The sequence below is a fragment of the Plectropomus leopardus genome, chromosome 9 (assembly GCF_026936395.1).
Source record: "Plectropomus leopardus strain MGB_pleo_1.0 chromosome 9, ASM2693639v1, whole genome shotgun sequence".
Lineage (NCBI taxonomy): Eukaryota > Metazoa > Chordata > Actinopteri > Perciformes > Serranidae > Plectropomus > Plectropomus leopardus.
The window spans coordinates 14644050-14779223 of NC_142184.1; the positions used below are offsets into that span (position 1 = coordinate 14644050).

At 37.2% G+C, this 135174-nt stretch overlaps 12 protein-coding genes and 1 long non-coding RNA gene across 22 annotated transcripts; 4 read left to right on the forward strand and 9 right to left on the reverse strand.

Annotated features, from left to right (window-relative positions):
* Positions 1–13249: 13249 nt before the first annotated feature.
* On the reverse strand, positions 13250–24346 carry pabpc1l (poly(A) binding protein, cytoplasmic 1-like). The gene is made up of 17 exons (XM_088082043.1): positions 24179–24346; positions 22632–22836; positions 21571–21764; positions 21087–21202; positions 20843–20929; positions 20377–20516; positions 20165–20259; positions 19604–19741; positions 18880–18975; positions 18001–18261; positions 17106–17193; positions 16905–17024; positions 16673–16809; positions 15860–15968; positions 15626–15756; positions 13900–13975; positions 13250–13434 (listed from the first exon to the last, which is right to left on the reverse strand). Exons 2-16 carry the CDS (start codon positions 22822–22824, stop codon positions 13913–13915), a joined length of 1968 nt encoding a protein of 655 aa, XP_087938169.1. The 5' UTR covers positions 22825–22836; positions 24179–24346; the 3' UTR covers positions 13250–13434; positions 13900–13912.
* A 210-nt stretch (positions 24347–24556) lies between these two features.
* Positions 24557–29310, reverse strand: LOC121946546 (14-3-3 protein beta/alpha-1-like). Its single transcript, XM_042491156.2, has 6 exons — positions 29162–29310; positions 27715–28016; positions 27446–27569; positions 26818–26981; positions 26515–26610; positions 24557–26426 (listed from the first exon to the last, which is right to left on the reverse strand). The coding sequence occupies exons 2-6, from the start codon at positions 28006–28008 to the stop codon at positions 26370–26372; spliced, it is 735 nt and encodes a 244-aa protein (XP_042347090.1). The 5' UTR covers positions 28009–28016; positions 29162–29310; the 3' UTR covers positions 24557–26369.
* Positions 29311–31685: 2375 nt separating this feature from the next.
* Positions 31686–35042, forward strand: ognb (osteoglycin, paralog b). Its single transcript, XM_042491155.2, has 6 exons — positions 31686–31861; positions 31965–32037; positions 32299–32463; positions 32550–32752; positions 33022–33114; positions 34474–35042. The coding sequence occupies exons 1-6, from the start codon at positions 31763–31765 to the stop codon at positions 34642–34644; spliced, it is 804 nt and encodes a 267-aa protein (XP_042347089.1). The 5' UTR covers positions 31686–31762; the 3' UTR covers positions 34645–35042.
* On the reverse strand, positions 34705–38654 carry uqcc5 (ubiquinol-cytochrome c reductase complex assembly factor 5). The gene is made up of 2 exons (XM_042491157.2): positions 38363–38654; positions 34705–35296 (listed from the first exon to the last, which is right to left on the reverse strand). Exons 1-2 carry the CDS (start codon positions 38517–38519, stop codon positions 35205–35207), a joined length of 249 nt encoding a protein of 82 aa, XP_042347091.1. The 5' UTR covers positions 38520–38654; the 3' UTR covers positions 34705–35204.
* Positions 38655–40599: 1945 nt separating this feature from the next.
* On the reverse strand, positions 40600–46417 carry kctd6b (potassium channel tetramerization domain containing 6b). Of its 2 annotated transcripts, XM_042492205.2 has the most exons (3): positions 46282–46319; positions 44851–44952; positions 40600–43370 (listed from the first exon to the last, which is right to left on the reverse strand). In XM_042492205.2, exons 2-3 carry the CDS (start codon positions 44875–44877, stop codon positions 42684–42686), a joined length of 714 nt encoding a protein of 237 aa, XP_042348139.1. In that variant the 5' UTR covers positions 44878–44952; positions 46282–46319; the 3' UTR covers positions 40600–42683. The 2 variants fall into 2 exon arrangements, with proteins under 2 accessions (XP_042348139.1, XP_042348143.1); XM_042492209.2 differs by lacking the exon at positions 44851–44952 and having other exon boundaries at positions 46282–46417.
* Positions 46418–47417: 1000 nt separating this feature from the next.
* abhd6b (abhydrolase domain containing 6, acylglycerol lipase b) lies at positions 47418–62149 on the reverse strand. 5 transcript variants are annotated; one of them, XM_042492022.2, is made up of 12 exons: positions 61822–62148; positions 61633–61705; positions 61403–61491; positions 55256–55458; positions 53468–53599; positions 51829–51985; positions 50923–51036; positions 50695–50827; positions 48982–49139; positions 48798–48852; positions 48607–48707; positions 47418–47600 (listed from the first exon to the last, which is right to left on the reverse strand). In XM_042492022.2, exons 5-12 carry the CDS (start codon positions 53590–53592, stop codon positions 47421–47423), a joined length of 1023 nt encoding a protein of 340 aa, XP_042347956.2. In that variant the 5' UTR covers positions 53593–53599; positions 55256–55458; positions 61403–61491; positions 61633–61705; positions 61822–62148; the 3' UTR covers positions 47418–47420. The 5 variants fall into 5 exon arrangements, with proteins under 5 accessions (XP_042347956.2, XP_087938172.1, XP_042347957.2 ...); XM_088082046.1 differs by lacking the exon at positions 55256–55458 and having other exon boundaries at positions 61822–62149; XM_042492023.2 differs by lacking the exons at positions 61403–61491; positions 61633–61705; positions 61822–62148 and adding an exon at positions 56415–57565.
* Positions 62150–62908: 759 nt separating this feature from the next.
* On the reverse strand, positions 62909–78446 carry slmapb (sarcolemma associated protein b). Of its 2 annotated transcripts, XM_088082044.1 has the most exons (11): positions 78306–78446; positions 72162–72345; positions 71826–71885; positions 69714–69842; positions 69316–69390; positions 68933–69235; positions 67894–68164; positions 67565–67736; positions 64442–64576; positions 63866–63953; positions 62909–63434 (listed from the first exon to the last, which is right to left on the reverse strand). In XM_088082044.1, exons 3-10 carry the CDS (start codon positions 71875–71877, stop codon positions 63870–63872), a joined length of 1221 nt encoding a protein of 406 aa, XP_087938170.1. In that variant the 5' UTR covers positions 71878–71885; positions 72162–72345; positions 78306–78446; the 3' UTR covers positions 62909–63434; positions 63866–63869. The 2 variants fall into 2 exon arrangements, with proteins under 2 accessions (XP_087938170.1, XP_087938171.1); XM_088082045.1 differs by lacking the exon at positions 63866–63953.
* Positions 78447–78494: 48 nt separating this feature from the next.
* On the forward strand, positions 78495–86901 carry LOC121946445 (ceramide synthase 5-like). The gene is made up of 10 exons (XM_042491007.2): positions 78495–78674; positions 81063–81165; positions 81949–82079; positions 83171–83228; positions 83343–83393; positions 83535–83627; positions 84568–84696; positions 85044–85150; positions 85927–86083; positions 86274–86901. Exons 1-10 carry the CDS (start codon positions 78499–78501, stop codon positions 86409–86411), a joined length of 1143 nt encoding a protein of 380 aa, XP_042346941.1. The 5' UTR covers positions 78495–78498; the 3' UTR covers positions 86412–86901.
* On the reverse strand, positions 86743–93602 carry LOC121946443 (NACHT, LRR and PYD domains-containing protein 12). Its single transcript, XM_042491004.2, has 9 exons — positions 93449–93602; positions 91638–93242; positions 91149–91310; positions 90896–91069; positions 90139–90312; positions 89776–89949; positions 89078–89251; positions 88791–88958; positions 86743–88672 (listed from the first exon to the last, which is right to left on the reverse strand). The coding sequence occupies exons 2-9, from the start codon at positions 93182–93184 to the stop codon at positions 88603–88605; spliced, it is 2643 nt and encodes an 880-aa protein (XP_042346938.2). The 5' UTR covers positions 93185–93242; positions 93449–93602; the 3' UTR covers positions 86743–88602.
* Positions 93603–94930: 1328 nt separating this feature from the next.
* LOC121947159 (keratin, type II cytoskeletal 8-like) lies at positions 94931–101182 on the reverse strand. 2 transcript variants are annotated; one of them, XM_042492089.2, is made up of 9 exons: positions 100365–101179; positions 99977–100185; positions 99811–99871; positions 99466–99561; positions 98692–98856; positions 97300–97425; positions 96505–96725; positions 95339–95385; positions 94931–95211 (listed from the first exon to the last, which is right to left on the reverse strand). In XM_042492089.2, exons 1-9 carry the CDS (start codon positions 100833–100835, stop codon positions 95126–95128), a joined length of 1482 nt encoding a protein of 493 aa, XP_042348023.2. In that variant the 5' UTR covers positions 100836–101179; the 3' UTR covers positions 94931–95125. The 2 variants fall into 2 exon arrangements, with proteins under 2 accessions (XP_042348023.2, XP_087938174.1); XM_088082048.1 differs by lacking the exons at positions 94931–95211; positions 95339–95385 and having other exon boundaries at positions 96501–96725; positions 100365–101182.
* Positions 101183–101472: 290 nt separating this feature from the next.
* On the forward strand, positions 101473–107132 carry LOC121947160 (deoxyribonuclease-1-like). Of its 3 annotated transcripts, none has more exons than XM_088082049.1 (10): positions 101473–101669; positions 101747–101844; positions 102133–102221; positions 102309–102395; positions 102487–102599; positions 103380–103492; positions 104483–104640; positions 104764–104860; positions 105082–105208; positions 106046–107132. In XM_088082049.1, the coding sequence occupies exons 2-10, from the start codon at positions 101764–101766 to the stop codon at positions 106165–106167; spliced, it is 987 nt and encodes a 328-aa protein (XP_087938175.1). In that variant the 5' UTR covers positions 101473–101669; positions 101747–101763; the 3' UTR covers positions 106168–107132. The 3 variants fall into 3 exon arrangements, with proteins under 3 accessions (XP_087938175.1, XP_042348025.2, XP_087938176.1); XM_042492091.2 differs by having other exon boundaries at positions 101473–101630; XM_088082050.1 differs by lacking the exon at positions 101473–101669 and having other exon boundaries at positions 101693–101844.
* LOC148188706 (uncharacterized) lies at positions 102587–121678 on the reverse strand. The gene is made up of 4 exons (XR_015777472.1): positions 120349–121678; positions 117727–118029; positions 109403–109480; positions 102587–103462 (listed from the first exon to the last, which is right to left on the reverse strand). It is a non-coding gene; the product is annotated as an uncharacterized LOC148188706 (long non-coding RNA).
* abtb1 (ankyrin repeat and BTB domain containing 1) lies at positions 108857–118902 on the forward strand. Its single transcript, XM_042492605.2, has 12 exons — positions 108857–109108; positions 110290–110352; positions 110442–110497; positions 110777–110921; positions 111516–111675; positions 112341–112386; positions 113529–113645; positions 113844–113956; positions 115174–115272; positions 115379–115546; positions 116874–117074; positions 117740–118902. The coding sequence occupies exons 1-12, from the start codon at positions 109053–109055 to the stop codon at positions 117944–117946; spliced, it is 1431 nt and encodes a 476-aa protein (XP_042348539.2). The 5' UTR covers positions 108857–109052; the 3' UTR covers positions 117947–118902.
* Positions 121679–135174: the final 13496 nt, after the last annotated feature.

Here is a 135174-nt window from a genome sequence, read left to right on the forward strand (position 1 = left end):
CATAATATGGCATATCAAAAAATGACCCAAAAAGCAAGGCTATAGTAAAGGCAAAAATGTCAAAAAATGACATGTCTCAAAAATGGCTAAAAACAACTGAAAACTGCATAAAATAGCGTGCAGAGACATGCCATAGCATAAAATGTTACAGAAATGGACAAAAACACCATAATATGGCATATCAAAAAAATGACCCAAAAAGCAAGGCTATAGTAAGGCGAAAATGTGAAAAAGTGACATGTCCCAAAAACGTCTTTAAACAACTGAATTATAAATAAAATAGCATGCAGAGATATGCCATAGCATAAAATGTTACAGAAATGGACAAAAACACCATAATATGGCATATCAAAAAAATGACCCAAAAGCAAGCCTATAGTAAGGCTATAGTAAGGCAAAAATGTCAAAAATGACATGTCTCAAAAATGGCTAAAAACAACTGAAAACTGCATAAAATAAGCGTGCAGAGACATGCCATAGCATAAAATGTTACAGAAATGGACAAAAACACCATAATATGGCATATCAAAAAAATGACCCAAAAAGCAAGGCTATAGTAAGGCGAAAATGTGAAAAAATGACATGTCCCAAAAACGTCTTAAAACAACTGAATTATAAATAAAATAGCATGCAGAGATATGCCATAGCATAAAATGTTAAAGAAATGGACAAAAACACCATAATATGGCATATCAAAAAATGACCAAAAAGCAAGGCTATAGTAAAGGCTATAGTAAGGCAAAATGTCAAAAATGACATGTCTCAAAAATGGCTAAAAACAACTGAAAACTGCATAAAATAAGCGTGCAGAGACATGCCATAGCATAAAATGTTGCAGAAATGAACAAAACACCATAATATGGCATATCAAAAAATGACCCAAAAAGCAAGGCTATAGTAAAGGCAAAAATGTCAAAAATGACATGTCTCAAAAATGGCTAAAACAACTGAAAACTGCATAAAATAGCGTGCAGAGACATGCCATAGCATAAAATGTTGCAGAAATGAACAAAAACACCATAATATGGCATATCAAAAAATGACCCAAAAGCAAGGCTATAGTAAGGCGAAAATGTGAAAAAATGACATGTCCCAAACACGTCTTAAAACAACTGAATTATAAATAAAATAGCATGCAGAGATATGCCATCCCATAAATGTTACAGAAATGGACAAAAACACCATAATATGGCATCTAAAAAAACCCAAATGACCCAAAAAGCAAGGCTATAGTAAGGCGAAAATGTGAAAAAATGACATCTGCCAAAAACGTCTTAAAACAACTGAATTATAAATAAAATAACATGCAGAGATATGCCATAGCATAAAATGTTGCAGAAATGAACAAAAACACCATAATATGGCATATCAAAAAAATGACCCAAAAAGCAAGGCTATAGTAAGGCGAAAATGTGAAAAAGTGACATGTCCCAAAAACGTCTTTAAACAACTGAATTATAAATAAAATAGCATGCAGAGACATGCCATAGCATAAAATGTTGCAGAAATGGACAAAAACACCATAATATGGCATATCAAAAAAATGACCCAAAAAGCAAGGCTATAGTAAGGCGAAAATGTGAAAAAGTGACATGTCCCAAAAACGTCTTTAAACAACTGAATTATAAATAAAATAGCATGCAGAGACATGCCATAGCATAAAATGTTACAGAAATGGACAAAAACACCATAATATGGCATATCAAAAAAAATGACCCAAAAAGCAAGGCTATAGTAAGGCGAAAATGTCAAAAAATGACACGTCTCAAAAATGGCTAAGAACAACTGAATTATACATAAAATAACATGCAGAGATATGCCATAGCATAAAATGTTACAGAAATGGACAAAAACACCATAATATGGCATATCAAAAAAATGACCCAAAAAGCAAGGCTATAGTAAGGCTATAGTAAGGCAAAAATGTCAAAAAATGACATGTCTCAAAAATGGCTAAAAACAACTGAAAACTGCATAAAATAGCGTGCAGAGACATGCCATAGCATAAAATGTTGCAGAAATGAACAAAAACACCATAATATGGCATATCAAAAAAATGACCCAAAAAGCAAGGCTATAGTAAGGCGAAAATGTGAAAAAATGACATGTCCCAAAAACGTCTTAAAACAACTGAATTATAAATAAAATAGCATGCAGAGATATGCCATAGCATAAAATGTTACAGAAATGGACAAAAACACCATAATATGACATATCAAAAAAATGACCCAAAAAGCAAGGCTATAGTAAGGCAAAAATGTCAAAAAATGACATGTCTCAAAAATGGCTAAAAACAACTGAAAACTGCATAAAATAGCGTGCAGAGACATGCCATAGCATAAAATGTTACAGAAATGGACAAAAACACCATAATATGGCATATCAAAAAAATGACCCAAAAAGCAAGGCTATAGTAAGGCGAAAATGTGAAAAAGTGACATGTCCCAAAAACGTCTTTAAACAACTGAATTATAAATAAAATAGCATGCAGAGATATGCCATAGCATAAAATGTTACAGAAATGGACAAAAACACCATAATATGGCATATCAAAAAAATGACCCAAAAAGCAAGGCTATAGTAAGGCTATAGTAAGGCAAAAATGTCAAAAAATGACATGTCTCAAAAATGGCCAAAAACAACTGAAAACTACATGAAATAGCGTGCAGAGACATGCCATAGCATAAAATGTTACAGAAATGGACAAAAACACCATAATATGACATATCAAAAAAATGACCCAAAAAGCAAGGCTATAGTAAGGCAAAAATGTCAAAAAATGACATGTCTCAAAAATGGCTAAAAACAACTGAAAACTGCATAAAATAGCGTGCAGAGACATGCCATAGCATAAAATGTTACAGAAATGGACAAAAACACCATAATATGGCATATCAAAAAAATGACCCAAAAAGCAAGGCTATAGTAAGGCGAAAATGTGAAAAAGTGACATGTCCCAAAAACGTCTTTAAACAACTGAATTATAAATAAAATAGCATGCAGAGATATGCCATAGCATAAAATGTTACAGAAATGGACAAAAACACCATAATATGGCATATCAAAAAAATGACCCAAAAAGCAAGGCTATAGTAAGGCTATAGTAAGGCAAAAATGTCAAAAAATGACATGTCTCAAAAATGGCTAAAAACAACTGAAAACTGCATAAAATAGCGTGCAGAGACATGCCATAGCATAAAATGTTGCAGAAATGAACAAAAACACCATAATATGGCATATCAAAAAAAATGACCCAAAAAGCAAGGCTATAGTAAGGCGAAAATGTGAAAAAATGACATGTCCCAAAAACGTCTTAAAACAACTGAATTATAAATAAAATAGCATGCAGAGATATGCCATAGCATAAAATGTTACAGAAATGGACAAAAACACCATAATATGGCATATCAAAAAAATGACCCAAAAAGCAAGGCTATAGTAAGGCAAAAATGTCAAAAAATGACATGTCCCAAAAATGGCTAAAAACAACTGAAAACTGCATAAAATAGCGTGCAGAGACATGCCATAGCATAAAATGTTGCAGAAATGAACAAAAACACCATAATATGGCATATCAAAAAAATGACCCAAAAAGCAAGGCTATAGTAAGGCGAAAATGTGAAAAAATGACATGTCCCAAAAACGTCTTAAAACAACTGAATTATAAATAAAATAGCATGCAGAGATATGCCATAGCATAAAATGTTACAGAAATGGACAAAACACCATAATATGACATATCAAAAAATGACCCAAAAAGCAAGGCTATAGTAAGGGCAAAAATGTCAAAAAATGACATGTCTCAAAAATGGCTAAAAACAACTGAAAACTGCATAAAATAGCGTGCAGAGACATGCCATAGCATAAAATGTTACAGAAATGGACAAAAACACCATAATATGGCATATCAAAAAAATGACCCAAAAAGCAAGGCTATAGTAAGGCGAAAATGTGAAAAAGTGACATGTCCCAAAAACGTCTTTAAACAACTGAATTATAAATAAAATAGCATGCAGAGATATGCCATAGCATAAAATGTTACAGAAATGGACAAAAACACCATAATATGGCATATCAAAAAAATGACCCAAAAAGCAAGGCTATAGTAAGGCTATAGTAAGGCAAAAATGTCAAAAAATGACATGTCTCAAAAATGGCTAAAAACAACTGAAAACTGCATAAAATAGCGTGCAGAGACATGCCATAGCATAAAATGTTGCAGAAATGAACAAAACACCATAATATGGCATATCAAAAAATGACCCAAAAAGCAAGGCTATAGTAAGGCGAAAATGTGAAAAAATGACATGTCCCAAAAACGTCTTAAAACAACTGAATTATAAATAAAATAGCATGCAGAGATATGCCATAGCATAAAATGTTACAGAAATGGACAAAAACACCATAATATGGCATATCAAAAAAATGACCCAAAAAGCAAGGCTATAGTAAGGCAAAAATGTCAAAAAATGACATGTCCCAAAAATGGCTAAAAACAACTGAAAACTGCATAAAATAGCGTGCAGAGACATGCCATAGCATAAAATGTTACAGAAATGGACAAAAACACCATAATATGGCATATCAAAAAAATGACCCAAAAAGCAAGGCTATAGTAAGGCGAAAATGTGAAAAAGTGACATGTCCCAAAAACGTCTTTAAACAACTGAATTATAAATAAAATAGCATGCAGAGATATGCCATAGCATAAAATGTTACAGAAATGGACAAAAACACCATAATATGGCATATCAAAAAAATGACCCAAAAAGCAAGGCTATAGTAAGGCTATAGTAAAGGCAAAATGTCAAAAAATGACATGTCTCAAAAATGGCTAAAACAACTGAAAACTGCATAAAATAGCGTGCAGAGACATGCCATAGCATAAAATGTTGCAGAAATGAACAAAAACACCATAATATGGCATATCAAAAAAATGACCCAAAAAGCAAGGCTATAGTAAGGCGAAAATGTGAAAAAATGACATGTCCCAAAAACGTCTTAAAACAACTGAATTATAAATAAAATAGCATGCAGAGATATGCCATAGCATAAAATGTTACAGAAATGGACAAAAACACCATAATATGGCATATCAAAAAAATGACCCAAAAAGCAAGGCTATAGTAAGGCAAAAATGTCAAAAAATGACATGTCCCAAAAATGGCTAAAAACAACTGAAAACTGCATAAAATAGCGTGCAGAGACATGCCATAGCATAAAATGTTGCAGAAATGAACAAAAACACCATAATATGGCATATCAAAAAAATGACCCAAAAAGCAAGGCTATAGTAAGGCGAAAATGTGAAAAATGACATGTCCCAAAAACGTCTTAAAACAACTGAATTATAAATAAAATAGCATGCAGAGATATGCCATAGCATAAAATGTTACAGAAATGGACAAAAACACCATAATATGACATATCAAAAAAATGACCCAAAAGCAAGGCTATAGTAAAGGCAAAAATGTCAAAAATGACATGTCTCAAAAATGGCTAAAACAACTGAAAACTGCATAAAATAGCGTGCAGAGATATGCCATAGCATAAAATGTTGCAGAAATGGACAAAAACACCATAATATGGCATATCAAAAAAATGACCCAAAAAGCAAGGCTATAGTAAGGCGAAAATGTGAAAAAGTGACATGTCCCAAAAACGTCTTTAAACAACTGAATTATAAATAAAATAGCATGCAGAGATATGCCATAGCATAAAATGTTACAGAAATGGACAAAAACACCATAATATGGCATATCAAAAAAATGACCCAAAAAGCAAGGCTATAGTAAGGCTATAGTAAGGCAAAAATGTCAAAAAATGACATGTCTCAAAAATGGCTAAAAACAACTGAAAACTGCATAAAATAGCGTGCAGAGACATGCCATAGCATAAAATGTTGCAGAAATGAACAAAAACACCATAATATGGCATATCAAAAAAATGACCCAAAAAGCAAGGCTATAGTAAAGGCGAAAATGTGAAAAATGACATGTCCCAAAAACGTCTTAAAACAACTGAATTATAAATAAAATAGCATGCAGAGATATGCCATAGCATAAAATGTTACAGAAATGGACAAAAACACCATAATATGGCATATCAAAAAAATGACCCAAAAACCAAGGCTATAGTAAAGGCAAAATGTCAAAAATGACATGTCCCAAAAATGGCTAAAACAACTGAAAACTGCATAAAATAGCGTGCAGAGACATGCCATAGCATAAAATGTTGCAGAAATGAACAAAAACACCATAATATGGCATATCAAAAAAATGACCCAAAAAGCAAGGCTATAGTGAGGCGAAAATGTGAAAAAGTGACATGTCCCAAAAACGTCTTTAAACAACTGAATTATAAATAAAATAGCATGCAGAGACATGCCATAGCATAAAATGTTACAGAAATGGACAAAAACACCATAATATGGCATATCAAAAAAATGACCCAAAAAGCAAGGCTATAGTAAGGCGAAAATGTGAAAAAATGACATGTCCCAAAAACGTCTTAAAACAACTGAATTATAAATAAAATAGCATGCAGAGATATGCCATAGCATAAAATGTTACAGAAATGGACAAAAACACCATAATATGACATATCAAAAAAATGACCCAAAAAGCAAGGCTATAGTAAGGCAAAAATGTCAAAAAATGACATGTCTCAAAAATGGCTAAAAACAACTGAAAACTGCATAAAATAGCGTGCAGAGACATGCCATAGCATAAAATGTTACAGAAATGGACAAAAACACCATAATATGGCATATCAAAAAAATGACCCAAAAAGCAAGGCTATAGTAAGGCGAAAATGTGAAAAAGTGACATGTCCCAAAAAAGCGTCTTTAAACAACTGAATTATAAATAAAATAGCATGCAGAGATATGCCATAGCATAAAATGTTACAGAAATGGACAAAAACACCATAATATGGCATATCAAAAAAATGACCCAAAAAGCAAGGCTATAGTAAGGCGAAAATGTGAAAAAATGACATGTCCCAAAAACGTCTTAAAACAACTGAATTATAAATAAAATAGCATGCAGAGATATGCCATCCCATAAATGTTACAGAAATGGACAAAAACACCATAATATGGCATCTAAAAAAACCCAAATGACCCAAAAAGCAAGGCTATAGTAAGGCGAAAATGTGAAAAAATGACATCTGCCAAAAACGTCTTAAAACAACTGAATTATAAATAAAATAACATGCAGAGATATGCCATAGCATAAAATGTTGCAGAAATGAACAAAAACACCATAATATGGCATATCAAAAAAATGACCCAAAAAGCAAGGCTATAGTAAGGCGAAAATGTGAAAAAGTGACATGTCTCAAAAAGGTCTTTAAACAACTGAATTATAAATAAAATAGCATGCAGAGACATGCCATAGCATAAAATGTTGCAGAAATGGACAAAAACACCATAATATGGCATATCAAAAAAATGACCCAAAAAGCAAGGCTATAGTAAGGCGAAAATGTGAAAAAGTGACATGTCCCAAAAACGTCTTTAAACAACTGAATTATAAATAAAATAGCATGCAGAGACATGCCATAGCATAAAATGTTACAGAAATGGACAAAAACACCATAATATGGCATATCAAAAAAAATGACCCAAAAAGCAAGGCTATAGTAAGGCGAAAATGTCAAAAAATGACACGTCTCAAAAATGGCTAAGAACAACTGAATTATACATAAAATAGCATGCAGAGATATGCCATAGCATAAAATGTTACAGAAATGGACAAAAACACCATAATATGGCATATCAAAAAAATGACCCAAAAAGCAAGGCTATAGTAAGGCGAAAATGTGAAAAAATGACATGTCCCAAAAATGGCTAAAAACAACTGAATTATACATAAAATAGCATGCAGAGACATGCCATAGCATAAAATGTTGCAGAGATGAACAAAAACACCATAATATGGCATATCAAAAAAATGACCCAAAAAGCAAGGCTATAGTAAGGCAAAAATGTGAAAAAATGACATGTCCCAAAAACAACTTAAAACAACTGAAAACTGCATAAAATAGCGTGCAAAGAAATGCCATTGCATACATTTTTGTAAAAATGGACAAAAAACACCACAGTATGGCATGTTAAAAAAATTACCCAAAAAGCAAGGCTATAGTAAGGCGAAAATGTGAAAAAATGACACGTCCCAAAAATGGCTAAAAACAACTGAAAACTACATGAAATAGCGTGCAGAGACATGCCATAGCATAAAATGTTACAGAAATGGACAAAAACACTATAATATGGCAAATCAAAAGAAAAATGACCCAAAAAGCAAGGCTATAGTAAGGCAAAAATGTGAAAAAATGACATGTCCTAAAAATGGTTTAAAATAACTGAAAACTGCATAAAATAGTGTGCAAAGAAATGCCATAGCATAAAATGTTGCAGAAATGGAAAAAAAAAAAACACCATAGTATGGCATATCAAAAAAATGAACCAAAAAGCAAGGCTATAGTAAGGCGAAAATGTGAAAAAATGACATGTCCCAAAAACGGCTAAAAACAACTGAAAACTGCATGAAATAGCGTGCAGAGACATGCCATAGCACAAAATGTTGCAAAAATGAACAAAGACACCATAATATGGCATATAAAAAAAAAGACCCAAAAAGCAAGGCTATAGTAAGGCGAAAATGTGAAAAAATGACATGTCCCAAAAATGGCTAGAAAAAATTGAATTATAAATAAAATATCATGCAGAGATATGCCATAGCATAAAATGTTACAGAAATGGACAAAAACACCATAATATGGCATATCAAAAAAATGACCCAAAAAGCAAGGCTATAGTAAGGCAAAAATGTGAAAAAATGACATGTCCCAAAAACATCTTAAAACAACTGAATTATGAATAAAATAGCATGCAGAGATATGCCATCCCATAAATGTTACAGAAATGGACAAAAACACCATAATATGGCATCTAAAAAAAACCAAATGACCCAAAAAGCAAGGCTATAGTAAGGCGAAAATGTGAAAAAATGACATGTCCCAAAAACGGCTAAAAACAACTGAAAACTGCATGAAATAGCATGTAGAGACATACCATAGATTAAATTCTGCAAAAATGGAAAAAAAACCCCATAATATGGCATATAAAAAAAAATGACCCAAAAAGCAAGGCTATAGTAAGGCGAAAATGTCAAAAAATGACATGTCCCAAAAATGGCTAAAAACAACTAAAAACTGCATGAAATAGCATGTAGAGACATACCATAGATTAAATTCTGCAAAAATGGAAAAAAACACCATAATATGGCATATCAAAAAAATGACCCAAAAAGCAAGTAAGGCGAAAATGTCAAAAAATGTTCAGAAAACGGCTAAAAACAACTGAAAACTGCGTGAAATAGCGTGCAGACATGCCATAGCAAAAAATGTGGCAAAAATGGACAAAAACACCATAATATAGCATGTGGAAAAAATAACCTAAAAAGCAAGGCTATAGTAAGGCGAAAATGTGAAAAAAAATGACATGTCCTAAAAATGGCTTAAAATAACTGAAAACTGCATAAAATAGCGTGCAGAGATATGCCATAGCATAAAATGTTACAGAAATGAACAAAAACACCATAATATGGCATATCAAAAAAAAAGTGACCCAAAAAGCAAGGCTATAGTAAGGCAAAAACGTCAAAAAATGACATGTCCCAAAAACGGCTAAAAACAACTGAAAACTGCGTGAAATAGCGTGCAGAGACATGCCATAGCATAAAATGTTGCAGAAATGAACAAAAACATCATAATATGGCATATCAAAAAAACAACTCAAAAAGCAACGCTATAGTAAGGCAAAACTTGTCGAGAATGAAATGTCCCATAATAGCTGCTAATAAAACAGCTTAAAATCATAAAACAGCATGCAAAGAATATGGCATGTCAAAAAATGCATTTATTTGCACTGTAAAAAACAAATCAGAAAAACATCAACATAATAGGAGATTTTGCAGGTGAGATACAGAAACCCCCTAGAGCAGCATTTCAATATTTGAAAGCCTAGTAGGCTGTTATTATTAGCAGCTATGCAAGCCTGCATGCTTGGTCAGGTCGACGAGGCTGTTGAGTTTATAAAGCAATGATTATGAATGATCGAAATGAGAGAGAGATCGCACAAGTGATCGTCTCAGTGAGGGTGAGGACTTAAATGCAGTGATTCATTTCAGCGCGACTGTGAAAAAACATTTATATTTACATTTCGCTCTTTAAGCTTTGCGCATGCGTAATTCATTTTGAGTCAGGACGCGGAGTGGCGAGGGTCTCCTCTGCTCTGACTGCAGCTAGGATTGTGGCACGAGCCTACTGTGGGACTGACCGCCCGTGAGTGCTTTGGGACGGGAGGGGCTCGCGGCAGCATCCGGCAATCGCTGCTCGTTGAGGACAGTAACTGCAGAACGATATGTGCCTTCATGTCAGAGTCGTAGGTGCAACTCCCGTTTAAATGATAACGCTCAGTTTTAATTGATGGATCAGTAAAAGAACCCGTGTAAGCTTGTTTAGTTTGTTTGTGTCAGTCCAGCCCCTTGCATTTTCGCCACGGATGGAGCTTTCACTAACCAGCGACAGGTCCACGACCCTTTTTCTCTCTCCGTCTGTGACATGGGGTGCGCCCCCAACTTTGAGAACCGATTATAAGAGAATCTAACCTTAAAATAAATTACAAAAGCAAATAAAGTATCCTTCAATAAAATAATTATAATAATAAATTAAAAAATCGATCAAGATCAAGCAGGCATAGGATCAATAAAGTACAATAACAATGCTTACATGATATAGCAGAAAACATAAAATAAATGGGACATAATGAATACATTTTTTTTTCTAAAAAAAGTAAAAATACATCAATAATAAAATAAATGTACTGAGGGTGTATGAACCTTAGTGTGTTTATGTACATGTGTCGGTGTATATGTTTATGAATGAGCGTGAGTAAGAGTGTGTGCAGGCAAAATACAAAAGCACATTTATGACAAGTCTACATTTCACAAAAGAGAGAGGGACAGGAGGCCAGAAGTAGTCAGATTGAACAGTTAAGAATGTTTAGTTAACGTATGTTTCATTGGACAGGTCCTAAGCCTGTATTTGTGGTTTTTAAGAGAATTGGACTGAAGTGCAATTTGGATATAACTATACCATAATTTAGCCCACTTATATCCAATAGAGAATTGACAGAGACCAGTGCAAACATTGGAATGTGTAAACATTTAGCATGTCTTGTATTGTAATTGTGTACTAGGGCTGGGGCGTTTGGGATGTCATAGAGAGATGTTGATTCACTGGTCAACCAGGTTTCTGTAAATGCTACAACTGAGAATTCATGATTTAATGAATTGTCCCCAAAACAGCTGAAAATTGCATAAAATAGTGTGCCGGGACACGCCATAGAATAGAAAGTTGCAAAAACAGCCCAAATTACCAATATATGGGATCTTGAAAAAACGACCGAAATTGCCATGCTACAGTATGGCGAAAAATGTCAAAATATGATATGTCCTGAAAACAACTGAAAACCACATAAAATAGTGCGCTGAGACACGCTATAGCATAGAGTGCTGCAAAAAATGGCCCAAAAGACCATAATACAGCATGTCAAAAAAATGGCTGAAAATGCAATTTTATAGGTTGTAGAGAGACATCATAGTATACAATGTTGAAAAAAAATGCCAAAAACGTCATAAATTATTCATTCATTGTCCGTAACCGCTAGTCCTCGTGAGGGTCGCGGGAGGCTGGAGCCAATCCCAGCTGTCATCGGGCGGAAGGCGGGGTACACCCTGGACAGTTGGCCAGACTATCGCAGGGCTGACACATATAGACAGACAACCTTTCACGCTGGCACAGGGAGAACATGCAAACTCCGCACAGAAGGGCCACTGCCCGTCATAAATTAGCATGTCAAAAAATGTCCAAAAAAGCTATGGTATAGTATGTCAAAAAACTTCAAATTTTGACATGTCAAAAAAAAAAGGGCTAAAACAACATTTTATAAATTGCAGAGACACGTCAAAGTATACAATGTCGAAAAAACTTCATAATTTAGCACGTCGAACAAAAGTCAAATTATGACGTCAAAAAAATGGCTGAAAACAAAATTTTAAAGCTCATGGAGACACGTCATAGTAAACAATGTTGAAAAAAAGGCCAAAAACATAATAATTTAGCATGTCCGAAAACACCATAGTGTAATATGTTGCAAAATGTCAAATTTTGACATGCCAAAAAAATGGCTAAAAACATAATCAAGCTTGTAGACACGTCAGTGTACAATTTTAAATAGAAAGGCCAAAGACGTCATAATTTAGCGTGATGAAAAAATGGCAGAAAACACCTTAGTATTGTTTGTCAAAAAAACATCAAAAATTGAAGTGTCAATAAAATGGCTTAAAACAACATCTTATATCTTGTAGAAACCCAAAAACGTCATAGTATAGTACGTTGTCAGAAATGACCAAAAATTGCACAAAAACGTCATAATATAGTATGTCGTCAAAAATTGACCAAAATGGTACAAAATCATAGTGTAGTTAAAAATGACCCAAAAATGTCATACTATAGTATTTTGTAAAAAATGACATAAAAATGTCATAGTATGGTATGTAGTCAAAAATACCCCAAGTAAGAAATTACGCCAATGCTGATGTGTCAAAAACTGCAGTTCCTCTAATGCACACTTGAGGCTGGCTCCAAATCAGAGTAAATACCCCCATGTTAAAATGCCAAACTTTACAGAAGAAATATCTTAACAGCCTGGCACACAAAAAAAGGTTTTGGTCTCTATGGCTACATTCAAAATCTACAATAGCTATAAGGGGGTAATCTGTAACTCACCGGTTTACATTTTATTTAGACCCAAATTCACAAATATCTAATGGATTCGCCAAATGAGTATTAGGCTGTCTGCCAATAGTGTCCTCTGCTTTTCGGTCAGATCCACCCTAATAATTACTTGGATAGGTGACAGAAAGGCAAAACTTTTGCTTCATCAGAAGTGTTTTCGAATAGTATGCATCAGCTTTACAAGAGAAAAGACCTCCATTAAATAGCAGCACACATCGGCTTCCCTGAACTTTTCTATGAACTATTTACTTTTCTATGTTGAGACAGTCCATCTACGACTGTCTCATCCAGTGCATGGGAACAGGGACAAAAACAATTTTAAACCTTAAGTCGATGTGCTGCTGCGTCTCCCTTTTGCACTAAACAAATCACACAAGACAGGTTTAATGCATATACTGTGAACTTTATCTTCTAACAAAAGGTACTGCAACAACAAAATAGCTTTAACTTTACTTACATATCTATTATTTGTCAATTTACATATCTCTCTTCTTTTTTCCCCCAAATTTTACTTTTTTTTTTTTTTTTTTTTTTAAACTTTTCCCTCCTCCAGAAAGTCGTTGACATCTGGAAAAAATGACATGGTTTAAGTCTTTATGTCTGAAACTCAGCACACTTCGAATGAAATACAGCTGTGCAGGATTCTTTCTAAGCTATCAAATCATTGTCACAAATGCAGCCCAAGTCCTAACTTCCTAATGTTCTTATCAAATATCAATTTATCAAATAAGAAAATAACCATCACTACATGCAGATACATGCAAAAGCATGTCGGATCAGAGAGGGCTTAGCACAGGTGATTTTTCCACAACTGGACGTAAATGCACCAAATTTCCACTGCAGTTTTGTTTTGAGCAACTGAACAGTACACGGTCAGATCTAAACCAACATCCTTCTTAATTAAGTCAAACGAGCATACTGCTGACAGATACTGCAAACTTGTAGTAAGTGTATACCCTGAGTATTGAAGGGGTCTAAGAATCCGTTCATTGCTGAAGTCGCACAACACAGGAACAGGAAGTTGTTGCTGACCTGAAAGGGCTCTTCACTTCTTGGGAGAGCACTCCTTCGCCTGGTGAGCCTGCAGGACCGCAATCGCCTCATCAACCTGATCAAAGGAAAGGGATGAGATGATGGGATTATTAATTAACAACCCTTGGATGTCTGTATGATAAATACAGTGTGTAGTTACAGTCAGGATCTGGTAAGGTTAGCTTGGAATAAAGACTGGGAAGTGCTGACTGTACATGAAAGGTGGACACCATGACAGCTCCCCATAGATGAGGCCAAATATCTTCATCGCCCCCTGATGGCTTGCTGCAGTACACGTCATGAACCCTTCCCATTCAGGTTAGTGAGTTGGACACGGGACAAACTAAAAGCTCAAAGTACCCGCCAAAGACATTTTTCTCCAAAAGTGGTTTCTGACATTACGGGTAGTTTTCACTGTGATCTTTGTTTACTTTTCTGATAAGTTTGGTTTTAAATTAGGTTACTGTCTTTAAAATACTGATCCTGATCGCTACATTAAACTAATCTCAAATATCCATACATCTCATTTAGCACTGTGTGAAACAAAATCAACAACAAGAAAGCAACTTGCACTGAAACATCTTTTAATATTTTAAGCTGGGTTTTCTTTTGGAAGGACTTAGATATTTTAATAGGGCACTCACCTTCCCACGAGCAAATGTTCCACCAAAACAAGTTCCCGGCAGACACTATTTTGCAAGAGCATTGTCGCTGCATCCTGGGCTTAGCACCACCCAAAATGAATAAGATTTGATCAAAGAAACCCAGAGCATTTTTCCCCACACTGCAGGTTTATGATAAGTTCAGCCACAGCTTTCTCCAGCGCTGCCAAAGTACTCACATTAAGTGTTAAAAAAAGTGTAGGTCCGGCTACCCGAGACTATTCCAAACATAAGACAATTCACCTACCAACGCCTCTAAAGCTCACTACTTAAAACTTTATATCTCACCTCCATAGAAAAAAACAACACGTTGTGGTTGTGTGGTTTTAGGAGGGGTCGTGTGCTAGACTGTTTTTTCAGCCAGGCTGGTGAGATCGGTATTGTTTTCTCCGATTATGCGGAGAAGATTAAGAAGCAGAATCATTACATTGATAAACTATTGTTTTAAAAAGTACTAATAAACTAAAAGGGGTTTTTTTTGCAACATTTGCTTAACTTTTTATTGATAAACAATTCTCACTGCCCTGGCAGATTCCTGCTTTCCCCTCATCAGCAATTACAAAGAATTAGAATCAGAAATCTCTGGAAAACACTGCAGTGTCATCTCCATTGTTTAAGCTTCAGAGAAATCACTTTCTCCACGCAAAGTTACCAAATACCCAAATACCATCCACTGTAGACTTGTAGTTAAAAAAACAGTCTAGTGTGTGTTTGTGCGCATTTACATTGTAAAACAAACACTTTTACTATCAACACTGCAATGACAGTGATACTGCCTTTTTTTGTCTATGCCTTGTTGCCTCAGTGTCCCAAATACAAGCACAACCCAATTTTTGGCTACAAGAAAATCATGAAACCTTGCATTTGGGACAGCTAGAGGAAAAGAAACATCTCTGACCTGCTTCTACTAGAGGATTCCTTCTAATGAGCATGGAGTGATTTGAGGGTTTTAGTCTAAAAGCTTTGTGTGAGACAGGCAATTCATAACTAAAGTCTCAGAATATTCACCAGTCCATAAAGGTAACTTTGTAACAGTGAGAAGAAAACATGAACATAATTATAACCTTGGAGTGCAGGGACTCGGGCGTCTCCAGCATGTGCAGCAGCTCCGAGTTATCGATCTCCAGCAGCATCCCAGTGATTTTTCCAGCCAGGTGTGGATGAAGGGAATGAATCACTGGGTACAATCGCTCCCCTGTGGATCGCAGCAGAGAGAGAGGATTAACAACCAAACACTGAAGTTACTTCAATCTACAAATAAAGGAGAAAAAGAAAGGCAGAACTGAATGACGCCTCACCAAGAAGCTGTTTCTGATCCATTAGTGGAGCTGCAGCCAACATCGAGGCAGTGAGCGGCTCATGGGCCTGAATCTTTGCCGGAGGATCCATCACAGGTGCAGGAACAGCCTAAAGATCAAAACATTTTTAATACGCATATACCATTAGATTTCAAAGTCATATATTCAGGCTAAATCCCCTGGAAGTAAAATGGGTATATTGCTGTCGGCAAGGAAAAGGAGCTGACCAGAAGATATATGGTGCATGTTGTTCCTACAATAAATAACTGGATAGATGTGACAATGAAGATTTACATGATGGAAAAGGTTACTTTCTCTTTGCTCCTAAAGATGGACATTTTCAACAACTGTGGGAAGAAGTGTGTGCAATATATAAGACCTCCAAGACTGGACTTTAACATAATTACTCAAAGGAACATCCTTAATTTCTTATTTATTCATTTTTCCTTTATGTCTGTTGTATTATCTTCTGTTTCGAGATATTGCAGTAAACGTGTTTTGTGATGCCAAACTGCTAAAAGCATTTTTATTAATTTTTTTCTACCATATTTTAGCCTTCACTGCCACCTCTCTGGATGTGTACAGTTTCGTTATGGCTCTTTTTCCATAGCCATTCCCTGAAAATGGACAGAAAAAGACTAGGAGTCCATCTAAATGGAAATACATCTAAGAGGTTTTATCTGTGATACAAGATTCTCTCCAACATCCAACACATTTAAATCACTCTTGGCTTTTTATTGATGTTTGTATATTAATCTGTATTGACTATGGAAGTGATGAAAATGCATTTTAAAAAAATTAAAATAAAAGTACCTGTAGCCTTTGCATGGGTGCAGGGACAGTAACAACCTGTTGGACATTTCTCACTGCAGATGAATACTTGTACTGACCACCTCTGGTCATACTGGGCACGTCAGTGCGCCCTCCTACAGTCTGGGTGCCAATGTTATCTAAATGAAGACGTTACATGTGTCAGATTTTACCATCCACGTAAATGGCACATTGTAAAAGAATGGCGTTTATCATGTTGTCAGACTTCTTGTACTTGTTTTTTGTGTGGAGCTCATGACACGTGGAGCCTGGGTGGAGGCCTGTCTGACTGTAGCAATGGGGGCTGATCCACGTCGGGGAACAGGGGTACCCACAAACTGGTTAGAGTAGGGGCCTAAAAAGAGGGGAGATGACATTTATGAACAGCTCAAATATACATTTATAAAGTATAATATAAAACTAATGTCTCCTTCACCCTGTAGTCTTGGAGGTTGTCCTGTCCATCGAGGCACTGGTCTCATGTTGCTCACAGCATTGTGGTTGTAGAAGGAGCGAGTGGGAGGCTGCATGATAAAATTGGTTAATGGAAGCCTATTGCAGGTCTGAATCATATTCATTTTGAGGTTTTGTAATTATCGGCCTGTGGCAACGATTGGAAAGTTATCAAACTTGTTATACTGTACAATATACATCATTCATGAAAAAAAACTTGTATGTGTGCACATACTTGGCCTATTAAGGTAATTCTGATACAAGACTTGTCCAACTGCATGACACACGGCATTCAAGCAGGATCCCAAACTACTACTAACTACTAACTAACGGTTAGAATCAGTGAAACACATCTGCAGACCCATCTGGACATTTCGCATTAACCATGGAGCATATATCTTCACATCTTGATGTCAGTGAAATTTCCTTTTCTCTGATCCTCCATAATGATTGCAAATTAAGACAGCGGAAGATTGTGAATGTATCCTACCAACACATTCACTGCCAGGCAAAAATCACAGTCAGGTGAGTGTTCACATAAGTGCACACTGCTAAGACCAGGTGCAGTCAAGACGAGGCTTACGTATAGTTGATTCAATCAACATTAAGTCCATTTTAAAGACTGATGCATAATAATAAATATTTAGAAGCAACTGAATAAATATCAATTATTATTAACAACATTAAAAATACATTTATTGAATAAATAAAAGGAGTATAGTGAAAACCAAGGCATTATCTTGCTGTACAAATGAAACAGTTGGGATAAATCATGTTCTCTTTGTACAGCATAAGACAATTACTGAAAAGCAATCAAAGACTTTTTTAAAACATGATGAATATCTACCTCTATGTTCTCACTGTTCAAACATTCATACCTGTGGTACAGTCATGTAGTATCCAGCCTGCTGGTACGAGTCAATGATTGGACTTGTCATGGTCCTCAAGGTAGCGAGTCTCTGCATGTATTTATTGGTCAGGATCGCTTTCCGCTCCTCCCTCCGCTGAGCCAGAGCCACATACAGCGGCTTGGTCGCAACAATTCTCCCGTTCATTTCAGTCACTGCTTTTGTTGCTTCTTCTGGTGACGAGAAACAGACAAAGCCGAAGCCCTTGCTTTGGGAGCCATCTGTCATGACCTGCGGGAAAGAAAGAAATGTTTAAGATACTTGTTGTCAGAATTAGAGACTTAAGACACAAAAACTGTCACGTATAATTAATAACAGAACCAGGATGGTGCAACAATTCACTTTTGTGCCAGTTCCTGCTTTTAGAGCTCCTGTTCAGTTTTTGTCAAATACAAGATTATTGTTAGCATGTTTTTATTTGTGCAGAGTAATAATTTATAACAATAACATTTTTTGTGCCGCTCGTGCTGTTTAAACAAGACACCATTCATACTAAGCATACAAATGGATGTGGACTATGTTGAGTTGATTTTTATTTATTTATTCGAATTTTGAATTTTATCCTCCACTGTGAAAATGTTTAGTGCTCAAATACATTGTAACCTAAATGAATTCACTCTCAAGTTGAACAGAGCTGCTGTTTCCTTCTGTGGAGGACATAATCAGCAGAGTGTGTGTCCCTCTTACATCTACAGAGCGCTGAGTCCTCGACCCTGAGACGATACATACTGTAATGAGTACCCCTTTAAATTTTATTGCAGGTTTTTACGGTGTTGTGGTATAATAAATCAACAAAAAAACAACAATGATTACTACATGTGTGTACTCGCAAAAGTCTTTTGTCATTACCTTGGCACTGGTGATGGTGCCATAAGGGGCAAATTCCTTCCGGAGTCTCTCGTCATCTATGCTGTCGTCCAGATTCTTCACATACAGATTCACCCCCTGAAATCAGAAAAATACAAAATGTTGTATTTTATATAATGTATTTTTTAGCACGTCTTTTTTACAAGTGTATACAGATGTACATTTAACCTTTCCATTACAATCTGCATATTCCTCATAAGTTTGTAAAGTGGCTTGTTTCATCGTTCAGCATAAACGTCGACTGTACAGCGATGTTAGTAACTACCAACCTATGTTTAAGATGTCCTGCATGTTGAAAGTCCTGAAATCACTAGTCAGTCAGCTAATACTAATCTATGTGATTTGGAAAACATACAGTACAAACCTTCGTTTTAAATGATTTCTTTCTTTTTTTTTTACTCTTTCCAGCATACGCATCGCAAGCATGCTTCAGAAAATGTTAAAGATACACCCTGAAAAATTTGAAGAAAAAAAGTGATTTTGATTATTATAGTCATGTGACTCGTGTATTTATCACACCTGTGGATACTCATGTAATTCCCCTGAGTTCTTTGGTGTGTGGTGGTTGACTTTGTTTTAAACTTTAAATGAACCTACTTATTATTTCTTTACAAATATTCTAACAACATGTATCAATTCTAAAAACATAAAAGAAAGACTATAAACAATGTCTTTGAATGTCAATGTGCACACACTGCAACAGCACCTGATAGCGCTGGATGCGGTCCTGTTTGATCTGGTCGAACTTGCGTTTGAGCTCTCCCTGGCGCTCCAGCCTCTTCTGAGCCCGACCAGCGTAGATGATTTTCCCATTTAGCTCCTTCCCGTTCATTTCATTCACTGCCTGGAACAAAAAGAGGAAAGCATCAACATATCTAACAGATTTTAAGTGTGTCTAAACTGTGTCTATACAATGGTTCTTTATTTCCTTTTGAGATTATTTTTTTTATTTTAATGACTGAAATCAGGGCTTTTTTTACTTCTTTCTTTTGTTGGGCTGTTTGTCCCAAGCATTGTCAGTTTTTATGCGCAAGCACCGACATTAATACTTCTGGTTGTCCTATCACCAGATATCTGTCACGTATTTGTATCCACTTTTCATCTCAAAAGGCCAATAAAAAGGTTAATCAGAAAAAATATCAAATTTCTCCGTGGTGTGACTGACTAAGAACATATCTGTTTGTGCGGATTTGAATGTCAGTGTAATGAGCTGCTAATGTTGACAGACATCTAGTCTGCATGGACGTAAAAACTTGTCACACATTACCTTCTGAGCATCCTCGTGGTTAGCGTAGTTTACAAAGCCAAATCCTCGTGAGCGGCCCCTCTCATCCTTCATCACCCGCACACTGAGAGTCCTCCCTGAGAGTTTGAGCACAAGCCAGTCTGTGACTATCTCAGATGCAAAATGACAGTTATACAAATTACCAACTGTGGCAATAAAGTAACCTTCGGAAGGCCCGAAAATGAATTTATTACCAAATGCAGAGAAGAGTTCCTTGAGTTTTTCATCGGTGTAGTCTTCACCAAAGTTTTTGACATAAACGTTGGTGAACTTCATAGCTTTGGTGCCAAACTCCACCTCTCTTTCCTTGCGGGACTTGAAGTGGCCAACAAAACTTCAGACAGAACAGAACCCATCACCAAAGGAGACAAAAAGAAGGGACATAAACAAAAGAAAGTAAAACAGCTGAAAATGTAATTGTTCACAGAGTAGAAATATGTCTTTGGCTTCGGCACAAAGCATCAAAAACACCACAAGACAGTTTATGAAGACAAACCGCAAGAACACAACATCAACAAACAGCGTACATCTGTTTTAATACAACTAATCATTTGACTAAGTACAGCTTTCTGATAATATCTGCTTTTCCTGTTTATGCCTAAAAATCACAATACAGACAAAGACAACAAACCTAGACACAGATCCTACCTATTCACTGACCTAAGCAGGGACAACTGACATTTTCGCCCCAGCAAATGGGCCTTTGGGTTGACAATGCCAGAGTCCAACTGTTTACCTGTCTTTTGACTGAGCAAAAACACACATGAAAAAGTCAACCAGCGTTAATTTACAATCTATAAAGTGAACATGCATATATGTATATTCTGTACTGTTCTTTGCCTCAACTTACTATTTTCAATATGCCATTTTTGCCACATTTTTGGACTGTAATAAGTTAACTCACACTTTCCTATCATTTAGCAGCATCCCATTCATGGTACTGATGGCCCGGTTTGCAGCCTCTTGAGTCTCAAAGTGAACAAATCCATAGCCTTTGGATCCTTTCTCATCACAAACAACCTACAAAGACAAAATGAAAATTACAAAGCTTTTGCTGCAGAAAAAGCACTTTGTTTTGTAACAAAGTGCTTTTGAAATATGTTTTGAAATATCTTGTAATGGACGATAATTTAGATATATCAATTATCCACTGATCCATCAGGTGAGTAATAAGATCAAAACATTGTTTTTGTAAAGGATGCATTGCACAGATCACTCCAAAACACAGATCAATTCAAAAACAGCCAACAAAATCATGAAGGGATCGGTTTTAAAACATCTGCTTAATAATTAGTGCAACATTAGCTTAATACACACTGCAAGACCAAGACCCGAGCGCTACGTCAGCCCTGCAGGCAGTCTTAAAAAGGATGACCCAGGCTGCTTACCTTGCAGGACAAAATATTTCCAAAGGCAGAGAAGGTGTCATACAGAGCCTTGTTGTCAATAGACTCATCCATGTTCTTAATGAAGATGTTCCCCACACCAGACTTCCTGAGTCCAGGGTCACGCTGAGACCACATTATGCGGATAGGCCGGCCCTTGATGACATCGTAGTTCATTGTATCTAGGGCGCACTCCGCTAAGAAATAAAAAAATAAATAAAAATACCTGACTATGATTAATTTGTTTTACTATATCTCTCATAGAGCAACACCACACACTATGCAAGACAATATCAAGGCTTTGTGAGGGAATCCAGCCTACTTTTACCAGGCCAGAATAATCAGATTAGTTGAGTGACAGAATCATTTCACTGTATTTCATGTATCTCCATGATTTAAAAAAGGGCAATTTAATGCTTTTCTCTAAGCCAAAAAAGTGTTGGACTTCTCTAAGGAAAATTTCTAAAATACTTGAAGATATTAGGGGAATTACAGCTGTATCCACATCACTGTGCTGTCCAATGAACGTAAACATCAGCAGCACAATAAAACATTAGGCTTTCTATCGAGCAACACTTATTCTGATCATCCCAATTTTTACCATTACGCTGTCAGTTAGTCCATTTGCTACCTCATTCTTGCAAAATTATGACATCAAACCTCTTTAACATTCCCCCTCTTATTTATTATTTATATAATTGTTGCTGCACTTACAACAATCAATTCCATGTAGAAAACTGGCAACTGATTACAATAGTGGAGATATGTTAAATCGAAAAACTTGATTGATGTTGTCATTTTCAGCCAGAACTGTTAACATTTAAAGATATACAGTTTAACACTCTGATCCAACCCCAACTGACAGTTCTGCTGTGCTTATTTTATGTACTAGTCCCCACTTACTTACTATCATCTGATACATTAACAAACAGGAAATAAAAAGGGATCCTAACACACCACAAACAGACAATGCCTGCTTTAGCTGCCTGTGGCAGAACTTTGTAAAAGAAAAAAAAACTTTAAAGCTTTATTTTGTGTAGATTTGGCCAAAATGGGTACTTTACCATCAGCAGGCTGCTGGAAGTTTATGTAGGCATATCCCAGAGATCTGCGGGTGATGATGTCACGGCACACACGGATCGACATGATGGGTCCAGCAGGAGAGAATTTCTGGTAGAGCATGGCCTCTGTGACGTCAGGATGCAGATCCCCCACATACAGAGAGGCGAGGGGATACGCTGGTCCACTACTGTTCATCTTGGGCGACCGCTAGTTCAAAAAAGGAGAATACTTTATTGTACTGAGTTTTTGAGTTCCTGGTCAAGCTTTTTAAACAGTAAAAAAATATATAATTTGGACATGCATGAAGACTATACCCTCTGTGCTGCCAGTTTACTGCACCAAGTTACATGCCATGAAAAACTATTTAACAGCTTTGCAACAATTTTTACCTTTATGAAGGTTATCATATTCTTTCATATTTATGTTGACCAAATTCAGCTCTATGTTCGCTTGTAAGGTTGTGGTAATATAATGAACACCCTTTTTTAAATACATCCTTTATTTTTAAATATGTTAAACCTGTGCAAACTCTCAGGGGACTGGAGCCTCTCTGAGCATGCAGAGGTTGGGAGGTGGTGTATACCCCGAACAGGTCAGTTTATATACAAAGGTTCAGGTCTTATGTTGTGTCTGCCAACAAAGTTGAAATTTATATTTTCAGCATACTTTATCTCTTTTAAAAGAGAGGCCTGGACAAAATGGCTTTGTAGGATAGTTACATAACAGCATACACATTTTTAAATAACAACATACTCCTCTGAATACAGTGCAACACAATTTAACAGCACAAGCTTTCGAAGTGACCACAAAATTGAATCAACACATTTTTGATACAGTTTCAACAAAAATACTACTACTGGGGACTTTGATTCTTTAATTTAACGATACATACTCTCAACTTCCAGGTCCATCCTGTTTGTATCAACGAGGGTAAACTAAGTGAATACACGTAAGAAGAAAGTAAGTAGAAGTAAGTAGAAACACATCTTTGTATAAATCAGTAGTTCAACAGCACTACCAAAGTAATACCAACTTCCAAACTAAATATTACGTTTTAAGCAATACCTCTAAAACAAACCAAAACATTATAAATTTAATTTCAGTAGGATTTAACTGTTAAGACTATATTGATTTTAACTTGCTCGGTGTACCAAACAAACTGGCAGCTAACGTTAACTGCATTTATGTTTGAGAAAAAAATAATTTAAATTTTCTATTACTCATTGCGTCAAAAGAAAGTGCTTAGCTCGAACCGCCTCTTACACATTAAGCGTTGCCAAAATTTCGTTTCGAAACGTTATTTGTGGTAGAGCTTTAATGACATGGCAAGCTAGGACTACAAGTAAGTGAGTTTAAAGTAAAAGTTAATATAATATTAATTGAACTGTCACTAAGAAAAGTCTTGCGGAAGAGCTAGCTAAAGTTAGCCTCTCTTGGAGCACACCACTTCAAAATTAAGCTAACGTTAGCTGCCAGCTAACGCAGGTGAGTCAACCAACTCTAAATCCAACAATTCTACACAAACCGCGTTAAAAATAACCTTACTTACAGCTTTTTAATATCCAAAGCGTTGAAATAATGATGTATTTTCAGTGGTTGTGAGCGCCGTTCGGCTTTTTCCACATGGGCGGGAGGTTGTTTTTGTTTAATTGTGACCGTGGAACACCTGCAGCTCTCCTCCGCCTGCCGTCTTTCCAATTAAGCTGTGAGAGGGCAGAGGTTAGCTGACGTGACACTCCGCGATGAAAACTAGTTCTCGCGTATCAAGAGCTACAATCTTATCATTTCGCCCTCTGGTGGATGACTTCAAGGTCTTGTCTGGAGCCCCAGCCCACACACAATTTGTCACCAAATCTAAGTGGATTAAATCTATATTTATGAATCTCTAAATAATTTTGTGAACAAAAATGAAGACGTAATTTGCCTGTTATCTTAAACGAAACTTTATTTCACTGAATGGTCTTTGACACTTTCCTATTTCTTACATGTATAGTGAAACTAGAATGGTTTTAAGATACATAAACACAAAGCTAGAATTACACCAACCATTGTTTATCTCCATTTCGTCATTGCTTTTTAGAGCTATTCTAAATTTTCACAACCACGTGTGTGCACTGGGTAATAGACTGTTACAGAAGCATTTTTTTTTTTTTTTAGCCATAAGACTTGTCAGTAAAAACAAAGCAAGTAGATACCTGATATACAGACAGGCTTCGTTCCACATTCACTAACTGCATTTTCATCAAGCATAATAATAAACTGACATGAGTTTTTTTTTTTTCAACAAAAAATTATTTCAATTCATCGGAGCATTTTCAGAGTAAACAGACTGTCAGCTATAATGTGGAATGGTGTCTTCAACTACAATATGTGGAATGTAGTGGTGATAAATGGTATTGTGACACTGAGCTTCTTTCCAAAGTGATGGATTGGGCTTCTCCAAATTGCACCTTTCAAAATAGACCTGATTTTTATTTTAGGTTATCATTCAAACCATCTAACAGCAGAGAGATGCACCTGGGTATAATCTGAGGTCAATATTTAACAATTTAGTCTGGTCTAACTCGTTCCCTTTGAGATTTCTAAAAACAACAAGCAGATGCCGCCACACAGGCTGCAAGAGAAAGCCAGGCACAGATTTTTTGGGGGAGAAAACAACCGCTTTAAGAGGAATATTTTGCAAGCAGGGTTGATACAGTGTGGTAAGACATTTTCAATTAACATCAATAAAAGGTTACTTTAGGGTTTTACATACAGATGATAGTCAATCTTGCAAAATACATGGAACCACATTTACGCACATACAATTTTTCATTGTACTGAGATCAAGCAGCACCTTAACAGTGAGTAAAACTACAATGATAATCCATACTTAGTTTAAAAAAAAAAAAAAAGATGCACTGCCTTTCCAAAGCCTAATAATGTGGAATGTCTGAACAAATCTAACATGACAATTTAAGGGGTCCCTTAAAACTTTAAAACTGTGAATTTGTGAACATGATCAAGGAGCATTACACCAAGATGTCAGTGTCACAATACAGCCTGCCTCCTTTCTGTATGAGCCCACAGCAGAATTGCAGTTAGTTGTTAATACAGGATTGTATGCGTGTCTGGAAAAAATTTAAAAACACAAAAACTGTTTTGGGGGTTATGAAGCAAATGGAACGCCTACCATCACAGTGTTTGGTGGAAATCAACTGCCAGTTTAATTACCATACAATAAAACCTGTAAATATCATGAGGAATCACAAATAAGAAAGTAACAAAAAAAAAAATAGGGATGAAAAATGCACAACAAACTAGCTGGGACAAAGGGATTTGGAAGGACGATTAAAATTCACAACACCCCCCTCCCCCCCAGACCACATTCTCTCTCTCTCTCTCTCTCTCTCTCTCTCTCTCACACTCACACACACACACACACACACACATGCACGCACTCACGCACACACTCTTTCACACTTGCTCTCTCACTACATACAGACGTACACACAAAGCCGACAAAAACAACAGCAACATGGACTCACTAATCAATACATGTTTCCACAAAGTGACTGAATCTGCTAACTGAAAATTACCCTGTCACCTCACAGTGAACTGAGAGGGGTAAACTAGTTGGTCAGGAGCAATTCAGGCTGCTTGTCATACAGAAGTGGGAGGAGCTGATGGAGTGGAGGGGGATGTATATAAGCTGTCTGTGTTTAAGATAAGAGTGTAGGTGGATTAACAGTGCAATTCCATTAGTTTTCCCCGTCTCCGGTCTCTCCCTCATCTGCCTGGTTTTCTGATGTCCACAGCTGGGAAAAGAGAAAGAAAAATGTTTCAATTTTGCTGTGAGTAGCACAGTGCGATCAGAGGAAAAACAGCATGGGCCTTTAAACTCACAGTCAGGTTGTCCCTTAGTAGTTGCATGATCAGGGTGCTGTCTTTGTAAGAATCCTCGTTCAAAGTGTCAAGTTCAGCGATGGCTTCATCAAATGCCTGAAATACAAAGATTACACTTGTTATTTAAACTTCAATAATCCCTCAGCATCTTTGGCTGCAACTGTAAATATCTCAAAACTCCTTTATCATGAATGCAAGTAATTATATTCTGGCTATTTGTGAAGTTTGACGACTTAAATCTTAAAAATGTACAGTTGACATGTAAAAGGTTTCAAAACTATAATAACAGGCTTCAGTTCGTACCGCCTTAGCCAGGCTGCAGGCCTTGTCCGGGTTGTTGAGGATTTCATAGTAAAAGACTGAGAAGTTGAGGGCCAGGCCAAGCCGGATAGGGTGTGTTGGCTGCATATCCCCCTTGCTAATATCAAAAGCTTGCTGGTACGCCTGCTGGGAGTTGTCCACTGTGTCTTTAGGCAGAAGAAGATGAACAAGAAATTAACTTTCATTATTTCACACATTTTAAAGCAGCATTAGTTGATTTGTCAGCCACTCGGGGGCGGCAAATGCGAAAAACGACAACCTGCATTGTAAGCTTAAAATTCAAATGGCAAAAGAGTTTGTTTGGACGTATTGAGCACATGTGGAGCAATTTCTTTCTGCTAACAAAAGACAATCCAATGATCACTTTCCTTTTTGCTCTGTTTTAATCTCCAAAAAGTCCCAAAAGATATACAATGAATTTGCTGCCGCAAAATTTTTAAAAATTAGCTGGAAGAGGCTACGCAGAGCTGAGTGAAAATGCTTTATGGGCTTCTCACTATGGGTGGCTCCTTTCACATATTTTTATATTTTTTTAACCCATTGTAATCATAAAATATTAATTAATGCAGCTTTAAGCATAATTTATAATGTTGATCATGTCCTCACTTACCCTTCTTAGAATCCCCAGATGCAACCTCAGACAGGTATCTATAATAGTCGCCTTTCATTTTCAGATAGAACACCTTGCTCTCAGGAGCAGATGCATTGCTAATGAGAAAGTTGTCCAGTAGCCCCTGAAAACAACAATCAAAATTGATTAGTTTTGTCATAATAAGGCTAAATTACACATAAGCAATGTTGTCATGAGTGTTTGAAACAGGACTGTTTTTTGTGTGTTTTGGGGGTTTTTAAAACACCAACAATGTATGAAACCCTTACGAGCACATCATTGCAGATTTCCTGCAGCTCAGCTTCAATCTTCTCCCGGTATTCACGTGCCATCTGCTGTTTTTTGTCATTGCCCTCAGTCTTCTGCTCGATGCTGGAGATGACACGCCAGGATGAGCGGCGTGCTCCTACCACATTCTTGTAGGCAACAGAGAGAAGATTGCGCTCCTCATTTGACAGCTCAGTACCTTGCTCTGTCACCGACTTCATGGCAGCAGCCATGTCATCATAGCGCTCAGCCTGCTCAGCAAGCTTGGCCTTCTGTACCAGGTCGTTCTTATCCATTTTCTAGACTGGGGAGAAGAAGAAGAAGAAGAATTACGAGTTATTACATGTAATTGATATAAAATACAATGAAAAATGTTTCACAATAGCCCTCAGGTTGTCCATTCATAACATGTTTCTGGTGGTTTGAACTTTGTGTTGTTAACTAATTTTAATTTAATTTGGCAGGCCAAGTCTTTAAAGCAAGGAAACCACTGTCTTCAATGGAAAGTGAGGATAAGCACTGCGAGCTGGGCCCCTTGGCAAGTGGGTCAACCATACACATCCCTTGCTAAGGTTAACCGTTAGCTGCTAGCTAGTGGGTAGCGCTGAGCGATCCTTTCTCTTCCCCATTAACGTAATATAACTAAATACGACCGAATCCACCTCATTTACAGTCTTACAAACTACCATAATTTAAAATTTAATATGCACATCGGTTAAACTGGCGTTTAATGGCGTTTCAATCGACAGTTGCTACACTGAGTGAAGCCTTCCCGGGTCAGGCTTTAATGCCCTCCCCTTATGTTGCTAGCAGCGCTACATTCCGCTAACTGATGTCACCGTTAGCTTGTTAAATGCGACCGATCGGAGTCATCGTTTATTTTCTTCTCATTTCACGTTGACGATCTAACTGGATTAGATAACGTTTATATAGCTAATCTGTCGTATTCATGATTACGCAGAGCGAGTGGAGCGGCTAACCGTTAGCTGGCCGCCGTCGTCTAATGTACCGCTATTCTAACGGTAACGCTGGTGAGCTAGGCCAGCAAAAGCGACGATTGGCTTTCGTTTAAAAAAACACGACGAGGGTGTTGGCAATCCACATCTGCCATTTTTTAAGAATCAATAGAAAGCAAATTATTGTGTTGTAATGTATTACTATCGCGTTTAATTCATTTTCAGCAGCTGTATCACGGCCCGCCCAGGCGGGCGAGCCTGTCAGAACAAAGTGTCACGGAATCCGACCGTCGGTTAGCTCCGTGGTTAGCATTAGCTGCTAGCCAGCGAGCTAACCCGCTAACCTTTCACAAAACCAGCTAGCTTGCCATCATGATGGCTTCTCAACAGGATTCAACCGGACACGATGAAACAGCCGTTCTTAACATGAAACTACGAATAAAAATCCGGTATTGTAACGCGCTATGCATACTTGCACCGTTTTTACACTTACAAGATTGGCGATTTTTAGTCCTGCTTTTTTTTCTCTCTCTGGACAATTCAGCCTCCGTCCTCCGTCTCGCTCAGCGTATCGTTCAGGGCAGTACCACTTCCGCTACACTACCACTTCTGTTTCCTCTTTTCTCACCACACATCTGCCTTATGTAATGCAAGCACTGTTTAACAGGATAAATTAGATCATTCATATCACCAAATATAAATATATATATATTAAAAACACTCTTATGTGCGCCTACATCACATTTTCATAATCTAACGTTTTTTTAGTAGTATCACTTTCACAATCGGTGGTTTATACGGATTAAGACGGTGACATGATGTGTTTTTATTCACCAATAATCAAAGCAAATACGGTAATACATATGTGCAAAGCTGCTGATCTACGTCTTGCATCAAATTTAGTTACTCAGACATAATTATCTAGGCCTCACCAAGCGCGCCGGTAGAGGAAATGCCGGCGCAAACCATGTATACCTCAACAATGGTAATGGTAGATTAATGCACATAATAACATCAACACAATAAGTCAAAATGAATAACAAAACGATCGTGTGTGTGTGTGTGTGTGTGTGTGTGTGTCTTCATGCCAAGCTACATATACAGTATATATACACACACACACACATATGTAATACACACATATGTCTTCAATGCAACCTTGTGTAAATGAACAAAATGTTCAAAACATGCTAAGTGGGAAGGGAGGTCACACTAAATACTTACAACTTTGGCTTTTTGACGTTGTTTTATTCTGAAATATTTGTGTTTTTAAAACTGTATATATATTCCCTGTATGTTCTGGTTGTATTCTGGTTATTGGTTGAAGATGAACCTTATTACCACCAATTATATACCACTTATTGCCACTAATTACCCCTTTACTTAGAAAATCCATATGTGGAAGTCATTTACGACTAAGTTTTGAAAAAAAAAAAAAATACAGACAGACTAAAATATAAACAATAGCATTATTCTGAAACATTTCATACAAAATAACACTCATGCCCTAGTTTTGTATTTGTTTACCACCAAATTATTATACTTTTATTTAATTTGCAGACTGAACTACACAGTTTTAATTTGTTGTCGCAGCCATTCCACAAGTTAACCCCTCTGATAGATACAAATCTGCTTTTTATGTTTGTCCTTACTATGTTTTTTGGGGGTTTTTTTTAACACACCTGTTCCCCTAAGTTCACACTTGCTCTCTATGATTTTAAACAGCCTCTGAATACAGGTAGGAAGCAAATTATTTTTTTACTTTGTACATTATTTCTGCAATTTTAAAGCATATGAGTTCATAAATAGAATATTGGTTTGCTCATAATAATTTGATCAATTTACAGTTCTAATAACTAAAGATGTTGCATCACTGTATAAACAACCATGGGCAGGAAATTTGCTGACTCTTAATGGTTGTAATACATGAGTGACTGTTAAATGTGTTAGAAAGCTTCTTTTGCTTTCCATCCAGCACAGCAAGTTCAAAGGTAAAAGTGAGTTGCAGAGTTTGACCTCTGTAGCAAGCACGGCTTCTGTGATTTGCGCAAGGACAGTTGAGCAGTTGAGATGTTTATCAGTGCAGAGGCTTTAACCAGACAATTCTGCCTGAAGCGAATAAGAATAACAGTAAAGTGAAATATCTTTAAATCTTATGACATTTTCCAGCAGGTTCCGTGTTTGATCTTTGCCTGACTACATATGACAAACATGCTTCAGCTAATTATCATTTTCATTATCATTTACCCTTTTTTTTTAAAACAAAAACATTCCACCACTATCATAAAGTGCACTAACGGCTGTTATTTAAACCAAAGTATTAAGTTTAAAAAAGGGGACATATTCATAATACTTGTGTCTCTCCAGTTTGGTGCTTGTTTTGGCATTTCATTTCATATTTTTCCCATCAATTACTGGCACTCAGGAACACTCTGTTTTCCAGTAACAACATTCTTTTGTAAGTGAAAGTAAAATTTAAAAGCAACATTCATGATGTTTACTTCAATGATTTGCTCAATACAACCAATGTGCAGGACTGAACACTGCAGGAAGTCCTGCCTGCCAGCTGCCACTAGACTGTTTAATGTACACAGCTGAACTGTCATGATTAGATATATGTAAGGCATAATACTGTTTATTGTGAAAATGTGTGTGTACATATATTTATATGGGTACTGTTTATATTTTATACTTTTAGTGATGCTCATATGTACACTTCATACATATTAATATACACATATCCTTTTTTATAATGTTAGAGAAGCCACATTGCATATTACTGTGATTTTTTATCTCTATACATTATGTAAAGTTTATATTGCTTCATCATGAGAGCTGTGCTCAAGACCAACAGCAACTCTTCCTGTCTGTTTGCTTATGTATGTGGTCTTAATTATCACCCTGATCACTGAGAGCAACACAAACACAGCATGTATTGAGTTAAAGTTTGTTTTTTTTCTTACTCAGCAGTGAACTGGCAGCTTAATAGAATAAAAAAAATAAAAAACTGGATGGAAAATTTTCCTGCTCACATGTACCTCTGATCCCAGCCTAGCAGACAACACTCTCCTCTCTCACCAGCAACTTAGACACAATGATGGAATTAAGGACTTTAATTATCACATCTGTTATGCTCCCATGGATACTGTCTTCTGCAGCAAAGGTTGAATACATGGAGGTCAGAAAACCTAAGGTAAAAATATCTTTTGTCAACGAGCGGGTGGAAGACATGCATGATAATAGTCGTGAGTCGGGAGGACAAGTATAGCTATTGTGAAGATTTCTGCTTTTTACAGAAAGACGTTGTACACTTTCCAGACTACACCCTTCCAGAGTCGGACACTGACCCAGCATCTCTGAGAGCTGAAGGTAAGGTTTGTCTAAACAGATAAATACTTTTCAACAACTGTTTCAAAGCTGATTATGCAACAATTGCTGAGGCATTCTTCCACATTTTTGTGAATGTAGCTAAAGCCCAGATTATGTAATAATGGGGCCGGTCAAGTGTCCTCATCTAAACTGTGTGGAGTGTGTTTTTAAGCTGCACAGTTGCATTGCTGAGGCCAATTAGTCACTATATTCATTAGACAAAAACAAAAAATGACGGGAAAAACATTGTGGTCTTTTCAGAGATGCCGACATGTTTGCTGTGTGTTTGCCTGAGTGGATCTGTTTACTGCGAGGAGGTGTTCCCTGAACTGTCAACTGTCCCAGCACTGCCAAAGGAGACAGCATATCTCTATGCACGTTTCAACAAAATCACAAAAATCAGAAACCAAGACTTTGCAGACATGGGTAAATAAAAGTCATTGTAATAGTTAACTCTTCAGTGAATGTTATCGATCAAGCACCTTCTCTCCCATTGTTGTTTTTCTCCACAGCCACATTAAGAAGAATTGACCTCAGTGTGAATCTCATTGCCGAGATAGACGATGGAGCGTTTTCAAAACTTCCCAATCTTGAGGAACTCAATCTTGCAGAAAACAAGCTGACCAAACTTCCCATGCTGCCCACCAAGCTGGTATCATTTAATGCCAATTTCAACCAGCTGAAAACCCAGGGTGTGAAAGCAACTGCTTTTAAAGTAAGAAAGTCGACTGATCTTAAAGGTTGAGTGTGTAGAATTAAGTTAGATCTCGCAGTGAGGTTGCAGAACTGAAAATTCTCTGGGGGGCCAAGCGTGTAGCAGAACTGAGGCAGCCGACACAAAAACATGAATACTTTCTGACAAAATATCTCACTAAATCCTACTCACTGGACCTTTAAATGTGTTAAAATGTTTAAGACTTATGAACTTCATAAATGTTTAGATGTTTAAGAAGCATCAAAAATAGTGGTTTTTGGTTGTTGCAGAAACTAACAAAGCTGGCATATCTTTACCTGGGAAACAATGAACTGACAGCCGTGCCGCAACTTCCAGAGTCTCTTCACATCGTGCACCTGCATGTAAGTTCAACTGTAGTTCACATAAATTTATCAGAGAAGCTATGCAATTTTTTTTGTCTGCAGATACAGTAGTTACATGACAGGCCAATTGTGTGCATGAATTGGTCTCCTGTAGAGATGTTCCGTTACCATTTTTTCCTTGCTGATAACAATTTCGATACCTGAACTTACTAAGTACCACTCAATTACCATTGTGTTATAATAAAATTTAACATTCATGTACTTCTAATCCAGTATGAATGACAAAAGATTGCTACCATTGGTGTATCGCATGGCTAAACCCTTAAAAAATGTGAAATATAAACAAATACATCTGTGATGCATCATCAAATGCTTTATAAAATTTCTAAGAGACTGCCAACACTAGTTCCACACCCTTAATGTAAAGTCTTGCACACCGTGCATGTTGCTGTTTGACTGGTGCCACTAGTATAAGTATAAAATATTCCCAAATTGCTGACATTTTCTAAAGGCTAATGTTACACTGTTTACAAGGAATCAATTCTTCTTCGTCACTCTAATACCCCTTTTCCACCAGAATTAGCATGTGCACGCAGGTTTTTTTTTAAAGACAGGTAAACCCACTAAAAATAGTCAGTGGACTTCATTCCTATTGCCAGTAGATCAGATCTGTGTACTCGGCTCTGCAGCAGATGAGTATGCTTTTCTGCGCGTGTGTGGTTTTTTTAGGTTGTCACATTCGACATCGCAAACAGGCTAGAAAACAGGTTAACAGTAGAAAGCAGCATGGATGAGGGTCTTTGAAACTTTATGCTTTATACTTCCTTTTTTATGTCTCCTACTTATTCTGTTTCTCTTTCAAACTTGGAGCAGATTGATTTGGATCAATGTTTATGTGCTGCTTGGGTGGAGACGGACGGTAATTTGTGTCAGCATGTCATTGCATCTCGCCGGTTAAGGGGCCAATATTAGTGTGTCCACTCAGGTATTGTGATTCCATCAATGCCGATCGCAGCTGGAGCCGATAAACCCGTGACAACTCCAGAGTCATTTCAGCTTGATGTGAATTCCAATTGTAACCTTTCCCATTATATTAAAAAGCCAGATGTGAGCGTGTGTTGGCGTGGTTTTTGTGCAGTGGAAAAGAGGCATGAAACAGCAGCTGCTGTTGCACAGTACAACTTGCTGCGAAGGCTACTGTTAAGAGAGGTGAAAATAAACTGATTTCCAGGACAACTGCTATTTTAACTGAGTGTGAACTACTTTAAACTTAATTCCAGATAAGTGCAAAGACTCATACAATCTCCGATACCTGATCCAGCATTTTGGACAGTATTGGAGGCATTTCCAATGGTATCAGTATTGGAAGAACTCTATTCTCCTGTGTCTTTTCTGCAGAACAACAAGATCAAAACAATAACAGATGAGACGTTCTGCAAAGGTAACACTAGTTACTACATCCGGACCAACATGCACGAGGTGAGACTGGACGGGAACCCCATCATCCTGTCAGCACATCCTAACAGCTTCATCTGTCTGGAGTCTCTCCCCATCGGATGGTACAACTAAAAAGGTCTGTGTAAAATGAAGGATGTAGATGAACCAATAGTAAAAATGCCATTTGCAAAATGCGGTTCTTAAATTACATTTAATATACTCAAATCTACTGTACAGTTCAAGACCTCTTAACAGTTTTATGATTAGACGGAAAATGTATAATAACAGAACAGCTACTTGCCAGTAATAAAAACATCTGTGTACCATAAATATAAAGACAATTTCTGTATATTTACTTTTGTTACTATTTACTTGAGACTTTTGTGTCTTGCAGGTGCTATTCAATGTTTTTAACACAACACATCGACATAGGCTCGTTGTCATGTCAATATAAGACCATTGATAAGATTTTTTCATTCATTATTTCTGTTTTTTAACCTGTAACAATAAAACTTGCATGTTTTCCATCAGCCTTTCACTCCTGACTCCTTCATAACTGTGGTACGGTCGCTGTAACCCAGTAACATGCTATGAAGTCCATTCCAGCCTTTTGAAAACAAATAAGGGAGCGAGAGTCCAAGAATGTGTCCTCAGACGACACATGTGAAGTCCACATTAAACCCGACCACCGTTCACTTGGCCGCAGGCTCATTGAGGACTATCAAACCATCTGCTATCTTCTGCTGGTACTCCCGCTCTGATCGTTTTCTTCGGTAGACATCATCTACAAAAACAGAATTGAGAGACTGAAATGAGACACTTAAAGTAAAGACAGCGTTTAAACAGTTAAAGCTGCAGTGAGTAAAAAAGGGTTATATGATGGACTACTGAGACTACATCCTGAATTGTTGATGCTTGCCACCTCTGTCGTATTAACCAGGCCTTTTTAAAATCTTTTCAAAGGAAAATATTATGACTGCACTCCATTTAACTGAGCCCATCCCAGGGTGCTGGCTCACTAACCTGGCTTACTGGAACACTTAATGGAACTGAGCCACCTTTGAGCGTTTTCGTTTTCACCTGTGCTTTTCCTGCAAATCAAAATGTCTGCAGTGAAAGAGGTCTTTACCATATTTTGCAACCAAAACAGCTGTAATTAAATTGCAATTTCAGTGCTTTTCCTACTGTGACGTGTCAAATTTTCTTCTGTTAAAGGTTATCCTGCACATAAAAAGGAAACTACTTAAAGATGAGGAATGAAAATAGGTATCAGAGTCTGTTCTCTGTAGAGGAAAAGGATGTGTCCCTAAATGGCCTCAGAGTACTCTAGGATCAAATATGCAGGGCAGCTGGGATTTTTTTTTTTTTTACATTAGAATATTTTGACTCCTGAAATGGCACATTTGAACACATCTGGAATAAATGGATGAGGGCTCAGTGAGGAGAGAAACACATCAGGGTTGTTTTTCTTTTTATATCTTTTGAGTTATCCAGCTGCATTTATACTCTACAGGTGTAACTAGAGACATATCAATGCATTATTAAAAATGTGATACACAGATGTGGAAAATACATTTACTCAAGGACCGGCCCTAAAAGTACTAAGATATAGGTACTTATACTTGACTCGAGTTTATTTCTTCTTATGCTTCTTTATAGTAATTCTACTCTACTACATTTCAGCAGGAAATATAATACTTAATTCATATGACAGCTATAGTTCCCAGTAATTATTTTGCAGACCCATATACAATTTTACATTTAATGTGTAAAAGATTTTGTACTGTAAAGTACTGGACTGGACATAATGTGGCTTTATCTCTCTATTTCTCCCAGGTATAACATTAAAATGTTGCTTTCATATGAATATATCAAGACTTAACATCCAATGATATATTAAACCTGAAACAATTTATTGATATTTTGATCAAAAGAAAATTAGTCCGCAACAATTTTAATAAAAGAATGTTGTAATTGTTTATCAAGCAAAAATGCCAAAAAAAATCCAACTTCTCAAACATGAGGATTTGCTTTTTTCTATTATAATGTTGTTGAATTTTCATTTTATTTCACAATCTTTTCTGATATTTTATTGATTCAATGTTTAAAGCTATAGTAAGTAACCTTTTTTTTTTTTTTAGAAAATATGACAAAAAGATTTTTTTTATCAGAAATGTGTCTATATCCTAACAACAGTACATAAGGCAAATAATCTGTGAAAAAAGTGATGCTCGTCTGCCTCCTCATAGTGCTTCTAATGGTGTTTGCGAGAATCATGAAAACAACCAATCAGAGCAGAGGAATCTCTAACGCAGCTGTCAATCGTGCCAATAGAGCTGTCACCATCTGGTTGGTTGATCAATTGGTTGGTCAGTATGCGCTTGCTGGTGTTACTTTAATAACACCAAAGCATTTATTTTCCCAGATGAAAAATGCCAATTGTTGTTGTTCATCACAATAGTGAACATTTTGTTTGTCAATGAGTAAATGCTCCTAAAGACTCAAACCAAGCTCCTGTGTCTTGCCTGCCACCTGCTGATTAAGGTGAGGGGGTTAGCACTGACGTTACCTGACTTGAACCTGGCCAGGCTCACTTTGGGGTGAACGGTTGAATTAAGGTGGACCAGCTTCACTCATTTCAGTAAAAATCTCAGCCACTCCAAAAAAATAACAGAGAAATATCGGGCTGCTGAATCACTCCTGAGTTAGGGACACCATTACTGATCACAACCCAAAATTTATTGTTATATTTTGTGTTATATTATTATAATTGGGACTGGGTTTTATTTATAATGTGAATTTGTTAATAGTGTTTTGTTTTAAACCATGTTTCTACATTTAAGTATACTTTAAATGCAGTACACAGCTGACAATGTGCAACCCCAATGAAGCCCAAATTAAATTGCTTACCCCAATCTTAATTAATTAACCCAAAAAGATATATAACTAATAAATGCATAATAATTAACTTAAAGAAAATCACATAATCAATTTTACTTTTAATATTTGAAGTACCTCGTTGTAATATTGTCATGATGTACAGTATGTTGTACTTCTACTTTAAAGCCTACATAAGGGTTTACTGATATAAAATCCCAGTGATTGTTTGAGACTATATCACTTGCCTATAGCGGGCCATGAATTATGAAAATCACAGATTACATAAAAAATTTAATCAACAATAAAGGTACACAGGACATTTATTGCACGCCTGTCCATCCTGGAAAAGGGATCCCTGCTATTTTTCTTTCTTTTTTTGTCGGCTGTGAGGGTCCAAACACACAGGGATGTCATATGCTGTAAGCCCTCTGAGGCAAATTGTGCCTTTATAAATAGTACTGAATTACACTGTAGTGATACTGCGTCCAGGTACATTGTGATATTTATTACTCTGCGTTAGCAGCTGTTCAGTTTCTTCGATAGTCTGACCATCTAACTGCCTGTACTGTGGATGTGTACTGTGTATTGACTGTTTTCCACTTTTCTCTCACTTTTTCCACATGTTTTACTGACAGCGGAATAGAGGAAAGGAAAGTTTGAGGACATGTTTGAAAGGTCAACCAAGTTATTATGTCCTAGGCCCACTGTAAAGTCCTGGTGACAACACTGTAACGGTACAGAAACTACCAACACGGAAGTTTTTAAGTCGCTACAACGTTTAAAGTGACTCACTTAGTATGTTTTAGTTTTGTAGTCAACAGCCGTAAACACTTAAAAGTTAGCTTACATACGAAGGCACGAGGCTAACAAGCTGACACTATACTGATGCTAAAGTCAGCCAACTTAAACGACAAGTGAAAAACGAGGTTTTTGAGTTTAAAGGAAACCCAAATTGTCATTTCACACTCACAGAAAGTCTCTTTTCCTATCCTCACGTTGATCATGATCCACTCCATGACGCCTCCGATGCAGAAGAAAATGGGCAGAAACCTGTACGTCCCCAGACGCTGTTTGCCCGGGACAAGGCTCAGTATATATCTGACTTTATCGTTACTCCTGTTAAACATCCTGCTTAGCAGACTGTTGTTTTCACGATGAACAGTCAACAATGCGGCGCTGACACTGCTGTTTCAGTCAGGGCAAACATTCATCTTTTGCATGTCCTTTACACGAGTTATGAGAGCAACGGTCGTAAGGCGCTCGTTTTGTTACTTGGCGTAAAGCCAATGGGCGGAGATAGATAGAATTTAGAGATTAATGCAACGCAGCGCGGCGTTGGAGTTTAAAACGAACGCACCGAGGAAGAGTCGTCACTTCCGGTTCCGTCATTTTAGCTTAGTGCACCATGCACCAATACCATACATCCATGGGTTTAAATCATGGATATATTATGGTTTAAATAAGCACCAGTTGGTGGTCAGTAAAACAGTCACTAAAACACTAACTACAAAAATGAAGAAAAAAAAAACTAAACTAAGAAAAACAAATAATAATTAGAAAAAATATACATAAATAGACAAGGATTTAAGGGTCACATAATGTTAATAGCTGTGTTATTTTTTCCCTGTGCACATATTAGTGAAATGATTCCATTATAAAATTGAGAAAAAGGGTCCTACCAGACTGCAGACTTTCAGCTGACCAGGCTTCACCTTCACACAAGAGGACATAATGATGCACGTCAAAATTGAACAACTTAGATACACTACTGGGGGAGCAATGGAGAGTTTTCCAAAAATCTGGCAGCTATTCCTATGTTGGGAGTGAAATGCAATCTTTCTAAAATGATTTTTGTTTTTTTGGTTTTTTTTTTCTTTTCTTTGTTTGTTTTGTTTTTATTTTCAATTTCCATTTATCTGCGAGCTGGCTATGTTTTGCATCTTTTTTTATGTAAGACTAATGGTGTGTACTGTGTATGTATTGCACTGTTTTATATATTTTTTTATGTACTGGTATGTTTTTCTATATTTAAAACCCAATAGAAATATTTGTATAATGAAAGTGAGAAAAAGAGTACTTTGGGGGGTTTTTAGGATATACTAACCTACACAAACATCATAATAAAGGGGTTTCTGGAGACAGCTGCACTTTAATGCACAAGTAACAACAGAAACAATGTATGTTTGTTTAAATAAACAACCACTAGTGGCTACCTTTCACTGAAATTGTATTCATATTATTTAATTCGACATATAATTTGATTGATTGATTGACATGAAAATACAGTCTTCTTCTTCTCTCTCTTTTTTGGACAGACATTAGTTGTTGTGTAATTGCCATGAAGGAAATAATTGGACAATGTCTCGTCTGTGTGATGATGTGTGGTTTCATAGATCCTTAAATTGTGACTGTTGGTAGTGTTTGAACGTTTGAGTATCATTGAGTAGCGATGCAAGGTTAAATCAATGTATTGTATATACTGAAATTTATACGTACTATTAATGTTTTTAGCATTTCCTTGGCATGCATATGGAGGATGAGAACTGCATCATAGACATCCTTAACATTTTCTCATTTCCAAAATAAAAAAAGCATTGGCTTTCATGTTAAAAACAAAAAAATGAATATAGCCTTGTGAGGATGTTAAATCTAGATGAATTTAGAGACATCTGAGCATGTTTCTAGTTTTCTGATGCCTTTTCTATTGGGATTCAATACATAATCAACTAAATAGGTCACTGGATGGAAATCCAATTATGCCACAGGGTTGCACTGGCATAGTAAAGTAACAGAAAAAATAAGTTAATGTGACAAGTTAAAAAAGAGTCTTAAAATTTCTTATCAACATATGAACCTTGAGAATTGCAATAACAGATTTTGCTCCTCAAACTTAATTTACTCGGAAATAAAATTGGTTTTTGGCAGGGAAAATGTAAGTGAAGACATTAGCTGTCATCTTTAATATGCACTTTAAAACAAGACATGAGAGAAGGCCTCAAATCAAACTGGCAGCCTGGTATATGGAAGGCCTATTCTGTAGCTCTCCACTTATATTACAAATTTAACTTTATGAAAAAAAAATTTAAAATTACTCCTGATGCTCAAAGAACTTTAAAGTGGTTGGGTATTTGAAAAGTGGCATACTGATGGAGCTACAGTGCAAAATTATCCAGTTGAAAAGTTGCACCATAAAGGAAAACTAATGGCTGACAAATACACAAATGGGTTTATTTTGGCTGGAATGACCAAACACATCACTGTTGATATGAGCTCTAAACTGTAACAGTATGACATAATACTGCAAAGGGCACAATTACATATACATACACAAGACACTCAGACACATGCAACAACGACTATGGTCTTCAGAAATAGTACCATACAAGGAGATACGAGAGCTAAGACTAATTTTAAGATCTACTATAAATTGGGCTAAAGATAATCATAATTTATTATTATTACTATTAAAAAAGGTTCACTCCTGACAATTCTGAATCCAAAAAAAGGTCTTTGTTCAGTGTTTCTGGTCCACAACATGACCAAAACAGCTTGTGTAGGGGGACAAACTTTTTTTTCTCCTCTTTCACCTCAAATTATGACCTTAATATAGATTAATGCAGGTTAAGGCATAGATTTGATACTGTATGTTGGCATAAAGTCTCAAACCATGACTATCTGTTTACAATCACTTTATTATTGACTTTGGAGTAAACAGATTTATTAGAACCACATTTAATTGCAACCGTTTCTATAAAAATCAATGTACCCACATTGTTAGCATTGTTGGAGTATAATTGTGTTCCCAAATGAATAAAGCTGTAATAAAATCATTTCTATAGGGTCTTTCTGCTTCATAAGAAAGCTGTTTTTTGTTTTGGAGACATTAAATAATAACGTCAGCATTTTTTTTCCTGGATCCTACTTTCTCATACATGTGTTTAACTAACTGATGTGAACAGTTTTTGAAACTGGCCCAGTATTGAGCTAAAGGGCAGCAGCCGGAAGCTGTGCAATGGTCCGCACTGTAAGCATATGGGGCAATTGAACATTGTCACTATTTCTTCATTTTAAGTGGTTATTCTTGCCACAGACAGGCTCAGTTTGGCATTTTATGTGGCTAAAGTGTCTCTTTACCTTTTACTTGATCCAGTTTTTTATTTCTCATCAAGCAGAAGTCTCGTTCTGAAATCTCACGCAGATGTGACTTGTTGCAGGAAGGCGCAGAAATGTGAGTGAGAGCTGGAGAGTGGTAACCGGAGTAGTTTACAGAAAACAGCCTGACCGCAACTTGTTTACCCTTTGCTGCCTGTTGATCCTTTTCCACCCCTTGTTTACTTTTCAATAAGTAGGCGCTGTTCATCTGTATACTTCGGCTCAAATAAATACGGGCGGCCATAGAATTCAAAGGCCTCCACCACATGTTGAATTTAGCTTAACAATCATCCATCAATCTTCTTGATAACACTTAACCAAGTTTTCCGTAAACTACTCCCGTTACCACTCTCTTCATCTCACACTCAAATTTCCATGTTTGTCCTTCCTGCAACATGTCACATCTAGTGAGATTTCAGAACTAGACTAATAGGGCACAGAACTATGCCAATCTCATCAGATTTGGCAGTTAATTTCAAATATTTGAAGATTAAGAGGTTTTGTTTTTTTTTTTTTTAAAGTTTTTAAGTTTGAATGGGGCTCAGCAGAACGTTCGCACAGCACACAGCCCTAGAAAATAACAGCAGACTGGATCAAGCAAAAGGTAAAGAAACACTTCAGCCACTTATAGCAACAATCTGAGTCTGTCTGTGGCACAATAACCAAAACTGAGATACAGTGACGGTGTTCAATGTCGCCATATGTTTACATTGCGACACACTGCACAGCTGCTGCCCTCTTTCTCAGAACTGGACCAAAATTTCAGTAACTGTTGATGACATTAGTCTCTTAGACACAAATACATGAGAAAAAAGGAACAAAGATCAAGGTTGAAAAATAAAAGTTATCCTTTCACCTCAAAGAAGAGTTTAGAGATTAAAGTAGTGGTAGCACAGATATGAAAGTGTTCTTGCACTCAAACAGGTGAATAAATCAAGAATTCACATTTTCATTGTTTTTATGCGATCTGTCTGGACTTTTGAGTCTTGTGCCACGGTGCCACATTGACCAAAACAAGAAAACAAAACCACTGTATGTGACACATTACTGAAAAAGAGGTCAAAATTCGTATGTGTTTGATAATGACTTTTGTATTATGAAGACAAATCAAACAGTAATGTCACTCACTCTGCTGTAACTCAGTCTTCAACTTTATGAGCCGGTCTACAAAAAGTCCAGTGATGCTCCACCGTGTTCTCATTTGCACGCTCACTCATGTGATGCACACGTGTGTTTCGGATGGTGAAGCCTTGCTTCATGATGTAGTCCATGAGGTGAACCCTTAGGGACACCTCTTGGTGATAGTCACATGGTCCGAAGGTGAATGACACCTGGCAGTCTCTGGTGTCCATCATGTGTTTGTTCCATTTGGTGAAGTTGTTGGAAATACCCTCCAGCAGGCCGTGGACCTTCGTGGTTATGGTTAGTTGTGTGATGATAACGGCGACTGGGTTTGAATATTTTGACAGTTTCCGGGTGCTGGAGAGCTCCACGACCTGCTCGAAGATGTCGGGAGGGTACAGCGGCTTGGGATCGTTAAGGCACTGGATCAAAGGTTCGATCTGATAGAAGTCTGCTTCTTTCCTCAGGAGGTCTGTCTCTGTGAAGTCCAAGGGGAGGGTAAGCTCAGACGTCCGCAGGAAGTTCAGGATGTAGCGGAAAAGCGTGCCATCACGATCGATAAAATAATTCCCCTGGGAATCGCGAGTTGTGGGGAAGTCTCCCCGGAACATGGCACCCAGCATGGAGTCTGGATAGCGCTGCAGGGTGGATAAACTGGTGGTGTACAGGTGGCCTCCCACGTTTAAGGTAACAGGAGTACTCATCTATGGGCATAAAGGAAAACAGCAAAGAGGATAAGAGGATAAGAATCATGTTTTTCAAAATACAAGAATCACATTTTTCTAAAATACAAGTATGTTAGAATTTGCATCCTTATAATAGTGCTAATTTTAGAAGCCAACTTAGCTCAAATAAATTGAGTCTACAACAAAGGCCCTGCCATAAATCATGTAGCTTGTGGTGCTGTGTTGATTATACGAACCAGAAAAGCTTTGATTCCCGGGGGGATATTGCGATGCGTTACTGTCACTTTGATGTATGGCACAGAAAATATTAGAAAGCACAGTTCTGTGCAAAAGTCTTAGGCCACCATAGATTTGTTGCTTTAGCAAAGTTGTAAAAGGATATCTCTTAGTCTCTGTACTGAGATACAAACTAATAATACAGAGAATGTGTACACTGCAATAAAACACCCAAAAAGTCAGAAAGAAACAGCTTCTTCAAACTGAAGTCAATCTGTTGTATGAAACATGGAATCTTACAATCATAACAAAAGGTAACTCAAACAATCAGCATAATAGTTTGGACATGTAACCTGGTGTCAATAAACCAGAGGTAGTAAGTAAGTAAGTATTGTAAATCTCATATTGTCTAGGTCACAGTAAATACTTGCAACTTTAGCCTTTTGAAGTTCTTTCATTCTTAGATATTTGCATTTTTAATACTGTATACATATTTCCTGTATGCTCTGGTTGTATTTTAGTAACGACATTACTGAGAAATAAATATGCATGATTATATCCTTGCTAAAATAAAAAGTTTAAGGCAGTCAAAGACTTTTGCACAGTACTGTAGAAATAAGAGGTATAAAATAAAAACAATAAAAAACTATTTGCATTAAGGTACAATGTTTAACACTAACATGAAATATATTAAAATATATATTCATCCCTAATATTTTAAGAGTGTGAAAAAATCAAAACTTATACTTTACATCCATTACAATGAAAAAAAAGTATGTAAAATTTTAGAAATATAAAAGTTTGTATTATCCACAATATGCACTTCATATGTTTGTGTACGTAAAACTTCTAGGAATATATTAGGATACTGAAAAGCATATTGCACAGTTGAATAATTGCACAGAATTATTGCATTACAGTGAGAAAAAAATGGGTTTTTTTTGGGGGGGGGGGTTACATTTTTGTCCACCCCACTGATACCAATTAAACCAAATATTAGAAAGACCTCTCAGTAAAATACAAAACAATTCAACAGAACAACAAACTACTGCCTCCAATCAGATCATAATGTTGAGTCAACACCTCTCTGAAACAGTTGCAATAAATCCCAACACTGCAACCTTCATGAAGGTAGGGTCTACTGCAAGGAAATTATTAGACTGCATCAGTTTTAGATGCTAGACGTAAACTCAACAGCAACGGAGTGAATTTAACATTTCTTTATCAGAAACAAACACCTGGCATTGCTCTTATTCTAGTCTGACCTCTATCCATCTCTTACCCTATGGCCCCAGTCTCCATTATCCATTTGTAGAACAAAACCCACTTGGTCAGAACCAAAATAGAGAGGGAACGGATACGATTTGGCTTAATTCAATTTCACCTGTGAAAAAACAGTCACATTAATATGAGCTGTAACACAGTTATACACAATATGATTGATACAATAATGTAGTCAAATCATGTGTGTTTCCAGTGTAGATGAGTGCTTGCAGTACATGTACCTGTGAGTGTGTGTGCTGGATTACATGAGTAATGTTCAACTTGTTTACTAAGAAGGAGGTGCTGACTTTGGGGATTAAACAAATTCACTGTATTCAAGCACTTGTGAGTTATGTTATTTACAGTCACATAAAGTGAGTTAGATTATTGCAACTCTAGATTGAATACATGTGCTTGCTGGTAAAGCAGAAGTCTCTACTTGACAAAAACAACCTCATTGCAAGAAGACTTTAGTAGCTGTTCAGGAGCTTTTGTTCATATTACATTATTTAAATTGACAGATGGAATTAAAACCTAAACTCTAAACCAGAAACACTCAACAAATATAGTACATTTTACTCCACTACATTTATTTGACAGCTTTCGTTATTCATTACTATTCAAATTAAGCTTTTGTTTGTTTATTTTGGGTTTGAATACCTAGTTTTGTCTCAAAAAAATGTCTGCTAAATGTCCCATGATCTCATTAAAAGTACCTGGTTTTGTAGTATAGGCCCACAAGCCAAAGGTTGAGTATCACTGCTCTAAATCTTTTCAACCAACATGGTCCTGAAATCCTTAAATAAAAAAAAGAAAGTAAATCTGTCAGACTCCATCAGCTGATGAATACAATGTGACATGATCGAAAGCTCCACAACAGCTTCTAAATAGGACAGTTTCACAAGCTGTTTCTTTAAATGTTAAAAATTAACTCCGAACCTCACGCATAATAACATGAATCACAATTCCCCTTAAATGAAAGTGAAACCTGGCGCTGCTGGATGAACGTAAACCCATTACTTTACATTTTGTAAGACATTTAGCGATAGTGCGAGTAAACTATCTGATGCAGCGGTGAAAGCTAGTGAAGCCAGTTAATGTTTGCTTGATAGCTAAGTCTGAAGGTAGCCGTCCGACGTGAAAGCATTCACTTTCTGCTTTGAAAATAAGGAAAGCTGGCAAACAAACTGGTATCCCAAGCAGAAAAATGTATTTTTAACGACAAAAAAATGTTACAAGCTATATATCCAGCTCGGATACACTGATGTATGTAGCGTTTAACACAATTACCACGCTGGAAAGATTTATCGTGTAGCCTGCTAGCTAATTGCTAACTAGCGAGCTAACATAGCTAGCAGTCCCAGTGCCGTTGACGTTGGTTGCCGTTACTACGGTTGACGCCAGGCTCTTAATGAGACCACCGGGAAGTAACATTAAAACAAAGCCTTACCGGCTCGCTGTCTTTCCTAGATGTCTGTTTTTGCTCGGAAACTGCAGCTTACGGTGGGTGTTTAACGGTGTAGCCGGATAGTCAGGGATGTTTGCCGCTGGTCGTACCGGGCAGCTGTGCTTGGCTCCGGGCTGCAGCAAAACTGCGCACACAAGGAGGGTGCAGGAGGGGAGGAGGTCCTGCTGCAGCCACAGGCACCTCTGCATGAGCAGCCTGCATTCACACACCTCAGTCACAAACACAGACATGCATGGGACTTTTATTATCATGATGCAGTTTACACATTAAATGCGATTTATTTGATCATCTAAGACAGTGGTTCCCAGCTGCTCCAGCCACTGGTCCGCAAATAAGAAATTACCACATATTCAAGTTTATTTCACAAACTGTAAATGGCACGTGGGCTCAATGCAGAATGGAATAAAACATGTTGCAAAAATAATAAATAAAAAATAAATCAATACATATATGGATTTTAAATGGATATTTATTTGTATTTTGGGCGATTTTCTTTTTCTCTCAAATTTTTGGGTGATTTTTTTTTCTCTAAAAAATGTTGGCAATTTTTTTTTCTTTGAAAGTGTTTGATGATCTTTATATAAAACATGCCTTCCAAACCCTCGGGCCCACCAAAATAAAAATCACAAAAATCCCACAATATATTACAGTCAGAAACTGTAAAAACAGAAATTATAGTTGGATTTTCAATCTTTTCTGATGTTCTGAGGACACAGCATGTCGGATGAACACATCATACATTATCCCCCAAATCACAGAGGGCGGATCTAGGAAAAATATTTCTATAATATATTACCACCCACCCTTTGATAAATAAAGAATTTAGGCCTATTCTTTTTTAATCTTTAAAAGAAAGTGATTTTGTTGTTGTTGTTGTTGTTTTTTTCTTTCAATGGCCAGGAGTCACATGTGGTCCAGTCAGAATGGACCCACAATCCACTTTTGGACTACAACCCATCAGTTGGGAACCACTGATCTAAGATGCTGCAGCGCTATAAAGCGTGCTTTCTGTCTTATTAATGACATTTTTTGCAGCTCAGACATCTGTTTACATGTGCATGTCATATTACAGGGAACATGTGAAGAATTGCAGTGGAAAGAAAAAATTAAAAGTCTTAAGTTCAGGAAGACTTCTTTGTGCCACCCCTGGCATCTTGCTGCAAAATGATGAATTCCAGGATGAGTTTGGCTGTCCGACAAGGCCTCTCCATCACCACAGAGTGTCCACAGTTGTCCAGCAGGTCCACTCTGCATCCAGGCAACACCTCTGCAATGACTGCAGCTCCAGAGACATCCACCACCTGGACAAATACAAGACAGTCATTATAACAGTCATTATGTCTGTGTAGGTATGTGACAGGAGTGGGGATGTCATGATTACGTTTTTTTGGCCCCAATCCTTGGCTGAGTCATTGAGTATGTGCTGATACCAAGTCTTGATTCAATGCTGTATTTAACTTAATACAGCTGCAAAATGCAACAAGTATTTCAAAGTTATCAAAATCAATCCAGTGTATATGCTCGACAGTTTAATAGCACTGCAATGAAAAACAAGAAAATATGCCTGCATCCAAACAATTCCTGAAGAGTTTTTATTTCATTTCTTATAAAATAACAAAGTAAACAGACTAAAAATATTTTTATATTTTTATATCACAATTATACAAGGTGCAGCATTGGTTTTTCAACAAATCAACGAAGTAGAGAAGGTAAAATGTGTCTTTAAAAGCTGCTCTCAGATCCATTTAGTGCAGCATTGTAATAAAAGTATTGAACACTATAAATAAGTAATTTTATCACAATTTCACTTCAAATTAGTGTTTTAGCTTAACTTTAACATTCTAGTATTGGTCACTATTCTGCTTACTACAGCATTATGATAAAAATAGTTAACTAAAATTGGAAAATTCAGTTCCTCTTAAAGTGGTGTAACAGCTTAAGTTGAACATGAGAAAAAAATCTGTGTCTACATATTAGAGCAGCAGCATTACAATAAAACTTAAATATCTGCTGCAAATCGTGCTCTCCATTTTAGACACCTGTGTGACAGCGGATGTAAACAAAAGGTGGGGGTGCATGCTCAAAATAAATACATTGATTGGGCCGGATAATGATCTGATCGGGACATCCCGAGACATCACTATTCAGCACTGAGCAACTAACCTGAGCCAACACCTTTAGATTTTAAGTTTGTACACAACCACATGTATTTTAGAATTAGTTCAGAAGTAAAATATGCCAGGTATTCACTTCTGTGTTTGTAAAGGCTTTGCTGACTCACTGTATTTGTTGAACATCATCTGTTACCTGGTCTTGTTTGCCCCATATCACTTGTAAAGGTGCAGTGATCAGATGTAAGTGCTCCTGTAAGGCGTATCTTGATTTCTCACCAACAATCTCCATAAATACTAATAAAGAAAAAAAAATGTTACTGGTATGTACTATACTATTTGCTCACACTGGAAATACTGAAAAATTTCAGACGAAAGTGAGCTAACCTTCTTCATAAAATGTGTTGTGAGGCTGACGAACGTCTACCAACCCTTGAAGAATCTAACAATGACAGCACATAAATAAACAGCAGCAAACCAACAAACATTTAATACAATAGTATGATGATATTATCACCCACTGTAAGTTCACACAATCCATAAGGTTTTTATTTTCAAGTTTGGGCCTGACCTGCTGAGGGATTTTAAAGCGAACATGAGAGCAAAGTCTGAACATGTCCTCCATCTCCTCGGGTGTGGTGGGGATCAGCGGGATGTTTAAAGTGTAATTGCTGTGCTCCAGGTCCTGCAGGTGATTGTCAAATTTGGTCTCACATGGGTGTCTTATACCTGCGGGATACAATAAATGATTTCAGATGAGAGATGATAATGGAGATGATAATGGACGCTCATATTTTATTTCGAATGTCAACCAGAGCAAGCCACAAAGGAAAAGGTAAGGAATTAAGGGTGTGAGTTATCATAATCATGCCAGGTCACGTCTTTGTAAAAACGTTGCTGTAAGTGAATTAAAAAGCCACTAAAGTCACAAAGAGTGAAATGTTCCGTATAAGAGAGCAGATAATCTTCAGTCTTTTTAGTCTGTTGTTGTAAAAAATGATTTTACTTGTTTTGCTTTGTCTTGTGGTATTTAGTTTTATTCAGTATTATCTATTTTTGACTATTCAGTTTTAAATTGCTTTTTTCCCTGTGTAATGTGTAATGTTTTTTGTTGTTGTTATAATTTTCTGAAAACTCAAATAAAATATGAATCATAAAAAATAAAGAGATTTAAGTTTGCAGATGGTGTAGGTGGACTTTTTTTAAAGAATGCTGGGCAATGTGTTTTTTAATGTTGCAGTATGACGTTAGGGACACATAATTTACTAAAATAAAAGCATACAGGTTTTATTCTTTAGGTAAGTTAGCATCGTAGTTCTTTCACACCTAACATACAGTCATAGAGAATATGGTTGCGCTGTTAATTTACTTCTTTATGTTTTTTACATGGCAAAAGTCTTAAGCACAGACAGCAAAAAGAAGTGATGGACCTTTCGTCTGGTTGAGTCTCTGGATGAACCCTCTTGACTAAATGCACCCATTTTTACTCGAGCTTTGATTCTCCGCTCGACCTCAAATGGGCTGGAACCCACCCGCCGGGTTCAGGGCTGTAATTTCTCAAAATTGCACCAGGCTTGATTTAGTTGGGGTTTGGACCAAGTTCCCTGCATTTCTATTTTTATGCAGACCTTATAGTCTGTGTAATATCATGAATAATGTATTGGCTTTGTTGCCATTAACTGATCCTGACTCCCGCCGCTCATTAATGGGGAGATATGTTATAAAATTTCTATTTATTATATGTGGCATGTGACAGTTTTTGGGCTGTGCTGAATATTCAGTCGGAGAAGGCAAATGTCTGTTACAGAACTGAAAATACTTAAATTAACTTAAGCTTATAATTATTTTATAATTTGTTTTTTGTCTTGTTGTTGTTGTTTTTTAGTATTCTTCAGAGTGGAAATTTGGGTTTTTAATCCAGCACAGGCTGCTGCTGTGGGTCAGATTGGGAAAGAAATGTAGGATCAGACCTGATTTTTTTGGTTTGATCATAGCTCTACTCCACATCACCAGTTTGTAACACAGATCTAACCAAAGATAACCGAGATGACATCACTATGACATCATCAGGGTTATTTTCGCTCTAGAGCCACAGAGAACAAAAATGAAATAAAATAAAATAAAAAATATTCACTGGTCTCTGTGTCTGACCTTTCTTTTGGCAAAACACTGAAATTGTCAAACACACACACATACACACACACACACACACACACACACACACACACATACACACACACACACATAAAACCTTGCAGGGTGTCATACAGACACAGTGACTGACCGTCTGGACAAATGAGCGTCATGCTACAGATCTCTGAGGGGTAGCAGGCTGCGTACACCCCGCCTACATTTCCCCCCATGGAGGTTCCGACCACATGGAAAGGTTTCCTGTTTAAGCGAATCGTTTCCACAAACTGAGACAAAAAAAAAAAAAAGATTTTTTGTGGAATGATTTCTGGTACCAGACAAATATGTCCAGTTATATTTCATTTCTCTGACTTCAGTGTACCTGATGGATCCTTCTGACCTGCCCCTCAATGGAGTAATCCTCTGTGTTGGTGCGTGTCGTTCCCTCGTGACCAGGCATGTCCACACACACAATGTGCAGATGTTTTGGTAGATACTGGAGCAGCAAAGGAGAGTACATCTTAAAACCATTAATGTATGCATGAAAGCAGAGACAGGCAGGGTAATTGAAATCTCATAACAAGCAACTGAATTTATAGCAAAGAAATGTTTTAATATGAAGAGTCTATCTGAATTTATGTTGTTTGCATTAAACTGTGAAATTTCAAGGTCATTTTAAAGGGGTGAAGTTTAAAAACATATTTTTGAAGGAGGGATGCACAAATTCAGACCTCCACTGTTTCCATCTGAACCAAAGAGGTAACATTTAGGGAAAGGTCACCCATGCAGGTGAGTGATCGTTGCCTGCCGAGTTAATATTTGTACTGAGTGTTGGCAGTGCTCGGTGTGATGATCAGAAAATTACCACTTTAACGTGTGAAAATTTTGGACACGTCAATTTACTACCTCAATTTCCCAAACCTTAAACCAACAACACCCAAAAAATAACCAAAAAAACAAAACAAAAACAAAAACCACACACACAACTTTAACATCAGGAAATATAGGACCCGGAAATATCAAATAGTTCAAACCACATGAATTCAAATAGATACTCCCAGCAATAATATATAAAATGTATGAATCCACAGCATTAAGTATTCATTATTGATTCATTTTTAAGCATAAGGTTCATTCGATTAATAAAATACCCCCTTTTTTATATTATTATTTAAATATAACCTGTGTTGTCACTGCTTCTTTAAAAAATCAGGTTGAACATCTTTGTTTTGATGAAATCTGTCCTATAAGTTAAAACAGTTGTGTTTAGTGTTGCAGAGCTCCTGACCTTGACGACAGTGAGCCACGTGTCTTTGTGAGCAGAGAAGCCGTGCAGCATTAAAATGGAAGGTCTCATCCCGGGCTTTCCTCTGTAGGAGTAACAGAAGCGATAACCACCGCAGTCTGCGTAACGCACCTGCAGGCCCAGAGTCCTCCTCCAGTACCTGAAGAGAAGTAAGTACATCTGAGTTGATATGTCCACATAAACATGAGGCACTGGAATTCAAATTTGGGTGATAATGGGCTTGGATGCATGTGCTATGAGCTATGCTGCCAATTTTCTTTATGTTAAGACTTGGATACATTAAGGGTTTCATGCTGAGGCAAATCTGGAATTTGTGGCTTTATAATTTATTTGACATGCACTCTTACACAGTTTATGTTTATAAATTTCACATTAATCCCTTTTCAAGACTGATCTCTTTTTATTCCATACAGCTGTCACATGTCTCGGCAAAATTAAAGTGACCAACACCGCTTTCAAAAGCACATATGGATAAAGTAGTAACGGATAACGTGTATTTGGGATTACATAATCAAATTACAAAACATGGGTAATTGTAATCAACCTAAATTACATTCGAAAAAAGAAAAAAATGTGTGATTAGATTATAGCTGCAGTGTCATGGGATTTTTTAAACTTTAAACTAGGAAACTATGTTTTTGTTTTTTTTTCCAAGATAACAAGTGCTCTATTAACTCATCAAATGTACGTCTGACATGTACAGCTTTATGGATAATGTAATATTTCTTCCTTTTTATTAACACTGAAAATGGAGGATGAACATTTAGGCTAAGTGTTTCACTTATGTTACAAGAGCAAAGTCCTCCCTATGGCCAATTAACAGAGACAAAAATTAACAAAAGAAACAGCATCCCACCTGCAGTACACACTGTTCACCAGCTGTGAGCTCTACATGTGCAAAATAAAATGTATTTGCATTGAAAATGTTTTGATATGTTTAACGAGAAGAAAGCATATGAGAGGAACCCAAATTTTTGTGGCTACATCTGTTTTTTTTAGTAAAAGGTGCAATATTTTCAAGATTTGATTTTAAAGTAATCCAAAAAGTATTCAGATTCTATTATATATTTTTTGTAATCCAATTAATTATGTAAGTAATTACAAAAAATGCCATGTAATTTGTCTTCGGTTACTCACTAAAATTCAAAATAATATTTAAAACATGCAATATGGGCATGTGAGTGTTGTTTTAAAACTGTTTGTGCAGCCAAATATTTTGCTAATCCAAACCCAGGCAGATATTAGGGGGGGTAGGTGGATAAAATAATGCACAAATGCACAAGACATGATTTTTTTTTCTATTTGAAGAAATGGTAAAGACATAAAAAATATCTAATCTAGGGTTTGAATATTCAGTCTATGGGTTTGAATATTTTACTTAATTTAAACATCGTATAGTTTCCACAACTAGAAATAATTACTACAGAAAGTATAAATTTTTTTTAAAAAAAGGAAATTTGATAGTAAGTGGCTAAAACTGAAAAAAAAATATGTATGTTTTTTCATCAGTACTTTGTAATTTATTGTAAAATATTCGTGGTGGAATTATTATTTTGAGCTAATAAGAGGACATTTAAATCACATAAAGTGACAGGGAGGACAACAAAATTATCGACCTTACCAGTAATACACTTTAATGAGTGCTGACGGCCAGAGGAGGAAGGAAGCAACAAAGGCCAGAATGGGAATAGCCAGTGTTCCTCCCGCAATGATAAACAGATTCACCACGTCCAGATCAGCAGCCATGGCTCAACTACAAAAATACAGGAACACACACACATTACACACACATGCAGCATCACATGAACATAGCATGTCGGGGGAGGGGTCAGTATTCATACTGTTTTAAGATAAAAAAATAACAACTCCCCAACATAACACATGAAACATCTCTCCATGCCACAAAATGTCTTATCAAAACTGTAAAAACTTACTTTTCAGATTAGTTTGCTCCCTTCTTGTTTCCTGTATCACACGTGATCGCTGTGACTCTGTTGATTAGTTTTACCGCATGTAGATACTTTAGTTTATTTAAAAGAATAGTAAAAGAGTTGAGAGCATAAAAAGTCAGCTTTTCTTCCTGGTATTTAAAATGAATAAAACTATCCCTGTGGAGTGTCGTTAGTCCCGGTAGATTATGTTTGCTCTGGATAAACTCATTGATTATTACTCATCATTGGGGAAACCGGGCCACTACATTATTCGGTCAATCTTTTAAAGTGAACGTACAACAGGCCAGACTTTGCTTCTGACTGAGTCCAGGCTGTCATACTGTCAACACATAAACATTAATGGAATAACCACTGTGAACACAGTGAGAGCAGCTACAGCCAGTAAAATAAACACAATAAACCTACAGTAGATTTTACTGTTGAGCAACAAATGATAATTGAAGATCACTGGACAAATTTGCAGTGGAAACATAGTATATGATGGGGGTCGACAGAGTATCGGCCTGGCCGATTATCGGAGACAATATTTGACATTTTGACGATTATCTGTGTCAGCGTTTCATTTTATTGATCACGATTAAAATTAATTAAAAAGTGCAAAGAAAGTATCAATATGGGAGGAACTTTTACTTTGTTAAACCTCAGGGAGCTATTTTTTTTATATTTATATCTATACCATATTTTATTTATTCATTCTTTATTTAAATTTTCACTTCATTTAAAAAAAAAAAAGTTGCTGGGAACTTGCTGTATATGATGTTGAAAGTCCAAGTTTTGATTAATCATTTGCTAAAGGCATTTAAACAAAGTTTTGTGCTGGAGTTTGTTATGATCCAAAACTTAAAATATTGACAGAAAGATTTTCATTTTTATTGTTAATGTATATTGGTTACAAATATAGGTTATTGGTCTCTTAACTAGTATCAATCGGTATCGGCCCTGAAAAACCAGTATCAGTCGACCCCTAGGCACATTTGCATTAGCACAAAGAGACATTTATATTATAATACGGCTGATCACGCCTTCCAAGGAGGAGCCAATCAAACACGGGGCACAAGTTTCTATTGTGTAAAATATCTCACTCCAGGGTCCAAACTCTCTGCATGCATTATCCAACTTTCACAGAAATGAACGAACACTTTAGCTGGTGTCCCACCAGTACTCCTGACATACGTGGGGGTGTGAGGGCCCTTTCATCGCTGCCTGTAGCTTTAATTATTATTATTATTATTAGTAGTGGTATTGTTGTTGTTGTTATCATATAGTTCCATGTTAAAGGACATTATTTGACGGTGGAAATCACACTTTTTTCACACCATGTTTGACAGATTGTCTTTGAGCACACTCCAAACAAAGCTGTTATATTAAGTCACTGGATGCTGTTTTCTGTCTCCACTGTTAGTTTGACTTAAGAAGTCCAAATTAGACAACATCCAAGCTCCATGTCCAACACTTACCACTGGGTGTCATGATGGAGACAGATCGGCATTGTCCCCTGTTTTGAGTCAGTAGTGAAGATCTGAGGGCTTTCTTTGCACAGACCACAGGGTGTCATGATATCCACAGTGTGTGAGGCGTCATAGACTCTGCTTCAGCTGACAGTGAAGCTTTGAGGGAGTCCAGCTCAGACTTTACTCTCGGCACTTTGAGGTTTCCTTGACTGAAGCAAATAAAGAGAACTGATATATTTGAGAACATACTGCCCTCCAGAGGTGATTTTAATTTGGATATCAGATCACTAGGATGCTCTGTATATTAACCCTTTTAAACTGGAGCAAACTGGCTTGATTTCTGAAAAAAATGGGAGGAAGGCAATGAGCAATGAAAGAAGAAATGATCACAAAAATAACAGGAAATTAGTAAAAACTACATCAAAAGTACCTGAAAATTAGAAGAAAAAAAGAAATAAAAGAAAAAGAAATAGAAACAAAGAAGTCAAACAAGACTTTGAAAAAGTGCTTAGAAATGATAATAATTCCTTAATATAATTTTAAATATCTAATAAGAATAATTCTAAATATAGTTTTTTGCTAGAAATCGTACCACTTTGCTGAGGTTTCAAAGGACTACATACAGTACTTGTGAAAAGTATCTGAAGTGACATCACTCCAGGTTTTAAAGGGTTAACATGATTTTTTTTCAAAAGGCCCTTACCACTGTTTTGCATGTGCTGGCCTGTTTGATACATACAGATATTTATATAAAAAAAAAACATGTTGTGTATCACTGTGAGTAGATAATAAGTTATATTTCCTAAATAGGGGGGCTGTGGATGTTTGTATAGAAGGATTTAGATACACGTACAATTACAATCCTCAGGATTTTCGTCGAAAGGACTTCATCCTAAATCAGCAGCAGTAAATTTAAGCTGAGGCCCAGAATTACACAGTGAAAATACGATCTGATGCATCTAATGTGGAGCTGCCATTCTGCTGCATCTCTGGTCCACTACAGATGACCTACATACAAACTGGAGCAGAACAAAATGGACACGGCAACTCTGCAGAGAGGCTCGCCTTGCGTGGGAATGATTCTCATATTTGGGTTTATATAGGGCGAAGAGGCTGTCCTCAATCTGCTCACATGTCACATACACAGTGTATTTCCCCAAGTCACCTCAGGCTCACGTCACGATGGCCGCGTCATCCTGGTCGTCATATTGTATCCTGAGAGCGTTCCTTGACACAGCAAAGCCTTCTGAAAACGCACATGATGGAGCCAATGTATCAAAACCAAAAATGAGGACCAGATGTGTCATGATGAGCATCCACATGTGGTCAGTGATTTTCTCCAAAGCTATGACCTTATAGACATTGTGAAATTTGAAATTTAGCAACAAGTTTCTCATCCTGTTGAGAAATATACTACATCCTCTTCCACAGAGATGCCATCTGTGTGGTCTGCCTGCACAGAGGGCGTAGCTGCACAGTCTGCCTCACCCTGTAATCTTCCAGCAGAAGTTAAGGCCAACACAGTCAGCAGTCACATTAACTCAGATCATCAAACGCTACAAATCCATAAAAGTTGGTCTCACAAGATATTAAAACAAGCGTGAATATGCAACAGCTGCGACCTCCAAATTTCAGCCTCATGGGATAAATATTGTGGCCAACAAAGGGTGGGGACATTTTGTGGACCAACTGGCCAGACAACAGTCAGAGCGAGCTATAGATACTCTGGTCACAGCTAAAAAGAAATGTCCAAAAAACAAAACAGAGCCTGAGATATCCTAACTTTTAGTCCCCTACATGGGTCACAAATATATTTTTTTCATTCAATTCAAAGTGCTTTGTTATTTATTGAGTATTTGTTTCTGTTTAAAACTGTATGTTGTCTTGCTATTTCATGTTGTGCACCACCACACAATTTCATAAACTATAAAGTACTTTAGAAATGCTGCTTTGACAAGTGCAATATAAATAAAGTTTATCATTATCATTATTATAAATATTAATATTATCTTCCAAGTATGTGTTTAATTGGCCAAAGTGCCTTTCCTGACGACATTATATAAAAGTTGACCCTGCCCCGTGCGATGCCACCCTGAGTGCCGACAGGCTCCATTCAGATAAATGAGAGTGTTATTTTTTTTTAAGCACATGGCTCCAGCCGGTCTGATTGAGTTAACCCTGATGACATCATCATGCCATCATCAGGGGTATTTTTTCAAACTGAGAAAAGGTCCTTTTAGAGAGACAGAGGACATAATAAAACTGTATTTAAAGCATGAATGCTAAACTGACCTTTATGTTAACTGTCTCCTGTAGAGAAACGTTTTTTTTTTTTTTTTTATTAATGTATGTACCAACATACAATGATTACAAAGAAAATATTACATACAAATTTCCATATATACCAACACCTACACCATACACTGTGCGCACTCTTGGTACACTAGAGCCACCCAAAAAAAAAAAAAAACATTCAAACACTCGTACATTCATACCTACATATATACCAAAGATTTGACATAATCTCTTCTCATCATGCAAGTTCCTTATACATATCTAAATTCGTATATTTCATTTTTTATACATACACAGCTTTAATTTATTTAAGTTTTTTTTTTTTTTTTTTTCTTTCCTTTCTTCTTTCTTCCCTTTCTAACCCAAAATTAATCATACACAGTACGTTTTATAATAAATTTGTACCCAGCAAATGAAAAGAAAATGGTTGTTTTTAGTCTCTTATTTGAATCCAAAATTATTCAGAGTATGTCCCAGAATATTTTTTCCCATTTTTTTTTGTGAGTGCATAATTTGCCTAGATTTGCCGCTATGACTTTTTCAAGTGTGAATTTTGTGTAATTTATTTTAAATCTAGTTATACATAGATCTTCCTTTGATTTCCCAAAAATTAAGATTTTCCCACAAAATATATTGTATTCACTACATTGATTTGAAAGTTCTCAAACCTCCAAACATCACGTTAATGGGACAAATGTCTATTTTAATTTTGAATTCAAACAACCATTTCTGAACAGCCATCCAAAATTGGGCCACATATGGGCAAAAATTAAAACAGATGCATTAAATCTTCCTCTTCAACCCCACAGAATCTTCACCACGAGTTTCCTGTGATGTTACATAATTTAAGATGCTTATTAGTTGCTATAATTCTATAAAATATCTTTAGTTGAAACATCCTTGAGTAAGTGTCTATAGCACTAACATATATATTCCTAAAATAGTGTTTCCAAAGAATAGAGGTTGAATTCATCTTCCCATTTCCTGCAGATTCTATGGGGGAAAAGGCTGTCCCAGATGTATGTAAATAAAACATGTATATCTTTTTGTTTATGTTCCTCGCTTGCCATGCATTGCACCTACTCTGTGGTTTACATACTAATAACTTAATTTTTCCTTTTATCGCTTGTTTCCATTTAATTGGTATTGCAGATAATAATTGATTATACTGAAATTGTTTGACACAAACTCCAAATCTACTACAAAACTCTGAATATGAGAACATTTCACCAGAAGTATTAATAAGATCATTGATAAACATAACTGGCTTGTAAACATGTATTCCACAGGAAAGGTTGACCATTTATTAATATATTAGAATTCATCCATAATAATTGATTTTGAAACTCATAAACTACTGGCCTGGAGGATAGTATTGGAAATTTAGCCATGATTTCAATGCATCTTTGAAGAATGTGGATATGCCATCAAGGTTGTTTTGTAATATATAATCAATATGGGTATTTTTAACTGAAAATAGATAAATAGTTTACTTTTGAAAAATTCATATTTATTTGTTAATCCAAGGCTAGATATCCAGTTTGGATTAAGATAGATTTTTTTTATCCATGAGGCTTTCAGAGATTCATTCATCATGTCTAGATTTTTTAAATTGAGTCCCCATTTTCTAGTGAATTGTACATCGATTGTCGCTTAATCTTATCTGGTTTATTGTTCCAGATAAATTTAAACATTTTTGTTCAAAAAAGTTTTAGAAATGATTTCTCTGGGGAAGGGATTGTAATCATTAAATGCACAAATTGTGGAATGACTAAAGAGTTTATTAATGTAACTTTACCCATTAAGGATAAAGGAATTCCTCTCCATGGAAGTAATAGTTTCTCCACTTTCTCTTCATCTTCTATTTTTCATAATTGAATTTTACCGTGTCTTTTAAATTATTAAATATATGTATACCCAGAATTTTAACATCATTGTCTGTCCATTTCACTGGTGCTGCAGATTTTAACTGATAGTCTGTTCCAAGAATATTTCCTAGTCTCATAATTGCACATTTCTCGTAGTTTGCTTTTAGCCCTGAATGAATTGAGAATATATTCAATTCCTTTAATTAGCTCATTGAGAGATTCTTCTTCTGGTTGTAAAAAGAAAGTTACATCATCGGCATACATTGTGAGTTTACATTCTCTATTGTGCAATTGCAGACCTTTATTGCTACATTATTTCTGGATTCTGATGGCCAATATTTCCATACATAAAATAAATAAATAAGGTGATAGAGCACACCCTGCCGGACTCCCTCTAGATAGTGCAATACTGTCCGATAAATATCCATAATTTAGTATTTTACTGGTTGGTTGATTATAAAAAGTCTGTACCCATCTTATAATATTTTTCCCAAAATTAAAAACTTAAGTGTATTGTAAATAAAATTCCAGTTTACTTTGTCAAAAGCCTTTTCCAAATCTGAGATAAACAGAATACCAGGTTTATTATATGTTTGACAATCTTCTATTAAATCGATGATGTGTCTAATATTTTCACCAATGAATCTACCTTTGATAAATCCTACCTGCTCATGATTTATGATATTGCCTATAACCTTTTTTATACGTGAAGCATACATTTAGCAAGCATGCGTTATCACAGCAAAGTAATGTTAAGGGCCTCCAATTTTCCATTTTTGTTGGGTCTTTATATTGGCCATCAGAATTTTGTTTCAACAGCAGCGAAAATGACACCTTTGTTTTTGTGTTTCTGACAGAAAACCATTGACATAAGAGTAATTAAATGAAGCTAAAAGATAAGTTTTGAGTTCATTGAAGAAGGTGGAATATACCTTATCGGAATACCATCCAAACCACTAGCTTTACCCGGAGAGAAAGATCTAACAGCCCTCGAGGATTTCATCTTCCGTTAAATCTCCTCAAGATTGCTGTAGTTCTGTTGTAAGTTCTGCACTCATTGACCTCGGGAGGAAAAATATTGTAGTTGCAGGATTCTGTGTTTTCCCAAGTAAAATAGTTTTTGGAAAATATTCCACTTCCATATTTAAAATCTCTTGAGGGTTTATAATAGTACTGTTTGGTGTAGTTAAGCTGGTTATATTTTTTAGCTATATTTCTTTGCTGTAGTCTTAAAACTGTAAAGTACATTTTTCCCTGCTCCATCCATACAGCCTTAGATTGGGTTATTTGGCCTATGGCACGCTCATAGTATATGTTCTCTAGCTTCATCTTGTTTTTGTTCTAATATTTCAGAGAGCTCCTGTGAATAAGCTTTGTCTATTTCCTCATTTAGTTCTTTAATTTCTTTAATTAGACCATTTTCTTTTTGTGTAGTTTCTTTTTTTTTAATTGATGATTTTTTTATACAGTGTCCTCTAAAGGCACACTTAAATGCGTCCCAAACGATATGAGGATTGGCTGTTTTTTCATTTATCTGGAAGAATTCATTTATGAACTGTTTTGTATTATCAATAAATTCTGGGTTATTCAGGAGAGATTTATTAAATTTCCAGTATCCTTTTCCTCGTGGGTATTCTGATGTTATTATTTTGAGGCATACTATAGAGTGATCCGATCTCAGTTTTTCACCAATATAAGATTTTGTTATTTTTGAAACCAAAGAAAAGGATATAAGGATATCTTTGGTAGAGAAACGTTTGCCGGATGTTTTTCACCTTTGAAAAATATAAACCTGGTACATTCTTGATTTATAGAATAAAAACTGGGAATGAACAATGACTCAAAAGTCTTAAACATTGTGGTGTGATTCCTGCTTTATACCAAGACTGGCTCAATCCTATGACCCTAACAAAAAAGCATATAATGTAGACTTTAGGGGACTTTTCTAGAGCAGATGACTGAGTGTGTTAACATGACTTCTTTGACTCACATGTTGACACTATCCCGAGTTTAGATCCATGTGTCCAGCCTCATCTGTCTGATGTGTTGTCTCCTGGTCATCTTACTGTGGTTCAGCACCTCCAGACAGGAAAATAAAGAGTTATTCTGTCACTACTGAGTGTTAGCACGCATTGCATTGAACCACTTTGTATACTGTTTGTGTGCCAAGTCTCTTTCCACTTTGCATTTTTGGCTGACTTGCACACAAGCTGTGCTCACCTGAGAAAAACTCACTCTGCCGGACACATCAGCATCAGCCAGACTTTTTAAATGCCATCTTCAGAACAGGGAGCTATTGGGAGGAGAGCAAAACAGGAAGTATGAGATCTGACCCAACAAATTATCTTGCTAGAGGCAAAAATATATTTCCCCTTCCCCTAATATGAATGGACAACATGAACAGCTTACCTCAGACGTACTGTATGCACCCTGTGCTCCTCTGCAGTGAGCTCAGCGGGACGGAGAACAGAAGAAACAAAACAGACAGCAGCAGGAGTTCTGACCTCATCTCCATAAAACTTGGTGGCTTCAGTGACTGACTGCTTAGGTAATTACTATATAGGTGCAATTATGATGTTAAGATATTTAACTGAGGTCCATCTTACATTTTAGAGCAGTTACTCATAAACTGTAAACGCAAGAAACTATATATTTCCATCTCTTTACAAAATATATAGAGTTTGTACTTATTTACAACTGAACTATCAGAAACACCGCATATTAATAAATATATCAAACAAGTTTTTTATTAAATATAATTTGCCCCTGAAAATTTAAAGAAGAATAAAAATAGATTTTTTTTAAAAAAGCAGACATTAATTTAAAAAAAAAAAAATTTTAAAGAAAACATGCCCTCCAAATCCACGGAATCTGTGATAAAATAAATAAAAAATACAGTCTTTTAGAGTTGTATGTCCCTCCCTAATGCCAAAAGTGCATTAAAAATGATTTAAAATGCCACGTGAGCAGCCATAAAGGGAGGGACGGAACATCAGGAGAAAATGAAAAAACTTTGTGGTGAACAAATAAATACATACATATATACACCATAACCAAAACATTGCCACACTTTGATGAATATTAAAACTACGTTATTCTGTCAGCTACAGAAAATAAGCTCAGTTATGTTACATTAATAACTTCATTTACTGCACAAGACACATTCCCATGATTTTTCCAAAGCTTTCAATGTTTTTACTAGTTCCATGACTTTTTCAGGCCTGGAAAATGTGATTGTGAAATTTCATGACCTTTCATGGTTTTCCATTACCGTGGTAATCCTGATCATATTTGTAAAACACTTTTTGGAACTATTAATGATGCTACACAGAAAAACTCTGCTCCCTCTGCTCAAATACCTTCTCTGGGTTGTTCAAAATTGTCCAAAATGTCCTGAAATGTTCCACTGATATTCATAATGGCAAGAGATTATATTTCCCACCACAACCATTAACTGATGTTATGTATCTAGGGCAGACATCACTCAGTTAGGGGCTGCATTATTGTGACAATATTTATTATTCTGACAGTTACAGAGAAGTATTACATTTAGGGAGGTCCAAACTCCAGGTGATCCATCTAAAATATCATCATTTATTTAGAGCTAATTTAACATTTCCTTACATTCATTAATGGGTATTCTATAAGTCATTATAGTAAACAAAAAATGACCCAACTAGAGTTCCTTCAAAAAATAATAAGCATACAAACAAACTTTTTCATTTGCACACAAAACTGACACATTCTTTTATTAACGTTTCTTCTCATCTAAAATAGAGCATCTTAATATTAAACAGTGTTAAGTACGAGCCCTCCTAATTAATAGTGCAGATATGATAAGGGGGCAAATTTTTCAGTGCAGAGATGACAAATATGGATTTGTGTGTGTGTGTGTGTGTGTGTGTGTGTGTGTGTGTGTGTGTGTGTGTGTGAGCACACTGCCCTCAGGTCCTCAAGAGCACGGCAGCCGTCACAGCTGTTAGAGCCACAGCAGCCACAGGCCCCCAGATCATCCACAGTTTCTGAAACAAGCGGTGACACAGAAATGGAAACATTACCATCACCACATGAAACCGCCCATCTTCGTCATCATCATCATCATCATCATCATGGGATCGCCAAAGCTTTGACAGAGGGAGCTTGCCATTGAAATCAATGCAGTGCACAGAGAATGAAAGTTAAAAACAGCCCTTTCAGATAAAGATAAGCTCATTCAAGCCAACTGAGAGACACAGCTGTTAAGCGTTAGCGATCCAGACAAGACAAACAGATGTCAGATGTTGGAACTGTATGATTAGAGAGGTTAGAGTCTCTGAGACGTCAATTTTTGGAGTTTACCCCCTAAGGAAGGCATTCTGGGGGGATGAGGAAAACCTGATTAAGTCATGCAATGCTCTAAAAGACGCTGATGGGGATGAAAGATGTAGGCCGATTTGACAGGAGTAATGTGTACCTTACTACCACAATGCGCCGAAGCACCAATACAGCAAAGCCAGGATAAGGCCGATGACTATGGCTTGAACAGGCAGCAATAGGGATGTCTACAGAAGGGAAGGGATATTACAGTAATCAACTGCAATGGGACATACTTTAGTTGGGCGTGGCTTTATTAATGAACCCCTCAGTCAGTAGTCTGTGTTTGTAATTGGTGTTTACACAAATCTCAAAGTCACACACGGCTGTCAATGTCTAAAAGCAACAGTAAAAGACAGTGGATGAGTAGAGAGGAGCTGATGTGTTGCTGCTGAGAAAATAAAAAATAAATTGTGAATCTCACAAAAGATTCACGGTTATGCCCGGAGATATTTCACAATATGAAACAGATGCTCAGTGCACTGTTGTTGCAAAATCTGAAGCAAAGCTCATGCTTCTGAAACTAAAACAACTGAGGATGTTTGCTTCTTATGCAAAGCTATTATATGTTTGTTTTTTTAGGCTTAATTGCAGAACATTATTTCTACACTTTACACAACTTTCATGTCATTTTTCAAACAATTATATATGATTTAGTTAGTGTGTGAGCACTTACCTTTGTCCCTTTGTCCTGTAATTCCTTCAGCTGGGCTTTGCACTCCTCAAAATCCCCTGTAAGCATCTGTTTTTCCTGCTCAGTCTTCTCATATTTTTCCTTCAGGTCTGATAGTTCTGTCTGGACCTCCTCATACTGTGCAAAACAAATTATTATATTTACCTCTTTTATTTTATTCAATTTTTTTTCAAGCAGCAATCACACAAAGCAAAACTTATAAGAACGACAACATGCCATTTGTATATCAATGACTTACTGCATGCTATGTTTAAATTGTGAAGAAAACGTTGTTTTTCTCAAATACCTCCACGGTAAACAAAGAATTTTAAAAAAGCCAAACATTCTTCATAAATTGAAGTAAACGGGGGCCAAATATCACAACAGCAAAACTATGTCAAAACATGTGTTTACAAACTCTCAGACAATTCATTCAGTATAATTAAAGGCTCATTTATCCAGTTATATGCTCAGTACTTCCCAAACACATGCAGTTTTGCTAAAATGTTGCAATATAAAACACTTCCGCCAACTAACAGTGTGCATAACATACCTGAGCACATGCCTGTGTATGACTCTGCTTGAGCTCAGCTAAAATGCATGAGTGTGCTCAGCACAGAAATCAACGGTGCACAAAACTGTACTAACGTGTTTTAAATCAGAAGGTTTTAGCGAAAATGCATGAGTTTAAGGAAGTATTGAGCATAAGACTGGAAAAATGAGATTTGAATTACACACACGATTTGTGTGAGAGTTTGCTAACTGATGTTTTGATATAATTTTGCTGCTTTTAAACGTGGTCCCCAATGACTTTCAATGCATGAAGAATGTTTGCCTCTCTCTCGGATTTTCTGTTTGCCATAGAGGCAAGCCGGAAAAGCAAACACCAATTCAAGGTAAAGTGCACTGAGTGATAGATATTAAGTGGTCATTTGGGAGGTAAAGTATTCCTTTAATGTAATCACAAGGCAAATTCATTTAAATGTCGGTTCAGGGTACTTAAGGCTGACAAAGGAGCATGCTGAGACCAAAGGTTACTGATGTGAATATCAGTGATTGATTCAGGGTGGTGGTGGTTTGTCTCATGCTTTGTTCTCCAACAGGAATTAACTGGACAAGCAAGGGGCACCGTGAGAGCTCTCAGTTTCCACTTTTATTCAGTGCCTGAAAGAGCCACACCACATTGGGATGAATGACTTGTGGTTAAGAATGACTTCATCTTTGCTTTTGGCTATTCAACAGTGCCCCTCCTGTCTGAGAGCCACAGCAGTGGCTGATCCATCCCCATCCAGCCTTCTGAACCTGACTGGGAGCATACAGCAGTGTGCCACTGACAACAACAGGCTCACTGTGGGCTGTTTGGACTGGGGGATGCTTTGAGTTTCACAACATCTTGTTATAATAAGAAAGCTGGAATTTCACTGTCACTTCAACGTAGTTTCAGTTAGGTAGACTAAGTATCTATGAGCCATTAGAGGAAGTCATTCATGCAGTCTCTGTCCTGGGCTGGATGACACCAGAAAAATCCCAGAAGGTGATGAGTTCAGTGCCGTTATTTATCAGCTGTCTCAGAGTAATAGATCAGCCCTCACTGAGTCAAAATTCTCAAGGAGTAATCTCTTTTTAACCCAAGAATATCCTCCTCATACTGCAGATGTTAAGGAACAGTGCAAATCAAAAACCCTAACCCTAAAAAAGTACATTTTTTACCTTTTACCTGCAGTGCTATTTAGCAATCTATCTATTTTGGTGTGAGCTGCTGAGTGATGGAGATGTCAGCTGTGGATGTCTGCCTTTTCTATAATATAATGGAGCTGGTTTTCACGCGGCTTGTGGTGCTCAAAGCATCAAAATTTGAAGTTGGAAAAATTCAACAGCAATGTCTCTTTCCAAAGATCATGATCCAGTTACAAAAGATAATCCACAGACCTTGATGTGAAAAGTTCCATGTAGGAACTATTTTCTTTCAACATCAGCTGTATCACCATGCAAAAGGCAGCATACAATATAATACATGTCTACGGCTGACATCTCTATCACTCGACAATTCACACCAAACCAACTAGACTGAAAAACAGCACTATAGATATGAGAAAAATATGTATTATTTTATTTTTGAGGTGAAATGTCTCTTTGAACCACCTCTATGATGACCCAAACAGATAAAAAAACTTTTGGATTAGATAACTACAGAAAGCTGTTGCCTGCCTGATAATCATCTTACGATATCTTAACTGATTGTGAGCTATGGCACAATATCAAATTATGTATACAGGAAAAGAAATTACTGCACACTTCATGCCCAGTTAAATAGCAGTCAATGGCTCAGATAGACAGATGAGAGTCTGTAATTATATAGTGCAGAAAAATCTGTCCTAAATGGAGTTGCACTTACATCTCTTAAATCCTACATTTAGGCAATGGGGTTAACCCCTTTCTCACTGAGAAAAGTCATCTATATACTTTAGCTGCTATAATATTCACAATCACTTTAGATCTGGTTATGCTCACAGAAAGTCATTATTACAAACATAAAGGGCGATTTATAGAGGTCACATAGTATCAGAACACATTGTTTATGCATTCTTGATCCTTGATATTGTGTTAAATCTAATTTTATGGCTGTGTGTCATGAAAGTGTGATTTTATTTGCTCTCTAAAGGAGAACTTCGACTCCTTGCTGAGTGTGCATGTAGGAAGTTTCATAAATACTGTAACACCTCGTAAACACTGGCTGTGCACAGCAGCGTGTCAGCAGCACACCGCCGGCAGCTGCAGGCAGTTTCTGCACTGGATCCATCCTGCCCACTGCTGCTGTAAACGCAGGACTGTTTTGACATATCTCAAAAATCGAAACACATAATTTACTTGTGTGTACAAGTGGAAAAATAGACTTGAAGCTGTTGGGTTATTTGGACAGTAAACAATGTCACCATTGTAGACAGCTGCTCAGCTTATAATGAAGCTATAATTGTTAAATCAGTCACAGGATTAAAAACTGACTGAAGGCACAAGTGTGGACGAGGTGTAAGTGTCAGGTTTATTCTTAGCCCTAAAGTTAATTCCTATGAGTGATTCTGAGATGCTCAATCCTTCAGTGGATTTTCTGGTCTTTTGGGAACATACCTCTCTCTGCAGAGCCTTGCTGCGGCTGTCTGCCTGATCCAGCTGGGTTTGCAGCTTGGTGCTATCCTGCTGGTGCTGGAGCTGCAGAGCCGCCAGCCTCTTCTCCAACTCCTGCTGGGATCTCTCCAGGGCTTTGAGGCTGCTGCTCAGCTCGGCATTCTGGGCACGCGAACTACCAGAAACAAAACAACACTAAGTTCAAAAGGTGAAGGATCACACGAAGAGGAGTGTAAACTGTGAAGCAAAACATGCTGGAAGACAGTCCAGCAGATGAGACACAAAGGTGGGGGTGAAGCTGAGCTCTCAGTGATGTAGCTTAGTGCACTGACCTGGCAAGGTCCTTTTCCAGCTGCTGCTGTCTCTGCAGCACAACCTCTTTCTCAGAGCGCAGAGCTGCACATTCACTCTGCAGGTTGCCCTTCTCTTTCTGGTGAGTCTTGAGGAGTTCCTCCTTCTCGGCCCTGAGGGAGGCACACTCACTTTGCAGGCTGCTCTTTTCCTTCTGGTGCTTATTCAAAGTGTCTTGTTTTTCAGATCGCAGGACAGAGCACTCCTTCTGAAGCCCGTTACACTCCACCTGCATGGACTGCAGCTCACTGGCTGTGGAAATAAAAGGTTTTATGTAACAGTCATTGAGCAGATGCTCTTTTTTTAATTAGCTCACAAATTAACTGAGTGTTCATTTGAGTCTCGTAATGCTTGAAACTAGGGCCATCAGCGTTAACACGTTACCACATTAACACGATGCCATTGAGGTTTTTTTTTTAAATCGTGTTAATCGCTGGCCGACATTCCCATCTTTAAGAGTCTGTACTGGGCTGAGCTTTAAAGCTAGAGCGATGATACCAGTCTGAAAATAGAAGATCAGAGGAGTCCAGTTCTAACCATGTCATGCTAGCTTGTCAGGGAGGTGACTAAATAATGCTTCAAAGTTAGGATACATTTTGGCAAAAAACAGCACGGTCATTTTACAGGGGTTCTTTGACCTCTGACCTCAAGATATCTGAATGAAAATGGGTTCTGTAGGTACCCATGAGTCTCCTCTTTACAGATATGTCCACTTTATGCTGCTCCCATGCAGTTATTTACTGTCATTTAAATCATAATCAAGACAATCATGTCAATACGGACTTTAAAAACTGTTTTGTAATGCTACATAATGGAATTGAAAACATGCAATAAAATAATACATTTAATTTTGATTAACTATTGAAATTCTGCGATCAAATGCAATTTAAAAAATTAATTGTTGACAGCCCTCCTTGAAACAATAGAGCTCTACTTAAAATCACATCACTGTGTCAGATACATATAGAACTTTTTACCATATATTATCACCATACTGTGTGTCAGTATGTGTATATAAACCTTGTATCTCTGCAGTCTTCTGCCACTGCTTGCTCTGTTGTTGAAGGTCACGCTGCAGGTTCTCGATCTCACGCTCATATTTGTTGGCAGTCTGACGCCATTTGTCCAGATCCTTTGAGACGGTTGCCAGGTTGTTCTGGATAACAGCGACGTCACGGTCCCGCTCGGTAGTGGCTGCCTCTAAGGCACGTTTCAGCGCCTTCACCTCGTCACGTGCACTCTGTAACTCGTCGTGTGAACCAGAGGAGACATCTATCTGCTCCCTGAGAATGTGTGTTTCGTCTTGGAGCTGCCTCAGCTGGCCTGTCCAAACCACAGTCGGTGTTTAGATTTGTGATGTTGACATTTTAAGTACACTCAAATCCATAAACACAAAGACATACCTTGAAGATGTTTTATCTGTTTTGCAGATTCATCAGCTTGTTTTTTATTGTCTTTTCGCTCTTCCTGCAGGATGCCTGCAAAACATGAGTGCATTTATTTCCAGCATTAGTGGTTTTCTGTGCACAGTGGAAATCTAACATCAGAGGTCAGTGCATGTTTTTTTTAAAATACTTTTTATTTATGAAGCATAAACACAAAAAGCACACAGAAAAAAACAAAAACAAATATGAGGTCATGGGATGTTTCAAATATTCCTAATTTAAGGTAGGTTATAACACATGATACATACAATAATTTTGAGTGATCTGTCACACTGGCTAAATAAACACTTTTTTCCCCACTGTTTTTCTCTGTTTTTCTTAAGTCAGTATTTTGTAATGGCCTTAGAGATTTTTACCTTGTAGCTCCATGCATTTGTGTTTCTCAGTATTGGCTAGCTCCTGGGCTTCTCGAAGCTCATCTTTCAAGTGCTGGATGACTTTCTCTGAGTCACCAGAAGACCCCATGTTTGACCTGGTCAGATCATCTGATAAAGAAATACAGAATATAAATTATTATCCAGATTAGAAGATTCTTTCTACCCACATGAGACTATCTAGCTGTAAGAGGAGAGCTTCTCATCTTCCTGCAGAGTCACTGGAGTGCATACAAAGACTTTAGAAAGTAAAATTTAAGCTATGGTGACACATCAGGCAGTAATGGTGGCAATTCACTACTATAAAAATAGAAGGATAACTCAGTTCCACCACATTAATTCTGCCTCAGTCCCAAATATTCAACCAGGGCTGACATAGTAGATGATTTCCCATGATATTAAAATGGGACTATTACATAAACTAATTGCTAACCCAGAAATAGACACAACTGCATTTTTTTATCCACGCCTTTATTCCAAATTGTCCATTAACCCGGCAACAAACAAGTCTCTGGCACATCTACACTGCTTGTTAACAGTACGTTACTGTACACAACACACAAAGGGAATGGACTGGCCAACGTTGTCAAGGGTCTGTTGTGTTTCCTAGAGGTGGAAACAAGCTCCACAAATACTTGGCCTTTGCAATTCCCAGTGAATATCTTGATCCCCTAATCTACCGTGGCCAGGAAAAGAGATGACCTCATCTCAGACCGAGCCTTTGGCAGAGGCGAAAACAAGAGTCACGACAGGTCAAGCATGTGCACCATATATGGACACATGAGCGCACTGCCATGAAATACTGCGTTTGTCGTGAAAACTGTGATTTCATTGTGTCCGGCATGCTCGGCCACATAAACTTACAGCACAAATACACACATGTATTGTTAGTGGTGCTACCAGATGGCACAGATAAATGTCCCTAAAATGAAAGGATATGAAGCAACTGCTGGAGGCTGGTGGCACCCTCCGACTCGAGCACATGACCACGCGGCTGTTTGCTAGACAAAGGATGGGCGGGCAGTGCACTGTCCTGCATGTGTGTGTGAAGTTGCGTGCCCCTCATCGCATGCATATTTATGAGTGAGAGTCAGAATGTGAGTGGGCTTCCTGTACGTGGGGATTGTTCAGTTTGTGTGAACGATGAATGACGTCTGGGGAGCACGAGATAAGGAGAGCATTCCAGATGAGGGCGTTCGACGTGTTATCTTTAGTAGCATTATAGTTGTCATGTCTTTGTGTCACAGACTGACACCTGACAAATAACGGGATTAGCCCGTGTGTAAAAATACCTCTGTGACTAGTTGGGGGATACTGAGCATCACACTGCCTCAAGTGACAACAGGGGGAAAAAAATGTAGGAGAAAGTCTTTTTTTAGCTCAAGTGCTGAAGGCTAAAGCCATCATGGTCTATCTTTCCCCTCTGTCGGTTTCCTTCCCAATGATTGTGACAGCGTACTTAAAGCAAATCGGAGGGTTAGCACGGCTGTCACAGAAACTAACGGTATTCAGCGGGTCTCTATAAAACTGCCGATAAAACTGCCTCAATTGATATCAATTTACAGCCACACAATGTGCTGTATGTGACTGAATCTGAGAAATATCCTCCTCGTCCTGAAAAGACTCAGATGCTGTTATCGTGAGGACAGTGATGGCTTTGTGCTGCCTATATACTGGGCAGCGTAGCATTACAAATTCATTCATCATGCAAAATTGATTCCCTCGATTACATGCCCGCACATTTTCTCATGTTGATTTTTATGTTCTTAGTATTGCACTGAAATTAGCAATCTCTTTTAATAAGTCACCCTGAATGGCACGAACAGACAGTCAGCTGATGTGCCCTCTGTGCAAAGAGACTCCATCTTCTAATAAGCTGTTGACACTAGAGAAATCAGCCTCTTAAACAAGGCCATCCACAGCACTCTCTAAAGCTACCCAACTGCCCTTACAGGCTCAGGTGCGCTCCTGAACTGTGACTCACGCTTTTCTTTTCTCTCCCCTCACATCGTCAGTTAGTAAGATGTGCTGAGTCATTTAAGACGCATTTGAAAAGCAAAACAAGTCATTCAGAAAAGAATCCAGCTGGGTTACCTTTAATGTGAGACACGTTATTCAGAGAATCACTCAGCTCTTTCTCATCCATTTGCTTATCTGTAAAAAAAAACAAACAAATGACTCATATCATGTCAACAAAGAGATCAAGAGTTAATGCTGACAGATAAAATATATTTTAAAGAAATATCTTGACTACATCATAAAGATTATGGTTACTGTTGTTAAAAAGGTAAACATAGAAATGCATGCTCATCCATCAACACATAAGCGGTACTTTTAAAAAAGGCAGGTGCTGTGAAATTCACAGACACAAAAGTCACAGAAAATGTACCAATAAAAAGATTAAGGATACAACTTAGCAGGATACATTACCTTCGTGTGATCCAGGAGCTACAGTACTCTGTGTGCTGAGGCTACAGCGGTCCCTGGCATGAAGAACTCTTCTCCAACTATCAGATTTTTTCAGATGCGAAACGGACCAGTCCAAGCCGTGAGGAGGGGGGATACCGAGGGAGATGACAGACACTGTGCACCAGACCTCCCTGCTTCTGTTAGACTGAAGCAAGTGAAAACAAAAAAAAAGCCTCTATTAAGTCTACAAATACCTTAAATGTGATTAAAAAGCTACACCAGATATAAGTCGGATGAATGTCCTCAAAAATATGACCCCCCTATCTGTGGCTGAAGTCCCCCAGCCCCTCCACACTAGGTCATGCATCCGAGTAGGGCATGTCGGAAGCTGCAGCTGCATAGTGACACAGAGAGGTTTTGTTTAGGGAGCCGAGCTGCTCTCTGACCAGTTGGTACTGATGTAAAAATCCACAGGATGACACAGAATAGGGAAAGCCAGTGTGAGCGTGTGTCCTGTGTGCGCTGCATCCACCTCCCGTCTTGTTTTGCCCTGCAGGCCTCTCTTTTGTCAGGTTAGATAAAATCTACGTGTCATCCTGAGGGGTGATGTTGTGCTGTGACTATTATAGAGACAAACTGTGCGTGGTGTTGAGCTAATTAGTACTGGATTGAACGATAAAATTGATTTTTTTTCACATTATATGTAGGTTGTTCTACTGTACTGTACACTAGGTTTTTATTTTAAACTAATGCTAGTCATTTTCTAGTGATTTTCTAGTAAACTAATACATTTTCCTGTAAAATTATAGTAAACTACTGGCAGCTGAAGTTGCCTACTGTTATTTTACACTGCCACTAATATAAGTAACTTTAACAGTATATAGTACTGGTGAATTTATTACAGTATACTACAGTAGTATGTGAGGTTTGGCTCTAAAATGCATCAAGGTTTACGGTGTTTCATTTTTAAAAAGCTTCACATTACTGTTAGAACTGCAGTACTTTTACAGCAATTTCACTGTGACAAATTTTGCTGTAAAATTACAGAATCCCTACAGTACAATTTGAGGTTTTCGGTGTAATATTGGCTCCAAAAAGCACAAAGATTTACAGTGTTTTACTGTATTTTTAAGAAAGAATGTATATCTGTAAAAATGTTGCTGTATTTTTACAGCAATTTGTTACAGTGTGTTGTAAGATGGGGATATGTTTATATATATATATATATATATATATATATATATATATATATATATATATATATATATATATATATCTTTTTCTCTTGTCATCACATGTTTAATCCACATTGTGTTAAACTGTTATCAGTTAATGTTTTAAATGGGAGTCTACTGGATACCAGGTGATCTGTCAGGTGACCTGGTGTATTAAGTATTTGAGGTTTTATGTCTGCATTGTTAACTTGTCGAATGAAGTCCACACGTGGTAGTTCGAAACGTCACCTCGGTGGTAATTATATTAAATATTCATGGGAGCATAATCTAGTGCGCTGACTTTGTTTTTTCCTTTATTGAACTGTAAAACACCTTAGAGAGCCTCTTTCAGCATGCTTTGAAATGTCTTTATAAACAAGATAATAAAAGAAAAGCAAGATATTTAAACACATTTTTCTACATGTAGGCAAAACTAAATGTTTCCTTCTGGTCAAAGGCTTTCATAACTTATCGTGTCACATCAAAAAATCCTTGAATAATGTATGAGGTCCACACACAGTCCTGCAGGTTGTGATGCAGGCTTAAAGAAAGTGGGGTCATAGTTTAGAGGATATTACCTCAGTAAATTTAAGATTTTATTATTTAATTCTATCATATAAAAGCATGTTAACTTTAAAGTTAGTCTACGTCTTATGAAAAGCAGATTTACAAATGCGGCCCAACGTAAGGCTCTATAATTTCATATAACTGATGTAATATTATGTGTCATAATAATCATTATAGTAATGCCACAGACTCAGTGGTGCAAGTATAAGCAGCTTATGTGTCAGCTATGTTTCCAGATTATTTACATACCTAATTCTTGATAATAGAAAGCTGCACTGGGCTAGGACCAGGTGATAATGGAGAAAATCAAATATCAACACTGCTGAACAAATACCTTGATATCAGTATTGCAACAATATTGTAGGGTTAACTATTCGTGCTTTCCAAAATATTTACACAGTAAGATTTTTAGGGTAATGTAGATATAATAACTAAGTGGGCAAAGATTAAGTCTTTGAAAGCTGTATTGATATCAGTTATCTTGTGCTGCATTTAGATGCCTTTCACAAGCTATTTGGCCCTTTGAAAACTGAGCAAATTTCTTCTGAAAACATAGGATAAAAAGGTGATGACAAACAAGAAAGAAATGTCACACAAACTGCAAGAAATTCATAAAAGCTGACAAAAAAATTACTTAAAAAAATATAAAAATAGAATATATATATATATATGTATGTATATATATATATATATATTAGTACATTTTTCTCAGCACTTTGTGTTTTTCATTTCTTTTTTTTGCTGCTTATTTTCAGGTAATTTTCTTGTAATTTTTTTATTATTACTTTTTGGGTAATTTTTTGCCATGTCTTGTTAAGTTTATTATTGCACTCTCCATGTGTCTATAAAATAAATCAAACCAATTTGCTCAGCTACAACAGTCTGGTAAGTTCATAAAATTACATCACTCTACTATAATGTAGCGTTTAAAACCAAGAAAAGACAACACAGTGTTATCCAAAATCTAAGATGATATCTAATCTTACATCACAGTATTGATATAATATTAATGGATATTTCCCAGAACTACTACACTTACTCAAAAAATGCAAACCGGACAGTGTTGTGAGGAGACTGTCACTGAGCTAGGTGCAAAAGTGTTGATGAAAAGCACAATTTCATCATTCAAGTTTAGTGAGGAAACTAAGAAGCTGCCCCTACAGATTGCAGGTCTCTGCCTGCAGCTACAAAATAATAAATGTAACAAGATAATGAATTGTTGAACAGAGCATGGCCGTTTTTGCCTCTAGAAACCAAGGACTAAGGGGGTAATCTTAGGACTCACAGAGTGAAATCTAACATCAGAGGAGTTTAGTTAAAATTAAATTAAAAACGACAACAACACCAGGGACATGTCTCTTAGTGAGTTTGAAGCGTAGGACTTCAACCTTGGTTGGTTGGGCAAGCGAGCACTGAAGTAAAGGTTTACAATATAAAGCCACAAATCATTTACATATATTCAGTCAATAATCAACCATTTTGGCATCCTACTTTATTCTCAGGAAATGTTTAGGGTTCCTACAGTTTAAGGCAGTTAGATTTAAGACTTTTTTTTTTAAATGCCACCAATTTGACAATAACTAAAATTAATAATTAAATTACTCAGGGTTTGGTAAGGTTCTTTCACAAATGTTTATTGTAACATAAAACATGACCTTTTTGGTCAAGTTAAGAAGTCAGAGGTATTTCAAATGTTATAAAAAGTAAACTGTTTTTCCTCTGTCCTGATCTTTGAGACAATCTGTAAAAAAAAAACTTTTTTTCTTTTTAAAACACTTATTACTTATAATTTTGACATTTTACAATGCAATGTCAGAAAAAAAATATTCAAAATATCCTTTTTAAGCTTTTGAAAGATTGATGTAACACATTTTAATGCTAAATAAGGCCTTATTTTGAGATTGTTAGGATTTAATATTCAGGGTTCCCACAGATCCCTAAAAAGTGTAAGAAGGCATTTAATCAATCAAATTACATCATGACATCCCACAAGGGTGTGGGTTTTCTCCAAAGAAACTTTACTAGCCAGTCTTCTGTTAAGGAGATTAAGAGAGCACATAATTCTTGTTCTCTTCAAAGACAAGAGACGGGTAAACCCACGTAAACCTGTTTTACGGTGGTAGTCACCCAACTTGTCTAACAGAAAGTTCTGCAGCTCACGGAGTCAATATGACCTAACGTTGCTTAACTACTGCCCTCTGATCGCATGCTTTACTACATGCCAAACTCCAAAGATTTTGTCCTATTTGCTTTTAAAGCTTTTAACAGCACCGTGGACTCACACCGAATGTGGTTTCGTTCTAACAAGCAACAAAGTCTGCTTATTGTCTCAGCAATAAGTCTGTCAGTATAGTGATACGGAGCTTCGTAAACTGAAGTACAGCAGATCTAAACTCAGTTATCAGTTTAATACAACAGTCCTCCAATTAATCCTACCTTTATGAAGTTAAAATGTTCAGGTTTTACTGAAACTGTTTTAGAGAGTAGCTGGTATAACTTTTACAAGGTGAACATTATAAACTTGATGGGTGTACCTTGATGTAGATGGCTGGCAATGGAAATATATATTAGAGGTTTCTAGAAGGGAGATGAAAACAATGTCAGTAGCTATTCATTTTTGTGATGGTTATTCACTGGAAATCAGAGTTTACCCAGCCACAAGAAAGTTAATTAGTTTAAAACAGCGACTCTGTTGTGTTTAGAAACAGAGTAAACTAACCTGTAATGAACATTAACATTAGCTTTCAGCTAAGGGACTATTCTTTATTTATCGGAGGAGGGAGTGGCTGGGGTGTGACTTCAAGTTTTATTTTTATTTTTAATTTTGACCCCCTCCAAAGCTACAAATATTTCCTTGAGCCTCCCTGAGTGACTTTGGGATAATGCATGACCCTCCCTCCACCATAAATTAGTAGTTAGATTTTAAAAACTTACCCTTTGATGCTTGCAAGTTAAAAGTTATTGATGAAATATAACTATTTTGAGCTTGGATTTGGTTATTTTTTTCTGATAGAAACATTTGTCCCATATTACATGTTCAAGAACTGTTTGAAGTTCGAAAATCAAACAACAATTTCTGTTTTTACAGTTTCTGACTATGATAAATGGTGTAAATTTGGTGGCCACTAAATCTGAGCACTGAGAGTGAGTATATGTCAACACAACCACAACTTATACAAACACAAACAAGTCGAGAGCGATTGTTAACACAGAGAACTGATAAATGTTCAGGCTTCAAATCATATTGTGAACATTACTGTCAATGCAGGCATTTATTTGCCAACTAGGAAAGCTGCAATGGCTTTTGTCCTGTAGAGCGACGCTGCTGTTTGTTTTGTCAGCTGACATTATGTGGTTGTTGCCACTGGCAGACAGATTTCTCTCCATCTAAACAGCCTTCCAGGCCCGTTACCATTACATGAGTAATGCACCGGCTCACTATTTGACATGCCACCTCCATGTGCACCACCCCAACCTCAGATAAATAATGAACAGTCCCTTACTGATAGCTTAACGTCAGCTGGCTACTTATTTTGTTTGTTACCACATATTGCCTTAAAATGTACTTCACATTACACTAAACAGTCAAATGTGGCTGAATACTTTTCAAGAAGTATTAAAACTGCAAAAGTTTAACACGAAAACACTCCAAATTATGATTAGGTTAGTGTTAGATATCTATGGTGGCTAATTTAGCTTAAACTAAACATTGTTCAGCACTAATTATAAATTGGGAGTGTAGTATTTAGGTTTCAGCTGGTATTAGCTGCCTTTAAATCCCCAACATAAATTTATTTTCAAGGCACTATTCAACTTTTGTTAGTGTGTGGTGGCATACTCTATAAATAAACTTGTCATTAAATGTTTTTAGGTTTTAAAATCGTTATAATCTCGAATTAATCGAGATCTCCTTCAGTGGTGTAACAGTTAACTTCTCATTTAGCTATTTCAGGTGGTTTAAGTAACAAACATTGGCTAACTGATGGCTCACCATTAGCTAGCTACTTGTTTTGTTACCCGACATAGACTTCAAACTTAACTTTTATTAAATTACAGTTAAATGTGACTCAACACCGTTTAAAAAGTACATAAATAACTATAACTCACCGCCAAACAACACCAAAAAACACAGTTAACTGGCTTTGGTGGCTAGCTTAGCTTAAACTGGAGAAATAACGTTTAGCAGTGTAGCTAAGTTTCAGTTAGTGTTATCTGCCTTCAAACCCCCAATAAAACCTTATTTTATGGCACAATCCAGTGCGTGAGAGGTAAATCCCAAAGGATGCCTCCTCTGAATAAGCAGTGTGTTCATCCCTAAAGTGGAAAACATCATTCAAAGTTGCCTAATCAGTGTAGTGAGGTGGGTGTTTCCTTTCAGACTTACGTGTCAGCTAGCAGTCCGCAGGGTTTCAGTGAAGTGAGTCTGTGTCAGTGCTCAGAGGGCGGAGGTGCAAACATCACTGCAGAGGATCTCACTTATTTCAACCAATCCACCAGATGTTCGACAAGTAGTTTCCACTATTTTATTTCTACCTTTTTGCTTGTACGGTTTGCCTCGAGTGCTTTTCTGCTCCCCGATGACTTCCTCTATCTCAGCCTGGATCTGGAGTGAGAGATTTTGGCTTCCCGAAAATGTTACATGGGCGGACCTGGAGCGACCACCACCTGGTGTGGAGTTTCCCCGAGTGAGACACATACTATATGCCCTGCCGCTGGCTGTCGGGGTTTTCCTTCTAAGGTTGCTTTTTGAAAGGTAATGTTTCATTTGTCCTTTATTTGTTGTTAATGTTTTGGTGAAGTTCTTCGTTTGGGCGCGTGCTCTGTGTGCGTGCACGGATGAGGGCTTCAGCCTATGTGGCAACTATTACTCATAGAAAAGGTCAAAAATACATCGCTACTAATCTTACTGCAATAATATTTATATGCATTGGTGGAATGAAGGTACTGCACGTAATTACGAATTTGAGTTATTTGTACTTTGAGCATATATTTTTTTTATGTCACTTATACTTTTACTCCACTACATTTCATTGAAATATTGTACTTTTTACTGAACTACATTTATCTGAACCCAGTATTTACTTTGCAGATTAAGATTTTTGCATAAACACAAAAAGAGTTTATAAAATCAATTTATGTTTTTTTTTTGTAATAAATTAAAGTATCAAAAAGTTTCTACAAACACAGCTGCAATGACTGGTTGATTAATCAATCAGTCGATTGATAGAAAATTGATTGGCAAATATTTTGATTTTTTTTTATTAGTTTTGGGGTGTTTTTCTTCTGACAGTTTTGAGTTTTAGGATTTTTGTTTTATTTATTTATTTTAGAATTATGAGTTTTTGGGGTGTTTTGTTTTGTGTGGATATTTCTTCAATGGGTTTTTTTTTACTTTTAAATCTATCTAGTATTTTTACTGAGGTAAAATTTTTAAAACAGGAATTTAACTTGTAAAAGACTATGTTTAAACACACTTTTAAACAAGTAAAGGTTCTGGATACTTCTTCCATCACCACTGTTTATATGTGAGTCATTCTTTATGCACTAAAACTTTATGTAAACATCCAAAATCCTGAGTTGTTGCTGGCACACACACAGTTGTTATGAAATTATGCAAACGTCTTTTAACAAATTGACTTCCTAGACCTCAGTTTCGGTCTCTCCATATAATTATATGCTCCGTCTCTCCTGTTGTTGGTTTTAGTTTAGCCTCTTATTAGTAGTGTTAGGATTCCTCTGAGCTGATGACATCTAATAACTCCACTGGCTGGAAACACACGTTAACCTTGCTCAGCAAGAAAGTTTGCGTTTAAAAAAAGATTGACGTGACATACAACTATCATGCAGTTTAATTCATTTTGTGATCACTGGAAACTGAGCCTAGGTCAGGGCTTTAAAAACCAGCTTGTGCAGTGTATGTTAGTCTCTCTCAGTATAAACCTTAATACAGGGCCCCTGTGGATCCTTAAAAAGTCTTAAAAGCCATCACTAAATGGTATTACATTGACTTAAATTAATCTTTCAAAAGCCTTAAAAATGCTTAGACATGGGAAGTAGGATTTTTGATTCTTTTTTCTGTCATTGCATAGTAAAATTTCAAAATAATTGGTAATATTTCTTTTTTAGTTTAACAATTTATTAAATTCCTCTTCTTCAACTCATCATGATGGGAATCCAAGCAGTGGGATCTCACATGCAGAGTGTAAAACATAAAATCACCCAGAAAACTGGACAGAAACACCAGATATCTCCCACTTCTGCTGGTAAACCAAATAGATACTTTTATAATAACATAATACGTCCATTGTCTTCTGTGTGTTCCACTCTAAAAAGGGTTGTTTTTCCAGCGTTTGATGTAGAAATCAAACTTTTTTATTTTAACTTTGGAAAAAAATAAAATTGTCCTTCTTCAATTTGGGGTCATATAAAATTGGTCATAATTCAGAGTGGCTTAAAAAAGTCTTAAAAAAATCTCAAATCTACCTAACCTTAAGCTGCAGAACCCGGTTAATAGCACAGAAAGTCGATTCTGTGATGTGTTTTATGCAAATTCAGCTGCATTAGAGTTCTGAATGTCCATCATTTAGAGAAAGATCCCCAGTGAGAGAGCCCAGAGCCCAGTCTGTACTCCTATTCATTCACTCTTTTTCCACATTAAGGACACTATTCCAGATAGGTGGGGAGTTGTGAGATTGACATGCTATTCATTGCTGCGTGAACACTGGTCAACTTGGATGATCTTGTGACACACATCAGTGTTTTGGTTAAAGGCGGCCCTCCTCATCCCCATCTCCCCCACCCTCACATGACAGGCCATCACGCTCTGTTTAGACTAGGTGCTACATTCCCCAGGAATCCTCCTAACGCTCGCCTGTGTCTCCCTTATTACACTCTCACCCTCCCTCTAAGACAAAGTCAAACATTACTTTATGAGCAAACTGCGAACTCAGCAGCTCAAGTCAATGAAGGAGGCTCTTAGCCAATTTTAGCTAATGGTTCATCTGTTCCTAAAGCCTGTACAACAAGCTTAACTTATCTCTCTGACTCTCTCCTGTGTTAATACATCACCATCTCTGTGTCCCCTCCCTGCCCCCACCTCTCGCTCTCTCTCTTTTTTTTGCCTCGGTCTGTGTGTATACAGGCTGGTGGCCAAGCCCTGTGCCCACATACTTCAGATTCAGGCGGGAGTGCCTCGGCAAGCTCAGTCCAATGCTGTCCTGGAGAAGGTGTATCTGTCCAAAACGGTAAATAAGGCCAATATTTGTTCTATAGACCATTAAATGTTCCTCTACAGCAGGGGTGCCAAACATACGGCTCCTCAAAGGGTCCAATGTGGCCTCTTTACTTTGCAAAGTGTGACATTTCAAATTAGTGTTCAATACTAGAGCCTGATTGATTTTATTTCTGACAAATAAAAAAATACCACTAAATTGCAAGGAAATTGTCTTTAATCTTTGATTTTTGGGGGTTTCTGGAAATAAAAATTAAATAGATCATTCCTGACATTGACAGGTGCATTTCATGTTGTGGACATCTCTGACTTTATACAGACATAAAAATAAAGCATTATAATTATATACATTTAGAAATATTACAAAGTATGGTCCAAAGTAAGTCCCACTTTTCTATCTTGAGATGACTTCAAATGTGAAAATTGAGGGATTATAAAAAAAAACATCGCTCCATAATCCAGACAATAACAGAAATATTTGAGTTAAGGAAATCTCCAACGAAACCTATACTTAAATTTAAAAATCTTTACTGTATCAAAGTTTTTTAAGCTGTAAAATATCTGTTGGTTTTACTGGTTCAGCCCAACTGACATAAAATTAGGCTGCATGTGGCCCCTGAACTAAAATGAGTTGACACCCCTGCTCTACAAATCGTAATACTGATGTTACTGCAGTGAAATACACAAAATATTCAGTGATGTGTATCATTGAAGCAGCATGACAGTCATATCTACTGTTATTGTGGTTTTACAATGAAAAACAAGTGGTCTGTTTGTCCTGCACTGTCCTCTTTAGAGTCTGGACACGAGGCAACTGGAGGGACTCTCTAAGCAGCTGGACTGGGATGAGCGGAAGATACAGAGATGGTTTCGGGTCCGTCGGAACCAAGACCGGCCCAGTATGCAGAAAAAGTTCTGTGAGAGCATGTAAGTTCATCCTAAACTGCTTTGCGTCGTAAACCCAACAATTGAGTGGAGAATTACTGTATTTCTACTGCAGTACACTGACGTTTATGGAAGCATTACGGACTCACTTGAGAAAAAAACATTTTCTGAATCAACAAGATTATATCAGAATTCTGAGAAATGTATTCATGGAAAAACTCTGCTCTGCTTTCCTGAATTAACAAGATTATTCTGTATTAATTCTGATAACGTCTTTATAGGGAAAAAAATCCTTGTTTTTATGAATTAACAAGATTGTTATGTCAGAATTATATGTTTTTTTTTATGGGAAAACATATTTACCCTACTTCTCTGAATTATCGAGATAATCATCGAAAAAAAACTAGATTATTTTTTCATTGATTCAGAAAAACAAGCATATTTTTTCCCCTATAAAAACGCCTCTTGTAATCCTGAGGAAATAATTTTGTTATTGCAGAAAAACATGGAAAATATTATTTCTCAAGTGAATGCATTAGACCTCCCACATAAATGTCAGCAAATGTCAGTCTGGTGGTCCATACTGGACTATTCTCAGCAACCACCGAATTGATTGCCTTGAAATTTTGTACAGACATTGACATTTTTTAACAGATGTATTTGATTTATAAATAGCTACTTTGTCAGGAAAAAAGAAAAAAAAAATTCACAGTTGGGCAAACAAACATTAAAATTATAAAACATGACAAGGTGTGAATTTACAAAAATAAATCAATTAAATATAAAAATACATTACAAGAAATGGATGATGAAATCTGTGTGTCATCCCCAACCTGTTCACAATCCCTCCAACAAAAATCAGTTTTACTTTTATATTTTGATACAATGAGAGGAGTTCTAAAATACCCAATTCTGAATATTCAGTTCAGTCATGGCAATTGTTGATTATTGGTTACTATTTGTCCCCCTTTAAAGACATTTATGATAAATCTTACTGACTGTGGTAACTCCCCGTCTTTACTTCTACAGCCACCCACAAGTCAAAGTTTTCACTTATCCTGTACACCTCTTTTTTTAAGAAGAAAACAAGTTAAATTTTTCTCTCCCAACTTTTCTCTTTTCTTTCTCTTCAGGTGGCGATTTACATTTTATCTGGGGATTTTCATTTATGGCATTCGACATTTGTGGGTGGTGAGTTGCATTAGCAGGCTGACTGCTGTTGCACAACACTAAGCCTGTTTCATTGATATGTTTTAATTGATATTTTTGTTGATCTATTTTGCACATTTTTTTGTTTTCTGTCAGTCACCTTGGATGTGGGACACCAGAAAGTGTTGGTACAATTATCCTTTTCAGGTATTTTGTTTTTTTATTTATTTTGTCTTATCTGCACAATCATCATAATCAGCTGCCTTGATTATGACTAATCTGTTCAGCACCACCTTGTTGTCAGCCACATATTTGTTAAAGGTGTTTTTGTTTGACTTCCTCATAAAGCCTCTGAGTCCTGAACAATACAACCACTATGCAGCTGAGCTGGCTTTCTATTGGTCTCTGATGTTTTCGCAGTTCATAGACATCAAACGTAAGGTAAGTCAACACTATTGCGCTGCCTCTCCTCTGAACACTTCACACCATTTGTATTAGAACTGTTTTTCCAGATTTCCATGTCATAACTGTCACACCACCTCATGCCACCAGTTTATACTTTAACAATGCGCTCTGATGGAACAGGTTAGACACCGAGATGCTGCAGCGCCACAAATACTCAATGTGTCTTTTATTTATGGCGTCAGATAAGCCTGTCATCCCGGTATTTACATAAAGTCTTTCAGTTGGTGTCATAATGAAGAGCTTTGTTAGATGCACAAAGACAGGCTGTCCTCTTCTCATTACTCTCATAAGCTGCAGGTGTTATTACATATTCGTAAAATTACAGTTCAAGTAACGTGGGCATTCAACATCCAACAGTTGTGGCCCAAAACATGTTTTATAAGGTCACCGTTGCCTTGAACTTTGACCTTCAACCATCAGATTCTAATCAGTTCATTCTTAAACTCAAGGTCACAGTGACCTTGACTTCTGAACACCAAAATCTAATCAGCTCATCGTTGAGTTCACTCGAACTTTTGTATTAAATTTGAAGAAATTCCCTTGACCAGAAAACGTTATGCCAGCGCAGAGTTATAAACATAGACATAAGTATGGCCACACACAGGGATTTAGTTGATTAGTTATAAAGTTGTGAAATTTGCATAAATTTATATCTTTGGTAATTTTTTAATGACATATCTTTAAGTTTTATATTATGTAAAGATATGTATCTAGACTGGATTTTTTAAAAAGTGGTATATGAGGGTAATTATATTTTTTTTAAAAAGTACTGTTGTTGAGCAGAACATATTTGTAAGAGTAAATACAGTATTTTTTGTCTCTCCATCAAGAGCCTGGTCTGTCTGTTTAAATTTAGCAGGTGCTACTGTTTTACTTCCTCTCTTTGTGTCATGTCTCATCATTTCACTGATGACAGGATTTCTTCATCATGCTTGTCCACCACCTGGCCACCATATTCCTCATCACATTCTCCTATGCAAACAACATGCTAAGATTTGGCACTTTGGTCATGTGTGTGCACGATGCATCCGACATCTTTCTCGAGGTAAAGAGCTCAATAATGATCTTTTGTTGCAGCACCTGTTCATAGAAGCTAAACCTGAGCAGATATAACTTGGCTCATGTTGTACAAATCGTAGGTAAACACAGCTGAGAACATATGAGCATGGAAATGATGACATAGTGCTGTGAACTACCTGTAATACCTGTCTGACAGAAAAAAACTCATCTCTAACGAGCATTTCCATGAAGTGATGTCACCAAAATGTAGCAGCACACAGTGAAATCATAAAAGTAGTTGAACGACTGAAGACAATACACCTCGTCATAACTGAGATGTTGGGTGTGTTTTTCCAGTGCTGTGAATCATTAATACCTTGTTTATTTCCAAAGGCTGCCAAGCTGGCCAACTATGCCAAGTACCAGAGGCTATGTGATGGCCTGTTTGTGGTGTTCAGCATAATCTTCTTCCTCACTCGACTCGTCATCTTTCCTTTCTGGTGAGTCAAATGAAAGCTTATTTACAAATCAAATGACACACTTTTGCCTACTTGTCACATGTTTAACTATTAGAAGCCATTTTGCACACTTAAATAGTGTTTTAAAGGGAAATGTTTTTCCAAGTGGCCACTATTGCAGCAAAAAAAATCTCCAAACGAGCATTTTCCCCAAAGATCACCTTTGTAAAATAGATGTCTGTAAAACTGTTGTCAGGACACCTCGAACTGCAAACAAGGTCAATAATAGGGCTGAACCAAACTCAGAATTATGTCAGTCGGATCAGATTTGGCTGTTCAATACAAATATTCGACAATTCATTTTGTTTTCCATATAAAGTTTTACATTTTGAATTGGCTCCGCAGACGTTCTGTGTAACAGCGTCATTCATGTAATACAGTAAACAAGCTGACAACGGGTCAGAAATGTGCAATTATATTATTAGTTGTATTATTTCTTATAATATTTTTAGCGTCTTTTATTCCTATATTTGATATATCTTTACTTGTTTAGTGCTGTAACTGTCTTTCGAGATCTTCCTGTTTTATTCCTTTTATTTGCTTTAATCTTGTTGACCTTTCGTACACGCAGCATTTTGTTCTTGCCTCTTTGTTTGACCTTTCTTTGTTTGGCTTGTTTTCTGATATATATTTCCTGCCTTTGTTTTGTCTGTCAAAGCACTTTTTAAATAACTGTTTTTAAAGGTGCTATATAAATAAAATTATTATCCATAATATATTGAAAACTGCAGTAACCTGTGTATGTGTATTTGTTGCAGGGTTTTTTACAGCATTCTGATTGAGAGCTGGGAGATCATTGGACCATACCAGGCCTGGTGGTTGCTCAACGGGTTGCTGTTGGTGCTTCAGACTCTTCACATTATCTGGTTCTACCTCATCGCTCGCATCGCTATCAAAGCTATATTCAAGGGAAAGGTAAGTCTGGCTGCCTGTTGTGTGTAGCACTGTTTTTAGCAATGCAAGCAGGTTAACATAACTGGTTAACGTACCCTGCATTAGGATGTTAACATGCTTACGGATATGTTTTATGTTTTTTTTTTTTTTACACTTCATTGCTCATTTTGTCAAATGATAGTAAAAGTATCATTTGTGTTTCTTTGAAAAGGTATCAAAAGACGACCGCAGTGACATCGAGAGCAGCTCGGACGAGGAGATTTATTCCAATTCCAGTAAAAATCCCAGTCAGACCCTAAAGCCAAAGGAGAGCGGTCGCAATGGAAACCTTAATGGAGAAACTCACTGAGAGGATGTTTACTTCCAGTGTGGCTTTTATTCACCTGCTGCGTGCCTGTGTGACCCGCCTTGTCACTTTAGCTTCTCAAAAAGACTTCTTTTTTTTTTTTTCACTGAGAAATATTTGTTGCTCAAATGAAGGATGGACTCGGGCACAGCTCCATGTGCAAACTTAGCACCGTCTTACTGAGTCAGGTTTACACTGTGTGAGGTTTACACCTGCTTTTAGCTTACAGCAGAAATGTGTGTGTTCTGTCTGCGCCTCGCTGTGTGTGTGTGTGTGTGTGTGTGTTCTTAAAGTACGAAACTGAAACAGAGCATGTCAACACTTCTATTTTGAGTCTTTTTTACATGTAAATACATTTTTATTAGTGAAATTGGTAATATATTTTACAGCTGTAAAACAAATCACTGCAATCTGCCTAACTGAATATGTTGCTTACTCTTGTAAGTTAAGATGCCAAAGATTTCTTAATAAAATCTTATTTTACCAAATTGAATTTTGAATGTGTAAGATCTTTATTATGTGATATATGTTGAACTAAAAAAGATTGCCTATTGACATATGATATATTGACATATTGCAATGCAAAATATAGCAATGCTATGCTTTATCCATTTTTTTAACCTACTACTACCACCTTGTACAATAACAATGTGGATAATATGTGTAAATAAACTTTGTTAAACTTCCCTCCTTCTTACCAGCACCCAGACCTTCCTGCTCATTTGCCAGCGGAAATCTGCCAAATGACACAAACGATTTTTGCTTTTAGGCTGTTGCCTTAATACCGATTGCATGCCTTCACTATCGTATTGCCTGCCACCACCGCGGACACAAAGAAAAGCAGATCAGCAGAGAGACACTCCTCTTTCAAAAATTCAGACGAAACTCAGATCAAACTGTAAAACCAGGCAGTGCTGATTGAATATAAAACAATATTATGTTACTTTACTGTTTGCTTCTGAAAAGCTTTCAGACATATTTTAATGCAACATTTAGCTGTAATATGAGAATTTATCAACAGGAAGTGCATGCCATACTGTTTCCTGTGTTGTGAAAACGGAGAGTGAAAATACTGAGATCAAAGTAAAACTAGGCAGTGTCAAAATACTGTTACTGCATTCTCTATTCTCACTTTAAATGTTTTTAGAAACATAGGCCACTTTTACTCGGAGATCGCGCTATAGGGCCACAACAAAGTCCCCCCTTAATACCACCCCTGCACCGCTACAGCGCGCGATTATACAGTGCATCGCAGCATATCGTGAACAAAAGAGGCATGACAGGAATGACGATAAACATATGAGCGTTGGCCTCTATCAGGATATATAGTATGTGCATCTGTAGCGATTTCTTACTACCTCCTGTCCCTGCTCAGAGGCGAGACCACCCTCTGTCTGTTACTGGGCGATATATACAGAACAGCGAGGCAGCATAATGGCGACATTCCCGCCTTGAACAGGCAGTGGAAAAGCTGCTATATTTCAGTTTAAAGTTTAACTGTAATTCGAAATTATTCGTTACCAGCTGACCCCCATATTGATTTATTTGTCAAAATGGCCTAGCTCAAATTACATCGTCCACTAGCAAGGGCTTTTTTTGGTCCAGTACAGCACAGTGCATTCTGGTAGTTGTAGTTTTTTTTTTTTTTTTACCTCTTAAGCAAAAGTGAATGCCACATCCCTTTTTCTTTGTGTTGTCTGGTCACGTAGCACTAATTTTGACAAGCATTTGCTTTTTTTATACTGCACAGATGTGCTAGTTTTATGAAAAGGTCATCTTTCCAGCAGCGAAATACTTATTTAAGTGTATGATGAGTAAGGCTGAAATTGGTGATTATTTATCATTATTGATTAATCTGCAAATTAATTTCCTTAAATATCATTTGATCTAGAAAATATCAAAAAATCGTAAAAAGTGCATTTTCCTTAAGGCAAATTTTTAGTATTTCTTGTTTTGTCAGACAAGCAGTCCAAACCTAAAGACAGTTAACTTACAAAGTTAAAAGTAGTTGAAAGATAAAGAAAAATAAAATAAAATTTTAAAATGAGAAGCTAATAATAGCTTTATAACTGAATTTTCCTCAGCTCTTTTTGCTTGAGAAATTATAGTGCTTTTCTTATTGATCGACAGCTGGATTATCCATACAGCACTGTAAGTGATCCTCTAGCACAATGTGTCTAATAAATGCTCTTCTTCAGTACCTTATTTTATCACACTCGTTCAACATGTTGAAAACCTCTTCAGAGAAGTCATTGTACTTCAGGCTGAAAGAAACAAAAGCAGTAGCTGCTTGTTAAAAATGTTTTTTTCGTGCTTAGAAGCTTTATGTGAAGCACACTGGCTAAAGATGGTTTATAATTAACTGCAGTGAACGGGGCTTACTTCATCTCCTGCATGTTGTGGCTGTCCTGCATGACTTGGACGAGGGCAGGGACGGAAACATCAGTGAGGGAGTTGTTTCTCAGTTCCAGGCTCTTCAGGGTCTTACTGGCTCTTACTGCAGCACACAAGTCCTTAACACAAGCGTCCGTCAAACCGCTCATCTCAACACTACCGTAAAAGAGAGACAGATTTGAGTAGAGTGCAAACAGCAATGTGGTGATAAAAAAATAGTATGATGTTGTAATGTTTTTTCTGTTTTTTTATTTTTTTTTATTTTGTCAACTCACTCCAGTTCTTCCAACAGACAGTTTGGGTGTGCAACGGCATCCCAGAGATGTTTAACCCCTTGATCTCCCACTGCATTTATACCCACAATTAGGGACTTGAGTCTTGAAGTGCCACTCATCAGCACTGAGCTCAGCTCCTTGAAGACCGGCTGGGTTAACTCACAGCGTTTCAAGCTGTAGGGTGGAGCAGAATATACACCAAATATTACTTATCAATAGTACTTTATCACAGAAAAGTAAAAGAGACACTCTAAAAAATAGCTGCAATAACATATTTTTTTGAGGAATCAACTGTGTGTACAATACTGGTAATAAGTGTATTAATTGTGTTAAAAATTCCTTGTAAATGTTGAACAATTTGATGGACCAATTTAATTTTTACTAGCAATCAACATTAAAATGTGTGTTCATAATGATGGTAACAGTACATAACACTTTAAAATGAAATTTTTTTTTTATGAGGAATCAACGTAAAAATGTTCGTTCATAAATAGGGTAGTTAAATATTTTATTACCATAATTATGAACACAAGTTTTAAAGTTGGTAACGCATTTAAGTTAATTTATTCCAACTAAGTTTTCCACATTAGCTAAAAAAATTCTAAAAATGTATGAACACACGTTTTAAGTTAATTATGCATAAACTCTTTTTTCTCCACATTATTTAAAATGAATTTTACTAATACAGGCCACAATACCCTAGTTTTTCCATTGGACATCCAGGTCGGCTGAGCGCTTGGCAGAGCAGCAGCGCCCCCTCCTGGCCCAGATCATTCACTGACAGATCCAGCTCTGACAGGGAGCAGTGCTCGGACATCAAGGCCTCCATCAAATGAGGACAGCATGCACCGGTCAGCTCACTATCAAAGAAACTAAAAGAAAAGGAAAACAAAAGTTCACCAATAACTAAAAAATATGCATGCAAAAGTAGGATTTGTCATGCACATTCTGCAGGTATTTCAAGCATCTTTTTCACACGTTTGTGTCACTTTTACAAGTCAGTCAGCTCATCAGAGGAGAGTCACTGCATGCAGTTTTATCGTCCTGTAACACAGACTTACGTGAGGGTCTGCAGTTTACCAAGTGGGTGTTGCAGGGACTTGCACAAAGTCTCCACTCCTCCATCACCAATTGCGTTTTGATTCAGGTCCAGCTTTCTCAACTCTGATTGGCCGGAACACACAGCTGCTGATAAAGGCTCCATGGATGCTGCAGTCAACTCACAGAGTTGAAGCCTTTAAATTAAAAAAATAAAAAAAATTAAGTCATTTTCAACAATAAATAGACAAACACAAAGACTTTTACAGGTCAGGTGTGTCCGATTTAGGTGGAAATGTTACCAAAAATCAAATACATTCTAAGTATGTTATGTTTGATGTATGTTCACCTGAAAATGACAATTACTGTGTTTTTGTTATCTTAGTGTGAGCCATTTATATCTATGGGGAGCGGTTCCTCTTCCACGTACACGCCATGTTTCTGCACTGGTCCAGAATGGACTAACCAAACACTGGCTCTACTGAAGGCCTTTCGCATTTTTGCATCTTTGAAGAAACACTGATTTGCACCAAAAAAAAGCTTTTTTTTTTTTAGTGTTTTTACCAGTTTTAGTCACCTGATCCATTTGTTCTGGAGAGGAAAAGACCTCAGTGGATAATTTGGCTCCTGGTAAAAACCTCCTGAACAATGAACAATGAGGAAATTCTAACTGTGAAAAGTTAGAATTTGAATCCTCAGCGATGGATGCCACTTAATCCCCCTAAGTCTTACACACTGACCCCTTAATACAAATTATACTACTCTGCATAAAATACATACAGTAGTGTCTGTAGTTTGCAGTGAGGACTCTGCAGTGCTTTGCACAGTTTGGTGAGGCCCTGGTCCCCGATCTCATTACTCCTCATGTCTAACACACACAGCTGAGAGGTGGCTGAGGTCAGGACAGACGACAGGTCTTCACAGATTCCCTCCGTCAGTCTGCACGCTAAAATTCTGGTTAAATCAAAAGCAAATTATCAACGACTTATTCAGTTTGAGAAATTTAAAGGAATGCATTTATCTTCAATCTTACTTTAATGTGTGCAGCTTGCAGTCTTTGAGTCCAGCACAGAGAATTTTGAACTTCTCATCTCCGAGGCGGCTGTTAGAGAGATCCAGCTCCTCGGTCAGTCCTCCGCTGAGAGCTGAAGCCAGATGACGGACAGCGCCAACGCTCAAGGTGCTCCCTGACAAACTGGTGGACACAACAGAGCAGTCTTACATGACATCTTACTAAACACATGAAATAATGGATGCTTAGGAACTGTTCTTTATTTACTAGATGAGGGGGGTGGCTAGAGTGTGACTTCATGAAGCTACAAATTTTTTCTTGATCCTCCCTGAATGACTTTAAGAAAATGCATGACCCTCCCTCCACTATTAATTAGTTGTCAGATTTTTAAAACGTATTCATTTATATTTATATGCTAAGAAATTCAGTGCAGAACTCACTCACAGGGCTTGCGTCACGCCCTCCCCCCTCATAAGTAACAAACAGTCCCTTAGAATGTGATTGTGTTACATTATCTTATGCGATATGCTCATAGTTGGAGCCAGCATCTCTGCTTCCTCCTCCGTCAGATTCCTTGTACCGTACAGATTCAACTGCTCCACCTCACCGAGGCACATGAAAACATAATTCAGAGCTGCACAGTCCTGGAGGCTCACGTCTCCGTAGCTGATGCCTATTCGTGCTGAGGGGGTGATGATCTCTTTCACCAAACTCTTATTTTGAGCTTGGTGAAGCAGGTGGAAGCAGCGGTAGTGCTTGTCTTTGTAGCACCCCTTCAGCGTCTCCACCGAGCTGCTTTTAAACCAGCGTTTGAAATCCATGATCCTTTCAGCGTTCAGCTCCCCCAGCAGGGTCTCCAGCGGTGTGTGCTGAAGCGGCTCTGAGAGCCCTGACAAGAAGAAATCCAGAAACTTTGCACAGTCTTTCTGCTTCTCCAGCATCTTCTCCACACCCTCAGAGGATGACTTGTCCAAAAAGAAAGACAAGGCCAAGAGGAACTCTTGAATCAGTTTGGAGTGGAAGGAGAAGACACGTCCATCTGACTGGTCACCCTCAACATGCAAGAAAACACCAACTGATGTGAGAAATGGTTTTATACCAAATGAATCAATTTCCTCTTTGGTGCAGCTTGAATGCAGGTCAGAGGAGCAATGATTTGCCATCTTCCCGAGGGCCAAAACCAGATCTCTGCTGCACGTTTGGCTCAGCGAGAGCGTCTGAATCAGGTACACCAGGATGTCTACAAACAACTGAGATAATGTTTCAGGAAGTTTTGCTCCAGCATCCATCAGAGATTTGTAAACACAACAAACTGTCCAACAAAACTTCGGGGAGGTGCAGATATCATAAAAGCCTAAAGTCCTCTCCATGTGTGTCCGTGCTTTGGTGGCAGCAGCTGGGTCGGTGAAGAACCCCTTAAAGTAGGCCTCTCTTTGCGGCTTCATAAACCCCAACACCTCCACCCGGGTGCCGCTCAGATGCTCCAGACATCCAGTCGGCCTGGTGGCCACCACGAAGGCAGCTCCTTTCAGCAGCGATCCATGAAGCAAACTGGACACTAGACAGGACACAGAGACTGTCTGCGTAGGGTCAGAGCAGAGGGTGTGGACGGACGGGTCCAGGCTGTGTTTGTATCGATCCAGATCATCAAATGCAAACAACACATCCTTAGGCTTCTGCAGCAGTAGGGGCACAGACTCAGGAGGGACATGACCATGATGTTGTAGCAGTAACGCCTCCAAAGACAGCGTCCTATTAAGAGAATTTAACTCCTTGAGCCTAAAATGGAAAACATGAGTAAACTTTTGAAGGTGCTCTCCTTTCGCCCAGCCCACAACCAGCTTCTCCAAAGCTGTGGTTTTACCCACACCCTCAGGACCGACCAGTATCACGGTTTTCATGTCACCACACAGAGCGGCGTGAATGGCACAATCAAGGGAGGGCAAGTCATCTTCCTCATTTCTGTCTGTCGTCTGAGCTCCAGCAGTCAGTGGGGATATGTACTTATTGTTGTTGATGACACTGACAGGGAGCTCTCCACCAAGAAGTGTCGACATGTCGGTTAATTTCAGGATGTGAGTCAGCACAGAGTCTTTGTCCACTGTGTGTAAATCACTGTAAAGAGAATAGATAAAATAAAATACAGTCAGGAGTCTGCAGTAAACATGTTCTTCATGTCTGCAGGTAAACTGCTTAAATTACAGTGTACTTAACTGTACTGAAATGCTTTAAAAGCTGTCAGCAAACATGTCCCACAAGATGCAGTAACAATGCACACTGCAATTTTTCAAACACGTGAGTAACGTTAAAGGTACACTTACATTTTACGCTGCGCAGACGAGACAAAAAAGTATCTATAAAGAAATATTTAAGTTTTTATGGGCTGGTAACGCCTTCGCTGGGATCGCTGCTGCGGTGACACGCGGGTTCACTAAATACTAAATACACGTCGAGCGGACAAAACAGGAAGTACAATGTGATATTAAGCCCTGCACACTGACTTACAGGCGACAGGGAGTGCCGCGAGGACGCTGGTAAATACCAGAATAAAAATTTGGATTATCCCCCAACTTTTTTTTTTTTTTTTTTTTTACATTGATTTAAACTGTACATAAAGTCTTTAAAAGTGATAAAAAAAATCTTACACGTTTTCACTGTATCAGATAACTGAGATAAATTTCTATTTGAAATACCAAAATAAAAGTTTGAATTGTCCCACAACTTTGTTTTTTCTTCCAACTATAAATAAAGTCTTTAAAAAGGAATAAAAAAACTTAAAAAATTTACACTGTATCAGATAACTAAGATTTTACCCATATTGTTATGTATTTCATTGTATTATTATGTTATTAGTTTTTCCTCACGTTGCTGTTGTAATGTTACATTTCCATTCATAACTCACAGCTAAAAGCACTTCTTTGTGATAAATTCTCAATCTTTCTTCTAAGACATTTGTTTTCTGTAGGCTACTCATCTTCGCATGGCAAAATCTTAGTATTTCCCTGTAGTTAATTAATGTGAATGTGGCCATACTCCTGTACATTTTCAATAAGAATAATTTTTAAAAAAACATAATTATACTGGCACCTTTTGAAATTGTATTTATCTATTGTCAAGACAAAATAATGACCCCTGCTTTCTTTGTTTCAGCATAACAGAAGCACAAGTCACACAACTTTCTCCGTAAATTTAGCCCTTTAGGCCATGACGTCTTTTCAAACTGTCTATATATTCTGTTCAGAAGTCAGTCTGATGTTGAGACATCTTCTCCCTGCAGGGTAAAGTGCAGTTTTAAAGGTGTAGTTTCTCATTACTAGCACTGGATAGCAGCAATGCACTCCTTTTTTAGTCTGAACTGGGGCGTGAACATGTGAACTGTTTTTGTTTCGACAAAATATACAGACTTTAAAACAAACTGTGTTGATATTAGACCAAAACACACAAACAAGAGTAAAGTTATTGGGTATATTTTAAGCTACATGCATTGCTATTGTACATTGCCAGAAGAAAAGTCTGAACTATTTTCAAAAATGTTTTTGACACATAACATACTCTTTAGCTATGTTTTAACAAGAAACTTAAGTACATAGTTAAAAGTTCTTAAAACTACACTTTTGCCTCTGACATGACAAAGAATCTATGATTATGCAAATACTTCTAATTTCAAATGTTTATCTGCGTGGTGCAGAAAGTCTTCTTGTTGAATATTACAACAAGTTTACATCCAGATTGAAAGAAAATGATCATAAAATGCACTAAATTCAATGTCTACTTCACAACCACCCAGGAAAAAGGAACGGACATTATGCAGCTGAGTATATCTTTATTACAAACACAGGAAATTAATCCAACAGGAGGAGACAAATAAAAGAATAATAAACTGCACCAGTTCAGCTCACTGGTGCAGTTGGCTTATTGTAGGTTACAAAGAGATTAATATAAAGGTTAAATGAATACAGTGTTCCAGCAGACTAACATGCTGCAGTGTGTTTTCTGCTTTAGCTGTATGTTGCATCATAGGTCTCCACTGTCTTGATGAGGACTGCACTTGGCCTTCGTGGACGTCCGACTTTAACCTGGACAGCTGTTTTGGAGAGGACAATAAAAACATATATATGTCAAAAAATCACATACAAACACGAAAACTGTGGGCTGTCATAACTAATGCCAGAGGTGATCATTATGTTGTCTTCTTTTTAAAAAGTACTTACTTTTGGTGGGCACTGTTTGGATGCTGACAACAGAGTCCTGTCCAAGTCTGTCAGTGAGAAAGCAGGAAATTCATGTAGAATATGTTACTGTAAACATTGATGAATTAGCAAAGAAAAAAGTTAAACTCTTTTACACATCAACATCTGTTTACAGGTCTTGGCTAAGTTTGCTTTTGAGTGTGGAGCGGGCTCATTTTTGCCCCTTGTAGCCTTTGGGGGAAACACTGCTGCTCACTACGGCTCAAAACTACATAAATTAGCCACTACTAGCAGAGTTACTGACCCAACTAGCATGTAAGGGAAATTAATAGTCAGGGTTTTGTTTCTTAAACCGTGATCCTTTTCCTTAACCCAACCAAGAAAGGGACACACTTCATTAGAGTTGTCATTGCAGCTTTTGCCTTAAGACATCTTGCGAAAGGTCTGTGGGTCATTAAGTTGCATTCTGGGTAATGTAGGCATCAAGGGCATGTTCAATCAAAATGTTTTGCGGCATTCTGCTGCGTTTTTTTTTGCTACAGACTGAAGGACATGTTTCTTTTAAACAGTGTGAAACAGCGTGCAGAGGACTTCCAGGTGTGTTTTCTCCTGTTTGGTGGGTGTGTCAGATGTGTTACCCAATCAACAGCGACATGTCCATAAATAAATGTCTAGTAGATCAATACTTAATGTACTGACATGTTTTTTACAAGTTTCACATTTGCTTTGTTAATGTAAACATATGTTTTCAATGCCAAAAAAGCCATTTGAGCTCAAATGAATCAAACCTTGCCGTATTAATAGGCCACGTGCCTGCGTAATAAGACAGGGTGTTCAATGTACCATAACTTCTGTTTAAATAAACCTTTTGCAACTTCTTGTCGAGGCTGAAAAAAGCCCAGGTTTTAAAAAGGAAAAAGATATAAAATTTTAAAAAGGCTGCATCTATACGCCAAACGATATGTTTTCTTACTACCCGCCTTGTATCCAATTATTTTGCAATGGTGTGATAAATCTGTTGAAACTCTTTTAAACTGTAACTAATGATTGACTACATAAATTACATTTCAGAAACACTGGAGCCTAACTTAGGCTTTTTTCCACTTAAGAGACTCAATTATCCTTCAACCGGTGAGTTCTTATGTGATTAAAACTTGACACTGCTGAGATCTACTTATACAACTCACCTCTCCTCCTCCCCCTCCAGCAGTTTCCTGTAGGTGGAGATCTCAATGTCCAAGGCCAGCTTGACGTTCATGAGCTCCTGGTACTCTCTGAGTTGAAGAGCCATGTCCTGCTTGGCCCTCTGCAGAGCCAGTTCCAAGTCCTTGATGCGAGCATTGGCATCTTTCACAGCCGCATCCCCACGAAGCTCTGCCTCGGTTATCTGACCCTCCAGGTTAATACGCTGAAAATAAATAAATAAAGATAAATAAAAGAAAATAAATTAAATTAAATCAAATAAATTAAATTAAATTTGAAGTCTTTATAAGACCACAGGCTTAGCCCTTAGAAACCTGGAGCGACATCTTTTTTACAAGTATTTAAACCTTTGAACCCTGAGCAAATTGGTTTGATTTCTTCCAAAAATGTGGAGAAAAAAAGGCAGTAACCAATTCAGTACGGACTTTTCCACAAATTGCAAAAAATTAGGGACATTTAGAAGTTATTTTTTAAAAATGTCTAGGGAATAAGAAAGAAACAAGGGAAAATAATATTTATCAAAATTACATATTTAAAATTCAGTTACAAAAATATTATTTATCAAACTTACATAATACATATTCAAAATTCAGTTACATAAATATTATACTTTTCAGAGCACTTTTTGCAGGTCACTTCCTTGTTTTTTTAACATTCTTTTTTTTTAATTAATTCATTTTTTAAATTAGGATCATTTCTTCTTTCTTTGGTCACTGACTTCTTCAACAAGTTCAGTGTCCATGACTTTCAAGATATCAGGCACTCTAAACCTCACTCACCTGTCCCTTTGCAGCCTGGATCTCGTTTTGCAGGCGGCTGATCATCCGGTTGAGCTCAGATATTTCCGCCTTTGTGTAACGCAGCTCATTGGCATACTGGTCGGCCTCAGAAGTTATTTGGTCAATCTGGTGCCGCAAGCGATCAAGCAGAGGAACAAAGATGTGAGATTAGTAATTATCAGGTTTGACAGGGTGGATCCTGTCAAAAAGAAAGTAAATTTATAAGCTTTGGCCTCTTTAATGTTCCTTGTTTGGTAGAAAAACTTGTTTAACTACAAATTTTATGGCATAAACAGCAACATATAATTACCAGCTGAGACCACGTCGGTATGGCTGGTATTGTTTTTACTATGTGAGTACTGTTTTGAGTATTTCACCATATGTTTATATGTCTGTACTTCTGTCTGTCTGTCTGTCTCTGTGGATAGATTTTGTCAAAGACATAGGGTTGCGACATTGAAAAACAGAGATAAAAAACTTCACAGGTATGCGGTTGAGATAAAAATGTAGGCGGTGTTCAAAGACGAGAATGGTCCAAGCAAGTGGACAGAGGTAGGGGGGTAAGAAGAAGGGAAAGGGCTACTGACGCCCCTATCCCCCATAAACACGATTATCCACATACACTTTACGGCCCTGGGTAACGAAACTTTACAGGTGTTTATTTAAAAACGCAATTAAGGTTGATTTCCATGATGGGTGTGGTCCGAAAAAGGGGATCAGAAGGTAGAGGAGGGATCGCTGTGTCCACAACTGGAAAGGTGGGCTTTTTATAAAACAGAACGTCTATGCAGAAGAAAGATACAAATTAAGTGCTTCATGCCCAGAGAAAACAGATAAAAAGGGTTGTGGCATTTGCTTTTGCTCAACAGGTAGAAAACCAACAACCACCAGAATGCACAACACTGCACGGACCAATAAACGGATTCTACACAATGGCAGCTGACTGTTAACAAACAATCTTGTATTACAGTTAAACGGCAAGCTGAAACATGTTTTTTCAAAACATTTCAATGGAAAAATTGGCAGTGGTTTTGTTATTCTGATTAGTTTAGAGGTTAGTCAGAGCTTGAGAGGGAGTGGCGTGTCTATCTCTCAATACGCTACTATACTCTGTGTGTGACCATGGTGGCAGCATGGGTGGCAGGCAATGCAAAAATGCAACAGCAACAGCCTGAGATCCAGCAAAACTCTGGAGCATGATGCAAAACGTGTCCTTCAGTGGAGTTTGGCTGGTGGGGACACAGGGAGATCTAGGCACTGGTTAGAGGGAGGGAGGTTAACCACAGTTCATGCATACTACCCACATAGTTATCATACAAAGCTAGCTGAAAATCACCGAAGTATCCCTTTGATGATCTCTTGTTATTAATTATTCTTATTTTAGTTCTTTACTTTTTTCTTGTTCCAGTTTTCAGCTTCTTCACGGCTGCGGGCAGCAATTTCCTCATACTGAGTCCGAACCTCAGCCACGATCTGATCCATGTTCAGGGCACGGGAGTTGTCCATCTGCACTATTACAGAGGTCTCCTTCAGGCTCTCCTGCAGCTCACAGATCTCCTTTTTAAAGAAATGATACATACAGCGACAGTAAGAATACAAATCCAGAATACAAAACAACCTCATATATATATATATATTTTTTTTTGTTGTTGCAATTGTCTTTTTACTGGTTTATAGTGACAAGTGGTTTATATAGATAAACAAAATTCACAGCAACATGAACACAAGGACCTTTCAAGCATGAATTTTAAAAAAAAAAACTTTAAAATGAATAAGTAAATAAATAAACAAAATAGAATAAAGTAAGGATAAAACAAGAGATAAATTAAATAAATTAAATTGCTAAATATATATATTCCTTTTTTAAATTGAGGTATGAGATCAAAACACACACACAACTATCTATTTGTATTGCTTTCAGTCTATTTTATTTCTTTTTTTTCTCATTCATGTTTAGTAAGACTGTTGGCTCTCTGTTGTTATATTGCCCTCTGAGTATCCTGTTTCTGCTTTTGCTTTGTAAACTATATTTTTAAAGGTGTTATATAAATAAAGTTATTATTATTACACAGACGCAATGAGGGAATAATGATTTCACTGCAATGTTTCCTATACTTTGTATATATTTACTTATATTGTACACATTTTTGGCAAATGGTTATTTACCTGGTCATACAGAGCCTTGAGGAAGTTATATTCATCCCTGATGAGCAACACCTTGTCTTCTAGCTCCACCTTGGACAAATAGCCTGCATCCACATCCTGCAAGTAGACAATTAAACACAAACATCTTCTCAGTGCTTAAGCTTTTGCATTTGACAGACGTGTTTATATTTCATGTAATTCGCTAAACAACACATGGCCAAGATTATTTTATTATAACTGTAGAAACAGATAACAGTTTTGTAAGCCAACAAGGAAAATAGAGAGCAGTGAATGTCATGTTTCTACAAAACAGCTTACTCTGCCTTTTTGTTAATTTAAACACATCCCACTGACTGCACACTGTACCTTTTTGAGCAGCACAAATTCATTCTCTGCATCATTCCTTTTGACGATCTCTGTCTCATACCTGAAACAGACCGCATATATCAGATTACTCATGCAGATCTTATCAGTTAGCACTTACTGTTCCCAGATTTCAAAAATGGCTGTTTTTCTTACAAATCTTTCTTACTTTGTCTTGAAGTCGTCCACATTTTTGTGAACGGCGTTGTTCTCCACTTCAAGTCCTTGTTTGTTGTTGTTCAGAAACTCCAGCTGCCTTTGCAGGGTGGTGATGTACGACTTCAGCATGAGTTCAACGTTAGAGGAGGTGGCAGTCTGTCCCTGCAGCAGCTGCCACTTGGTCTCCAGCATTTTGTTCTGCTGCTCCAGGTGTCTTACCTGTGGCACAAGGAGGAACTTACTGACCAATTCAGATTCTTTAACAGAGATAATATAAGTCTTTAAATGTCAGTTTTAAGGTCTATAATTCCTCTAAATGAATTATCAGGATTATTAAAAGGAATTAAATCTGAAACTCAGCATCCATCAGAATGGGTTTTGGTGAAATTTCCTCTTACCTGATCAATGAAGGAAGCAAAACGGTTGTTGAGTGTCTTGATCTGCTCTTTTTCCTGGGTGCGAACTATTTGGACGTTGGGGTCAATGTCTATCTTCAATGGGGCCAGCAGGCTCTGATTGACGGTCACTGGTGTAATCGAGGACGCCTGACTAAACCTCTGACTGATCTTGGGGATGGAGTAGGTCCCCATGGACTTGCTGCTGAAGCCCCCAGAAGACATGTGTAGTCCTGTTCGGCGGGTGTTCCTCAGACTCATGGTGGTATATGGAGATCTCTCAGCTGGAGAGGATGGAGAGGGTCGTGTGGCGGTTGAGCTCTGTTGTGCATCTCTCTTATCTTTTGGGTTCTTCTTTATAGGCATGTTTGGGTGTGGCGCGATAGTGAAGTTATGTGGCTCCCCAACGTAGGTAAACCAGTCTGACACATGCCACATGCTCTCCCACCTACCCCCCCGCTGTAAAGGTTGCATTGTTGTTACGCTGGAATTCAGGCCTGCTCTGCAGCTTATTCAGGTGTGCTGCGATTGAGCAAGACATTTAAAATGTTTCCTTGAGGTTAGTGTAGTTTCTCGAGAGTCAGTACGGAGATCGAAGAATTCATCAAGTGCAAAAATCCTTTCTGACAATTATTTAAAGCATTTTTGGAATCAGAACAAACATTTCTGTTGGCTTTATGCCCAGATGAGATTGCGCTGTAGGTCACAGTAGTGCTGTTGGAGCAGTGAATGAGTTTCAGCTGATTTAACCTGCAGGATTGTGACAAGTTTTTTTTATGAGAAACTAAGGACACAAAAGGTAGCTGAAAAACTGGTTTTCAACCTTTCTTGTGTCAAGGACCCCTAAACTGATACATGTCAGATCACAGACCCCCAGTTGATAAGATTTTAGTTGTTAGATATGATGAAGACCATAATTCTACAGTTTAAAAAAATCACCATGAAAGTGTGTGTCTGTGTATGTATATATATATATATATATATATATATATATATATATATATATATATATATATATATATATATATATATATTATAGATGATTTTGCAGTGTTGTGTCATAAATCCTTGTTGGTGACAGTTGGGTGTAAACAAAGAAACTGGGCTGTCCTCTTGGTGTCACACAATGTTTTTTTGTCTTTTGTCTTTTGTCTTTTTTTCAAATGCCCTGCCTTTCTTTTGAGACTGATTATCCAATCCTCACCTTCCTTTAGAAAAACTACGGACAAATAAAATCCCCAACACAACCGCTGAAGCTGTGCCATCTTGGTAGGTAGAGCTGAGAGAAAAAAAGCTGCAGGTCACTGTGCGAGTGCACGTTTATTTAAAACACTACTTAATATTTTTATGAATGTATTTTACAGAAATTTAAATATCTTCTCTAGCTCTCCTCTTGTCAGATATGAAGATTGCCGCGTTCAACATACAGAGGTTTGGACTGTCTAAAGTCTCAGATCCAGACGTTCTGTCAGCTCTGGTTAAGGTAAGACACGTCTCACTGGAGAAGTCACTGCACAGTAAAAGATCACTCATTATGAGGGTAAAGAGTCAGTTTTGGGAATGCGTGGTTTGCATCACTAGTGTGATTTTTGGAAAGAAGCCAAGAAGGAACAAGAAATAATTGACAAACATGAGGTGTGAAAATGATTCCCTCATCATGCCTTTGTAATCATAACCGTCATTAATGAAGCAATCACACAACAAAGAAAGCCTGACTGACGTTTCCCACAAGGATAAAATGTGTCGTCTTTTATCTTTTTGTCTCTTGTAGATTGTGTCTCGATATGAAATCATACTGATTCTGGAGGTGGTGGATGTGAGCGGAGCTTCTGTTAAACTGTTCTTGACAGAGCTGAACAGGTGCTTTTTTTAAACTTCAAACTTCGAAGCAAAGTTTGTTGATGTTGCTTTTGACTATATGTACGTTCACTTTTTCTGTCCTATCAGAGCCAACACAACTCATCACTACACTCTGCAGCTCAGTACCCGCCTGGGGAGAAACAGATACAAGGAACAGTTTTTGTTTCTGTACAGGTGAGACCAAATCACATCGTCAGACTGTAGTATGTTTCTCATGTAACCATCAAACAGCTGCGCTGAGACACATTTTTTCTCCCTCCGGAAGGGATGACATTGTGGATCTGATCGACTGCTATCAATATGAAGACAACCAGGTGAACGACGTTGATGCTTTTGCAAGAGAGCCGTATATTCTCCACTTCAAACCACACAACACAGGTCAGTCGTAACTGGAGCTCAAGAAATTACACGGAGCTACAAATATCTGTGCAATATCTGTGACGTCGCGCATGCGAAAAGTGCCTTTTGGCATCGCAAACTTGCACCAAAAGCACTGTCAAAGCAGCATTATTTTAGCGTTAGCGTTATAGACTCCTTGTCTGCCAGGCTCGCTCACACAACAACAACAACAATGCTTATTTTCAGGTGATTATAAACCTATGAAAACAGATACGAATATTATATTATATACAGAAATAACCCACCACCAAATACCATTGAAACTTATCCAGTCAAACATCACCTGCATTTATTCATTTTTGCACCCAGATTTAAAAAAGACTGGTTGGTTTTGTCCGCAGCCAGTTAGTGTAAGCTTTTGTCTTTTTAATCCATCCTGTGACTGCCCTGCTACAGCAGCAGCTACAACTAATAAAGTCTGTACTGTGGTAAAGTCAAGTGATTTTAGTCATAAAATATAAAGAAGTATTTATGTAAAAATCATTTGGATTGGGAGAAGCGTTGATGGCATTTTACACAACTGAATGTTTCAATTCACAGTAACAATTCCCAGCATGTCTGAGACATGTTTATATATAGACTTGTTTGTTTTCTCAAGGTGAATGGGTCTTATTCAGGTTGACATGTTATTCAAAGGAGCAGAGGGCAGGTTTATCAAGTTTAGTCTGTCTTGTGCTTTCTCACTGATGAAAAGTCATTATCTGGCATGTTTGGGGAAAGACGCACATTTGTGGCTTACAGGACTGTTTATGGTTGCAGTGCTGAAGGACATTGTGCTGATCCCCGTCCACACCAAACCAGGTGACAGAGAGAGAGAGCTAGACGAGCTGTATGAAGTCTTCCTGGTAATCAGAGACAAATGGAAAACCGATGTGAGTTACATCATCCCGCTCCAGTATTTCAGCACCAAAGCGTCACCTGAAAGTAGTGCTTAAATGAGTTCATGGTACACAAGATTTATTTTATACTCAGCTGAGATGGCTGCCAAGACTGGCAAACTACAAATCCGGTTATTTGTGTTTCTTTGGCAAGAAATTGGCAGTATTTCTAGTCGTGATTCTACCACCAAAACCGACAGTTATTTAGCAAAACATTACTACCAGCCATGATTTTGCCACCACACTGTCAGTTTTTTAGCGAGACATTGAAGGCATTTGCAGTGTTGATTGTGACACCAACTAGCTGTTTTTGAGTGAGACATCAGCAGTGATTCTAGCCACGATTTTGCCACCAATTGGCTGTTTTTCAGTAATACATCAGTAGCATTTCCTGCTGTGATTATGCCACCAAATTCATTGTTTTTTAATGAGATACAAAGACACTGCCAAGCTGCAGCCCACCGTTCAAGATCTGCAATCAACACCAAAAACGTTTTTTAAGCCAAAACATATTTTCATAACCATAACCAAGTGTTTTTGTGCCTTCACATAACCACACATTAACCACAGCATTGTTGAAATGTAAAGAAACACTGAGCTACAACATATATCCTACATAATAACGTAAAAATGTTCCATATTTGTGGTTTGCAGAAACGTACAATGGCAACATTTTTTCTGGTGACTGGGTTTGCATAACTCATTTGAGCGTAATCAAATGAGTTATATGGCCTATAGACAGTTTCACTGGAATTACATTGCTATGCAACAGCTTGGGTCCATGTTTACTTTCTGTCAGTTGATGTCATTCACATAAAATGCAAAACATCCAAAAAGGAAATACACAGGGAGCAATTCAGAATGTTTGTTCTGTCAAGTTTGAAACAGTCTATAAATTATCTTTTGAATAACGTTGTAATATAAATCTTTTGAAGGGAAACAACTTCCGTTTGCACTAAAATGACCATTTCTGATCTCCTCTAGAACATAATGATCCTGGGGGATTTCAATGCAGATGGTGCCTATGTCACCCAGAAGGAGATGAAGAAGATTCGTATTCGTAGTGACAAGAATTTTCACTGGCTGATCGCTGATGATGTGGACACCACTGCAAACACATCAAACGAACACACCTACGATCGGCGAGTGTGCATTAATTATCTCCATTCATGCAATTCCAGAGGAGATGATTTTACTTTGCAGCAGGATTAAATGTGAATTTAATAAGTATGTATATATTAATGGAATTCATTTAAATACAACAGGATTGTTGTGTATGGAGATGACATGCTTGCAGCCTTTGTGCCAAACTCAGCTAAGCCATTCAATTTCCACAAAGAGTTTGCTATGACAGAAGAAATGGTGAGTTGTCCCTCAAACCAACATGTTCTGTACTACTGCTGACCTTTTCATTACTTCTGTCGCTAGAGCAAAAACTTTGGTCCTGCTTACTTCTGCATTAACAAACATTTGAACAGGAAGTACAGGAGACCTATTAAGACTGTTTATGGTTAAAACAGCAATCTTTTATTTTCACTTCCCGCCAGCAATATTCTTGACTCAGTGTATGCGTCCTTCCACAGGCCCTGAGAGTGAGTGACCACTACCCCGTCGAGGTAGAGTTACGTAAAGCTCTTCCATTCTGGCAGACAGAGACCAACCAAAAATGTGACATTACCCAGCATGCATCAGACAACAGAGCTGTCACAGGTGAAGAGCTAAACTGTAATTTACTCTATCCTGCCACTGACAGATATGGAGGGAGTCTTTGTACTCGTGCCTCTCTTTACATCTACAGTGCAGTGGGGCCTCTTGTGACAGACGGGTGCAAAAGATGAAAGGGAATGTCTGGAATTCCAGGAAGTTTCTTGTAAAACGATTTACAGCTCAAAGGTTTCACTGTACAAGCTTTAAATTTTTTGTATTAATAATAACTCTGTTTTGCATTATGGGGCTTGAAGACCAGGTCTCATGACTCATGATACATTTTATCATTTCTAGAAATCTCATTAAAACACCAAAAATAACAATGAATTGATCCTACTAACAAGTTTTGTTTGTGTGTCCAAAGCCTGATCAAGCCTTTTCTGTTGTGCCACTGATCTCTACTTTATCCTAGCCAAACACTGACTACATTATTACTCAGAATTAAATCCAGACTGGAGAAGCCATTCAAACCCTAAACCACTTTTTCTTATCTAGACTGTTTCTGTCGAGTGTTTCTTCTTAAAGATTTATGTCTTCAGCAGGAATGGGCTTGGGGCTGCAATGCTGACAGAGGTGTGAAGTATTAAAAACAGAACTAACACAGACACTGAATGTGGTCTTTTCACATGATTTGTTGACGATAACAACAGATCAGCCTTAAAGATAGAGCTCTCTCTACTGACACAAGTTGAAGCATCTCTTTTGAAGCCTACTGGAGAACATTTTTAAAATACCATATTTCATGTTTCAAACCCAAACACTGAGGGAGGCCAATGACACATATTACACAATATGCCTGTAACATGTTTTCTTTTTGTTTGTTTATGTGTTTGTGTGCAGAGAGTCTGCAGGTTGATGTGTTGAAGCTACAGAAGGAAAACCTCCTGCTGGAGCGAGAAAAACTTCAACTTCAGATCTCCTTATTAAAACACCGGCTTGCCAAACTCCAATTAGAGGAATGACAAGAAGATCTCAAACACCACTGTTTTTGCTGCAAACCAATCGCCCAAAGAAATGCAGGCATTGTACTTTCCTGCAAACCATTGATATAAAACATATGTATTTTATTTCATTATCAGCATATTTGCTTTATGTTAAACTTAACATTCCAACAACACTGCAGTTAACGTGTGATTATCAAATCAGCTTCAAAGCCAAGCCCTCAGGAACACATATCCGGGCATGAAGCCAGTTTTATTTAGTGCCAAATGTGCAATTACAACATCCGGATGTATGATGCTGTGGGGCCCAAAATATCTTTCCCATAAACTTACATTGTGAAGGGAGCTCTGTAAATTAGTGGATTTTTTAAAGAATATTTTTGGGGCTTTTTTGCCTTTATTGGATAGGATAGCTCATAATGTGAAAGGCGGAGAGCGAGGTGACGACATGCAGCAAAGGGCCAAAATTGAACCCGTGGCTGCTGCAGCAAGGACACAGGCCCTGAGCATGGGGCATCCACTCCACCAGGTGAGCCACTAGGGGCCCCATGGATAGATTTCTTAAGTGTCACAAGCCCCGCAGAATAACTTGTTTCACGATCAGGATTTGATCCATTCAGTTCAATAACATTTCAAGATTCAACAAGAGCTGCATGATTTAATCATATAATCCCCATTCAAATTAGAGGAAAGATAAACCCCAGTAGATTAGTGTTTGGTGCGCTTTCTCAATGGGCCTCATGATGTGGAAGATTTTATAAAAAGGCATAAAAACATGGTGCCAGTGATGTTTTTTAGAACGACTTGGCATGTTTAACGTTTGAATGCTGGTCACAATAATTCAATTGTTTAGGAGATGAGTGCAAAGCCTTTTCCCCTCTTTGCATTAGGTTTGGATTAGGGTAAGGTTAAAGGGTTACATGTCGTTACTTATAAGGTAAAACATGTCTTCATGTATTCTGAATAAAGTACCTCAAGAAAGTTAATTATTGCAATGTTAGGCCTCATATTTATAATTATTATTATGTACTTAGTCACAACAAGTGGTGTTGTAGCAGACATCGTTCTGACATTGAAATCTGAAACATTGTGTTTTGGGATATTTGTTGCAGCATAGTGTCCAGTGTTTGCATACAGTAATATTTTACTGGAAATAGAAGGCAATCTACATACATTACATTTTTAGATTTAAGTTATTGACAAACTAAAGAATCTCACATGCTGCTTAGTGTATTGAATAACATGTTTGCATTGAATTTCGGACACAGCCTATGTTAGATTGGCTTCACAGCCTGTTCCCCAGGGCTTGGTAAAAACAATACAATGCCACATTTCCTTCTGGGGACTGTGCTGTTTGCTAAATTCCTAATTTGTTAATTTCATTTTAATGTATATGATTTATGTGTCAGAATTTATATTGCAAAAAATAAATACATGTTTTCATACACAAACGCTGCCATTTTTAATGAGGTAAACAGCGTCAGTATGACATAGCATATATGGCTTGTTTACAAGTGTTTGTCTTCCCCTAGTGCGAGGAACAAGGTGGAGCACTGTTCGTCTAGTTTGATGGTTAAACGGTGGGACAAAGGACTTTGCTATTATTCTGAAACACATTAACTCTCATAAAATCAAAGAAAAACAACCCCAAAGAGTTGCTGATATTTGTATTTTGTTTGATAAATGTGATCGTGGTGAGACGCTGTTCAACACGTAGAGGGAAAAACGGTTCCAGAAATGTAGTGACATAGGCTGCATTCAAGTAACCCGCTGGAGCTCCGATTTTTCAGCGTCAGAACTCTGAAAAATCGGAGCTCCTGCATGCCAAATGCACGTGATGTAAATAAATAAATAAATAAATAAATAAATAAAATTAAAAAAATAATAAATAAAATTAACTGGACGCAGCACTTTGTTTGTTTTAACTTTTTACTTTAGTCATTAAACTACCCTTTATTTTTACTTTACAAACCAAACAGACTAAAATAAAATAAAATAGACAGGAGTATGGGTGCACACAGGGCTTAACGTGAGTACTTCTTTTTTGGTTGTTTTTATTATATATTTTTAAGTTTGATAATGTTTAAAGATATGTATCTAGATCTGATTTTTTTAAAGTGGTATATGAGAGCAATTACTTAGTTTTATTTTATGAATGACAAATTTGGCCAAAATAATGGGCAAATTCATCGGGTAATGTTCACTCTTGGATGGATTGTTAAATATCAATCAATAACAAATCAGGTTCTTTTAGTGAAATGTTCTTGCCAAAATGTCTGGAGAGTTAGTGTTCTAATGTCTCTACCATTATGTTACAGGAGGTGTATTTGCTTTTATCTGGAATGTATCTTTAAATAATAGAATTTACTGGATAATATCCATTCAAAATGTTAATTTAATTAATTTTTGGGCAGCACATATTTGTAAGGAAGAGCAAATAAGAGTATTTTATGCCTCACTATCAAGAGCCTTGTCTGTTGATAAAAATATTTATCAAGAGTATACTGCTATTCTCGGCTAAATAAATTTTTGATTTAAATATCGTTAATTTTTATTTATTTATATTCATTTTGTAAAAACTGTGAATCCATCCACGGGAATGCTGTACATAGCTTTATATTACAGGAGAATAATAATCGTCCGCCGTCTTGTGAAGCGTTAGTTTCCCGTCATCCTGCACTGCACGTGAACTGCACTCACTGTAGTCACGTGACCGCCGAACCACTTCCACCAAAACATTGAGCAGCAGACCAGTTTGTCAACAACTGTGCAAAGAGGTGTGACACCGAGCCAACTTCCTCAGCGTCTACCGAGTAAATTTTGTTGCTAAACCAAACCATCGCTCTCCTGTCCGGTAGACAGGCCGTCTCAATGCATTACAGAGGACCGAAAACATCGCGGGGATCATGGATGTGTCCGATTTGTTTAGCAGCTGCAAAAAGGGCGACATTTGTAGAGTCAGGTAAGCAACAGCTCAGCTGACGTCTTGCCTGTTTGGTGCTGTGTTTGCAGTTATTATGTTTTTGTTTTTTCACTAGCTTTCATATGCACTGTAAAACCCAAAGCTTTTGCATTGATTTGCACAGCGACGGGATGTAAACACGGAAGACAGCGTTGCTAACATTAGCTTTGATGACCCAGCTGGTAACTTTAGCTAACGTTTGTAGGTCAACTCAGTTTCCAGCTGCACCGTAGGTAAGATCCTATCTGTCAGTGTTGGTTGTTTACTGGGACGCTATGTAGAAAATTTACTTACCGCTGCCAGCTATACAGCCTAAATTTTGAGTGATGTAAGACATCTATTCTTCTTTAGGGCAGGCTGGTTTATCCTGTCCTGCAGATTATCAAGAAAACAGCAATTAGTCCAGACAAGTCAAAACAATACCCACTCAAACTCACTCATTAAAAAACTGCAAAACTATAAATGCAATATACCACTGCAGAACACAGGATCTGTCACATCAGTGTATAATTTAATCTAATTACTGTAGTCTACATGTATTGATAAAAACATAGCAAGACTTGGCATAGCATAATAGATCAAAAGGGGGCGTTTACACCAACTAATCCTTCTGTTTGTCATATATATTGTAAAACAAGTCAATAGCATAATATCACGCTATTTTGCATGATAACATTGTATCAACAAATGGACATCAAGTATCCAGTGAATTATTAATATTACAAATACAATTAAACTTTGGGTCGTGTATTGGAACAAGAAAACCATTTACTTTTTCACTCAACTAGATACAAATAGCTGCAATCAATGTTTTTAAGTGAGATGAACAGACTTAATCTCATTAAATAAAACAGAGAGGTGATAACTTGCAATATGTGTCATTGCAATACTCAGCATGCTGCAGCATGTTTTAAGCGCACAATAATGAAACTGTATTGTGACTTAAGTGTCATGATAATATTGTATTGGTGGGCCTCCGGTGAATCCCACCATAACATATATGCAGCTGTGTGAACAACGCATCTTGTCAATTTCTCCATCCTGCATTTTGCTCCTATGTGATGCACCCATTTCATTTTCATTGAAGCTATTTGACCTTTTTTATACATTGTAGTCAGTGGCTCAGTTTGTGAGAGGTTCTGACTGTCATCACTAACCTTTTTTTTTCTTTGCTCTCTAAGATACCTTGTTGAACAAAGAGACGTGGAGCTCAATGTAAGAGATAAATGGGACAGCACCCCTTTGTAAGTACAGTTTAGGCAAATGATCCACTTCTGTGGCTAACACAGCATAATTATACCGACAACTAAATGTGAACGCTTTTATTTTCCAGGTATTATGCTTGTCTCTGTGGTCATGAGGACCTGGTCGAGTACCTGCTGGCTAGTGGTAAGGTTATTTTTTTAAGTAATGCAAACATAATTTTCAATAATATAAAGCATTTGGTAACTTTGATTTGAAAGGTGTTGAATAAATATAGTTTACTATTTATTTCATTATCATAAAAGTGGTAAAACTGCTATAGTGTTATGTCATGTTGAGCATTATCACACTGAAATATTCTGTAGTGTTAATAGTTTATTTTATATATATATATATATATATATATATATATATATATATATATATATATATATATATATTAATAATAGTTTTTTTTGCTCTCAGGTGCCAAGTGTGAGGCCAACACGTTCGATGGCGAGCGGTGTATGTACGGCAGTCTGAGCGATTCTGTTCGACGCCTGCTCAAAGATTACAAGTGTATCAGTGTCCAAGCCATGCAGCGGGATGATTTTAACTACTTTCTGCACACGTAAGCTGGACATTAAAGGAATAGTTTGGGATTTTTGAAGTGGGGCTGTATGGCATACTTATGTATGGTCAATGTATTACATACAGTAGCTGGTATTGGGCATGCATCCCACAGAGGTTTATATAAAAATGTCTTTTAGCCACTTTAAAAAAGACCTACCAAAAAAAAATCAATATCAGTCATATCAGAGTATTTTCAGCGCTACTTCACCATCACGCAGCATTTTCCTCTGGCACTAAAGTTTTACATCTGCTGTCGGTCAGCTGTTAGGGTCAGAAAGTGCTGTTAGGGCCGTTACACAATCTGATTGAAATGAAACGTCACTATTTTTCTTAGGTAGGCATTTTTTAAGTGGCTAAAACACCTTTGATGTCAACCCCTCTATATGGCATGGATATGCTGAACTGTGGGTGGGTGTGCCCCAACTGTTTCTGCAAATGGAGCGCACCAACCGCCAGCTACTGTGTGCAGTACACTGACTATACACAGTCCCACCTCAAAAATCCTTAAGTATCACTTTAATGTAAGTAATCTAATTTCTCTGCACAGCTGTTCATTCTCCACCCAATCCTAAAGTTTGTGTTTTCACTCTAGGTTACTGGAGCAGGGTCAACACAGCGACGTGAAGTTCCTCGTTCATGGGCAGATATTCACGGCTCACCGATGTGTTCTCAGTGCGCGCTCAGAGTACTTCACCGAAATGTTTGAGACCAAATGGAAAGGGAAGAACTTGATCACCCTCAAACACCCTCTGGTATACAAAAATATATATAATTTGGTTAATTAATTTTGTATTACTGCATGTTAATGGCTTTGTTGTGTCAACACCGTTATTGAGTTAAAACACTGTGTAAAACGTGAAAAAAAACATACTGCAATGATTTTCAAACATTTTTCACCTATATTGAATTGAGTACTGGACAAAGACAAGATATTTAATGTTTAAACTGATAACCTTGATTGTTTTTGAAAAATATACACAAATTCTGATTTTGATGCCTACAAAACTTCCCAAAAACGTTAAGACTGGCATTTTTACTATTGTGTTACATCACCTTTTCACTCAAAAAGCATTTGGGAACCCAAGACACAAACTTGTTGAGGTTTCAAAAGTGTAAATTCGAACTCAAGATTCACAAGCGGGTCCCCCAAAATCTTCAAGATTTAAAGACTGTCTGTATGGAAAAATAGGACAAAATCCAAACGTAAGACTGTGAGACATTAGTAACTTCATACTGGAAGCATCTTTAAGCTGGCATTGAAAGGATTATGCATTCTGTTTTTATTCACATTTTACACAACATCACCACTTTTTTGGAACTGGGGTTTTTGTAGAGTGTTGTGTCTTATATGCAATCAAAAAGGCATATTGTGTTTACATATCTACATCTGTGTTGATAAAAGCTGTTTTGATTTCAGATCAATCCTGCAGCCTTTGGAGCCATCCTGCAATATTCATATACAGGTGGGTGTGTATCAGACCTGCAAATATTTGAAAAATTTGCAAAGATCACAGTTTTAAGATTTGTTGGGAAAACTCTGTCCTTACTTTATATATATATATATCTTTAAGTATCAAATAATTATTATTTTCCATTTTAAGAAATCATTTATTTTAATGGCATAACATATCTTTTTATTTTGTATCTGAACAATATCAACATAAATAAATAACCCAAAATAATCAAATCAGAAAACCAGAAAATACATACACATGCCTATACTTTGGACTTGGTTTGCCAAAAAAACTGTATTTTATGGAAACAAATAACAAACTTTAAAGGGGAGCACCAACTAAATTAAGAATTCTCAGTTCTGAAACAGAAAATGTACTCTGAACATGCCCCTGGGTACTCTCAGTGTCATCTATAACATATTTTAGAATAGAATATATCTTTATCTTTTATTTTTACCATTAATTGTCTGTTAAGCAGTTCCTGACTTTATAGCCTATGACATTGCAAATTTGGGTTTGAGCAATGTATTTTTTTACACTTGAGAGAACTGTTCAACTTTACTAATATTTTGGACTGTCTTAAACTGAAGGAATAACGTACGGATTTTGTAAATGGGCGTAGTTTCCCTTTAACTCCTCTCACTGAATGTTTGCCTCGGGGCACCTTTTAAGTACAGGTTTGGAATTTCTCCAAGTTTGTCTTAAACAATAGTGAGGGGCACATATGAACACTGAAACTGTTTTTTTTCTTGTTGAAATCAATCCAAAATCTACAGTCCTTGTTCTGTGGAAAAATATCTGAAGCTAATGTGAGGTTTCTGAGTGAGACAAATCAAGTTGATATTTTCCAAAGTTAGACTATTTTTCATTAAAAATTCCTGCTTTTTGGACATCACTTTATATAATAAAACATACATGAGGACTCTCATAGTTTAATTACCCCTGCAGTTTAGATTTTTCAAAAAATGTAAAAACTTTGTACGTACACATATTACTTGACACTTTGTAATATATGTATTATAAATTTAATAATAAATGTAAAGGTAATTATTTTTCATAATATACAAACCACCATGCCCATACTGATCTATTGTCTGTAGTCAAGAAAAATAATGGTTCTAAGAGTCCAACTCTTAATTTTTATGTTACAGGACGTATGGATATTGATATAAGCCTTGTGGAGGACTGCAGGCGACTTGCTAAGCAGTGCAGAATGGACGATCTGATAGAGGAGCTGGAGAATAAGTGCAAACAGGTCTATGAGTTTGGTAAGACGGACCTCTTGGTTCAATACCTGCATGTGTATTAGCACTGTAATAAACAGCATTTTAAATACCACCACATATGTTAACTGTAGTGTCTCTTTAACTCAGGACCCTTTTTCTGAAGCGTATACTTTTTTCCCACATGAGTGATGTCTGTTTTGTCTCTTTTTTTTTTTTTTTCTTTCTGTCCTCACACTGAAGTATCCAACAAGCCAGGAATCTGTGTGAAGGTTCTCAGCCTGGAGCCTCACAGCTGTCAACTTCAGGAGGAGATGGCTCAGTTGGCAGACTGTGCACTTCCCATTGAGTTAAGAGTAAGGACATGACGGCAAGAAAACACAACAGGCCCTATTTAAACAATCTATAGCGCACAGTCTAAAGTGCGTGGCTCAATTGCTGGAAGGCGCGTCCAACTCCACTTTTAATAGTTCAATGGGGCATAATATGGGCACAAAGGAGATATATTTAGTCCCTAAAGTAACATAAATTCAACCAACCAGAGTTCAATCTCCCATTTCCTTTAAAAGCTGGGAATGCCTGCACCTAGCGTTTTGCTATTTACATGGTGGGTTTGGCAAATTGGAGAAGCAAGCGGTTTTCTGCTGAGAGTAATGCAGTAAGAGCAGTAATGTCACTGCAACAAATATCGAAGGACATTTAAGCAGCAAAACTAAAAACTGTACTCATAAAGTTGACAGGAAACAGAACTAAATTGTCTCAGAAATTATCTATTAAGTTACACTGCACCTTGTGCATAAATGTGGATAGCATCTCTCTTAACACGTTAAATTCCTTTAAAACACATGTTTTTCCAAGTTAATGACCCATACAAGTTAGTTTTATTTGTTCCAACTAAATTTTCAGCATTATCTAAAAGAAATTCTAAAGTGTAATGGGTACTTAATTACCATATTTATGAACATACATTTTGAGTTAATTACTCATAAAAATAAAGTTAAACAACCCCTCCCCCCCAAGATAACTTAATAACTTAAAAGGAGGTTTAATGTGTTTAAGGACTGCAGCTGTTCGCTGTTGCATTCGCATTTTAGAGAATCTAACCAATGTTTTCCTCATTAACTATGTATTATTTGACCCACACGTCCCCGTGTGTTTAACAACCAGAGTGTGCACGCACTGTGAACCTGCCCATGTAGGCGCATCTTACTATCTGAATAATGCAGCCTTTAAATAGCAGGAAAATACTGCGCTTTTGACTTTAGACCAGGTTTTGTTTGGTCAATGGCTCAATTGCTTTCTGCTACATCAAAATAGCAATGTGCTAACAATGCCCTTTACCATACTTTTTTTTTTTATTAAAGACCCATACACCCATTGGTTCACAGATGGATGCAAGTAGTTACAAAAAGTGGGCGCTGGCCATGAAAATGTTGTCATTTTGAAATTAGCAATAACAGTTGCACTGTGCTCTGCTTTGCACCGGGTGTAAAATAGGGCCCTATAGCTACCTGCTTTGAATATAAATAAGCCTATTTTGACTCTGTCTTTTTTCCCTCTCTATTCTCCCCAGGTTGGATTTGATGAGCTTCCCTTTAACAGAGTCGACCGCTTCCCCACTTATCCTGACATCTGCTTCAGAGTCAACGGTTACAACTTCTTGTGCCATAAGGTATGAACCACAAAGCTCACACAACATTCCTCCATAACATTAAAGTCCCCCGCATCCTGTCGCTCAAAATGATTATTAAAGTTTCAGAGTGTGTGTGTGTCCCCAGGCATTTTTCTGTGGACGTAGTGATTATTTTAAAGCCCTGCTGGAAGATCACTTCAGTGAGGGAGAGCAGCTGCAGTCCCAGCCCAGCACCCCAGTGATTACTTTGCACAACATTTCCCATGAGATATTCATCCACGTCATGTATTACATCTACACTGATGACACAGAGGTTAGTGCACAATTTCTGTCTGAGATTATTTTGTGGAATTATCAGGGATGCAAACATGTTATTCAGTGAGAAATTAAAAATGGCTGGTATGTCAGTGTGCCAGTCGTGAAGGCATAAAAAAGACAAAACAGAAACCTTATCTTTAACAACCAATTTGTGGCTGAAATTCCAGCTTCCTGCTGTCAGTCAAAACCTTGTTGAAAAAAAAAAAATTGTGTGGTACAATGGTGTCAGAAATATGCAGTTTAGCTGTTGATTTTTTGAAAATGATCCTAAATGTATTTTATAATAATACTAACTTTCTAAGAGTTCTTTGTGTAGTGTTTGAAATGCTATATTAATGCTTTTTAATTTGAAAACTTAAACTTCTATCAGTTACTCACCCCATGTTACGCTGAATTTGTTATTCTCGAGTTGAAGTACATGGAGACCGCATTTCACAACAGCATAAAAATATCAAAACAGCAGCAGCAGTTTACAAACTCTCACACAACTTGTGCAGTTCTCATTTATCCAGTCGAATCCTCTATTCTTCTGAAACAACTGCAGTTTCACTTAAAAAATAATGAGTTCATACACGTCATTATAAACAGTCTCATGTATTACAGAGCAGCACACCTGGATACATGTGTGTTCTTTACTTTGCTCCAGTGGGGCTCATATGCACATGCATGCATAGGCACACTAAGGGCACCCTACTCCTTGGCGAAAATGTTTTATATTGTAACAGTTTGGTGAAAATGTATGTGTTTGGGAAGTACTGAGCATAGAACTAGATAAATGAGACTTGTTTGTTATGTTAAAGTTTGCAAACAGAAATTTTGATATAGTCTTGGTGTTTTTGAACGTGGTTTCCGTTTACTTCAGTTCATGAAGAATGTTCACCTTTTCTGAATTCTTCATTCACTACGGAGACGTGCAAGTAAAAAAAAGTTTTCTTCATGAATTCAAGGTGACACACTGAGAGCAACTGATACACAATGGTTATTTTGTTGGTGAGGTTTGTTTTCTTTTAAAGCAGCAATAGTCAATTTACAATGGATAAAATATCTAATTATATGTGAATGGGGTTGCTCTTAGCCCTCCAGTAACCTTAGTTATTGTGTGTATTAAGATTTTTACACACTGACATGTTTGCATCCTTTACCTATGTAACATATTAAATAAATTAACGATATATTTGGTGGGACTGTCCACCAAAAAGTATAATTGCATTTTGATGATCTTTTAAAATGAAACCAGTGATTGTGATCACAAACTCCTTAAACAACAATGGTTAGCTTACTTATCATCTCTGACAGCTGACTAGATTTTTTTTAATGTCCAGCTAATAACAGATATCGTGTTTGACGTGCTGTGCGTGGCTGACATGTATCTACTGCCGGGGCTGAAGCGTATATGTGGGAAGGCGCTCGCCAAGACTATATGTGAAGACAACGTTATTTACATGTGGAAGATGGCAAAGCTTTTCCGTCTCTCTCGCCTGGAGGATCACTGCACAGAGTTCATGGCCAAGATCATTGAGCGGGTGGGTGTGTGCTTCTCTGTGTTGACAATAGAGAGAGGCTTTATTTTGACTTGCAATGCAAGTGGTTTATTTTAAATGTTTCTTTTTTTAAGTAACCTATTATTTTGATATTTAACGTCCAAGGTAGATTTATTAATGATGCATTGTCAGAAAAAGGGATTCATGAAATTGAATCTTTTAATGTCTTAGCACTCATAAGACTAAAAAATAAATAAATAAATAGATATTTTAAGACATTTTAAGACCAATTAGGGCCATATTTTTAGATTGATTAAGTCAATGCCTTTTAAGACTTTTTTAGGATCCCAGTCTAGCATAAAGACTGGGAGCATGGGAAAAGTTCCCACTCCTGGCCAGAATGGTTCAGCACATAACTCTGCATAAAATTCATAGTAGTTAAGAGCTTTAGAGGTGCTTTTTACACCTTTGGATTGAGCCAAAAAATATTTAAAGTACTAGACTGGCCCTTGTACATCTATAATTGCCATTATACCAACAGTCACAGTAAAGACAGACCTCTGAGGCAATGTAATACTTTTTGTTGTGTCTGGAGCAAAATGACATAAATCCTAGTTTTGAAATTTTACACCTGGATGTTCTGGTCAGCCACTCTCAGTCCCCCCGTCAGGATATATATTCACACCTGTCTAACCTGTCTGTTGCAGCTTGTGGAGCAGCCCGAGTTTGCAGAGCTCGTCAAAGAGGATGCTGCGTCATTGGAGGAACGTCACGAGACCGACTCTGTCCCCCTGGTGGACGAGATCCGTTACCACATCGCCGGCAACGTGCAGACTTACAGTGCCATTGAGGAGGCCAATCAGAAGTTGGATGCCTTGGAGGAGCTGCTTACCACCATCAACATCAACTGCTGAGGAGTCAGCAGGTCATTGCTTACAGCTGCTGCAGAGTTTGAAGTTTTTAAGGTGATGCTTTGGGAAGGTGATGGTTCAAACATCTGTAGTAATGAGAGAAAACATATGCGTCTGTGTGTTAGTAGGTTTTATTTTATTTACAGCATACTGTACAGAATATATATTTTCCAAAGGATTTTCTGATGCATTTTCAGAGAAAGCTCTCAAAAGTTTCTTTGAGTGAGACAAAAGGTATTTGGCATAAAGTACTGAAAGATGGGTTTGCAGAAAGTGCATATGATTTATATACTACAAAATGTCTTTAAGTTACACATTCATGGATCTATTTTAGGCATCATTTGTAGCTGATAGAATTTGTACTAGCTTGTTTTAAAATGTACTTTTGCCCCAACGAAGTTCAGCACCAGCTCTCATATCAAACTCCATGAACTTATATTTTTATGCCAAACGAAAGCATGCCATGCACTGACACACTTAATAACTATGGGTCAAAGACAAACAGTACAGTGTGTTCACTTCATTCACCCAGAAAAATAATTTTAGTCTCTAACTCCTCATTTTAAGTTTTAAAGATTGTAGCATTATGATGTGTTTCATGCGTAGAAGCATACAGCAATTATTTTGATTTTTGATTTGATTGGATTTGTCAGCTGAACTTCACCACACTATTCAACCTGTGACATTCCTCCTTTGTGGCACTTACAGTTCTAAAACTGAACACATTTTTGCTCTTTGTGTGAACCTAAAATGGTAAACATTTGATGTCCTGCTCCCTTGTATGACAGCAAACCTCTCTTCCCCTGTGTGTGCACAAGAAAATAATGCTGTTCCTAAACTGTTTGCATGTAAAATCCACAGAGATATTCAGATATTCACTTCTCAGTTTCACCCGGCTCTTATAAAAATGGATAAATAACTGCTCTTGATTTTGACAATTAAAAGTGGTATTGCAAGCACGAGTTGTGTTTTATTCAGTATATTTAATTTATTTTGAAATGTGTTATTGTGGCTGTATAAAACTGGATTGGTTTTATTTTTTCAATTTACCGTCAAGCAGTCCACCGCTTTGGTCCAGACGTAATTATCTTTACAACTAGATGGATTGCCACAAACTTTTTCACAAGGTCTGTAATCACTCTGGTGAGGTAATCTAGCACCATTATCTGGTCAAAATTAAATTTTGTCCAACACTTTGTTTTATGAACAAATATCTGCAAAACAAATGACATTACTTTCAACCAAAGCTGTGGCAGTAGCACTTCCTGAATTCCCTCTATTTAGCATTCATACTAAGCATTTCATAAAGGGTTTTAAACACACTAAAGCATAGTTGAGCAAATAGCTTGACTAACTTAAGATGGTTAAGCTGGTTGACAAGCTTGTTTGACCATCTTTAGGTATGTTTTCAAATATTTTTTGATGCTTTAGCTGGTCATACCAGCTTGTGATGGTCACTCTAGCTGGTTTATCGATAAAAGTTCCTGTAAAATTTAAACCAAATCAATGTCCTTCAGTATGGAGAAAAAAACAGTGTCACAGGGGGGAAGTATAAAAGATGAAGGGCAAAAATAAGTTAAGTCTACTGTCACTGGATATGCATAAAGAAAAAAGTACTCAGCTTGACAGGCTGGTTACACAAGCATGTGAGCCTGATGGCGCACCCAGCTAAACCATCAAAGGCCAGAAAGAACTGGGTCAGAACCTCCTAAGACCATCTTCAACCACCTAAAACCAACCAAAATCAGCCACCAGCATAACCTGTTTTTTCAGCAGGTCATGACTTTTCCAGACCTTAAAGATTGTAAAATTCACGACTTTTCTAGGTTTTCCATAACAGTGGGAACCCTGAAAATAATTTCTGCATGAAACTACCCACAATAAGGTCTGTAGTTTATCTTGAGTAACCGGGTCATAATCCCTGGAAAGAGACACTGCTGAGTTGAATTTTTCAAATGTATTTTTGGGCGCTTTGAGCACCACAAACTGAGTCCCAGTCTAGTTTCATTATCTTTAAGAGAAGCCAAAAGGGGAATATACATATATATATATATACACACACACATAATTTTTATTTATTGAGTTTTAAAATGTATTATTTCATTTTGGGTTGAACTGTCCATTTAAAATGCGAATATGAATGCTAACATGCTAAATTAAGATCGTGAACAAAGTAAACATTATACCTGCTTAACGTTAGCATGATAGCTAACCTTTCTTTGAGTGTCCAGCGTTTCACATCTCAACTGTTATGAGTGCACCATCCGGGTACTTACAGTGCACTGCATTGTAAACATGCTAGCATACTGACGTTAGCATGTAGCTCAAAGTTTAGCCTCACGGAGCTGCTAGCGTGGCTGTAACGTTAGTCAACGTTTCGTTTCTTTAAGCAATATTTTGCTTACCTGAAAGTACCTCAAAAGACCTGACAGCTGTTTCCAACCTTTGTGCACATAACTTTACATATATATATTTATCCGGAGTGAAATGAAAGACGCGCAAATAAAGCTTTTCCTTCTATTTTCTTTGGTTTAAATCCGGGGTCAACAGGAGGTCTGCGAGCGCTACGGGGATCCTCAGAGTTACAGCAGGGGGTCACCAAATTATTGTTTGATAAATTAATTTAAATATTTGGGGAGTTTTTTTTCTGTCTTCAAAAATTAAAAAATGTCTAAAAATACACATTAATATGAATAAAAAACATTTATTAGAAAAATTAATTGGTCTGTGTTTAACACAAGTTTAAGAGACTTTGTCTCTTAAAGACTTGTCTTCTATTAAATATGCTAAGTAGGTGAACTTTGAAGCTTTTATGTGTCTTGTTAACACATGGTTAAGTGAGACTACAGAACAACATGCTGAACATGGCTTTACAGCCTTGTTGTGGGGGCAATGCCAAGTCATGCAACTATAGCACAGTTTGTTTATAGCCTAACATTAGCTTTTTACTTTTGGTGATTACATTTAAGGTTAAAAAATCCCGAAAGTGGTCTTTATTAGTGAAGATTATCTTGCTGAACAAAACATGTCATTATCATAAACATTTGTTTGCCATAGAGTATATTTTCTACAGTAATCAAAAATCCAATGGAAAAATCCCATAGGCTTTTTGACAAGGGAACCAGGGCCAGGCCAACTTCTGCATCATCCTACAGAAAAACATCATCCCTGGGGCATTCTATTGTTTGATAAATTAATTTAAATCCTCAATTTTTTTCCTTTCAAATATTGAAATATGTCTCATAACACACATTATAACATTAATCCAACATATTACTAGCAAAAATAAAGTTGCCTCTTCATTTAAAAAAAATATTAAAAATTTAAAGTAGGCCTACACAACATTAATGATGGGCTAAATGTTGAATGTTTGTGCAATCATGCGAGCAAGCTTAACTAAAGCTGTTTGGCACCTGTCCATATGACAGCAAGGCAAACTAGTTAACTAACAGTTTTGTATTATTCATACATATTGCCTAAAAAGCTGTGTTGTTATTTCAAGTTTACATGTATTTTTGTCAACCACAATTTTGCTTTTCAAAAAACAGGCTCCTCTGAAATACTGTCCACCTCAGAAACAAACATGATGTATACATATATGAATCTGCCAGTAGTATTTATGGACCATAAAAGGGTGTGTTTCTTTAGGGCACTTTAGGCCTCGCTGCATGTTACTGTAAGCCCAGTTTAATGTACAATTCAATTTTATACAATAAATGTATTAAGGGATCCACATTCCATCTCTCATTCAGCTAAGGGGTCCTTGGCCTGAAAAACTTTTTTTTAAAAACCCATTAAATCAAATGCAGGTGCAGTTTTGTGAATCTGAGGAACACTCGCAAATTATGGAAGGTACCCTAAGATGGCGCCATTTCTCAGTTTATCTTCACTGTGGTTGGGGTGAGCTGCATTAGAAACACACCTTGTCATGGATTGTGCAAAACAAATGAATCCATCACCCAGGACTCTGAATTCATGGGAACATTTTCTGAATGGGACTGTTTGACAGTTGTCCATTTTTCAAATCACTCATGCATCACAAGTGCACAAAGGTGTGACGAAGGGCAGTAAATAGTGAGGCGCTGTTACATGTTAGCAGCCATTTAAATGTGTGTGCGTCAGTGCAGTTGCTCTATAGTTTATAATTGCCGTCCCTGTGGGCTCCATCACTCTCGTTTCAAAGAGTCTTGGAGGTGGAGACAAAGCTGTATGTCACCTTAATGGAGCCTTGAGGTTCAGAATAGTGGGTGAGCTCAAATCCCAACAGGGAGTACACTGTGAAGCAGAGCTGCTGTTAAAATACATTAAAGTGCAGTTCAACTGAAACGCTGAGGCCATCCTTTAGACAACAAAACCGCTGGCTTCTGGCCCAGTATATTGAAGGCTTACGTGTTGAAAAAGACAAGAATAAACAAAACAATTAGTTATGACCCCAGCAAGCTTCCTTTACAAATGTTTAATGGTTGTTGCTAGGAAACTCTGTGTGGTTTTGATCTTGGGTGGGAAAGTCCTTGTTTATTGGGTTTCAGATGGACATCACCGCTTGGACAAATGAATATTTAACTATGCAGTGTACAGGAGGAACTTATATTTCTCGTCACTTTATTCATAACCATGGAGACGGTATTTACAAGTCAAACCAGCGTCTCTATGATAGCAGCTTGGTGCCTCACTTTGTTCCCATTCAAAGTCTCTACACCTCTACAATGGCCCCAAGTCAGAGCAGGACACACTGAGGCCTGAAGACTGTGGATCTAGTTTATGAGCAAGACTTTAAAAGGTCAGTTAACATGAAGACTTTTTAGCCATGTTAGTGACATGGCTCAGATTAAAATACTATTAGACGGATTGGGATGAAATGTAGTAGATATTCATTGTCCCTAGTGGATGAGACTGATACCTTGATTTTATCTGTAGCGTCACCAACAGGTTAAATTTCTGTAATATTAAATATTTCTATTATTTATAATACTAACTATTATATGGGTTGTCATGACTTTAGCAGAAATCTATTCAGGGTGCCCAGAGGATGATTGTGGTTGACTTTGATGATTCCCTAAATTTCCTCCGCCACCAAAGTTTTTGCATACTTACTCGATGGAATGGAACCAAATTTGGTACAAACGTTTATGATACCCAGACGATAAAGGCTGATTACTTTGGTGATTCCTTGATTTTACCACTAGCACCAACAGCAGATTGAAATCTTTGACTTTTACTAAAATTATTCTACAACTATTCTATGAATAATGAATATGGTTTTCAAGGTGACCAGTGGATGAAACTGAGTGACTTTGATGATACCCTGACCTTTTTCTTGTGCCAATAGCAGGCCAAAGTTTCACAAATCTACTCGCTGATATGTCACAAAATCTAATAGTAACATTAATGTTCCCCAGAGGATGAAGCCAGAATTGCTTCAGTGATCCCTTGATCTTTATCTGTAGCACCACTAGCAGGTTAAAATCTTTGGCTTTTACTAAAATAATTCTCCACACATTCAATGGACGGTCATAAATTTAGTTCAGATATTCAGGGTGTCCCAATAACTCACAGGTGTAACATCATTGTCAATCATCACTTTTAAGGTAATTGTCATTTTCAGCTGGCACAAGGCCAAACTCTAAATATGCTTATCAGTTACATACCAAACACTTCTCAAATCATTTCCTTTTGGTTGCAAATTTCTGTCAGGCGTTCAGTTTGAATATCCTCGAGTTACAGCCCCTTTTACAGAAAACGCTTAACTGTTATTTTTATTTTTCTCTAGCTGAGGTATGACTCACATTTCTGCCATGTGTTCTGTGGAATCCTTAGAAAAAACATATTTTTTTGCACTAATGATTTCCATGTGTTTTTGTCAGAAAAAAAAGCAAAATCTTGAAGAGAGCAGCAAAGGGTAAAATCTCTTGGCTCTTGATTTATGCCACACTACATGACTCACTGTGACATTTGTGTCCTCATACAGGAATCTGCAAGGACAGAAATCTACCAGACAAATGAGGAAACAGCTCAGTTTCTGCGTATTTCTTAAACTTCCTGACAAAAAAGATTATCTGTATACATGGGCCTCTCTTACTGCGGTCCCCAATAACACCATATTGTGAATAGCACTTTACTTTCCTTTTACGTCCATCATGTCTCTGGTTGTGCAGTCTGGTTGTTTCATTATCAGTTTTTATTTCAGGGGCTGCATATAGATACGATATGACATATACACAAAACATGCAGCACTGCGTCACTCATACCATTTGTCTGACTGTCTTTCCAAGCAAAGCACACTCATCTCAACCATCACGTTTTTCTATATGTGGCTCACATGGATTCATTACACTTGGAACAGATGGAGTCAACTGCAGGTGGTCCAACATATAGCCGATGACATCCTGCAAGTTAAACTGGACATTGGTGAGGCCTAACCAGAAGTTGTTATTTTAAACCTGATATTGATATAGGTTGATCATAATTTGCTGTATTTATCAATTACAGGATTAAGCTTCAGATCATTTTTGATCACAAGAGTATGCGACTGAAAAAAATATGAGGATTTTACTTTTGCTCGTACATTTTCTGTACTTTTTCAACAATAACAATAGCTCTCAAATAAATGCAGTGAATGTATGTAGGGAAGTAAAAACTGCAATATTTTCCTCTGAAATGTGATGTATTTGTGGTATTTAGTAGCATAACATTTATATACTCAAGTAAAGGACCAGTGCATCAACATTGTACATGAGTGAATGTAATTTGCAATTTGCACAGTGACAGACCACAAGCACTTTGGAGTTTTTGCATGGCTTTCTGAGTCATTTAAATGAGAAAAAGACCATTATAAAAAGATGGAGTAAGGAGACAAAGACAAAGAAACAGAGAATATGAAGTTCACAAATGAAGTAAAAAGGTATAAAATAACATTGAGAATATATCAAAGCATACAAAAATAGACATGAGAATACAAAGATAGAAATGCTGTTAATTGTACAGTGCAGTGTAACAGGTAAGTCTTGGATACCTCTTTCACCCTTGGAGGCTCTACAAGGGTGTCTTGTGCTTAAAGAAGCATACTCTTATTTCTACCATGCTGTCAATAAAATAAAGATTAAATACAGCATCTATCTCAGCGGCGTCAACCATTACTGCTTTGTGCTTTGTGAGGGACAGATCTGCACATTTGCGACCTTGTCCCTGAGTATTGATATGTCCTCTCAGGCAACGGAAGACATAACTCACTGCTGCTGTCACTGCCAATATCCTAATTTGCTATTAGTTGGGGATTACCACTTGAGAGAGAGAGTGGTAAGCCCATACTTAGCCAGAGACTGACCTGAAAAGCTCTGGCTCTCTCTCCACCTCCCTCACTCCATCTTTTAGCCCACTTTTACATTTTAATGGTTGAACATTGACATACAAAAGCAATACTCTATGACTCTAACACAACACAACATATACATGCATTATTTTCTGGCTGTGTACTGCAGTTAGGGTCTGAGCTTGGCACCGGAGAAAGCCAGTGTTTACATTTCATTCGACAGACTTAAGACTTGGGCAAGTGCTGTGTAGTCCCAGCCGGCCATTACGTAAGAAATGGCACAGCAAAGGCTACACGAGCACTAAACTGAACGATAGGTTCCCGCCAAGAAGATCTCTTTATCGGATTGTCTTGAAATGAGAGGGGCTGAGCAGCCAGTCACTCTCCCCCACATTTCTACCATCATGTCATGCAAACGCCAGGCTGAAGATGCCTGTGAAGTTTTATAAACACAGCTCAAGCTTATCAACCTGGAATTCTGATTATCTCTCAGCTCTGCGTGGAGGCTCCTCTTGGGAGTGTGTGACAGTCAGATGCTTACACTTAACATAGCCACGGTAATATGGGATTAAGCCTTACATGCTCACTTGAAGTATTAGCAGCTAGAACACAGACAAGCAGGCGAGCAGTGGTCTTATTAGTCAGCTTTGTCAAAGACGGTGGGCTCTCTGAGAAAGATGAGTAAATATATCTGACCAATCAGTTTGCAAATAACAGGAACAATGCATCCCGTGCTGCAGCACAGGTTGTTTTTTGTGGTTTTATTTTTCCAATGTCAAATCAGTCTTCATCATGTGTCTATCTTGTTTGTTTATTGGTGTACAGCGCAATGTAATAATGCTCCAGTAAAGGTGAGTCACAAGGTTGCCGGTAGAGAACACGGCCAGCTCTGCAGATAGATACAAACACCGTCTGCATGTGAGGCAGGATTACACTGTTACCATGTGACTGGTCTGCCCTTAGACAGACCTCTAACAAAAGACGGGCTAAATCTATCCAGCACAACAACCTCAGGCCAAAAACTCTTCAAATGTAAAACAATCAGGAGGACTAATGTGAAAAGATGCATGAAATCTGCCGCAAGGATGACAAATCCTGACCTTTAATTTAAGGCCCTGTGTACACGTATACAGATATATATTTTAAAAAGGATATTTTCACCCTAAAGAATTAACTTGTCCACATGATCTTTGTTTTTACAAAATATCTCTGTCCACACAAGAACACAAAGACAACGCCTAACGCCCATTGACTTCAGCAGTCTCTCCTTGTCACAAAAGTAGTAGTGCACAGGCTAATGTTACCTTTTTCAAAACACCTACTGGACATCTCATCACCATGTATTCCCCTTTGATATAAAGACGAGAGAGCTCACTCAAAGTTTTCCTTCTAATCTTCATCAGGAAAAATCCCACCCCCAAAAATTGTTCCACCATCTGCAGGTTCACAGACTTTAAATCACAGACGCTGAGTTGGACCAAATAACATCAGGTCAGCAGATGCCTCTGTTTGTCTGTGAAGTGGTGCAGCAAGACTACGTTTAAGTGTAAAGAAGTCATTGGACCAAACGGTGCTGACAAAACAGAAAGAAACTGCCAGTGGTGTTATTGTTTCTGGCACATGCTCATTACACAAAGCAACAACATCAATATGTGTATTTAGAAGATGACCTCATCGTTTCCCAAATGGTCTGTTTAACACATCCACAGGGATACAAAGTAACAGTCTTGAAAAATCTGCTTCTTGAAAAAAAATCTCAGCTTTAGTGATGTAAAACTCTATGTTTGGAGAGGCCAAAATGTCGAGGAAAATATAAGCTTTCAAAAATATCTGTATGTGTAGATGGCCTCACAAGATCCACCTGCTAAAGCTTTACAGAAAGCAACAGTTTTTTTGGATTTTGGGTTTTCTTAAGAAGTCAACAGTATTCTTTTAGTATGCAGAAACAAAGTAGTAATTTCTGGGGCACCCAGTAGTTCACCTGGTAGAGCAGGCATCTCATGAACAAAGGCTACGTCCTTACCGTATCAAACGCAGATCCGATTCCGACCTGCGGCCCTTTGCCGCATGTCATCCCCTCTCTCTCTGCCTTTCACACTGTAGATATCCTATCAGATGAAGGCAAAAAAAGCCAAAATTAAATTTGTAATTTCTGAAGGGAGTTCAGATATATTGGCACAGACAACAGTTAGCCACATGCTTAAAATTTACACACGAAAACAACAAATCTGAACAGTTTCTTATTAAAATTATAGGATTTTCTTTATGTAATCTCTGGAAAAGTCAGAGTAACTTTTATCTTCTTATAATAAATTTAATTCTTGTCAAAAAGCTTGATCTGTGTTATTAAGTTATCTAGCATAGTAGCTAAACAGGCCTTACAAGACTTTAAACTTCATATTGTGTCATTACTTTCGTCCGTAAAATATTAAACTTTGTGGTTTCAAAACTTAATATTGAGCAACATGTCATGTTTCTGTTTTTTCCCAGCTTATTTAAAGTCATTACAGTCACAGAGCAGTAAGAGCTGGAATCTGATCAGTCATCCTGTATACATTCAGGGTGCTGATTTGTGCTTCACAACCTTATAGAACCACATCAAAAGATGATTTTAGAGATAAAACCTTTTCTTTTTTTTCACATTTTAGAGCCAAAATGCAGACTAGTTGAAATAAACCCACACAAAATGTTGATAACTTAAAGAACACAAAATAGTCTCCAAACAGGATTACAGCCTCATAAGAATCATAAAAAAACTACCATGTTACACATCACTTTATCATCAGTTAGGTTGTTTACTCTGCGGCCATGCCTGCTATTGTAACTTTATACATGCTAGACAAAGCTTTCTCTCCTTTGTGTGTGTTCAGCTACTTTAGATTCAAGGTTGGCTTTGTCACAGTTACAAACAGCGAGCGTCCAAACTTGCATTTTTTTTCTAGTCACTTTCCTGTTTCCTGGCCATTTCGCCCTCAGGCATCAGAAAGCAGTTGTCCTGCTGACAGAGCTTTTGTTCTCTGCAGGGAGAAACCATCACTGAAACTCAAGGGGACTGGGTGGCTTTGAAATGCACTTTGCTTTACAACAGTGACATGAAATGTTGTTTCTAAGGCTAATGAGGAAATGTGCAAGTAAAAGCATACACTGCATAGAAAAAAAGGAACAAAAACAGTCTGTTCTTTCTTGTAGTTTGATTTCAGTGTGGAGTGTTTTTCCATTAAATTGCACAATAAAATACTTCTTTTCTGGCTCAATATATTTTTAAAAAAAATATCCAGAGACTGGTAAATTTCAACATTAGTCAGCATTTCTACACTTCCTGTTTCTGAAACAACAATCTAGTTAAAGTTGAGTACAAGTCTGTACAATTAAAACAAATGCTAACAGTAGATAATTCATCTAAAAAAATGATGGACCTTCTAATAAATACATTGTGGTTTGTATTTGGTCATGTTCACTGTTTGTTTAGCTGGCTGATGCTGCAGATTAAGACAATAATACACTATACTGAATTATACACATAAGTCTTGCACACAATAAGAAATCATTAACATTAATTTGCTTGGCTGCACTGGATGAGATTAGAAACATTTCATGTTGACACTTTAAAATATATATAGTGAAATATAGCCTACCGTTAAATTAAAAAATGCAAATTAGGATTTAAATTTATCCTAAAATTATGATATTATGAGGCATCTTTTACTATTTTTTTATAGGTCATAACTAATGGCTTTGTTTCTTGTTTACAAATTGTTTAACCATGATACATAGATCTGACCTAAACTATTAATAAGAGAAACTTATGATTTGCCAGGTTGCGAAAACTCACTTCGACTGGTGAGACCATTTAGCCTATTTCTAAACCAGATTAAGAGTCTACAGCCACACCTGCAGCTCTGTAAGGCTGAGGCCTAATTAGGCACAGTGATGCTTTGAGCTAAATGCTAACGTCAGCATGCTGACAAGTTCACAATGAATGTGCTAAATGCCAATAGTGAACTAAACAAAGCTAGTTGTTATGCTAGTGAAGCCTATTTTCATGCTATAATTTGCTAAGAAGTTGGTTTAGATAGACTTAGCAACTGAAGTTTAAATTTTGAATGTATTTGTGGTTTCGGAATATATTTCTAATGAATGGAGGAGAAGAATAATTGAACTATTTCAGAAAAATAACTAAAATAACCATCTATAGAGCTTTGTTGCTAGCATTACCAAAGACTGAAGACAATCTGGACCAAAGTCACACACTTTAGCTGTTTAGGACTTATTAGGACTTATAACTGCAATCTTAATAGATAATTAGAAAGTGAAAACCTCATAAGCATTTATTAATTAATTACCAACCTATAGCCTACTACATGTAGGGGCCTACCATAGGCAAGTTTAGCATATTAGCACTCTTACATTTGCTAAGGGTTTGATTTAATTGACAGCGGAGCTTTACATTTTAATAATGCAATTGTTTTTTTCTGAATATGCTTTTAAAGAGACAATAGGAGAAGAAAAATAACTATAATACCCTAACCCTAACTATCCTTAGAGTCATGCTACTAACGTGTGCATGGCTAAAGGCTAATGATGATCTGGACCAAATTCAAAAACTTCAGTGCTTTGTGGATGACTTATTTACATTCATAACTGCTACTCAATAGTTAATTAGATGGTGAAAACCCCATGAGCATTTATTAATAGATTTCCAACAGTTAAAAATGCAAAGCCTAGCTACTTGCCAAACCTGTCAAATGCTAACATGCTAACAGCCATTTAAACAAAGTATACCATGCTGGTGCAACATATTAGCATGTTAGGATTTGCTAAGAATTTGATTTGACAGTGAGCTTTAAAGTTTGATGACGCAATTGTGTTTTCTAAACATATTTCTTAAGAATGGTAAAGAAGAATCACAGGCTAACTAAGCAAAGAAAGAAAAGAAAGAAAAGAAGCAAAAATTGCAAATTGCTATGTTGCACAGATGATGAGCTCAACAAAAATCACACTTAAGCAGTTTATTAATAACTTACTAACACTAATAACTGCAAATTTTAATGGCTTATTGGAGAGTGAAGACCCCATACACATTCTGGATCAACAACACTTAAAAAAAAAACTGGCAATCCAACATTATTTTTTATTCTTTTAACTGATCTATAAAATATAATTCCCAATAATAAACATTTTTTAAAAAAAAAATCTTTTTATTTATTTTTTAAATCAATTTTCCCTTTTTAATTTATGTTTTATTTCCTATCTTTTGTGGTTTTATTGCTTTTATTGTTTCTGTTATTATTATTATTGTCGCTGTTGTTTTCAATAATAATAATATTAATAATAATATTAATAATAGCAATAATTACAATAAAGCATAAGTTTAATCTCAAGAGAATGCGATACCAAAATGATTTGCAGAGTAATTTTTGGAATAATTTTCTTGTTTTTTAAAAGGATTTTCTCCAGCAAATCATACCACACATTATCTGCTGTATGCTCACTGACTGCAGCTTTTGCACACTGTTAATTTTGCAAGTGAATGTAAATCCATATGTAAATGCCGTGAGAACATGCTGTAAGTTTTGATTAATTTCTCTAGCTATGGCCATAGGTTATTACAGTGAGAGTCGGTCAGAGGATCAGGTGAAGGGCGGACGGTCGGAGGGAGGGAGGCTGTCGCTTTAAGAAGTTGTTGCATGGAGAAGCTGGTGATTTTCCACTCAAACTGATATTATTAAACGCGCACCAGCTCGTAGAAACAATGGTCTCACAGAAAAATAGATTATATTGTTTCACTCAGCGTTAAAACGTAGGCTACACAAACAAAGGAACAAGACTGCTTAGTAAAACGAGGACAGGTAATTCGGCATCTTCTTTATGTATCAAGTCAGTATATTATGATTAATAATGTTTTTATTTAAAAGAAAAAAGATAGCGAGATGAATAGAAAAACTATAACGCTATTAAGATGTCTCTTTTTAAGATGATTTTACATTGTATGTTAAACAGTCATTTATCACCGTGTTTTGACGTTAGACAGCAGGCACGCTCATTTTATTGTGATATAAACAAGACCACATTTGCTGTTTTCTTAGATGCTGTCCTAACTATTCCCACAATACTTCCGCTAAAAAAGAGAGAAAATCCTGTCGTTTTATTGTAAAAACATGTGAAGCAAATAATGTTCAGGTTTTTTTTTTGTTTTTTTTTTCTTTTTAAATGTAGCTTTGGCCTTTGAACCCGTTTCCTGTGTTTATAGCTGATAAGACCCTGTTCCTCGTTTCTCTTTGATGGGCTTTTTTTTTCTTTTTCTTTTTTTTTTTGGGAGGTCTGCTGTGATGCGTTCAGGCGCGGCCCCGACTTCACAGCGACATGTGATGTGTATGTATGTGTGTGTGTGTGTGTGTTGGGAGAGAAAAAAACAGTGTTTATTGTCTCCGGCAGACTCCAGGTGCACCTCCACACCCATCCACTAACTGAATAAATGGATGGATGAGTGAATGCATGTGTGCACCTTTTAGGGGAGAGTCTGCTGAAGTAGGTCTGATGAACTAAGACAGTTACTAGCTTATATCTGGTGCTCAGTGGCGCATACTTAACCTACTTCTGTCCCCGCCCTGTCCTGTGTATGATTGATTGATATGTGTTATCTTATAACTCTAATCCACTGGTCAGCAGGATAAAACCTCAGGGGCCGCAGCACCTTTTTTAGCTGCAGGTGCTGGAAAAAATGCCCAAATTTGGGGACTGTGGATCTGTGGGGGTTTTCTTGAGGGTTCCCTGTAAAATAAGGGTTTCTTAGGGTAATTTTTACTGCTATTGATTGTGAAAATGTGACTTTCTTAGTTAGTGGTTTCATATTTTAGTGTGAAATGAGCACATGATATACAAGTTTGTTGTAGGTTATTTAGAGTGCTCAAGGAATGAGTCCTAAAACCCCGAGAACAGTAAGCATTTTAGCACTCCCGGTTCCCTCCTAATCCATTTATGTCTGAAATAAGGTTTTTAGGTTAACACAAGCTTAAGAGACTTTCATGTATATAATATATACATATATAAAATACATCAGTACCCCAGTCGTGAACTCGAAAGTTTTTTTAATAAAAGCGCGGTTACTAACAAGTGGCTAAATGAGATTACAGAATGTCATCATATCATGCCGTGCCATACACAGCTTTACAGCCTCACTGTGGTGGCGAAGTTAAGATATGCGACAGTAGTGCAGTTTATTTACGGCCTAACCTATGTACCGATAACATTTAGGCTTCAAAAATCCTAAAAGCAATGTTTATTTGTGAAGATTATCTTGCTACAAAACATTTAAGCACCATAAATGTTTGTCCCAGAGCTTATTTTCTGCAATAATCCAGAATCTACTGAAAAAATCCTATTGGCTTTTTGATGAGGGAACCAGGGTGAAGCTAGCTTCTGCATCAGCATACAGAATAACGTGATCCCTGCAGCTATCTATCAAATCTGCTGCTTACTTGCAAGTAAAGCTGCAACAATTAATTGATTTTCTGGTTTCTTTACTCCTCAATGAAAGTAAACTGAAAATATATTTGGGTTGTGGACAAAACAAAACATTTGAGGATGTGATCTAGAACTTTGGGATTCATTGAGATTGTATAGACCAAACAGCTAATACACTTATTGAGAAAATAATCAAAAGATTAAATGTAAAAAAATAAGTTGCAGCACCTATATGCAAGATATCAATACAATGTTAAAGCCGTCAGATCAAATCTTAAAAAACACAATAAACTAAAACAATAGTTTTTGTTTTGTATTTACAGTCTGCAAAAACAGATCCAGCTTGACAGCATGATGATATAGCACAATAACTCCCTTTCACAGGTTTTTTGTGAGCTATGAGTGATGAACAATCAAAAGGTTGTCTCTTTATTACGGGAAACTCTGTTTGATTTCATGAGATGACCCACATGAAAGAGGCTTTATTTCTGTTGCAGGCATCTCCCTTCAAAATGGAAAACCTGTGGTCCCTGCACAATAGGTTACACAGTGTCTGTCAAAGGTTACGTAACCAAAAATAGTATACAGAGCATGACTCCAACCAAAATATGATGGATTATGGCGTTATGCAAAGCTAAGAGGTGTCAAAGATGTGTGTGTGTGTCATTGTGTGTGTGTTTAAAAAGCAGCTTGTCATCAGCCTCAGCTTGTCCCCCATTTAACTGTGCAAATCCTGCAGAGGAATTTATCAGTTTTTAATTGACTCTTGCATGCCAGCTTTTGTCCAGCCCTTTGGAGCAGTGAATGGTATCTAAACAGCCTCACGGACGAGCAGAGAGAGACACATTACCTTATTAGGAGTTGTTATAAGCTGATACTGTACTGGTTTACATTTCCCAGATAACACACCACAGGTCATGAAAGAATGGAGGGCCAGTGATTCGAAATGTCTCGCATACCAGGAATTATGGCAGCACACGCATGAATAAAAATAGTTTTCACACAAAGATGCTTGGGAGTGGCGTGGTGATGTTATGAGGGGCTTGTTATGAAAGCGTGCTTGATATTTTAGTGCTGTTTGAGTGTGATACAGTAAGAAAAAAGACCCTCAGTTCATCCGTTTGTACAAGATCATAATTCAAGGCCAACCCCCAGTGTTGGACCAGGCTCTGACTTGTCTTCTGTGTCCCCACCATGAATAAGAAGTGTGTGTGTGTGTGCGTGTGACACACACTCATCCCCCACCACTTGGCCGTGTGTATGTTTGTGGGCAGGGAGTAGTGAGAAGTGGAAATTTACAGTCTCCCACGTTGGTACCTGAGTTGTCTGTCACGGCGAGGCTGCGTCCAATCCTCCACTTTGGATTTAATTGTCTTTAGCCAAGGGGCGGGCCCTGCTGTCAGCTCCACTTCTTGTGACCCGTGTCGGCATAAAGGCATTCAGTACAGAGGAATGGTGACAGCTGAGAGAGAGGAACTCTATACATAGTCGCAGCCATGAAGGAAATGTAAGTTTTCTCATCTACTTTGCTGGAGGAGCTTGATTTGTTTTAGCGTGTGCATGTTTGAAGTTTTTCTGCATGAATGGGCTTTAAATAGCCAAATGAAAACTGGTGTAATGCTTTGGTGGAGTCGGTTTGTGTGTTAAAAGGTTAAATAAATAGAGAAAGAACTGCAAATAGATTTTCTTGTTGTCTTTTGAAGATTAAGCAGTTATAAAATTGTGCCTTTTTTTCTTTAAAGATTAAGGAATTTGTAGTCAAGTACGTCTGGTTTAAATCCCAAGGACAGTTTGTCTTAAGTCTTATCTGGCCGGCGGACAGCCTCCAAACAGCATGCAGGCAGGTGAAAGCAAACGCTAAGCAGACGAGAGGAAAAAGGGGGGAAAGAGATAAAGAGAGAGGGAGAGAGAGAAACAGGATGAGAAACAGAGTGGGCAAGAACTGATCCAGTTATGTAAGGAGGTCTGAGAATGGAAAGCGGTTCAAGTTGACTTGTCATGCATAACAGGAAGAGAGAAATCCTAGAAAATGATGGGACACAGCGCGCACATACAGGGGGGGATGGAGGAGCTGTTGAAGTTTTGATAAAGTGAACAGACATAAAGTTCTCGGCAGGAATGTGCAAGGTTATAACAGAGTTCCTGCAGCTTAAGGCAATGTAGATCTAAGGCTTTTTTTTTTTTATGCCACTCAGAATTAAGTTTAAGACCAATTTTCTAATCACCAAAATTCAAGAAAGACTTTTATTTTGCCTAAATGTTTAGTGCAACATTAAACATGACAGGGTTTTTTTTCAGCGACATCAAATGTTGGAAAAATAACCCTTTTTAGAGTGGAACAATGAACATATTATATTATCATAAAGGTATCTGTTTTTTCCAACAGAAGTGGGAAATATTTGGCATTTTTGGCCTGTTTTCTACATGATTTATGTTTCTCACTCTGACTGTGAGATTC

What these genes read in the sequence shown, in the direction of transcription:
- pabpc1l (XM_088082043.1), bottom strand. Translation starts at nt 22,824, where the DNA reads ATGAACAGTAGTGGACCAGCGTATCCCCTCGCCTCTCTGTATGTGGGG. An exon ending in GAGCTCCACACAAAAAACAA is followed by an intron (nt 16,810 to 16,904) that starts GTACAAGAAGTC and finishes GTCTTCATTTAG; the next exon opens with ATAACATTGGCACCCAGACT. An exon ending in GGATCAGAAACAGCTTCTTG is followed by an intron (nt 15,757 to 15,859) that starts GTGAGGCGTCAT and finishes TGCGATCCACAG; the next exon opens with GGGAGCGATTGTACCCAGTG.
- LOC121946546 (XM_042491156.2), bottom strand. Translation starts at nt 28,008, where the DNA reads ATGGATAAGAACGACCTGGTACAGAAGGCCAAGCTTGCTGAGCAGGCT. An exon ending in AAATCTGCAATGATGTGCTC is followed by an intron (nt 27,570 to 27,714) that starts GTAAGGGTTTCA and finishes TGTTGTTTTCAG; the next exon opens with GGGCTACTGGACAACTTTCT. An exon ending in CCTGCAGCCTGGCTAAGGCG is followed by an intron (nt 26,611 to 26,817) that starts GTACGAACTGAA and finishes TTTGTATTTCAG; the next exon opens with GCATTTGATGAAGCCATCGC.
- ognb (XM_042491155.2), top strand. Translation starts at nt 31,763, where the DNA reads ATGATGGAATTAAGGACTTTAATTATCACATCTGTTATGCTCCCATGG. An exon ending in TGAAAGCAACTGCTTTTAAA is followed by an intron (nt 32,753 to 33,021) that starts GTAAGAAAGTCG and finishes TGGTTGTTGCAG; the next exon opens with AAACTAACAAAGCTGGCATA. An exon ending in TTCACATCGTGCACCTGCAT is followed by an intron (nt 33,115 to 34,473) that starts GTAAGTTCAACT and finishes TCTTTTCTGCAG; the next exon opens with AACAACAAGATCAAAACAAT.
- uqcc5 (XM_042491157.2), bottom strand. Translation starts at nt 38,519, where the DNA reads ATGTTTAACAGGAGTAACGATAAAGTCAGATATATACTGAGCCTTGTC. An exon ending in GATAGGAAAAGAGACTTTCT is followed by an intron (nt 35,297 to 38,362) that starts GTGAGTGTGAAA and finishes CTGTTTTTGTAG; the next exon opens with ATGATGTCTACCGAAGAAAA.
- kctd6b (XM_042492205.2), bottom strand. Translation starts at nt 44,877, where the DNA reads ATGGATAATGGAGACTGGGGCCATAGG. An exon ending in ATGGAGACTGGGGCCATAGG is followed by an intron (nt 43,371 to 44,850) that starts GTAAGAGATGGA and finishes TTATGCCCATAG; the next exon opens with ATGAGTACTCCTGTTACCTT.
- abhd6b (XM_088082046.1), bottom strand. Translation starts at nt 53,592, where the DNA reads ATGGCTGCTGATCTGGACGTGGTGAATCTGTTTATCATTGCGGGAGGA. An exon ending in AGGTCAGAAGGATCCATCAG is followed by an intron (nt 50,828 to 50,922) that starts GTACACTGAAGT and finishes TTTTTGTCTCAG; the next exon opens with TTTGTGGAAACGATTCGCTT. An exon ending in TATGGGGCAAACAAGACCAG is followed by an intron (nt 47,601 to 48,606) that starts GTAACAGATGAT and finishes GTATTTGTCCAG; the next exon opens with GTGGTGGATGTCTCTGGAGC.
- slmapb (XM_088082044.1), bottom strand. Translation starts at nt 71,877, where the DNA reads ATGGATGAGAAAGAGCTGAGTGATTCTCTGAATAACGTGTCTCACATT. An exon ending in GCAAGGCTCTGCAGAGAGAG is followed by an intron (nt 64,577 to 67,564) that starts GTATGTTCCCAA and finishes TGTTTTGCACAG; the next exon opens with TATGAGGAGGTCCAGACAGA. An exon ending in TACAGGACAAAGGGACAAAG is followed by an intron (nt 63,954 to 64,441) that starts GTAAGTGCTCAC and finishes TCCCTTCTGTAG; the next exon opens with ACATCCCTATTGCTGCCTGT.
- LOC121946445 (XM_042491007.2), top strand. Translation starts at nt 78,499, where the DNA reads ATGACTTCCTCTATCTCAGCCTGGATCTGGAGTGAGAGATTTTGGCTT. An exon ending in CTAAGGTTGCTTTTTGAAAG is followed by an intron (nt 78,675 to 81,062) that starts GTAATGTTTCAT and finishes GTGTGTATACAG; the next exon opens with GCTGGTGGCCAAGCCCTGTG. An exon ending in AAGCTATATTCAAGGGAAAG is followed by an intron (nt 86,084 to 86,273) that starts GTAAGTCTGGCT and finishes TTCTTTGAAAAG; the next exon opens with GTATCAAAAGACGACCGCAG.
- LOC121946443 (XM_042491004.2), bottom strand. Translation starts at nt 93,184, where the DNA reads ATGTCGACACTTCTTGGTGGAGAGCTCCCTGTCAGTGTCATCAACAAC. An exon ending in GGTAAACTGCAGACCCTCAC is followed by an intron (nt 89,950 to 90,138) that starts GTAAGTCTGTGT and finishes CTTTTCTTTTAG; the next exon opens with TTTCTTTGATAGTGAGCTGA. An exon ending in CACAACATGCAGGAGATGAA is followed by an intron (nt 88,673 to 88,790) that starts GTAAGCCCCGTT and finishes TGTTTCTTTCAG; the next exon opens with CCTGAAGTACAATGACTTCT.
- LOC121947159 (XM_042492089.2), bottom strand. Translation starts at nt 100,835, where the DNA reads ATGCAACCTTTACAGCGGGGGGGTAGGTGGGAGAGCATGTGGCATGTG. An exon ending in GTGGACGACTTCAAGACAAA is followed by an intron (nt 99,872 to 99,976) that starts GTAAGAAAGATT and finishes GGTCTGTTTCAG; the next exon opens with GTATGAGACAGAGATCGTCA. An exon ending in CCAAACAGTGCCCACCAAAA is followed by an intron (nt 95,212 to 95,338) that starts GTAAGTACTTTT and finishes TCTCCAAAACAG; the next exon opens with CTGTCCAGGTTAAAGTCGGA.
- LOC121947160 (XM_088082049.1), top strand. Translation starts at nt 101,764, where the DNA reads ATGAAGATTGCCGCGTTCAACATACAGAGGTTTGGACTGTCTAAAGTC. An exon ending in TTCTGTCAGCTCTGGTTAAG is followed by an intron (nt 101,845 to 102,132) that starts GTAAGACACGTC and finishes TGTCTCTTGTAG; the next exon opens with ATTGTGTCTCGATATGAAAT. An exon ending in CAGTTTTTGTTTCTGTACAG is followed by an intron (nt 102,396 to 102,486) that starts GTGAGACCAAAT and finishes TCCCTCCGGAAG; the next exon opens with GGATGACATTGTGGATCTGA.
- abtb1 (XM_042492605.2), top strand. Translation starts at nt 109,053, where the DNA reads ATGGATGTGTCCGATTTGTTTAGCAGCTGCAAAAAGGGCGACATTTGT. An exon ending in TCACCCTCAAACACCCTCTG is followed by an intron (nt 111,676 to 112,340) that starts GTATACAAAAAT and finishes TTTTGATTTCAG; the next exon opens with ATCAATCCTGCAGCCTTTGG. An exon ending in CCTGCAATATTCATATACAG is followed by an intron (nt 112,387 to 113,528) that starts GTGGGTGTGTAT and finishes TTTATGTTACAG; the next exon opens with GACGTATGGATATTGATATA.